Here is a 144,179-nt window from a genome sequence, read left to right on the forward strand (position 1 = left end):
AGACAAAACAATGTCGTAACTTGTGCTGGGGCAGCATTGATCAATATATGACGAGCACAAATGCACAAGTATGCAATCTGTAATATCCATATTTTGATGATAGTAAACACCAAGGAGCCAATTAAATCTCTGCTTGAACTCGGTATCTGTTTATAAACATCAAGCCTATTTCCCAAAGGATCAACGTTAGTCATCCCAACTAAACATTATGCACTATAATGAGGCAATACGTATCCACTCTATGCATTCATTAAAACTCTGTGAAAGTCCCCTGTTAATATATGTTTAATTTGTGATGGGATGTGCTACTTTGACACCACAGGCAAGATTGGGACAATGGGTCATTTAATGGGACATTTAAATGGATAGTTCACCCAAAAATGTTAATTCTCTCATCATTTACTCACCCTCATGCAATCCCAGATGTGTGACTTACGTTTTTCTCCTGAACACAAACAAAGATTTTTTAAATAATTTCTCAGCTGTTTGTCTATACAATGCAAGTGAATGGTGGTTCTGAAGCTCCCAAAAGCACATAAAGGCAGCATAAAAGTAATCCATAAGATTACAGTGGTTTTATCCATGTCTTTTGAAGCAATCCAATCTTTTTTTTTACTGTGCATCTTGCCATCGCAGTCTCTAGGCACGGTCATGATTTATAGCTCTATTACACTTCCTAGTCAATTATTTTATGCTGATTTTATGTGCTTTTCAGAGCTTCAAAGTTTTTGTCAACATTCACTTGCGTTGTATGGACCTACAGAGCAGAGATATTCTTCTATAAATCTTTGCTTTGGTCTGCAGAAGAAAGAAACTCATACACATTTCATAAGGCATGAGGGTGAGTAAATGATGAGAGAATATTCATTTTTGGATGAACTATCCCTTTAATAAGAACATGGAAACAAAAGGTAAACTGCAAAGATTTACTTAAATACCAAGGAAAAATTTCTGTGATTTCAATGATTTTAATGTACCAAGAGTTTTAGTCAAATTACACTACCAGTGTGAAGTTTGGACACAAATACTCGTTCTTTATTAAAAATATTTTCCACATTTTAGAATATGGAATGATGGGAATTATGCAGTGAACAAAAAATGTTCTACAAAATAAAAATGAGCTTCTTCAAAGAATAGATAACAGCTCTACACATTCTGGGCATTATCTCAACCAACTTCATGAAGTATCCACCTGGGATGGAGTTCCCATGTATCCTTCCACTTGCTGACTGTTTTGAAATATTATAATATTTATTATAATTTAAACGTTAGCTTAGTAAATAAATTCATTCCAAATTATATTTGTGCAGCCATTTAAGCATAAGCTTTTAGTTCAAAGGGTTTTTAAGATCATGAGAAACAAACTTTTGACTGGCAGCATACATTTAGGCCTTCAACACCAACCTTTGGACATTTATTTCCATAAATTCTCAATTTGTCTTTGATGGATGCATTTCTAAAAATGGCAGAAAATGCAACGACAGACACAGGCAGGAGAGTAAGGGTTATTGAGGACATTCCCACTCTCTTTAACAGCCTTGCAACATCCACATGCTACAAAACAATAATCATTCACATTCCAGCTCCTGCTTTTTTCATTATGCTAATAGAGCCATTCAACAGAAACACACCATTAAGCACCTTCCCTTCAACCTCCTGCATGATTCCACAGATGAATGAAATTATATTTGAAGAGAGCAAGGAAAAATATAGAAGTTACCATTGGATAAAAGCAATGTATTCGATCCTTGAAAGGTTTATATTTTCAGACAAAACCTGACTGTTTTTTCTGTCACCATAGCCTAAAATATTTAGTTCTCTCTAATTCAAACTAACTTCAAATTGCAGATGAAAAGGGTCTTCCTGTTGGAACTTTGAACTAAGAATTGTCAGTTGTTACACCTGAAAGGGATCTTGAGAAACTGATTGTTTAGGCTCTATAGGCTTTACTTTTTTATGGTAGATACTACAAAGTCCTCTCTCGAGATCTGGCCTGCGAGAAAAACTGGAGGGATGGAAGAACACTGGACAAAGAGAGCAAAATGTCAGCCACTGCCTCCTGATGAGCCCCAATTTCACTGAGGGAGAGAGAAAGAGAGAACAAGGGAGAGACAGGATTTAAAAAATCAAACAGAAGCTAACTAGCCAGTAGGGACTGTAGTTAACAGATGCTATGTACACAAACAGGGTCCAAAACTAACAATCATCAAGTGCCAATTAGAGTACAAATTGACTTTGTTTTCTCCAGAACTCCATGTGGCAACTGATATGTAGCATATTACGCACTTTAAGGCACCAAAAAGAAACTTTTCAAATGAAAACCACATTTTTGTGTACAAAGAAGAATGGCTCGTCATGTATATGAAGAAAAAAAAAACAGCAAAATAATTCCTTTGTGAAAAAGAGTGAAAAATACATATATTTAAAAACAGTAAAAAAATAAAAATAAAATGCTAAACTGTTTTATGGCCGATAAATATTTTTGACTAAAACATTTTCTCCATTCACCCACCATATAAATCTCCACTTTCACATTCTGTAAGTGAAAATGGAGATTTATAGTAAAAAAAAAAGGATTTAAATATTGATCCGTTTCTCACGCAAAACCGATTGGATCGCTTCGGAAGACATAGAAAACAACTGGAGTCATATGGACTGCTTATGTACTGCCTTTATGGAGCTTCAAAGTTCTAGCCACCATTCACTTGCATTTAAAGGATACAGAGGTAAATAATTTTTTTTAAAATCTCAGTTTGTTTTCTGCAGAAGAAAGAAAGTCATTTTTATCTGGGATGGATTGATGGTGAGTAAATTATGAGAGAATTAAATTTTTTGGGTGAACAAATCCTTATAATGGCGTGATATTCTTTGCCTCTATTCAAAAATGCTTCCCAACATGTCTGTTTAGAGGTTTGGCAGGAAAATATGTGGATTTAAGATGAAATTATAATTATATGGAACCAAACAACTTTATTCTTTATAAACATAATCGGATATGTTCAAGCGTGCATTACGTCAGCGGTATAGTTGAAAAATCGTCAAGATTTAAAGGCATTTAAAAATGGCATCACATGGATTGTTTCTTGGAAATTAAATTCTTATAAAAAAAAAATGTGGACAGTTAAAAAAAGAAGAAGAAGAAATTGTAAGTAAATTCATGTTCAAATACTGCAGTGTTTTCTCATAATCTGTACAGGGATTGCTCAATGAAATTATAATCCCATCAATCTAAGAGGGGTGCAAAGTTCCTCCATTTGCAACAAATGACAGCATTTGGATTAACCCATACCCAGAGTTATCTCATGATGATATGTGTGGTTATGTGGAGATTGTGGCATTCTGCAAAGTAAATCGCAGTATCCCACTCTCTGTTTGAAGAACCATTTCTCTTTCAAGTCATTTTACATTTATCAACAGTATTGATGACAGTGACTAGCAAAGGATGTCCCTTTGTACTTGAATAATGTCTGATGTGACACAATTCAGGGGCTGGCACTCCCACTTTCTTAACAGTCTGAGTGAGGTCCAGAACGCAGAGCAGACTGCCCTTCACTGAACCTGTGGTCTGACAGCAAAAAGAAGTCTTCACAAAATCAGAACATACTAGATAATGGACAAATCACTTGGTAAAAGTCATTTATCCATTGACACAATACACACTGTATATGACAATTGTCATCTCATAGTTAACAAACATTTGTATGCATGTTTTTCCCTTTTGTTCCTCACTTAATGTAGGACAAAATCCATGGAATTTAGGATCAGATCTTATTGTACATGTTTTATATATGAGACCCCAGTCTGACCACTTGTGGATGATTACTCGAGACAGTTGTTAAAACCACGTGTAAAAATGTTGCCGTAAATTATTCCAAAATTCATGTTTTCCTCAGTTTGAATAAATGACTCGCCTGGTTACACAAGATCTCCAGGTTCTTCGTGGTAGTAGCATTAAGCACCATATGTTCTGCATCACACAGCAGTCTTCTGAATAAGCTGCAAACATCACATCATATCCAAAGTGTACTATCCAAAAAATTATTTAATTACATCTGTACACAATTTATAACCTGCAATACAAACAAGACAAACTACAATACAAAGTCATGACAAATTATTAGGCATTGAGGCTCTGTTTCCACCCAAGACACTGTTAATTATGGCTCTTTTAAGAAGTCTGTGTGGTCAAGGCCTGTTATTTTTCTTTAAAGAATTTGCCTAATATGCCCATAATAGCTGGACATTTCAGAACACGCACACATCAGGGGTGACACTTAGTGTAACCATCACGATTCACATTCAACTCTGCTTCACTACTTGGATTAATGAGTGCTCTTCTTAATACCTACGTGTATGTGCCTGAGAAAGGTAGGTGTGAGATGTGTCTACTTTAGGTGTGGAGTATGTCAGAGCACTAATAGGTTCACACTATGCCACTGCATTCTTGAAAGTGTTTGAAGCAAAACCAATGAGCAAGGAAAATGTAGCTACAGCATATTAGAAACCAGGCACTGACTCATCCAGAGTAGAAATACAGAGTGAACACATTATGGTTAACACACTGTGTGAGCTTGTTATAATATTTTCTAAATATTCATTTTGTTATCCTTAAGATTGTTTTACACATACTGCATCTGTTGACACAAAGAGCCTATTTTTGTTGCACGTCAAGCACTGAACTCAGCAGAAAACACATTGAAAATGCACTGCAAACCTATTTATCAACGTAATCTTCTGCAACAGGGTTTTATGGGGCAACATAAAAGTAATGGAGTGAACTACCCACCTATTGTTGGAAAAAAGAAGTCTGTAGTAGGACTTGATGCAAGATACACTTGCAGTGACAGGCACACAGACAGTGTTTTATATTCAGTAAATCTGACTAGGTCATAATTTTCTCACCGTTATGTCGACACAAACAAGGGATGCACCGATAGTAAACATTTTTGTCGATTCTGACTTCTGATTTTAACAAAAAAACTATTGGCCTATACCGATACCAGTATTTTTCCACTTACCTTATTTTGTCATCAGGTCAATGTTTTGAACATACATTCTGTTTTCAAAATGTACAAAAGCTTTTTATTGTTCTAAAAATAAATAATTTTTGAAAATGGATTGGATCAGTAAAACACATGACAGGCCAAACTTTTAAAGACTGACACAATGAAAGACAGAGTATAAAAATGAAATAAAGATATTGAAAAATTGCTAAATATCAAAGCATGATGATTGATGTGAAAAAAGATCTTGCAATTCAAAACAATACAACTCACATTTGACAATTTATTTTCTGTATATAACAGAACATCACAAATATGTATTATGCATATGTTGGGCAATTCCACGGAAATGTGAACCATATAATAAAAAAATAAAAAATTACCAACTGAACAAAAACCCCCTTTTAGGTTTTATTGTGATATATTGGATTATGCCATAAAACCATTAGAGGGTGCCGCTTGTATACACAATGCTGACTGAATCGCTAAATGTAGTCTATTTTTAAGCTTTCAAGGTTCAGTAATCGCGCAAACCATATTGCGATTTCAATCTTCACTCAATCGTGAAGCCTTTATGGATACCATACCAATGCTATGAAGTCAAATTTTGTTGGTTTCAAAGCGTTTTGGATGGTTTTGCCTCATCACGTATAGGTAAGTGTAACTTTCCCAACTGTCAAGTCTGTAACAAAATGTTATAATTAAATATACACCAATCAGCCACAACATTAAACCCACCTGCCTTATATTGTGTAGGTCCCCCTCTTGCTGCCAAAACAGTGGCAACCCACATCTCACAATAGCATTCTGAGATTCTATTCTTCTCATCTACCCTTGGTTTGAGCAATAGCAATGGTGTTGCCTGCCTTAGCAAGCACCATTAATAGCATACATAGACAGATGCGATTAGACAGATCACAGAGGTTCCTGTAGTTTAACTGGTAGAGCATGGCCTAGCAACGCCAAGATCATAGTTTCGATTCCCAGGGAACACAATAACTGATCAAATGTATTTCATGAATGCATTGTAAGTTGCTTTGGATAAAAGCGTATGCAAAATGTGTAAATGTACAGGCCAGTAACAGACATTTGGAGTCTCATCTCACATAGAATCCCTCTATGGATGCATTGAAAAAGAATCGTCATTGGCTAGTACACTTTTATTTTTACATCTAACATTTAAGAGGTATGTAAAAAAAAAAAAAAGGAGCAGGGATTTGCACAACATTTGACCAAACCACTGCATAGATCCTGCAAAAAAATATTTGTTAAAAGTCTTCAATATTTACAGTGTTTGTTGAAGTAAAAAAATAAAAGCATTTGTCCCTTTAAATATTTACATATTTACACATGTATTACATATTATTTATTCGTAAGGTCTCTTTCCTACCTCACACATGGAGCATTGCAGTGTTTGATATTTCCAAGAGTGCTGGTACTGACACCTTTTACTAGCCTCTTTCAACCTTCTGTCATTTGTGATTTAAGCTGATCTGTGGTTAAATATCTGCAACAGACCTCTGTGTGAGGAGAAACGGTGAAATGCACTTGAAGTGTTTACCAGCCGCTGCTTTCTTAGATCGCCTTGGGCTAAATTAAAGCTCTGAAAACTGTTCTTCCACTGAATTTTGAAGATGCTGTACACAGTAATATTCAGAATTTTTCTTCTCCTTTCTCTGCAAATGTCAGTTATTTAAAATTTTCTTCTGAACACTCTTTTTAAATGGAGTTTCAGGAACTAGGCAACTATCAGAAACTATTGAGCCACTTTAATTCAAACCGGAAGTACGTCATCAGTTGAATCAATGACTCACTTTTAGCAGGTAAAATACGCTCATTTGTCTCCACCTATTAGTGTAAAGATGTAATCGGCAGAAATTTTCACTGAACAAATCGGTGAACTTAATCTAAATCTATCCACTACCTGTAAAGCCACATACACAGACAAGCTGAGTAACACAAATAGTAAAGCATCCCAGTGCTGTTTTACTAAATATCAGCACTCTTAGAATGACGCTTGGCCAATCAGATTCAAGAACCAGTACTGTTTATGACTTTAGTGTGCTAAAATCGCTTATTAATCTTTCCTGTGTAAAGTTATATCCAATCTTACAACTTTGTTGCCATAACGACGTAATGCCATTAACCCTAAAACGACTTTGTATCAGGGAGGAGGGTGGGGCCGGGTCGTGATTCTACATACACAGTCCCTTATCAGGCTAATCAAGCCTCCGAGAGGGATAAAGGCCGACTGCGGAGGATTGTGCGGGAGAGAGAGAACGTTTACGGACATGTCCGTCATGTGTGTGTTGTTGTCTTATGTTTAAGTTAACCATTAAAATATTATTTATATTGTCAAGCCGGTTCTCACCTCCTCCTTTCCATTGAACGTTACAGACTGTAAAAATTACAATTTAAACAACTTTACAGCTCAAAAGTACTTACATGGATTGTTCTGGTCAAAGTGGTGTATTATTTATTAAATTCAGCATTTAAATGCCCCAAAATGTGCACCATTTACTTCCGTTGCAAGTGTCTCACTGTCTCCTTGTTTTTTGCTTCTCTTTAAAGAAAAGGAAGAGTCAAAATTATTTTGTGGTAATTGACTTAAATGCAACAAATGCCGTCGATTGAGCTTAACGTGATTTGAACCTGGCCAAGCTGACACAGCTATCAATAATAAAAAAAATTAAATAAAAAAAAAAGGCCAAATACTGAACAATTAATTGCCCGGCCAATATTTTCACTCTATCACTACTTGCTTGTCAATCCGTTCTAATAAAAGTGACAGCAAGCAAAGATAAACCAAGCATGCAGCATGAGAGAAATCATGGGCGAAGGAGAGGGAGACTGTTATGTGGATCCTAAACAACACAGAGAGGTGATTGAGAGTGAAAGCCAGCACCCCTCATCCAACACGTGTCCATCCTAAAGGACAGCAGACATTGATTGGTCACCCTTCCGTCAACAAGGAAAGATTTTTCAATTACACACACACTGACCTTACATCCATTTGGGCAAATAAATCTATCCAAAAGATCAGCCGACAATTTGTGAGGACTGGAGGGCAGACATCAAACAGACAGCTGGCATACATAAACAGACAGTGTGATATAGACAGGAGATGAAGATAAAATGATTTATTTTCTTGATTTATTTTCATGGTTTCCCAGAACTGATTGAGAAGTGTCTTTGTAGAAGTCTTTGATAATTCTCATTGCAGTAGGTATTCAAAAACAACACTTTCACGATTCTCATTGTGAATTCGGTCATCTGTTTGGACACTAAGAGAAGAGAAAGAGAAAGTATACATGGGACTGAAGGAAATAGTAAAAATTAAGTTAGAGGTGCCGTAAGTAATTTTTTGAAAACCCTGAATAAAATTAAATCACACCTGTCTCTGTGACAAGCCCTAAGCTCTGTAAACAGAAAAAAGGTCCGGGGGCTGGCCCACACATTTTTAGTGAATCAGAAAACTAGCCAATCAGAGATGCTCTCTGCCAGTGAATCGGGATTGGAGACTTTGGGTTTGACATTTGTCTTTGGAAGGCAAAATGGTGAAATTTAGCAGTTATTTTACAGCAGTTTAAAAAGGTAATCTGGGTGAGCTAATATATTTAAGGCAACACTCCAAAAAATATTCCTGCATTTGCTGTAGGATTAGTGCACCAAATAAAAATAAAAAAAATCCCTGTAAAGACAACACTGTAAAGAGATGCTATGGACACTAAAATGCCATGGCAAAGTGACACACAAGAAGAAAAAGAAGTTTAAAAAGTGAAAATACTATTCTTGTTAATGACTATCCCAGGTTTAATACAAGTTTAGCTCAATCAACAGTATTTGTGGCATAATACTGATCACCACAAAAAATAGTACTGAATAAAGTACCTGAATAAAGTACAAAAATCAAAGTTACAGTGAAGCATTTACAATGGAAGTGAATGCGGCAAATTTTGGAGGTTTAAAAGGCAGAAATGTGAAGCTTATAATTTGATAAAAGCACTTACATGAATTCTTCTGTTAAAACTTGTGTATTATTTCAGCTGTAAAGTTGTACAGACATTTTAGGGTTTGTTGACATATCATGGCAACGAAATTGTAAAATTTACTATAACTTTACACATAAAATGTTAGTAAGTGATTTTATCACACTAAAATCACGTTAACACCCTGAATATTCCTTAAATTACTATTCCTTTACAAATGGTGTGTGGTCCAAAATCATCTAACTTTTAACTTAATTTCACTGCAAAATAAAAAAGAAATAAGAAATTATTGTGAGAATTATGACAATATTATCATGACAATTAGAAACAATTAAGCATATGCACATACCTGGACATGATTTACCTACAATCTCTATTAAATACATTTCTCAAGATTCTTGTTACTACATAAGATAAATAATTCTTTGAAACTGTGAATTCTATTGTTTTTGTGTGCGTGTCATCCTGAAACCTTCAAAATCACTTGTGTTTTTTCAGTGGGTTTATGCTGCTTATAAGTCTCACATACACACATATTCTCTGTGCTTCACCATCATTCCATTCACTTTTACCTCCCCACCATTTTGCACCGCAGAGATCTCAAGGACGCAGGTTTGCTTTGTATCTCCATGCTGTTGCTGGGGCAACAAATGAACATATATGGCCTGTGCAAGCACACAACCAGCTTCATTTTTCCCAACAGTGCAATAAAATATATAAATAATACTAATTCATTAAAATCTGTTTTGTGCCTGTGGGAGCCTGCTTCTACAAACCACAACCATGCAAACACATTCTCTAAAAGACAGGCACAAAGAAACTCTTTACGGGGAGCATAAGAGAGGAAAATACACTCACACAGATATACAACCTTTCAATATGAAGCAACATTTTTATAATCAGAACCTAAAATCTGCCATTCCTATTTCCATGCCTCAATAAGACTTTCAGTTTCATGTAATGTCATACATGACACGATATGGGTAACTGCAATGCAAAAATAACTGTTACTAATTATTTGTCTTATTTTCTGATAAATCTAAACATCCTTAAAAAAAGAAAAAAACTACTTGAGAAGCAGAATGACGTAATATATTAAGTATTGTTTTCAAAGAAATCTAACAAAATATAGTGGGGTTATATGCACACAAAAAAAAACAAGAACTTAGAAAATAAAATTTTTTTCCCTTTTAATTGTATTTATTATTAAGACAATTTAAGGCAAATAGCTTTATATATAGAAGTAAAAAAACAAACAAAATATTTATAAAAAAACAAATATCTTATATCACTCTGCTTCACAAGTTAATGTATCTTGTTTTAAGAATGTTGAGATATTTTACTAGAAAACAACATTTTTGAAGTGTGACAATGTGTCCACTTATTTTCTATAAACATAAGATTTAATTTCTGTTTATGTATGAGAAAGTATCATAGGTAGTGTAACTGGTCACCATTTCTTTTACATTTTTAACCATTTGTTATATACATTTTTGACTAAATTACAACATTTCCATGTAGTCTTTCAATTAATATGAGGTCATAAAAACTGCCTGCATATCAAATCTAAAATAATGATCAAAATGCCTCTTTAAAATAGATTTAGATGAAGTACAGCATGTTACACCACAGGAAGGCAGCACTCCAAAATTATCTAATGCAAAACTACAGTACATAATGTTTTATAAGCCCACTGGTAAGCTTTAAATAATTTTTAACAAATATTATACCACAGATGCTGTCAACAGAGCTTGACAACTGAATCCAAAACATTCCTTTAACTCATTTATGGACACTTCTGACTCTCACTAGAGTAGCCTCATTGATTTAATATCACAGACAAATAATGTCAAGGAGGAGGATTTCATTGAAGAAGCAAATAATAGGCAAACATACTGTGAAATGTGACTGTGTTACATTTAAAAAGAAATTGAAGAGTTGTATGATATTTGATAGGTACTGCAGAGAATCAGAATCCATTTCAAGTAACTAACACACAATGGGATATACTGTTGGCAGTGGCATCTTCAACACAGCACCTGCAATCCCCCTGAGGGTTTTCATAAACCCATAGCACTGCAACTACTCGGCAGCGGTTGCTATGGTCCCACCCGTGCTACAGCATAACACCCTTGAGAACTGAATAGTACAACACATGGTCAACCGTTGAACTCGGTATACCAGTCATACTGCAGTCTGTACTGCCATTTATAATATCCAATGCAACATTGAAATAATATTTGGAGGAAATAACTATGAAATGAGATTAATGATGATGATGTTCCTTCTATGTTTATAGTAATACTGAAATGGGAACATTACGAGATTACTCTCGCTCATGTTGTACTCATGATGACAGAATTTTCATTTTTTGTTGAATTATCCCTGGCTGCAGATTTGGACACTACCTAAACTAATCAATTGCAGTAGAGTGCACAGTGCCCACCCACCTTTTCAGCCATCTGAAGTATGTTTTCCCATTCATTTTTTTCATAGACTTTTTCTAAAATCCTTCAGAAAAATCGGACAAAAAGATAAATGTAAAAGACTGTGTACTTATTGTCTGAAACTATTAACTTCATTTTGTTGATTATATGTAGAAACAATGTACTTTTAAGTTTGCTGCAAACTATCCTGATACATATAAATGTAGTTTGAGGATATAGGGAGACTGACTTGATTGTGTCATTAACAGTCATGGAAGTGGGCAGTCTCTGCTGGACTTCGTGGGCTTTGTTAGACATGGTTCTCTGACTGGTGGATCATGGGTAATGTAGATGCTCACCAGGAATTCTGTTTAAAAAGGCATACAGTGGCAAGAAAAAGTATGTTAACCCTTTGGAATTAGCTGATTTTCTGCATTAATTGGTCATAAAATGTGATCTCATCTATGAAATATCTGGTCAATCCTCCTCTGGCACCAATAACCTCAAACAAGCGTTTCCAGTAGCTGCGTATTAAACCTGCACAATGTTCAGAATTAATTTTTGACCATTATTCCTTACAGAAGCTCAGACATATTCTTATGATGTCTGGTGTGAGCGGATCTCTTGAGGTCATTCCACAGCATCTCTATTGGGTTAAGGTCTGGAATTTGACAGCGCCACTCACAAAAGGTGGATTTTATTTTTGGATTTTCTTTTTCCCCTCGATGATGGCAAACATTCCAGGCCCCAAAGCAGCAAAGCATCCCCAAATCATGTTTTCATGTTGGTATGCGGTGCCCTTTTTACGCCACGTAGTGCTGCGATCTTCCCAAAAAATTAACTTTTAGTTTCATCAGTCCACAAAACATTTTCCCAGTAGCATTGTGGAGTGTAAAGGTGGTCTTTGGCAAACTTAAGGCACGCAGCAATGTTTTTGTTAGAAGGCAGCGGCTTCCTTTGTGGTGTCCTGCCACAGATACCATGCCTGTTTAATGTTTTTAGTATAGTAGACTCATAAACATAGGTGTTAACCAGTTCCAATGATTCCTTCAAGTCTTAAGCGGTCATTCTAGGGGTGTTTTTTCCCCTCACTGACCAATCTGCAGTGTGCCCTTTGAGTCATATTGGCTGGACGGCCACGTCTAGGGAGAGTAGCCACAGTAATAAATCATACCCATTTATAGACCACTTGTCTAACTATGGACAAATTAATATCTAAGCTATTCGATCTAACTTTGTAAACCTTTCCAGCTTTATTTAAAGCAACAATTCTTGATCATAGTTCTTTTGAGAACCCTTTCTTGAGAGGTATGGTCCATGTCAGCAGATGCGTCTTGTCAATATCAAACTCAAAATGTTTAAGTGCTTTTTATAAGCTCTAACCCACACCTCCAATCTCTAATGGGATGGCAGGTTTGCTAACTCCTGACTCTAATTAGCTTTTGTTGTCGTCATTAGTTTTGGAGTTTACATACTTTTTACAACCTACACTGTGAATGTTTGAATGATGTTTTCAGTATGTACAAGAACAACACGTTCTTTTCTGTGTTTTTAGTTAAAACAGATTGTGTTTTTTTTTATTAATGTAACTTAGTTTAAAATCAAACCAGATTTTAAGACAAATTTATACAAAAATGCAGGGAATCCCAAAGAGTTCACATACATTTTCTTGCCACTGGATATCACTGAGGAACAACCTCAAAGTTCACAGTAGGTAGGTCTTTAAAACTTTATAAGCTATTGTTCAAAATCTGTTTTCTGTGGAAGAATTTAATGGAATTTTACTTCCGGAACCAGACTGTTCCGCTCTATTAAAAACAAAAATACATTTGATAGAATGGAGCATTATCAACATCATTTATTGCAAACCTGCATAGTTCAGACACTTTAACAAGTCTTGAGTGTAAGCCGTTTAACAAGAGTGCCCTTTACAGCTTGTAAGGAGACGTAAATGCCTACAAAGTGATTTGACAGTTGTTCAGGTGAATAGGTTAGGAACTTTAGCCTGTGAACGCTTTGACATATAATTCTGCTGTAGAATTATATGTCAGCCACAGGGCAATGGAGGAGAAGGACACTTAGGGACAATGAAGCCTGACATGTCTGCTTATAAAACACTGGGTGGCAAAATCAGACAAACTGATGTGGCCAGAGACAAGAGCATCATACTCATAAACAAGGAAAGGGAGAGCTGAAACAGATACAACAATAAAGGGCATTTAAAGCAAGACAGCAGATAAAAGCAAAAACAGAAAGACAAATGTAAAAAGGTAGAGGAACAGCAGTGTTTCCCCTATATGCGTTCAGGAGCGGCGCTGCACCGCTGCTGAATTATGAGTGCCGCTATGATCTATTGCCATTTTACATGGTTCATTAATATCATGACGCAACGTAACACTTGCCAGCACCAGTCAGCTGCACGCTTATACTGCGTGCTGTTATATGGAACACCTGTATAAAGCGAAAGGGACCCCACCATATACACGCACATATTCACAGTGACGTCATCGTATAGCAGCCCATCAAAGGCTGTTCGCGAGTGCGTACACATACACAACAGAGAAGCAGGAGGCCAACATGATACCTCTTCTAGCAGAAAGTCTTTTACTCTGATAACTTCTTTGGCAAAGGTAGTAGAAATATAGGGCTCTAGACTGCGACTAAATGGTTATATCTTGCCATAACATTTCCTACCAGTGAGACTTGTGGCTTTTTTGAGGTCACACCGGTGCGACTACATAGTTTGCCAACTCTCGATTATTATGCACGACGCATTTGTTTGCTTTGTATGAGAAAAAATGGAACGTACCAGCACTAGCCACTACCCGTATCAATTATCAGCCAGCTCAATGAACAGAGCAGTGGGAGCACAGAGCAGTCTCACCCATACAAGTCATTATCAGCGCTGTGAGAAATGTGGCACGAGACGCTAAACTCATTCGAATTTGGCTGTGGAAAAACCCTATGACAACCCTTAGTGTCTCTTCCCATGGCGATTAAACAAGTTTAAAACCATGTGTTACGGCACATCATTCTACACAACACTGACCAGAACATAAATTAGAAGTACAATCCACACATCACCACACTAACAAAATTGTACCTTGGATTTACTATAGTAACACAACTGGCTTTGGTGTCTTCAGAAATTCAAAGAGATGACTGTACTTATTCGGTAGGACTGCACGCGGAATATTTTAATTTAGCCCTATATAAATTAGGAAGGCCTATATATTAATAGACTTTGTTACTGTTGTATAAAGGCAAAACCAATGCTATACTGTCTAATGTGCATTTCAGCGCAAAATAATATAAAAATATATAATGTCACTATTTATATTAGTTTCTATCATTAGTTAATCTTAAATTTTTTTAATTAAGGACAAAAAAATAATAATTTCCACTGTTACTACCAAATCAGGTGCTGTACTGATCTGTTTCCACTGTTACTACCATCTGTAGAACTTGGTCAGCCATACACTGATCAGCCACAACATTACACCTATCGTGCTGCCTAAAAAGCACTAACCACTTTATTGTGATATTCTTCTCACCACAATTGTAAGAGTGGTTATCTGAGTTACCAAAAATTGGTACCTGTCATTTCGAACCAGTCTGGCCATTCTCTGTTGACCTCTCTCATCAACAAGACATTTTTATCCACAGAACTGCTACTCACTGGAGGTTTTTTGGTTTTGGCACCAATCAGAGTAAATTCTAGACACTTATGCATAAAAAACCCAGGAGATCAGCAGTTAAAGAAATACTCAAACCAGCCCATCTGGCACCAATAAACATGCCACGGTCCAAATCACTGAGATAAAACATTTTCCACAATCTGATGGTTGATGTGAACATTAACTGAAGCTCCTGGCCTGTATCTGCATGATTTTTATTCACCGCAGCCACATGCTTGACTGATTAGATAATCGCATGGATGAAAATCCTAGTGGAGACACGTGACAGATATAAAGAGGAAGCATGAGAGAAAGTGAATCTGCTCAGAATAAATTTATGTTTTGAGCATTCTTTTACCTTTGTCTTTTTGTCAGATTTTCAAATACATATTGCTTCAAATGAAAGATTGAAATGTTGTGATTCACCTTGGAGCCGCTTGGTATGGTTCATGGCTTAAAACTCTTTTATGAAGGAGTTTATGAAAAGCCTATGGAAGAAATGAATGGGAAAAATAGCTCTTCCTAAATCAACAAAATTTGTGTTTTCAGGTAAGATTTTTCATTGTTCTTTATCAACAGTACTCAAAATCCATAAGAAGTCAATCGTACATCAACATTCACTTACAACCTATTATGATAAATATCAATTTGCTTCCACAAAGATTATTAAATTGACACACCCCAAACTCTGAGAGATATCTACTTTGTGGTGCATTCATCTCTTAAATACGAGCATTCTGACATGACCTGAACCGGTATAAGACCGGGATGGGGTGATGTCATTTCTGTTTGGAATATCTGCCCTTTACTAATTTAATCTAATCCCTTCCTCATCACTCATGCTCTTCTGAGATGATAATAAGCAGACCTTCTCCGTACCAAATGTCGGACAGCACTGGGACACGTCTAATTAGGTTCCTGCAGACAGCTTCCGTTTGCAAGCATAGAGTGTGCCATTTAAACAGGGAAAGATCCCCTGGAAAGCAAGAAACTGATGATTATGGGCAGTTTATTACTACAGAGTTCTAGTTCTACGTGCACGAAGCTATAATTAAGTCTATCATAAAGGGTCCAAGCTGAGCCTGTGATCCGAAGACACCACTTTAAATACAGGGGCAACTGAATTTCCCTGAAGATGAGGCTTGGAGATTGTAAAGCCACTATTAAATGGCCTGAGCAATCTAGTCTAACCGTTCAAAGTTTCCCCACATCACCTTGGAAAATGAGCAACCTTCTGGGAATTCAAAAGACAGTTCCTGCAAGTGATATCATTTTTATTTTCTCAAATTTTACATGCATGGCTAAACACGCTCAAGATGTCCTCAATAGAGCACAACAGTCCACGGCAAGCTTTTCAGCCGCCAGAAGTAATTTTCCCATTCATTTTATAATTTTTTTTTTTTTTAATTATCATTAAAAGACATGACTCAAACCAGCCAGCTCTGTGGTGAAACACAAAATTACAAACTTTAATTTGAAGCAAAAAAAAATTTGAAAATTGGGCAAAAAGACACAGGTACAAGACTGTGTATTTAACATCTTCCATGAGGAAATGAACTACAAGCATTGCAAATGAAATAATTGAATTAAAAACGATTAGAAAATAAAAATAAATTATTGATTTCAAGTTGCTGATTATAAGTACAGTAAATATATATTGTTTCTGTACATGTATTGCAAAATATTCAGATATATCCAAATATTTAAGTAGTTTGAGAGTTTAGGAAGAACAACTCAATGTTTGAGACCTCTTTGAACCTGTAGCAGTCACCTTTGGAAGTGACTGCAATGGACAATGCCTTTTAAGGGACACAACAAGAGATGTGTTCTTGTTAACTGAGCACCTGGACTCCCTGGATGTACAGAACAGAGACTGTCCGTTGTTACCAAAGATACTGAGGCAACCATTTATCCGTGAACCTAATAACATTCACTTGTCCTTCCACAATGAGGACATGTAAGGTGAAAGGTGAAAGCTGTGGTTGGGCTGCCAAATTTGGTGTCTGTGGAGACGGAATACAGTTCAGTGCTATACGCACTGCTTTTCCAATTTCTCAAACACCCTTTCCACATGAGACACTCCATGCCAGCAGATTGGCAGCCATTTGTTCCCAGGTGCCGGTGTTGACTTGTATACTGAAGATGTTAATTGTTTGAGGATCTCTGTGTGGCTGAGTCACATAGATTTCTCTGGAGACACCTGATGTTAAAAGTGCTCAAACTCTTTATGTACCTGTGATGAGGAGGAGGGCGTGGCCAGGCCGTGATGGAGCACGGCCTGTGCTGAATCAGCTGATCAGTGGGAGAGCGAGATAAAGGGCAGCTGGAGACGACGGTTCAGGAGAGAGAGAGACGCACATGGCCACGTTGTGTGTGTGTGTGTGTCTGTCTGTGTTTGTTTATGTTTAAGTTGAGTTCTGCAATAAAACTATACATTGACTGTTTAGCCAGTTCCTGCCTCCTCCTTGCCACACCTTATAATGTTACAGTGGTGCCGAAGCCCGGGAGGGAGGAGGGATGTGCTGTCACAGAGTCCTCACCATCTACCAGGGGAGCAGCCACGGCCATCTGCTTAGGAAAGGATTTAAACATTTCTGTACTTCAAGGTACTGTGGAAAATCAAACTAACTTAACACCTTATTTCTATAGGGTTAGTCATAATATTCATGAGTAAACCACTTTGATTTGGGAATGTTGGTTTCCTACTCCATAACATGTATTGTTTTCCTTTTACCAGACTTTAAATGATTAAGGAATCATTTTGATTCTAGGAATATTTGAAGCCAAACCAGTTTTTTTCCTCATCTCAAACATCATTAGAACAGGAAATCTATTAAAATGTTACACATGACTTTGTTCATAAGTTATAAAGGTCCAGAGTTTTATTCTATATTGTGCTTGACCTTGTTTTTACCATAGATAAGGCCAAGGATGGGTCATAAGTTATTTTGTTATAAAAAATATAATAGCCTTAACACATTTAAACATGTAAGTTTCTTTAATACAACTGAAACAGTTGTAATGACAAATTATGTTACAGTTTACTATGATAAATGTTAGTAAGGGTGTTTATGAGTAGATGTGAAAAGTCTTGTAATTGATGTTGGTGCAGGTCAGGTGTTTTCCCTTTCCCTCTTCAGTGCTGTTTAAAATGTCAGAGTTGTCCAGCCATTTTAAATGGTTAAATTACTCCATAGCACTTTAAAATAGTAAATTCCTATGTAAAATTCAAATGTGTCACATAAGTTCTAAGTTTTGCATAAATATGGTTGTAAATGTGAGTGATTTCCTATCATTGTAGAGGGTTGCTGCATAGAGTAAAAGATCGATCTTGGGATTTAAGAATCGATATCGAGATCGTTCAAATGAACATTTAGTGGAAATGATGTTCAGTTGTTTCGAATGCACACACAGATCAGGTCTGCTCAGGTTTTTCTTCATTACGCCTACATGCAAAATTCATAAGTAAAGGGTATTGAGTAATGGGAGGAGAAAACACTCTCCTAGATACTATACCATCTGAAATAATTGTTTCCCCTCAGCCATCCCCAAGCGTTTTTCCACCACGAGACCACAAAAAGCATGACCCTATATCAGTGAAAAGCTGTGCCCAGCACACTAATGCAGACACTTTAACTGAGTGATGAAGCACCAGCGCCAGCTCAGCCCTAATGAATACCATCCATTCTACTTTGCTTTGTTTAGCAACCTTTTTTCCATATGGCCACAGGCTTTGAAACAAAGTCAGACTGGGTCTTTAAAGGAAGATTGCGTCAAACTAAAAGGGAAATGTTTCCAGCCTTTCAGCACACTCACTCAGAATTCTTCTCACTTTAAAGAATCCTACTGTGAATAAAGAGAACAATTCAAGTGCAATTCAAGTGCAATTATTATGTAGGGTAGAATATGCACAGAACCTACATTCACTGGTGTAAAAATGTACAGTCTATGAAGATGGAACCGTGGCCTAGCTGTGGTGCTCATGTGGGAAATGGGAGTTTGAATTTGGCTCACATCATTTCCTAATCCCACCCCTCCCTCCACCACATAGTGTTCTGTCCTCTCTCTTCAGACTACTGTATATTAAATAGCAAATAAATAAATAATACATGATTAAACATATGCTTCAAAACATAACTACACTGTATTATTTCTTGTTATCCCATGTAACAGATACGGCTGCATCTCAAATCACTCCGCATTTTCTTTCTCATATCAATATTACATGTCCTGTACATCATCCCTTCCACACACTCCTATGTATAACAAAATCAATAGATTTAGATTTTCCTATATTCATATCATGTCAAAAGCAAAGATGTGAATATGAATTCAATAGTATTGTAGATAACTTTCCATGTAAACAAATGCTATCGAATCTCCCCACTGATACTGAACTATGATGTCAGTCATAAAGTGATAATTATTTACTGACATCTGGTGGCGACAGTCAGAACTTGTCAGCCCATGCTACATGTTTCTCAAAGTTGCACTTGATGCTCCAAGCATTACATTATTTTGTCCACATCTAAACTAATGTATTTTTAGTTGAAATCGCATTGATTTTGCTAAAGTTTACAACCTTCATCAACACTGGAGCTGCAATTTCCTCCACCAAAAAAACACTCTATTTCCACATACTTTGTAAAACATTGATGCAAGGAAACTGAAATTGGATACAAAAAATAAGACTCATCCCTCCTTTTCTTAAAAAAAAAAAGCAAGGCACTTACAATGGAAGTGAATGGAGCCAATTTTTAGAGAGTTTAAAGGCCGAAATGTGAAGCTTATAATTTTATAAAAGCACTTAAATGAATTCCCTTAAAACTCATGTGTTATTTGAGGTGTAAAGTTGAGTAAATTGTAATTTTAGGGTTTGTTGACATTACACTGTCATGGCAACAAAGTTGTAAAATTGGCACTAACTTTACACAGAAAATGTTTGTAAGTGATTTTATCACACTAAAATCATATTAACACACATATTGGTGATGTCTTGTGGCAGTATTTGAATATTTACAGATTTGCCCCATTCACTGCCATTTTAAGTGCCTCACTGTAACCCAGATTTTTCCTTTTTTTAGCGTAAAGTAGGAGCAAGTCAAAATAAATTTAGTGGTAATCAATATTATGCCACAAATGATGTCGATTGGTTTTAACTAGTATTGAACCCGAAATATTCTTTAAATGTACGACCTTAAAATGATATGACTAATATTTTCTATCATCAACCTTAAATAAATTTGACTAATTAAAGTTGCAATCTATATCATGTGCAATACACCATCAAACAAATATTTGACCATATTATAATCTTCAGATGACATAACTACTCTCCACTCACAGACACTTTACCTGGACAGAGCGATATTGCGTAATAACCTTGCAGATGCTCAGAGAGGTCTGAAAGCTCCAGGATCTCTACAGGTTGGATTCTCAGCACCCTTGACTCAGCTCTGAATGGGACACATTATCTGTGAAACAGTCCACCATCACATCTCATATGATTGGCTGGACCACCTGAAATCAAAAGAGAAAACAGAGTTTACATTCCTTTATAATGTAATAATATATTTTTTAAACATGCATGCACGTACTCAGAAAACTTCTGATACTATGAGGGCTAACATTGTGATAATTCATATCTAACAAATTAGCTAATTTGGCTTTATTACACTACCATTTAAAAGTTTGCAATCACTCAAACATTTTTGTTCTTGAAAGACATTGATTCTGTTTACCAAGGTAGCATTTTATTGATCAAATAAACTGCCAAAAGCTTATTAATGTTGCAAACTATTATTACTGATTGAAATAACTAAACTTCTATTTCCACTCTATGACTGTAAAGCCCTATTTACAACAGCCATTACACAAGGATTCATTATTTTTGTAATGCTATAACTTTGATCGCTTTGTCGTATCAACACAAAATTTTACTCAGTTACAGATCACATCACTGGGAACAAAATACATTTATTGGAGCTACCTTATTTACACCATGAGGTAATGTCAAATCAGGCATTTTTCATGTTTATAAGGCTGAGAGTCTTATAATTTATCATTTTCTATATCATTAAAAATAAGAAAAGTGTTCTTTAAAATTATATCAAACAATTGATTTTAATGTTTTTATTTTGGGTATGCCACAGAAACACAAAATCTTTAAAAATACCTTCAGAGCTTAAAGGGTCAATATATATATATATATATATATATTGTCTGCATGCATGTTTCAATTATTTAAATTATTATAATAATAATAATATTATTATTATTAATGGCTTCTTCTGTACTGAAGACTTTCACTGGAACTACTGTTATTTTTATTGCTGCATCAGCCAGTAGACTAGTTAACTGAAAATTATTTTATTAATAGACTACACACATCTGTTGTCATTTTTATTAGTTTTCATGCAAAAACGATTCTCTATTTTATAATAAAATATTGTGTAGTTAGCGGTTGTTTCTTTATATATAAAAGAGTAACCTCCAACCAGTTCCACACAGTGAGGTACAGCTAGTCTAAATGTATTAAGAACAAAAACAACAACACTGGAATCAGATCGGGATCGGTATTTGCCGAGATATTTCTGAGATCGTGAGAGGAACAAATGTTTTCCGTGCATCCCTGATTTTCTGTGACTGTCGCTTTGCGAGAATCAGTGAGAAGCAATGCACGAGAAGCGGAAATCATTTGAATTCTTTGCTGAATTCTACATCAACGCTCTTGAATTTACTACAGTAACACTAACTGTACTAACTACCGGCACTAACTAACTGTAACAGATTGATAATAAATATTATCATATCACTACTTCAGCTATATAAAATTTGTCACAGGCTATATTAGAATATTATATTTATAATTAGATAAATATTTATATTTATTGTTTTTACATGTGTTTAGAATAGGTCTACTGTTTATAATGACATAAATGCCATAGTTTGTTTTTAAAGAAATGTATCAAAAAAAGGTTGTGAACAACTGCATTACATTAACAAGGTAATGTATCATCCATTGTATCATCATTAATGCTGAAGTGTGTAATTTTTCCCATATTAAAATGCCTGCTTATTCCTGCATAATCTGTAGAGACAACAATAAGCCATATGTACTGTAGGTCGATTTACCTGAAAAACTTAAACCTTGTGGCTCTGGGACACTATAAAACATTGCTCTGTTTGTTTTATGCATCATGACCAGCTCAACACAGCAACATTGGCTCAACCAATGGCAGGAGGTTTGGGAAGGACCAATGGTACATAAGGTAAATATTTAAGGAAACCAAATATTTTTTTCTACTAGTGGCACAGAAATGACACATTTTAAGATGCAGAATACAATTTCAGAGGACAACTAAAATATACAATGAACTTTTTAAATAATCATACCCGTTTAATCTGAAAAAGGTTTTCTTTGACCTCCTTTGCCGACTCAGACAGGGTGTTCTTTGTGATTACATTGTGATGTTGTATGGCAGAACTGTCTGCTTTTCCAAAGCCTGATGGATCCACCTCCATCTTTACACCCCCATCTGAAACGCTGCTCTCCGACCCCGCTGGGAAGCTGAAATCTTTATGCCTCAATAGGGTGGCATGGCTGACACTGGTAGATACCATCTTATCAACTGTTAACATAAGAGAGATACAAAAATAGTTAAAATTGCCACAAATACTGAACGACATTGACATTTGAATGCGTTCAAAATTATATATATATATATTTTTGTATAGAGATTGCTTTCACACAGAGCAATTTTAAAGCTGTGCATAACAACAAAAATATATATATAAATTATAGAATTATCCATGCCTTTTTGAGATTTTATAATATTTTCGGGCCTGGAACACAATTTTAAAACAAACCCCTTGTATTATCAGGTTGTTTATGACTGTGAGAAGCATTAAATTTGCACTGCATTTACTCACACCAGTTGAAAACAATTAAGACTCGAATAAACTATCTTGAGCTATGCTTTATTCCTTACAGTTGTTGTAAATCAATGTGGATTCCCCAATTTTCTCCTCCACATCGTGTGACAGTTTGGGTCGTTTTTCAGAGGACACTCCATCATATAACCTATTCTGAAATGCAAAAGGCACAACTGTGGAAAAACCTTGAAACAGCAAAAGCTGCATGCATGTGACATGTCTGTTTTTGGGAACACATGACTGGAAAATTAATGCAGAACGTACTAAGTGCAATGCACATTCTTACAGAAAAATGCATTTGTATCTGTCCTGCAAATAAAGCTCTTACTGTCTTACTGCAAATAAGCCCTCGTGACGTTGGTCATGGCAGTCAATTCTGGGTTGATCAGTTGGTTGAGATTTATCGCGTACACTTAAGAACCTGCAAATGGTTGTCTGACTGCTGGACTTCTTTGGAGGATTTGGATGCGGATAAATATCTGACATTTGTGTGTATTTTTGCACTATTTTTTTTTTGCATTTTGATACTGACGCATAACATTCAACATGTATAGTTGTGACGTATCCGTTTCTGCTGCGCGTCTTGCAGAGGCTGAAAGCTGCGTAATATTTGCGCAGTACCACGCCGAAAATAAAGTCGGTGTTGTGATGAAATCTGACTCCCAACAAGATTCTTACTTCCAGCTATCTATCCCTAAAGCCTACCCCTAACCATAACCACCCAGACGTTGCTTACAATCCTCAAAAAGTATTGGCAGTGACATAATTTGGTGTTTTTTTGCAAAGTTTTCTGCTTCAGTATTTGAAGATTATTATTTCAAATGTTTCTATGGTATACTGGAAAACAATGATAAGCATTTCATGAGTTTTAAAGGCTTTTATTGGCAAAATCATTCAATATATGCAGAGAGTCAATATTTTCAGTGTTGACTCTTGTTCTTCATGACCTCTGCAATTCACTCTGGCATGCTGGATAACAGCTTCTGGGCCAAATCCTGACTGATGGTGATCCATTCTTGCTTTATTTGTGCTCAGAGTTGATCACAATTTGTGGGCTTCTGCTTCTCCACTCGCCTTTTGAGGATTGACCACAGGTTCTCAATGGGATTAAGATCCGGGGAGTTGCCTGGCCACGGATCCAAAAATTCAATGTAATAATCTCCGAGCCACTTTATCACTCTTGCCTTGTGACATGGTGCTCCATCATGCTGGAAAATGCACGGATCATCACTAAGCTGCTCCTGGATCATTGGGCGAAGTTGCTCTTGCAGGATGTTTTGATACCGTTCTTTATTCATGGCAGTGTTTTTTGGCAGAATTGTGAGAGAGCCCACTCCCTTGAATGAAAAGCAACCCTACACATGGATGGTCTCAGGATGTTTCACTGTTGGCACGACACAGGACTCATGGTAGCGTTCACCTTTTCTTCTCCGGACTATCGAATTCCAGATGTCACAAACAGTCGGAAGGGGGCTTCAGAGAAAATAACTTTGCACCAGTCTTCTGCGGTCCAATCCTTTTACTTCCTGCAGAATTTCAGTCTGTCCTTGATGTTTTTCTTGGAGAGAAGTGGCTTCTTTGCTGCCCTTCTTGACACCAGGCCATTGTCCAAAAGTCTTCACCTCACTGTGTGTGCAGATGCACTCACACCAACCTGCTGCCAACATTGAGCAAGATTTGCACTGGTGGTGACACGATTCCATAGCTGACTCCTCAGGCGGAGATGGTCCTGGCACTTGCTGGACACTCTGGGATGTCCTGAAGCCTTCTTCACTGCAGTTGAACCTCTCTCCTTGAAGTTCTTGATGATCCGGTAAATGGTTCTTTCAGGTGCAATATTCATTGCAGCAATTTCCTGGCATGTGAGGCCATTTTGATGCAAAGTGCTGATGGCTGCATGTCTTTCTATAGAGGTAACCATTGCTAACAAGAACACAATGATTGGAAACATTTCTTCCCCCCTTTTATAGCAATCAGTCTGCTCTTATAATCCAATCAGAATGATAGAGATTCACCTGACTAGTTCTCGTTCACACTTTCCCAGGTGCTGCTGATATTATTAGTGAAATTATGTTAGCTGGTCATTTTGTGCCAGGGCCAAAAAACAGTGAAATTTGTGTTTTTGTGATAAAGTTTTTTGTCCAATGAATCATTTTGCAATTATTTTAAATGCATCTGATCACTCTGCACAATAATCTAGAAACAATTTGAATCAACAACCACAACAACTGAAGCAGAAAACTTTGCGAAACACAAAACTTATGTCACTGCAAATACTTTTGGCCATGGCTGTGTACATACACTCACCTAAAGGATTATTAGGAACACCATACTAATACTGTGTTTGACCCCCTTTCGCCTTCAGAACTGCCTTAATTCTATGTGGCATTGATTCAACAAGGTGCTGAAAGCATTCTTTAGAAATGTTGGCCCATATTGATAGGATAGCATCTTGCAGTTGATGGAGATTTGTGGGATGCACATCCAGGGCACGAAGCTCCCGTTCCACCACATCCCAAAGATGCTCTATTGGGTTGAGATCTGGTGACTGTGGGGGCCATTTTAGTACATTGAACTCATTGTCATGTTCAAGAAACCAATTTGAAATGATTCGAGCTTTGTGACATGGTGCATTATCCTGCTGGAAGTAGCCATCAGAGGATGGGTACATGGTGGCCATAAAGGGATGGACATGGTCAGAAACAATGCTCAGGTAGGCCGTGACATTTAAACGATGCCCAATTGGCACTAAGGGGCCTAAAGTGTGCCAAGAAAACATCCCCCACACCATTACACCACCACCACCAGCCTGCACAGTGGTAACAAGGCATGATGGATCCATGTTCTCATTCTGTTTACGCCAAATTCTGACTCTACCATCTGAATGTCTCAACAGAAATCGAGACTCATCAGACCAGGCAACATTTTTCCAGTCTTCAACTGTCCAATTTTATGAGCTCTTGCAAATTGTAGCCTCTTTTTCCTATTTGTAGTGGAGATGAGTGGTACCCGGTGGGGTCTTCTGCTGTTGTAGCCCATCCGCCTCAAGGTTGTGCGTGTTGTGGCTTCACAAATGCTTTGCTGCATACCTCGGTTGTAACGAGTGGTTATTTCAGGCAAAGTTGCTCTTCTATCAGCTTGAATCAGTCAGCCCATTCTCCTCTGACCTCTAGCATCAACAAGGCATTTTCAGCCCACAGGACTGCCGCATACTGGATGTTTTCCCTTTTCACACCATTCTTTGTAAACCCTAGAAATGGTTGTGCGTGAAAATCCCAGTAACTGAGCAGATTGTGAAATACTCAGACCGGCCCGTCTGGCACCAACAACCATGCCACGCTCAAAATTGCTTAAATCACCTTTCTTTCCCATTCTGACATTCAGTTTGGAGTTCAGGAGATTGTCTTGACCAGGACCACCCCCTAAATTCATTGAAGCAACTGCCATGTGATTGGTTGATTAGATAATTGCATTAATGAGAAATTGAACAGGTGTTCCTAATAATCCTTTAGGTGAGTGAGTGTGTATATATATATATATATATATATATATATATATATATATATATATATATTGTTCACAAATTAAATGCATTCATCGAGTCTTGAGTGGGACCTTATTCCACTCCTGTACCTGTGTATAGTACCCTGTACAGTTTACACTAACTCCCAAATATAAGGTCATTAGAGACCCTATAAGAGTGTTGTTTTTTCCCTCTTTCATAAATAGGTTTATGATTATTTCATATCTATATAAGTTTACTATCACAGAATATCTATTTATTTTTTTATTACAAGAGAAATGAGAAATATATTCATACATATAAATACTATATCATTTTGATTTTCTGTGCAATAATGTTGAATTATCTGTATCCCATATTTGTGTACACATGCATATTATACATGCTATCTGTTACTCAAGGTGATGCTGTTGTTTCAGTGATTGACTTGATTTACTTTTGACATTGATATTTGATAATAAAAAAACAACAACAACATGGAAGTAAACCATAACAAGCGCAACACATGAACAGTAGGATATGACTATTGTCATTTAGGTGTTCTGCTGAAATTATGTAAGTCGTGCATCTGTTTAGACTCAGTAAGTGCCTGAGAAAATACTTGTGTATCTTATGTGTTTAGCTCAGTATGTGTTTGACAGACAGTTGTGTCTCATGAAGTTTCAGTGTGAAAGTAATGAATCCTGTTATAGATTTGTTGCATTTTCTCTTTAATATATGAAATATATGAAGAAGAAAAAAAAAACATATTTTATTCTATTATTTTCTAATTGTCTTGAAAATGTTTTGAATGGTGAAATTCAATGGGTTCATTAAATATCACCAAAGTATGTTATAATGGTCACTGTTGTTTGATTTTAATTACTGGATACAGTGAAAAAGATCAAGACAACATTGAGAATAATAATAAATATAAACAGGGTGAGGAAAAAGTCACACAGCTACAATTCATTTAAAAACATTTTTTTTATTATTATTTTCAATGAAACCAGGCTTTTCAACATTGGATTGAGAAAAGTTACATTTCAACTCTTGAGAGCGTGTGTGTTGGGGGGGTATGAAATTGCATTTACACTTAGCTAAAAGTTAAAATGATAACATAACACCACCAGTCTTTCAAGATATTTTTTTTTAATGAGAGAAAAAAAATAAAAATATCTGAAACTTAGCAAACGATTATTTCAAGATCTTTCAGTAACTGGCATTAACACAATGAAAGAATAGGTTCCAAAAACAGATCATGTTCAATCAAGAAAATGAATGAACATCAATCTTAAAAACAAAATTTTTAAATACTGTAATCCTTAAGCTCTGTCTAGTCTTCTGAGCTTTCCCTTAATGCAACCCAAATTTGATTCAAATACAAGAAAGGATACAGTCTGAATGTGTACATCAAATACTACATATTCAATTAATTGTGATACTGAAACCTGTGATTTTTCTTTTGAAGCAACAGGGAAAAAAATTTGCATTGCATAGAAGCTTGTATTGACTAGTCCTCCAAAACAATATAAACTACATATCTTAACCTAAAATTAAGATTAAAAATGTTATATATTTAACTTGGTCTGATTTCAAATGCTCAGTGTGTTACACATCATCCTTTAAATACATTAAAAGTCATTCAGACAGTGAAGTGAAAATAGTCCATTAATTCAGTGGATGAGGTCTTCTAAGAACTGTATATAATGATGGACAATAATGACAATCTTTCTTATAACGGTTTCATGATTGATTATATTTGGCCTCAAAATAAATAGCATACAAGGATAGTATGTTTTCGTTTAAAGAGTATTCCAGATATATTCATAGTGTTATCAGATAATGCAATCACTAAACTAATATTATTTTTATTGATAAAGAAGGCATTACTATAGCAGATATTTGCCAGGTATGGCTAAGAAACCCCTGAGCACACACTTCAAACCAACACGATTCAAATAATGAATGGAAACACTCCAAGCTCGGCCAAACAAAGAAAAGAAAAAAAAGCACAGTTCATATAATTCACACAATTGTCTATTATTCTAAACATGGTGTTTGGTATGACAGCATTTCCGTAATATATTTATCAGAGATGTTAATCAAAATGTACAAAAACATTTTTTAATTAATATCAGAAACATTAAAATAATGTTTTTAATCTAGAGTCTGACTGAATTGTTAAATTACTTATTTCTTCTTTCAAAATCCAAGCACAAATATATCAAAGAGAGCACAAATTAAAGATTTCCACCCACAGCAAATTATGCCTCTGCATTTCACTACAGACAAGGAATTTCAATATAAACATCTGCTTCAACTTAAAATAATGGAGTACTGGAGTGAAGCTTTACATAACAATGTTGTGTACTTTGATTGCAGTCTGAATTTCCAATGCAAAGACTAGTGAGTGACGTGACATTTAGAGCATACTGTATATCATTCATATTGTAATAAAACACAACCGACTTGAACAGACTGCAAAAATGCAAAGGGACTGATTAAGTAATACCAATTTATGAAAGATATTTCTTTTTATTTTCACAAAATAAAAAAAAGATCCATCCACCCTCCTGTAATCATGTAAAGTAAGATTCACATTAAACATGTGCAGATCATGATAGTGAATATAAAGGTAACACTTCACTTGAAAATCCCTGATGCAGGAGTTACAAAGAGCAAACTAAGGTAACTGTCCAGTACTCATACCATAAGCATACCATCTTTGTACTCTCTGTACAGCTCCTAAAGACTAAACTGATAGAATTGAAACAGACGCAAGTCCATTTTGACAGATTCAACCTGAATCGTCCGTATAAAAGATCAAAAGAATAAAGAAGGTAAGAGAAACAAAGGGATCAGGTTAAATTTCAATATCTATTACATGTCCACAAATTGGTTTTGCATCATCCACCACAACGTCACAGAAAGGTTTGTAGTGTTAATGAAACCACAAATCTCTGATGGTCTTCAAATGATGAGTTGCCAAAATTTGCTGGTGGTTCCCTTTTCCCCCAAAAGTACATTCATGCTTTTTGGAGGGAACTAATAATCTTTTATCTCTGAACCAATAATAAAACAGAACTGACATGATTTATCTCCCTACAGAAAAGTTAAAGGGATAGTTTACCAAATAATGAAAATTCTCTCATCATTTACTCACTCTCATGCCATTCCAGATGTGTATGATTTTCTTTCTTCTGCTGAACATAATTAATATTTTTAGAAGAATATCTCAGCTCTGTAGGTCAATACAAAGTGAACGGTGGCTAGAACTTTTAAGGTCCTATAAAGCATAGGCATATAAAGGCAGCATAAAGTAATCCATAAGACTCCAGTGGTTAAATACATAACTTCATAAGCGATATGATAGGTGTGGGTTGGAAACAGATCAATATTTAATTGATTAATATTTACATTATTAATATAAATTCTCCTCCCTGCCCAGTAGGTGGCTATATGCATGAAGAATACAAATAACTAAAAACAAAAGCAGTGGAAGATTTAAAAAACGACTTAAATATTGATCTGATTCTCACCCACATCTATCATATAACTTCTGAATATGTATGAAAATGTTGATATAGATTAAATCACTGGAGTCGTTTGGATTACATTTATGCTGCCTTTATGTGCTTTTTTAAGCTTCAAAGTTCTGGCCACCATTCACTTGCATTGTAAAGACCAACAGAGCAGAGACTTTCTTCTTAAAATCTTTATTTGTGTTCAGTTGAAGAAAAAGTAAAATACACCTGGGATGGCATGAGGGTAAATGTATGAGAGAATTTTCATTTTTGGGTGAATTATTCCTTTAAACTATGACAAAAGGTACCATTTAAATGTGTTAAATAAATTGGTTGTAACTTGATCTTTCAGCACAAGTATCATACAAAAGTGTATGATTGAAATTCTCTTTTCTCCTTTTAGATGGCCAATTAGTGAATTATTATAAAATAAACTATGTGCTAAATATAATTAAAAACAGATATTATTAAAACATGAACTAAATCATGAAGTTAGCAATTTATCCTTAAGTTACTGCTTACATATATTTTTTTACAAGTGTTGTGTAGAGTTAAAATAGATATTTTCCTTTGTATAATATGATGTGAAAATGTCATCAATGTTTTTTGTTTTTTTTTACATTCATCTTCTGTGAAGTTTCCACTTAAAACAATAGTCATGCCACACACACACACACACACACACACACACACACACACACACACACACACACACACACACACACACACACACACACACACACACACACACACACACATTGTGTTTCCATGTTTTATGGGGACTTTCCATAGACATAATGGTTTTTATACTGTACAAACTTTATATTCTATCCCCTAAACCTAACCCTACCCCTAAACCTAACCCTCACAGAAAACATTCTGCATTTTTACATTTTCAAAAAACATAATTTAATATGATTTATAAGCTGTTTTCCTCATGGGGACCGACAAAATGTCCCCACAAGGTCAAAACTTTCGGGTTTTACTATCCTTATGGGGACATTTGGTCCCCACAAAGTGATAAATACACGCTCACACACACACACACACACACACACACACACACACACACACACACACACACACACACACACACACACACACAAGCACACACAAGCACACACAAGCACACACAAGCACAAACACTTCTCTTACAAATGATTATCTTTTTCCCCTAGTTCGGACCGCTCCAGTTATTAGGTGTGCTTTACGTGCGGTTGAGTGTCTGGAAGATCCGGGATATCTGGAGCATGACAGGACCCGTCTCAGGGTCATTCATCCACTGCGTGCTGTTCAGCGGGTTTTCCAGCATGTCTTCAAACGCTGCAAAGCCAAGGAAACACATCTCAGCTGCATCAAACCAACAACTGACAAAGATTGAACAGCACCGAAATTGAAAATACAGTTTAAAGTGCACTAGGTATCTTATGTTTTGCTGACTGATACAAAAGTGGTCGTAGACTTTATACTGACAACTATCAGCGTGGATGCAGCATCATGCAAAAGCAAAATGGTGTTTGGTTACTGATGCCATTGTAGAATAACCCTATTCACAGGCACATTAGACAGTTTAGTGAGATAAAACAAGTAGTATTAAGCTGGTAATGTTATCTTAACATCACATCCAGCAGGAGGGGGACTACCCTTAGAGAATGTAGGCCTTTTTTAGGCCACTCATATGACATGGAATCTCGTGTGATTTTACATCATTTTGAACATATTTGTCTCCACTGATTGTTTTTCATTCTGCTTTTCCACTTCTGTAAATGTAAACATCTTCATCTACACACTCACCGAGCACTTTATTAGGAACACCTTTACATCTACTTATGTAATTATCTAATCAGCCAATCAAGTGGCAGCAGTGTAATGCATAAAATCATTCAAATACGGGTCAGGATCTTCAGTTAATTTTCACATCAGAACAGTCTCTAGAGTTTACTCAGAATGTGACAGAAACACCTTGTTGATGAGAGGTCAACGGAGAATGGTCAGACTGGTTCGAGCTGACAGAAACTGGAATCTCGAGAAGCTACAGTAACTCGGATAACCCCTCTGTACAAATGAAGTGAGCAGAATATCATCTCAGAATGCACAACATGTCGAACCTTGAGGCGGATAGACTACAACAGCAGAAGACCATGTTGGGTTCCACTACTGACAGCCAAGAGCAGAAAGCAGATTTTTGTACCATTTGTGTACCTCAGCAGAAATCCAGTTTTATCATACCAGCTGATGTTTTTCCAGTCTGTGTCCAGTTTTGGTGAGCCTGTGCCCACCACAGCCTCAGCTTTCTGTTTTTGTGCGAGTGTGGTGAATTCTAGTTCTAGGGTGAAAGTTCTACCTGTCAATCAACCGCTGCACTAAAACTTTTCAAATAAGGAAACCGATAATTAATAAATAAAAAAAAAAGTGCTTTTAATATATTCCGTTTGGTTCTTTTTAAGAGGACTTAAGCGTGAACGCTTCTTGAACAATATTTCTATTAGCAGTAAAGCATTTTTTCCCATGACTTAAAATTGGTCAAAAAGAGTCACTTGCTATTTTTTTTAAACATTAATCATATCAATGTTTCAAATCGCATTTACAATATTTTTCAAAATAATCAAAAAAAATGTTTTGTCCAATTCAGCCCTAGTATCAATGTTATGCAATCTGTGATAGCACTAGAAAATGCAGTTCACAAACACTTTGGCATTGTTAGTGCAAGCATGGAAGAAACTTTGTAAAAGAAAAATCTGAAAGGAACAAGAAGATTTAAATATTTAGTAAAGCCTATACCACTCATGTTTTGAGTCTGCGACGAGAGGTCTCTGATCTCATGACGAATGGTCTTATAAGTGAGCACACTCTTGCGACTTACCGAGACTAGTCCCAGAAGTTACAGTGTGTGCACAATCTCGAGGAGTAAAAGATCGAAAATGAGCCACAGCCAATTAAATATAGAGAGAGCACAAGAGGGGGGGCAAGGTATTAGGTAGCAGAAGAAAATAAATGATTAGAAAATAAAATAAAACACCCACATCTCCCTAACCACTGTCTTTATTATTTTTCAACAGTTTTTCTTAAATGTTTCCTTATGCAAATAGCAAAATGGGCACGTGAGTGGGGAGTGGTGGTGGTGTAGTGGTCTAAAGCACATAACTGGTAATCTGGTAATCAGGAGGTTGTAGGTTCGATCCCCACAGCCACCACCATTGTGTCCTTGAGCAAGGCACTTAACTCCAGGTTGCTCCGGGGGGTAGTAATAAGGGCTCTGTAAGTGGCTTTGGATAAAAGCGTCTGCCAAATGCATAAATGTAAAGTAATGTATTGGTAGCAGGAGAAAAGACAACCTCACCCACTTTTTCATTTTGCAAAAGGTGCCAATAATCGCAAAAATGGGAGAGTTGTTCTTTCATGTTTGTTGTCATGTTATCAAGAAAAAAAGTGTGTGAGTTTGTGAATTAATTTCGTTAACTTAATTTTAAGATGCATTTTGGGCGATAAGTTTGACACGGGATGAAGTTAAAGGCATCTGCAATGGGCAGTTTTTTGCCAGTAATGAGTGGATTTTAAGGGAAATAGCCATACAATCTGAACATTTAAAAAAGCTAATCCATTAATGAGCACAGTAACATAACGAAATCCAGAAGCATGCATATTAGAAGCTCAGGTTACAGATACTGCACTAAAATAACTCTGCTCTAAATGTCATATTTGCGAATAATTAAGAGAAATTGTGCACCGTTTTCTTTCCGCTTTATCATCTTTGACTTTTTTGCACTTTATTATGATTTAGTAATACACAGATGTAATAACTGATGTATGTCCTCGTGAAATCAGAGGCTCTCCACACAAAATTCGAACATAAGTGTTCAAAAGAGACAACCAGGTGTAACAGTGATGTGTCTCGATTGAAAATTTGTGATCAGACCACCCAAAACGCATCTTGAGTGTATACAGGGTGTCAGTCAGGGACAAATGGTCGTGTAGTTGATACACTACAGTCCTGAAGTGTTCACACCAGCATGACAAAAAACAAGACTGAGTTGCAGGGTGCCGTCGTTTAGTGTACTTCTCACCTAAGAGAGTCTTGGGATTTGTGAGACCAAGCTGTACCACAGGGTTTTCCAGAATGGCCTGAAACAGGGGACTGTTGGTATCAATGCCTTTGTCCAGATCCTCAGGGGTGGGCTTTCTGTCACCTAGCAGCCATTCACACTGAATGGGAACAGGGGTTTAATAAAAAAATAAGAAAAGTACTCAAACAAGGATATGAAAAATGGAGTATCCCCCATATGTAGCATTGCCATAAAAAACCTAGGATTCAAAATCTAATTTAAACCTGAAATCAATCAAAGATTTAGGCTTTTGAAAATGTTTAAGTATAAGAAAACTTATGACATAAAATACATTTAAAATATGTATTATATTAAATAAATATAGTTTACTAATCAAATAAGCAAATTTGTGACATTAACAATGCTAACTTATTTGTAAAGGAGTCCTTGCTTCCATTAAAGTGCACAAGATGGTTTTTGGAACATTCTCAAATCATGCTGGGATAACATGGATCATCAGGTTTTTCACAAACCGACTATGCCAGCTTGAATGCATGCTGTCATTAAAGTGAAAGGGGAAACAAAAAATCCTATGAAATTCTGTTAATTGTGAAATTCAACTTTCACTAAGATTGTTATGCTAACAATATAAATTTGTAATGAAAACTGTATTAAAATAAATAAAAAATATAATTATTTTCACTAGTGGTCTCATACTTTTGTGTCCCACTGTATTTCATGGAAGTAGGTGATTTTAATCTGATTAGCTGGTAAAATATAACAGTCTATACATGATCGTTTACATACAGCAGCATCCTGTTGATTATTATTGACACGGAGTGCATCAATAACCTCCTTCTCGTCAAAACCCATCTCCATCAGCGCAATAACTGCCTGCACACAAACAAAAATACAAGACAATGCTCATGCATACAGTTGAAGTCAGAAGTTACCGTGCACCTTAGCCAAATTCATTTCAACTCAAGTTTTTCACAATTCCTGAGATTTAATCTTAGAAAACTTTCCCTGTCTTTGGTCAGTTAGGATCACTATTTTAAGAATGTGAAATGTCAGAATAATAATAGTAGAGTTATTTCATCACATTCCCAGTGGGTCAGTAGTTTGCATACACTTTGTTAGTAGTTGGTAGCATTGCCTTTAAATTGCTGGAATTTTGGTCCATTCCTCCAGACAGAACTGGTGTAACTGAGTCAAGTTTGTAGGCCTCCTTGTTCGCACATGCTTTTTCAGTTCTGCCCACACATTTTCGAATTGAGGTCAGGGCTTTGTGATGGCCACTCCAATACCTTGAATTTGTTGTCCTTAAGCCATTTGGTCACAACTTTGGAGGTATACATGGGGTAATTTTCAATTTGGACCCATTTGTGACCGAGCTTTAACTTCCTGGCTGATGTCTTGAGATGTTGCTTCAATATATCTGCATAAATTTCCTTCCTCGTGATGACATCTATTTTGTGAAGTGCACCGGTCCCTCCTGCAGCAACACACCCCCAAAACATGATGCTGCCACCCCCATGCTTGGGATGGTGTTCTTCAGCTTGCAAGCCTCACACCTTTTTCCTCCAAACATAACAATGGTTATCAATTTTTGTTTCATCAGACCAGAGGACATTTCTCTAAAAATTAAGATATTTGTCCTCATGTGCACTTGCAAACTTTAGTCTGGCTTTTTTATGGTGGTTTTGGAGCAGTGCCTTCTTCCTTGCTGAGCAGCCTTTTCAGGTTATGTCGATATAGGACACGTTTTACTGTGGATATAGATACTTGTCTACCTGTTATCTTAACAAGGTCCTTTGCTGTTGTTTTGGGATTGATTTGCACTTTTCGCACCAAACTACGTTCATCTCTAAGAAACAGAATGCATTTCCTTCCTGAGCGGTATGATGGCTGTGTGGTCACATGGTGTTTATACTTGTGTACTTTTGTTTGTACAGATGAACGTGTTACCTTCAGGCATTTGGAAATTGCTCCCAAGGATGAACCAGATTTGTGGAGGTCCATAACTATTTTCTGAGGTCTTGGGTGATTTCTTTTGATTTTCCCATGATGTCAAGCAAAGAGGCACTGAGTTTGCAAGTAGGCCTTAATATACATCCACAGGAACACCTCCAATTGACTCCAATTAGCCTATCAGAAGCCAATTGTCTAAAAGCTTGACGTAATTTTCTGTAGGTTTCAAAGCTGCTTAAAGGCACAGTTAACTTAGTGTATGTAAACTTCTGACCCACTGGAATTGTGATATAGTTAATTAAAATGAAACCATCTGTCTGTAAATAATTGTTGGAAAAATGACTTGTGTCATTCACAAAGTAGATGTCCTAAACGACTTGCGAAAACTATAGTTTGCTAATTTTAAATCTGTGGAGTGGTTAAAAAATTTGTTTTAATGACTTCAACCTAAGTGTATATAAACTTCTGGCTTCAACTGTATGGACGGACGTAGGTCCACAATACGTACGTACGAATTGTGGACCTACATACGTACAAGAATTGTGGTACATAAGCATGTACAAATTGTGGACCTACGTACGTACGAATTGTGGACCTACGTACGTAGGACAAAGAACAAAAATATCCTTAATAAGAATTTAACACTTTGTAAAGAAAATGTGAGTGGTGCTTGCCCATGTAGAATTCACCACAAAGATGTTATGACTAGTGGCCAGAGCTTTACAATTTGGTTTCAGAATGTTGCAAGGTTCTTATTGGTGGTTTCTAGAGTGTTACTAGGTGGTTGTTTACTGGGCCAAGTCAAAAAGAGTTATTCTGTTACTAAATATAGCCTAGGTAAGTCTGGGATTTTTTGCACATTTTATTATGCGCCAGTCGAAAATCTTAAGTCTGATAACTTAAAGAAGTAACAGCACACCTCTCCTCAACAAGCTGTACAATTTGAGATAGCACAAATAGTGTGGGACGAGTTACACACCGAATATTATATATTAATAGTTATAGTTAGGGGTTTTGAAAAATCCATACTTCCAAATATGAGCAATAGTAATAGAGATGCTTGTCTTTGCACCACTAGTATTAATTTTGTTTATTGCTCTAAAAAAACAGATTTTGTATCTGACACTTTAGTCTCTATCCTCTTGGCAATCAGTTGTTAACACTGACTGTGTGTCAAAGGAAACTATTCACAATACTTGGTTTTAAGCCCACATGACACTAACCCGTGAGTCTGGCCTGAACTCTCTTTTCCTTCTGATCCTTTTGAAGATTTCTATCAGCTCATCCTGTTTGGCCTCCTCTGTGCTGGACTGGGTGATGAGACGGCCTTGGACACCTGAAGCTGTGGTGGAGGGACCTAGGGCTGGGACTGGGACTGCAGCAGCGGCGGCTGCGGCTGCCGCCCCTGGGGTGTCCTGTCCAGGTAGAGGTGTGTCAACCATGGGATCATCTACATGCTCAATCAGCCATTCCATAGCCTGGGTCACAGACATGCTGCAGAGAGAGTGATTAGTTATTAGTGACACTGATTTTATCCAGTAATAGTTGGAATTTATTGATGATTTTTTACATGCAGCACCACCAAAATCCAAAACATCTAACCTAAAGCCCTGTTCACATTGCTTTAAATCAGCGACCTGCTTTACTTAAAGGTGAAGTATGTAACTTTTTTTTGTCAAAATACATTCTACTATCCCAGTTTATTGTTCATTGACAAATATAAGTAAGGCATTCATGAGTTAATAACATAAGATGTGATACAAAGGCTTCAATTAGGTCATGTAAAAGGAATTCCCCAAAGTGTTCAGTAATGTCTCGTGAACTGAATCGATAAGGAAAGTTCCTTCACTAATACACCGATAATAGGAGGTGTTTCATATAGACATTCACTTTTGATTATCAAAGCAAATAATAATATGAAAGATAAAATCTGTCAAGCAAGTTCCGATTTGTACTTACAGCATAACAAATCAAGAAGTAAGCAAATTGGCTAACTTTGACTAATTCAGGATTAGACTATTCAACAATTGTGACTACTCACTGATTTAAGCGCAGAGCCTTCACTGCACGACTCTCAGGGAAACCCATCTCAGTCAGCTGTTGCAGGGCTGTTTCATCCACCCGGTCCTCCTCATCCTCATCCAGCATGGCTGACATAGAGGAGACAGAAAATTCACTCACCATCATTTGCCAAAAAGAGCAAATTTACATCTTAAAGGGTCTGTGTAGTTATGAGACCTAAGAACAACCCCTTACCATGGTACGGTATTGACATCAAACAGTAATTAAATAGTACTCAGATGTATACAAATTTTTACCACTTTGATATATACTGAATTTTTTAATACATTTTCATACACTAAGGCAGAGGTCTTCAACTCTGTTCCTGGGGACCCACAACACTGCACATTTTGTTAGTCTCCCTTATCTGACAAACCCAGTTTAGGTCATGGAGCCTTTACTAATGAGTTGATGATTTCAATCAGGTGTGTTAAATAAGGTGACCTCTAAAATATGCAGTGCTGTGGGTCCCCAGGAACAGAGTTGAAGATCTCTGCACTTAGACGTATGTCTCAAAAAAAATAAAAATACATAGTATTAGCATAGCACTTTTTTGGTAATATTTTGCCAGCCTTCAATTTGTTTAATCCATTAAGGTGTCTTTCCATCCATCATTCATCCATTGCCTACCATTGGCCTTTTTGAAGAGTTCAACAGCATCTGGATTCAAAGCCAGCAGTTTCTGAGCCACCTCAATAAGTGAGACCAGAATCTTCCTCAGTTCTGTCTGAAACTGATAAACAACAAATCGAACAAATTAAAACAATGTATTCTGAGGCTAAATAAGCCATTTGAAATTTAGAAGAGAAACACTTGAAATGAACAGAATGCAAGTACCCACATCTCTAATGTTGTGCTGAGTTACTGTACGGTCAGTGTTGCGAGTGGACAGATTTGCTGTGGCTTTGAGGATGGCGTCCTTATCCGGAGCTTTGTTCTCTTGCTTCTTCTGTCAGCAAGCACAAACAATTTAGCAGAATCAAACAGCTTAGATGTATAATGCATTGGAAAACACACTGAGCAACTTTTAAAGAGGCGCTATATTTGTCATGTACCTTCTCTTCTGCAGATACGTCAGCCATTTTTGGTGGAGCCGGTGGTGGCCTTTTCTTAATCAATAACAAGCAATCTAGAAGACAAAAAAATAAACCAGGTTGTGTGATTGTCAAAATCTGGTTTTAAATACAACATTGTGCAAAACACAATGGTACACTCTTGAAACACCACAGCTTCAATACCTTTATCTTTAAGATTTTCCTCTGCAACTGTTTTGGATTCGGTGAGAATTCTCTCAGTGGCAGAATGGATGAGTTTGTGATGTGTAAGTGTTTTCGGATCTTCTAAACTTCCACGGACACACTGTAAGTGAAGAGAAACAAAGCACTGGGCATTTCTACACATTTCCAAAGAATACAAATGGCTGTTTGAATCTGAGGCAAATTGGGAGCACATTAGCGCAAAGGCTTATTAGTGTAAAGGTTATTTAGGTTTCATGAACATAAATATATTTGATACCGTTATTTCTTAAATGGTTTGATTCTCATGAATCCCTCTAGAAAATGTCTAGGAAACAAATAAGAAATTATATTTTCCAGTTAGAAAATGAAGCATATTTTTAGACACACAACACCATTCTCATTTAATATAATTGATAGGGTACTTGTATATAATTGATAAGGAAAATGTGCTTTCTTTTCCAGTTACAAAGTGTATCAAGATTGATTTTTTTTCTTCTTTTTATTGAATATTGATGGAGCAACATAAATTCTGTGAAAATAAATAATAACAGAAGGTTGTTTTGACTGAAAATCTATATATATATATATATATATATATATATATATATATATATATATATATATAATGTTGAGGGAGCCATTTACCCCAATTTGGGATAATAGGCTGTCAGGGGGGTTATAGCCATATCATGTAAATACAGGGACAATAGTTAAAGGTAAAATTTGTCAACTTAAGCAAATACATTTGAGAGACCAAGATGCTTTGAGTGACAAATTCAGATAATAATTATTCAAAATATCCACTTCAGCAAAAAGGTTAACAATATTTTTGTTAATTTCAATCACATTTGGCATTACATTAAATATAAAATATTCTATAAACAAATGAATCTCCATTGTGATTGGATCAGTCAATGTGAGCCCACTTTGAACACTCTTCCCCTGCAACAGGGGGGCGTTTTACCCCAAATACTATCCTTTCACTTATTGGACAATTATTTAAATAAAAAAAACAATAATTTTGTTTTAATGACCTTAAACAAAACTGAAAGTTACAATTAAGAATTTTGTCTAAAAATACATTTGATAATTTCAGGGATTCACATAATACAGGATACACAAAATTGCAACATTTAAAAAAAATGATAACATTTTAGATCAAATGACCTCACAATCGAACTTTAGATCTCATGTATCATGAATATTTTACAGTGTAAAGTGGCAAACAGGTTGCAAGGAAAGTACTGTGGTAATATTTGCTTTACAAAGTGCCTTTTGACCCAGGGGGACGTTTAGCACCGTTGTACCCTATAATTCTCAAAATATAATTTAACAAATGTTTTGTATTGATTTGGGATTAAATATGACCAGGACAGTGTCTTGACATGTTTTGTGAAAATCACCCTTAAACCCTGTGGTGCCACCAGCTAAAGTGATTATGAACACGTCTATCCAGCACTTTCAGGTCATAAAATTGAGAGTATCAAATCCTCAGTACTCAACATCTGAATGCCTCAACTTGTTTTGGCGAGCACACGTGTGTAAAGATATACAGTGAGAATGTCAACAAGTCCTTGTCAGTTACCAGCAGGTCAAGCAGTATAGACAGTGCTAGTACAGAACAGCAACAGCGCCCGAGGTGACGGGACAGTTTGCTAAATTATAAATAGCACTTGTCTGCTAGTAACTAAAAATACTTGGCAATGACTCCGACAATCCAGCCGGGCCTGTCCTACCCGAATCGGCTAACAGTGCCAGCTAACCGATGACAGCATACAAAAGTGGCAGATTTCTCTGATACCTACATGCTTCAGGCATTTCTCCTTGAGTTTCTCTATAGTGGTGTCTTCCGTGACTTCCTCCAGCCACTCTGCGCCTTCCATGGTGCAGACGTGGACCTTCAGGACTTTGCCTGCGAAGATCTTCTCCTCTTGAACGAACATTTTAGCAGCAGAACAGCAGCGCTCCCCGCTGAAGACGCTCCGCAAGTCCGGACAACCGCGGCTAGCTGCCCCGCTCTTCCCCGCGTAAAGCTGCCCTGGCAACAGAGACGAGCTCAAGGTCTCATTCGATCATTTTTAGGCCGTCCGATCTGTACTGCTGCCCGCTCTGATGGACTGGTATATTCAATGGGATAGGTAGGTTCCCCTCTCGCAGCTGCGGCAGGATCACTGACTCTGTTGACACCTGCGATGCGAGAGCGACAGCAGCAGTCTACTGCGCAGGCGTGAGCTTGTTTAATATGATTGGTGGATATACGCATAAACGAAGACGCGACTTTCTGCAGGCTCACAAATCAGCCTAACATGTGAGCACACGAGACCTTACACTGGAGGGCAGCCACGTTGAAGAGAGCAGTGTTTTCATCTTCAAGGCAAGGCAGATGTATTTATATATCACATTTCATACACAATGGCGCTTTACATAAAAATGAGTACAAAAAATACAAGATGCATACAAAATAATTTCAAAAGCTATTAAGATCAAGAAATAAGAAAAAAGTAATAAAATAAATAATAATAATTAAAAATATATTTTTAAAATGAATAAAAAAGGAAAGGATTACAGAAATAAAATTATTGAGAGCAGTGCAATCAGTAAATCCAAGTACTCAGTCTATAAACACATCGTTAACCAGATATGTTTTCAGTCTGGACTTGAATGTCCCTACTGTTGAAGCACATCTGACCTCTTCTGGAAGATGTTCCAACTGTGGGTGGCATAGCAGCTAAACACTGTCTCACCTTGTTTTGAGTGAATGCTTGTTATTTCTAACTGTCTTGATCCTAATAATCTGAGCTCTGTTAGGTTTATATTTACCATCCATATCTAAAATGTATTTTGATTCTAGGCCATTGAGTGATTTAAAACAAGTAATAGTACTTTAAAATCAATTCTAAATGTAACTGGATGCCAGTTTAAAGACCTGAGGACTGGAGTAATATGCTCTGATTTTTTGGTTCAGGTCAGAATCCTGGCAACAGCATTCAGTATGAGCTGCAGGTGTCTAATGGTCTTTTTGGGATGGTCTGTGAGGAGACCTTTGCAGTAATCCACCCTACTGGAGATGAATGCATGAACATGTTTCTCTGAGTCTTGACTGGATACAAAACATCTAATTTTCACTGTTTTTGAGATGATAGTAGGCTGATTTAGTTATTGCTTTGATGTGACTATAGAAACTAAGGACTGATTCAAATGACAGCAAGATTTCTGACTTAATTTTGTTTTCTTTTGACCCTTTGAGTCAAGGTATGTGTTCACCTTGGGCATTTCACTTTTGTTGCCAAACACAATGACCTCTTCTCTTGTCGTTGTTTAATTGTAGGACGTTTTGGCACATCAAACTAATGCAAAGGCACAGAAAGTCTAGGGGGGGAGGTGTCGTCATTTGGTTATAGAGCTAGGTAGATCTGGGTGTCGTCTGCATAGCTATAGTATGCACATTTTTTATTTCACAATTTTCATATTCATAATGTGGCCTAATGGGAGCATATACCTGTGCAAACAGCTTCTTCCCCCCAGCCATCAGACTCCTCAATACTCAGGGACTGGACTGACACACACACACATGCACACCTGTACACCATCCAACTTTTGCACATAGAGTTGCACTTTAATTCATTGTCACTTTATACCTGGCTGCTACCTCAATAACTGCTATGTCCATAGAACACTATTGCATAGTATGTTATGTTTACATTTAGCATTTTAGAAAGTGTCATCTTTTTGCACTACTCTATTACATGTGTACTGGTCGGCTCTGCACTGTCTCTCACTGTGCCTATATTGTCCTGTTCCTTTTAGTAATTTATTGTACTGTCCCGTACTTTTTGCACACGTTTGCACGTGCACTTTATGTAGAAATGTTATTTAGTCTGTGTAGTCTCATGTGGTTCTGGGTTTGTCCTATGTTGATTTATGTAGCACCATGGTCCTGGAGGAACGTTGTCTCGTTTCGCTGTGTACTTTACTAACTGTATATGGTTGAACGACAATAAAATCGACTTGACTTGTCTACAGGTTGAACTGGAGCATGCAAGAATTGACTCTTGTGGGACTCCACACGTCATGGATGTCCACTCAGATTCATAGTTGCCTGTGTTCACATAGTATCCCCTCCCTTCTAGATATACATTTTTTATTTTTTGTGATTTTTCTCCCCAATTTGGAATGCCCATTTCCCAATGCGATCTAGGTCCTCGTGGTGGCATAGTGACTCACCTCAATCTGGGTGGTGGAGGATGAATCTCAGTTGCCTCCACATCTGAGACTGTCAATCCGCACATCTTCTCATGTGTCTTGTTGAGTATGTTATCGTGGAGACATAACGTGTGTGGAGGACCATGCTATTTGCCGTGGCATCCACACACAACTCCCCACATGCCCCACTGAGAGCGAACCACATTATAGCGACCACGAGGAGTTTACTCCATGTGACTCTACCCTCCCTAGCAACCGGGCCAATTTGGTTGCTTAGGAGACCTGGTTGGAGTCACTCAGCACACCCTGGATTCGAACTTGCGACTCCAGGGGTGGTAGTCAGCATCTTTAGTCGCCGAGTTACCCAGGCCCCCTAGATATGACTTTAACCAGCTGAGGACCGTCCCAAAGAGCCTTACCCAGTATTATAATGAACATTACTCCACTCCACAAAATGCATTTATTTTTCTGTTTGATATACAGCAATTAACATTTTTCCTAACTAAATTCTAGCTTGTAAATTTCAAATCTCAGAGGCTTTTAACTGTGTGTGAATTGTGTCTTCCACATCAATAGGCGGCGATCTTGTACATCTTCCATGTAGAAGAAAACTGTTCTCTGTCTGACTGAAGAAGTGGAGAATGAGAATTTGCAGGATATTGTACTGTTTCTAAGCAAATACAGTAAAGTATTTAGAGTTTTTGGACAGAAAAATCAACACTGACTAGAGTTAAACGAAACAGTTTATTAGGAATACATTTTGTTTTGTGCAGTACTCGATAGTTTTGCCGTCTTTCAAGCCGTGTGATGTTGAGCTCAGGTATTTAGAAGTTACAGCTTTCAGAATAGGCTGTAAGTTAACATGGCCAAACACAAAACGAAAAAGCTCATTATTGAAGAAGGTAAGTGTCAGAATTCTGGTCATTCTCTCATCTGTCTTGTGTATATAGATGTTTAGAAACTGGTGTAACATACTCAAAATATTATTATTAATATCATTAATGTATTTTGTTAACATGTACATGTACTTCTAGATGAGCCAAAGCAAGATGTAGATGCGATGAATCCTTTTTCTTTCAAGGAGTTCATCAGAAACAAGAACCAGCAGTCCTGCACTACAGATGAGGATGAGGTTAGCAAAAACATGACAAGAGTTCCTGTTGAATCTGTTTATGAGAATAATGCACATTACACATACCTAAAGTATGGAAATAACATTCTTGGGTAGTTGACAAATAACGTAGAGATGAACTAGGTTAAAGGGGTCATGAAATGCTATTTATAATTTTATGATATTCCTTGAGGTCCAATGATAATGTTATAATTTTTTATTTTTTGGGGGTTTTTTTTGCACCAAAATAGTCACAATTTAGTAATATATGATAATTTTCCAACCTGTTTTTGGCTCTCTTTCTGAAACACTCGGTTTTGGACCAAGTTTCTCCTTAACTTCAACGTTAACACCCACTGTTATGATTGGCTAACATCATGCAGCCCCTTAAATTCAGCATACTCAGTCAGTAGAAAATGAACAAGCCCCTCAAAATTATAAAAACAATTGCAGGGTTTACACATATTGCACATCCAACACATTGCATCCGAATATATTAAACTGTTCATCTCAAGCGCAACCGTTAATACTCAGCACCATAACCTCAATCAAACAGTCATGACATTTGAAATATTCATGAATGAATCAATATACTTACGTTTTTGATAGAGTCCAAGTGTTTTTAACTGCCCCATCCTTCAATAACAGTTCCTTTGCAAAGCTTGAATTGCATTGTCGATGCTGTCATGAGTCGGGGAAAAAAATGAACACATAGTCCAAATAAAATGCAAAATAGTCCAGATGTGTCCCCTTTGGTGTTATGTTAGGAATAGTTAGCCACGCAAATCCTGCTCTCTTGACTTGAATTGCACGCCAGTGGGCGGGGCCAAAGGTGCGTATGTTTTGGGATGTGTAAATACAAATGATCAATGTTTCGTGACGTCACGAACAGACTGATTTCAAAACAAGAAGTTTCAGCAGGGTGGCAACTATTAACTTTCTTTTTAGACTGAGGAGAAAGATTTGAGTTGTGAAATGTAAGTCTAAATATCAAGGAAAATTTGATTCTCCATTTCATGACCCCTTTAAAATGGTTATAAACTTGCACTGCTTGACATGTCATGCCAACAAATTTCGTTGCAGTTAAATTGTCTTTTTTTTAGATAATGTTTCTCCTCTGATTTTCTGAAGGTATATGGTGGCACATACCAAGTTGAGAAGGACTATAACTCCTCTATAGGCTTTGTTCCCATGGGGCAATTCTTCACAGACCCCTCTGTCCTCTCACAGCCTTCTGAGAGCGAACCTGAGGAGGGATGGACTGGGACTGAAGAGGCTCAAGACTTTGAACCATGTGGGACTTTAGACAGCAGTGCATACTCCGAGCAATCATCTCTGTGCAGTGAGGAGAGGGAAGGGAATATAACCGAATGGGAAGTGGCCAAGTTTGACTTCCTGCCAAAGAACCATTTGGTCAGAAGCAGCACTGGAAGCTATGAGGGTGATGAAGAGACTTCAGTGATTGATATTTCCTTCCACCCTAAGAGAAGCAATGGTGAAAATGGGACAAGGAATCCCCATCAGGTATTTAGTGTGCGACGTGCGTGATATGAATTTTTGCACATACATGAGGCAATTGTGTGTGAAAATTTCAAAATGCTTTGAAAGTTTATTAAAGAAATAGCCTGCCCAAAAAAATAAAATTCTGCCATTAATTGCTAAGCGTCATGTTGTTCCTAACCCATATGCTGGTTTCTTTTTTAAAAAAAAACATTATTGAACACAAAAAGAGCAGTTCTGAAGAATCTTCATGCAACTCATTTTCATACAATGGCTTTTATAGCTGCAAGATCCAAAAAAAGGACAAAAAGCTCCATAAACGTAACATGAATGTAGTTCATACAACTTGTGTGCTGTATTCCAAGTTTTCTGAAGACATGTGATAGCTTTGGAACAGACCTAAATTAATTGAAAATAAGTTGTGCACATTTGTTATTTTTATGGTGCTTTATTGATCTTTTTGGAGCTCAACAGTCCCTCTTCATTGTATGCTTTTATTGCATAGAGAAGAGCAGTTTGAAAACATCATTAGTGTTTGATTGAAGAAGAAAAAGTCACAGAATTAGAACAACATGAGGGTAAGCAAATAATGATTATTTTTTATTTATTTATTTTTTTTACTTACTCCAAGGCATGTTATACATTTTTAATGTGTTTTAGCTAAAAGAAGAGAATTCTCTACTTAGAAAGCAAGTCAAAGAACTCCTTAGAAGATCAGAAACTGACTCCGAAAGGTAAGCCATTTATACAGAATGTGATGTTTGCACATTACTGAATGTGAGTTCATTAGAGCTAATGGACTGAAGGAAACAACTCTGGTATTTGAAAACGCATCTGTTTCTTAAGATTAATACTCAGAATTCAATATATATTCAATAAATATTTGATCTGCTAATTATTTTCTAGATGTGATTTCTAATGATTGTGTTTCATGGTTGTAATAGGATCAAACATCTCACAGAGGAGCTGCACAACAAGAAGTTGCAGGATGAGAGCGATGCTAAGGCTCTGGAGACAATGGTGCAGTCAGTAGAACAAAATCTTCAGTTAATGACGGTAATAAGCTTTGTGATAGAACTCATATGACAGAGTAACTTTATTGAATTAAGTAAAAGTAATGTTTCTTTTTTTAACCTCTTTATAATGTAAATCTTTAAAAATACATTTTAAAGGATTGTTCAGGAAATTCAAATTCACCCTCTTTTTCCAAAACAGAAGCGAGCAGTCAAGGCTGAAAACAGTGTTTCAAAATTGAAACAAGAGATACAACAACTCCAGGTTTGACTTCTTTCTATGCCCGCAAGTACACTGAATGACTTGTATATGTGTGGTTATACAATTTGATACATTTAAACACTAGTTTATTTACTGTTATTCAATTATATTTACTACTTGTTATTCAAATTAAATCTCATCCACCATTAAAGCCTCAATTATTCCAAGATATTAAAGGGTTAGTTCACCCAGAAATGAAAATTCTCATTTACTCACCCTTATGCCATCCCAAATGTTTATGACTTTTTCTTCTGCAGAACATAAATTAAGATTTTTAGAATATATCAGCTCTGTAGGTCCTCACACTGCAAGTGAATGGTGGCCAGAACTTTGAAGCTTCAAAAAGCACATAAAGGCAGCATATAATAATAATCCATATGACTTCAGTGGTTAAATACATGTCTACAGAAGTTATATGATAGGTGTGGGTGAGAAACGGATCAATATTTATATAATTTTTACTATAAATTTCCACTTTCTTTTGTTTTTGTCAATTTACACTCTGTGCATATTGCCACCTACTGGGCAGGGAGGAGAATGTATAGTACAAAAGGACTTAATGTTGTTCTTGAATATTGAAAGTCAGTCATACACATCTGGGATGGCATGATGGTCACCATTTTTGGGTGAACTATCCCTTCTAATGTCATTATTTCATTCTTGGGGTTATTTTTTATATTTATAACTGGTTGTATTTTTTTCAGAGCCAGCTTGAAGGATATAAAAGTGAAAATGAGAGGCTTAGATGTGGACAAACCACTGCCTTAACCACGATGCGACACAATGCGCAAGTGGCCTCTGAATACCTTAACAAAGCGGCTCAAGATGCAGAAACCTCTATCAAGTATGTTTAACAGTTATTGATAAATTATAGCATGCTCTTCTGCTGTCACTATCAGAGATTCAATTCCTTCAACAATCATCAGGCATGTAAATTAATCCAACTGATATAAAGTATCATTGTACTGGATGTGTTTTAATTACTCATTTTCTGTTTACAGGCAGCTGCTGACAGGGAGAGATACACTGTGTCTTGTATCCCAGTTATTGACATCAATTGACAAGATCACAGAGATTCATAACTAAGATTTTTAATTGCTTCCTTTTGCATCCAAACACCTTGTCCAATACACTATAAAGTCACTGTAATCAGACGTTAGTACTTTGTATTTCGTATTATTTATCCCATTCATTAGTTTCATGGTTTTATTGAAACTCAAAATTAGGTGAGCTAGGCACTTTTATAGTCAATGAACCATGTGTCTACCTGTCATGCTGGACCACTCAGATTGATTGAAATGTGCATGTCTTTTTAATATAGCAAACAAATTAAGCTTTAACAGGAGCATTTATTAGGGATATTACCAATGAAATCTAAGATCTGTTGTGCAATGTATGTGAGTATTCTTTACCAAGACTGTGCACTTTTATTTAAATAATGACTCCTAAATAATGAAGTCCTATCTTAAAATACTATTATATGACAGATTATCAATTTCTTAATTTTACTTTACACACGCTTTAGTTATTTGTGTTTAAAAAAAAATACTTTACTAATCAGAGTTGAATAAAGTGCCTTATTTTCATATAATGCTCTTTTACTAATAAATAAATATTCTATATATATATACACTTTGCTGTGCTTTTTTTTTTTTTTTAATATTTGATTGTTTAGGATAGATGTCTTCAAGGGATCGTTCACCCAAAAATGAAAATTCTCTCATCATTAATCACCCTCATGCCATCCCAGATGTGTATGACTTCCTTTCTTATGCAGAACACAAAGATTTTTAGAAGAATATCTCAACTCTGTTGGTCCATGCAATGCAGGTGAATGGTGGACTGAATTTTGAAGCTCCAAAAAGCACATAAAAGCAATCCATACGACTTAAGTGATTTAATCCATGTCTCCTGAAGTAATGTGATAGGTGTGCATGAGAAACATCAATATTTACGCCCATTTTTTTCAAAATGTGAAACTGGAGAGTTATAGTAAAATATTACTTAAATATTGATCTGTTTCATTGCTTCAGGGGACATGGATTAAACCCCTGGAATCATATGGATTACTTTTATGCTGCCTTTGTGATATTTGGAGTTTCAAAGTTTTGGCAAACATTCACTTGCATTTTATGGACTTGTTTCATGGTTGTGCAGGACAACGCAGAGACTCTCAGCATGTGGAGGCTCATGATATTCTCTGCGATCAACCCACAATTTAACCATGCGCCCCATTGAGAGCAGAACCACTAATCGCGACCACAAGGAGGTTACCCCATGTGACTCTACCATCCCTATCAACTGGGCCAATTTGATTGCTATGCCGAGTTTACGCTACACTATTTTAAGCCCAATTTTCACTTGCAGACAGTTTTGTGGAGATCGCCAACAAAAGCCTGAAATCGTGGGCAAATCGGAGCTCGCTGCCTTGAGCGAAGATCGGAATATATGAACTATCAAAGACGCGATTTGAGAGAATCACCGATGTCAGCGAGATATCTAGAATGTGAAATATCTGGACCGGTCTATGACTCCAAATTCCACAATGGAAATACAAATTTTCCAAGTTTTGACTGAATACAACTGCAGTGTTGACCTACAGCCAATGAGAGAGCAATAAATGGGGCACGGTAAGTTTCAGTTAGAGGAGTTCAGATGTACCTGCAACAGAACATCAACTAGCATGGCTGCGGTATCAAGAAAGTCTCATTGGACCGAAGAAAAATTGGAGGAACATTGGCGGGATGTTGATGTTTGCTCTGAACTGTACCACAACTGGGTGGAGAAAGAGAAGACTTGGAGAGAAACTGCAAATTCTCAGGTAAGCATATAGGTTGATTTTCAGTAGGAGCTACTTTTTCATATTGTAACAATAAAATATATGACGCCTTTATGAGATTAAAAACATACACATCATATTCTGAAATGCATAACATGATCATGCATTTGTTTTCGTATAACTTCTCTTGTGTACTCTGGGAGAGTTATAGGGGATTCCTCAATAGTGAAATGTCTTGTAATGTGTATTTTGAAAACGCTACGACTTCAGTGACAAGACAGACAGTTTTGTAATATGAACGGTACCACAATACGACGTCTTTGAAAGTTGTGTAATGTGTAGGAGCCATTAGGATTTCTGGCTGGAGTCACTCAGCACGTCCTGAATTTGAACTCGCGACTGCAGGTAGTCGACGTCAATACTCGCTGAGCTACCCAGACCTCCTTACTAATTGGGACTTTTATTTTGAAGAGTCCTTGTACATGACGTACTGACTACGCGCTCTTCATAGTTGTTGTGTGTTGTTTTTTTTAATTATTTTTATTATTAAACTACATCATGTACAAACAACATGGCAACAATCATGTATATTTGCAATATAACACTGAAATCAGGTGCAAAAGTGCATTGCAGAAAAGCTAGGGTTTGTTTTTTTAAATAATATTCTTCTATTATTTCAAAAAGATTTTATGCATTTTTACTTTTCATAATTTGAAGGGCCTTTGTGTAAGAAAGAAACGCATTGTGAAATAAGGGTTGTGTTGTTTTACTTGCATGACTATCTATGATCGTACAGAAGTTTGATCAAAGACAGAATTATTCTTAACAGATTAAATAGCCACATTAAAATCGCAGTGATAATCAGCCATTAAATACACATCTTGTAAAACGATTTACAAAGACCTAAACTGCCCTGTGGGTAACATGCTAAAAATTATGTCAATGCAATAAAGTTGAAATAAGTGTGATTATGCTGGCAAAATGTAAGATGTTAGTATCCTTTAAAAATGTGTGTTTTCAGGTTCTGCTTTATTTAACATGGCATTGAATGACTTGCTTGTTGAGAGGGAAATAATCCAGAGGCATATTTTGGCTATTGAGGATTTTCTGGGAGCAGACAGTAGCATCATAGGACTACTGTCATCTGACAGCAACAGTGGTGAGAGAATAGATGCCACAGTGTGGCTGTATTTTAAAACCTAGTGAGCTGCCTGCCTTGACACTTTGGGCATCATGTGTGTTCCAAACATGCCTAAAATGCTGTTCAGGCAGGCAGCTCACTAGGTTTTGAGACAGCCTTTGAGTGTAGGACTTGACATTTTTTTTTATTCAGTGAATTACAGAAAAGACGTTTAACGTTCATTTATGTTTCTCACAGCAGATGATGCTTCTGACGACAGTGGACCTACAGTTGAGGTCGAGGTAAGAATCTAGCCCTCTGAATACTCTTTTCACCCTATAAAAATGAAACAAATTGTTTTTCTTAATTATTTAATTGATTTGTAAGCAGAGTGGTGACTTGGAATCAAAACGCCAGCGGATTCAGAGAGAGATTGATGAATTAGAGAATACACTGGGCGCTAATCCTGCAATGGTAATTTTGACAGGTAAACAATATTATTGTTAACTTTGTATGTTCAAAACAAATTTTTAGTTTAAAGGATACTTGAGTCATTCCGGTTTGAGAATAGCATTCATATAATGCAGTTTTTGTACTTGGAGACAGAAATGCATCATGCTTGAGGATCACCAGGGGTTTTTATACTTTTTTTTTTTTTTTCATATTTAAGGACCCCTAAAATATAAAGGCAGATATAAAGTATTTTAATGTATAAAAGTAATGTATACTTTTTACCCCTAACTACATGCAGGTTTATTTTTATTCCTACTTAAAATCTATGGCTCTCAATAGAATAAAATAATCACAATGTCACAATTGATCATGAAAGACCAGTCTTTACAAAGCAGAATTTAACATTAATGTGATACAAAGATTAATTAATATTGATCTGACCATTCATTAGCATGGTTTGCTAATTATTTTATGGAGTGGACACAGTGTGTTTGATCTAGTGCTGTCAGTTGATTCATTTTTATATGGTTGCATAATCAGTGCAAAGAGTCTTAAACTCTCATCCACCACAATATGAATCATCCAGTAGACAGTCACATTTCTGTCACAAGTCCCATCTGCGCTTGTTTTGTACAACAAATGACATTAATGGGTTCTTTCCCCATCATTTGATCACTGTGATAAAATTATGGGGAAATTGTGTGTGTTTGTGGTGAGTGTAATGACTCTGGGCAGACACATCACAAAGGTTTTCTCTTCAAAACATTTTTTTTCTCTTTAAAAAAATATTTTTCTCTCTCTTCAAAAAATTTATTTTTTTTCCTGAGCCTGTGTCTTAAATGTTTTTTTTTCTCTTCAAAAAAAGCAATGCGGTACCAACCTTGGCCACCAGGTGCCACTATCAGTAAACATGTAATCTTATGCTTTTAATGCTTTCTCTGTTGCTGTATGTCATGTGCAGAATTTCATGGTGAAATTTAATTATAATAATATATTTTAATATAACAAGTTGTCTATGCTTTTGAAACACACTCTCTTCTGCAGATGTGAAGAGTTCCAGATGATGACTGTCAAATAAATATAAAAAATATTGTTGGTCTGTCTAAACATGAGCTAGACAGTTATGTTGATGTAAAATGCTCATCCCATATGCTGACATTTCATTTACTTAAAGGAATATTCCGGGTTCAATACAAGTTAAGCTCAATCAACAGAATTTTTGGCATAATGTGTATTACCACAAAAATACATTTTGACTTGTCCCACCTTTTCTTAAAAAAATGCTCAGTGAGTTACAGTGAGGCACTTGCAATGTTTTATAAGTGAAATGGGGCCAGTCTGTAAAACACTATGTTAAAATACATACTGTTTCAAAATTATATCCACAAGACATAAACAATATGTGTGTTAACATGATTTTAGTGTGATAAAATAACTAACCTTTTCTGTGTAAAGTTATAGTCGATTTTACAACTTAGTTGCCATGACGACGTATCACTGTAAACCCTAAAACAATCACAAAAATTACAATTTAAACTACTTTACAGCTCAAATAATACACACATTTTAACAGAAGAATGAATGTAAGTGCTTTACTAATTATAAGCTTCACATTTTTGCCTTTAAACCCTCCAAATATTGGCCACATTCACTTCCATTTTAAGTGCCTCACTGTAATCCTGATTTTTGCTTCTTTTTGTTTTGCAAAAATTTTTTTTTTTTTGTGGTAATCAACATTATGCCACAAATGCTGTTGATTGAACTTAACTTGTATTGATCCCGGAATATTCCTATAAATTGTATTTTGAAAGCAACTATGCATCATATTGTGGCTATATACTGTATTTGTATTATTTTGAGCTCTATAGTGTCATATTTTATGGTGGGCCAGGATGCATCACAGCTAGCCTACCACTGGATGTCTGTTCTCGATCCCTCTATAAAGAAAGGCCCTTGGTCCAAAGAAGAGGATGAGGTATGAGAACATTATTTTGGATAAATCTACTTTCATTTAAAACTGCTAAAATAAATGAGAGGAAATGAGTGCATAGCTTTTGCTCCAGATAACCCATTTCCATCATGGAAGACAGACGTTTCTGTTTTAAAGTCTGTCAGAATCATACAACCATGTTTTCAAGTTTTTCCACAAAATTTTGCTCTCGTCTCAGTTGTTGCGTTAGGCTGTTGCAAAATATGGCCTCAAAGAATGGTGAAAAATCAAAATGGAGGTGCCAGGCAGGACAGATGGCGCATGTTGTGACCGGTATGACCCATTTCAGACTAAATTCATTCATTTAACGAAATCGAAAATGAACATTTGTGATGTCATTTCGAACAAAATCTGGCCAAAAAGGTGTTTCAGTGGTTTGTAACAGCTAACTGGGCAATCATTTAGGAAAGCTTCTTTCCGGCTGCTAAACACCTTCTTACTGCAATTGGTCCACGTAATCAGTAGGTGTGACCTAGAGTTCCACTTTTCTTGAGGCCGACAACTAATTCTGTTTACATTATTTAGTCAGTTAAGGGCCTACTTTTACTTGGCCACTTCATGGGTTTTTATTGATCCGATTGGAAAAAGCTCATTTCATTTAAACTTGGACACATCAATGTGTCTCTGCCAAATGGATATAAATCCGATCTTCAATTCCAGCGCTATAGGCATTCCGGGCAGTGAATTGAAAAGATGTGCTTTATTATTTGATTCCAAGTGTGTGTCTGTGTATGGGTGGACTGACTATGTTTTTCCCCTCAGGGCTTCTCTTAGATAAGACATGTCATGGGCGTTAGCAGCGCTCATTGTGTTTAGTGTTTATAAGTGTTTAGTTTCATCAGTGATCTGCATCAAATAAATGAGGAAAAAAGGTCTGCCTCTCCTACTACATTCATCTCTTTCTTTGTTTTTATTTACTGCAACGTAAGCCCAATGCAAATATTCGGTAACAGCTGTTATGTTTCGCATTCTTCCCATGCTGATGTAGCACTGTTTGGGCGGGGTAAATTTTACACATGTGACTGCAACAGCCAGATGCATTTAGACTTAACCAGTTACATCTGGAATGCATCTCAAACCACGTCCCAAAGTGGTCTGAGCGATCGGATTGCAATCCGTCTCAAATGCATTTCGGAGGGCATTTACATCTAGTCTTTTCATGATCGGATAGCTATCTGATCAGTGAAAATGCATGAAGTGTAAACCGGTCCTAAGATAAGTCAACATGAACACACCGCCCTGCATTTATTAGTGCGCTTGAGCAAATTAGGGCTGAAACGTTTAGTTGATGTTATTGGCAATGTCAACAATAAAAAATTGTTCGACAAATGACTATACGACAATGAAAATGTTTGATCTCATTTAATATACCATGAGATCACATTAAACTCCAATGATGATGGGGGCCTGGGAAGCTCCACGAGTATTGATGCTCTAATGATGAAATGAAAATCTCTAATGTTTACGTGCGAGAGCATCACTGCAGTTCACTTCTGACTGAGGAAAGGAAGAATTACTGTACTCACAGTCCAGATGCAAACCTTCCAAACAGCTTCAGGTGATGTAGATCACAAAGTATGAGGGAATTATAATGCAAAAATACTAAATAACTAAATACAGATGCATTCTCATTGTGGAATAAGCGGAGCTGGATCTGCCGTGTCGCTGATGCAAAACTTGCATGTCGAGCTCTTAAAAGGAAACATCCCGGAGTTACATCTTTAATGCAGTTATATTTCATGTGTTATAGCTTTAATAAAGTTTAAATAATACAGAAGCAGATCATGTAAATAACTACAAACTCCGAAACTGGCATTTGCCTGTGCGGTCAGCACCTCTTTTATGAGTAGCACGAATGTCCCGATCTAAGGGGGAGAGATTGAAACTTCATCTGGCTGGTACAGATTCTGTCACGGGGATGCTCGACCCTCAAGCACGCGCTTGCTGCAGCTAGATTATAACATGATGGCTTGCGACTTATTGAATCATAATATATATGTCACTGTGCATTTCTTATCAAGAAAATTGGCAATATGCAGCTTTATTAATAAGAGGGAGTTTGTTTTTTTGTGAGTTAAAGATGGATTGAAGCGAACAGAAAGGTGAGAGCGGGTAGTCTTCGCCCCATTATACACTGCAACAAAACACGTTTATGATTTGTTTTTGTTTTGGCTTGTTTTCCCAAAATAAATATTGAAAACTCCTTAAAAACAATGTACATTTACTTCAGCAACTATACTGCAGAAGAAAAAAATTGTTATCTGAGAATGTTGAATATAATATAAAAAATCCTTTAAAAAAGAAGCATTCACCTGAGAAGCGGCATATAAGATATTTAGACTTGCTTTTAGAGAATAGATCTTGAATATAAGTATATTTTGTCTTTACTGCACTCGCAGTAAAATACATTTATTTACAAAATACACTTGTATTTAAGATACATTCTCTTAAAGCAAGTCTAAATATAATATATGTTGCTTCTTATCTAAATGTCTATATTTTTTTAAGGATTTTTAGACAACATTAAACATAGAATTATAGATTTGCCTCATTGCACCGATATATGAAAGTTATTTTATACTATGCATATATTTAGTTAAGAATATTCCAAAATATGTTCTGGTAATTTTCTGAAAATATTAATAAGCTTAGAAATTTTACACTTGACTGTTGTTAAATTATTCTTAAATTATTGTGTATATGACCATTTTGTTGCTGTTATTTTTGTTTTGTTGAATAAAAATTCCTTGTATTTGTATGACATTTAGTAATGTTTTAATGTTACACGCACTGATCACTTTATTATGGTCCTAATAAAATGCCTGATATGGTCTTCCACTGTTGTAGCCCATCCGCCTCAAGGTTTTAACATGTTGTACAGAGTGGTTATCTGTGTTACTGTAGCCTTTGTCAGCTCTAGTCTGACCATTCTCCGTTGACCTCTCTCATCAACAAAGAGTTTCCGTCTGCAGAACTGCCACTAAGTGGATGTTTTTTGTTTTTGGCACCATGCATGAAAATCCCAAGAGATCAGGAGTTACAGAAATACACAAACCAGCCTGTGTGTCACCAACAATCATGATCATCATCATTCTGATGGTTGATATGAACATTAATTGAAGCTCCTGACCTGTATATGATTTTATCCATTGCACTGCTGCCACATGATTGGCTGATTAGATAATCGCATGAATAAGTAGGTGTACCTAAGTGCTCCGTGTGTGTAGTTTATAATTTTAATTCTACAAGAGAATCAAAGTCCTTATAATTACAATAACATTTTAAAATCTTTTTCATATTACAGTAATTATTTTGGTACAGTGGATACCAAAATGCTGGATATTATTTGTAATTTGCCAGGTATTTAGTTATAGGTCTGCGTAAGGCTCCATGAATTGTCTTAAACATGTAAAGTGGTAAAACGGAAAGAAACATTGGGTTTTTAGTATGCTTTCTTTGAACGGAGTATCAATTGTTGGTCCATGAAATTAGTAATTGGTCATTTGTGATGATTCGAGGTATTCAAATACACAGTGCTCTTAATATGTGACACATGAGTGTCTCTGTTGGTTTTGTTATCGATGTAGGCTAAAGATAAAAGGACATTTAACCCTTAGTTTCACCAAACACACTTGTATATTGGGGTCTTTAGAGACTCCGGCATTTACTGTATATCTATTACAAATGGATCTACAAAAATGCCCAGATTTTCCAAATATTTTGAAGACAAAGGTTCAGGTTTGGTATAGAGGAAGTGGGAACCAGTTTAGATGTTTCATTTTTAATGTATCAAAGAGAAAATGCAACAAATCTAGAACAGGATTCATTACTTTCACTCTGAAATTTAATGAGACGCAACTGGCTGTCAAACACACATTGTTAAGTTACACATTAGTATATGCTCAGGCACTTATTGTGTCCAAATAGATGCTTAACTTCAGTAGTAATTTCAATAGGTATACCCAAATCATACTGTTCATGTGTTGTACTTGCTATAGTTTATTTCCACATTGTTTCTTTATCAAATAGGAAATATAAATCACTGAAACGACAGTGCCACCTTGAGCAAGAACTAGCATGTATAATATGTATGTGAAATGATGATAATCCACCATTGTTGCACAGAAAATAAAGATATAATACTAATTTATCTTGTAATAAACAAAGAAATAGATATCATGTGATAGATATTGATATGGAATAATCATAGAAATATGATTTATGGAAGTGCAAAAGAAAAACCAACACTCTTATATGCCTAGTGTCTGACCCTAATGACACTTTTGGTACTTAAGCCATTATTTAAAAAACAAAAATGTGTTGCACTATTTATAAGAGAAAGATTGAGGAATACTAAATAGGTTTGGGCACAGCTCCATAAAATGGATGAAGTGCAGGGGTGAAATGGTGTCCCAGGTCACTGAATATTCGAGGTATGCGTTTAAGAGTTAAAATAATGTATTCATAAAGTCATAAAGACCAAATACTGTATCCAGTTGGCTGGATCTTCAGTTTCAATTTGATGTATTCATTCACGCAAGCAAACACACACACAGAGTATTGCATTGCACTGTACAATTTATTATGTAATAGAGGGAAATTGTAAGAACTGATAACTGGAAAAGGGAACTTGTGCCACAGTGCTGGATGAACTTCATTTCCTGAAGCTGTTTATCTGAGTTAGACGTGTAGTGTAGTTTAGCCTTACAAGGAGCTTTCAAACAACACATTTCAAGCCAAGAGACAGTTCTAGTCATGTCTGATGGCCCAGGCGGTTTTGAGATGGAGGATGATGATGAGTGCTGGGCACAGCTGGAGGATTACAGAATGCTTCTCATCAAGACCATTGAGCCCTCCAGGATAACGCCTTATCTGAGACAGTGTAAGGTGCTGAGCAGTGAAGATGAGGAACAGATCTACAACGACCCCAGTCTGGTTATCAGACGGCGAAAAGTTGGTAAGAGTAGACAGACAACCTATTCAATTCAACTGTCAGGATTTCAAACGACGAGCTGAAGTAGCCTATAATCTGAAGTGTTATGTTTAGTAAAGCGACATTATTTTAACTGCATAGACTACTTGAGGAATGTCTAAATGTATTCGCTCTTAGGTGTGCTGCTGGACATTTTACAAAGAACTGGACTGAAAGGATACGAGGCATTTCTAGAAAGTCTTGAGCTTGATTATCCAGACGTGTACCGCAAAATCACCGGCAAAGAACCTGCTCGGGTCTTCTCCATACTTATTGGTGAGTAGGCTATTAATGGGAGGCGGTGTATGACCCCCTAATGGTTTTATGAAAAACATGTTGAAGTAGCTCTGTGTCTGTCCCCTCAGACACAGCCGGGGAATGCGGACTCACTCAGTTCCTCATGAGCGAGGTGTCTCGCCTACAGAAGCTCGCACAGGACGAGCGGAGGGCGAGGCGCGAGATGTCTGCGCAGGCGGCGGAGCAGCTGAACACCATCCGCCAGCTGCAGCTGTGCGAGACTGAGCTGCACAAGCAGCAGGAGCGCGTGCAGCGTATGCGAGAGGAGCGCGCGCATGTTTGCGAGGAGGCGCGTAAACTGAGAGACGAGAATTACCGACTGATGCACGATCTGACCCGACTGAGCGAAGAGAAGAACTGTGCGCTCATGAGCAACCGAGACCTCCAGCTGGAGGTGATATATGTATATATCAGCACATGTTTTCATTACATTTACATAATGGGTCTCCTACAGTCATAACTGCATGGAATACTTGTAACCAGTTACATCTGGAATGCGTCTCAAACCACGTCCTAAAGTGGTCTGAGCGATCGGATTGCAATCCGTCTCAAATGCATTTCGGAGGGCATTTAATATTCACGTGTTGGGGATAAAATTATCTGTAATCTAATTACTTAGTACAAAAAAAGGTAGAACAATAGCTACATTACATTTGAAATTCTTGTAATCAGATTACAGGTACTGACCTTTATTTTAGTCAATTAATTTTATGTAGCCTTATTACTTGGGTGACACGTTTTTCTAAAATGTTATTATTTATGTAGATTACATTAAACCATTAATGATTATACTGTGTAGGACAAACTCTGTGTTTCTGTGACAAGTCATTTTAAGTGAGAAACTTCTGGTCATTCGTGTGAATGTGTGCAACAATGAAGAAATATAGGCTAGACATTATTTGAATTCATTGAGCGTAAAAACAAACTTAAGTTAAGAGTTTTAAAAAAGTAAATGTAATTAGCAATCTATTTTTTTTTATATAGAAGTAGGCTAATTACAATTTTAGATAAGTAATTAGTAATTTGTAGTTGATTGCTGTTTTGAGTAACTCTCATAAGTCTGTCACACTGCAGGCAGGACACTTGAAATGAACTGAAATAAAATAATGATACAAATAATTATTGTATCATTATTACATTGAAAATGTAAAGTAATTGGTGACCAGATAAGTTATAAAGGAATAATTTACAGAAAATGTTATATATTTTTTTTTATATGGGGCCTTCAGTTCCTGCAAAAGGGGGGCTTTTTACACCAAACACTATTCTTTCACTTACTGGACAGTTTATAAAGTGCAGTTAAATACGCCACTGTTACTGAGACGTATTTACTGACAAACAGATGACATTGTAATTGATTTATTACAAATTTGTCAGTTGAGCAAGGATCGAACTTGTGACTTCTCGCACTTAAAGTACAAAATATTCCACCAAATCCAGGTAACGGGCTAAGACTAAAATTGTATAATCACCCCTATGGGATTAACTATGGTGTTGATATCTGTGAGTGCCATTGTATGTCAGGTATTGGGAAGAGCATGTTAACTGGGAAAGGGCAAAGTCTAAGAGAAAGTGTTAAATAAGTAAACCTAATTCTTCAAAATTAATGTAATTTTATTGTGTCTTTTTTCTTTCTCACTGCCTTTTCTTTCCTTTTCATTAGATTGAGAGACTAAAGCACAGCTTAATGAATGCAGAGAGTGACTCAAAGATTCAACGTAAAAAGACAATAACCTTGAAAAATGCAATGGAGCAGAGGCCGAGTCAAGAGATGATTTGGCAGATGCAGAGGGAAAATGATCTCCTCACTGCCCGTATACAAGAGCTTGAAAGTGCTTCCAAGGTAAATACGTTTTAGTAGTTCACTGTTGCCATGGCTGTCATAGATCAGTGGTTTTCATCCAGGGGGTCAGAGTCTCAGCAAACCTCCAATGGGGCCATGAAATCAATCAAAACCATGTAAAATAAGTTAAATTAAAGGAATAGTTCACCCCAAAAGTAATAATTTACTCAACCACATGCCATCCTAGATGTACACTCACCTAAAGGATTATTAGGAACACCATACTAATACTGTGTTTGACCCCCTTTTAATTCTACGTGGCATTGATTCAACAAGGTGCTGAAAGCATTCTTTAGAAATGTTGGCCCATATTGATAGGATAGCATCTTGCAGTTGATGGAGATTTGTGGGATGCACATCCAGGGCACGAAGCTCCCGTTCCACCACATCCCAAAGATGCTCTATTGGGTTGAGATCTGGTGACTGTGGGGGCCATTTTAGTACAGTGAACGCATTGTCATGTTCAAGAAAACAATTTGAAATGATTCGAGCTTTGTGACATGGTGCATTATCCTGCTGGAAGTAGCCATCAGAGAATGGGTACATGGGGGCCATAAAGGGATGGACATGGTCAGAAACAATGCTTAGGTAGGCCGTGGCATTTAAACGATGCCCAATTGGCACTAAGGGGCCTAAAGTGTGACAAGAAAACATCCCCCACACAATTACACCACCACCACCAGCCTGCACAGTGGTAACAAGGCATGATGGATCCATGTTCTCATTCTGTTTACGCCAAATTCTGACTCTACCATCTGAATGTCTCAACAGAAATCGAGACTCATCAGACCAGGCAACATTTTTCCAGTCTTCAACTGTCCAATTTTGATGAGCTCTTGCAAATTGTAGCCTCTTTTTCCTATTTGTAGTGGAGATGAGTGGTACCCGATGGGGTCTTCTGCTGTTGTAGCCCATCCGCCTCAAGGTTGTGCGTGTTGTGGCTTCACAAATGCTTTGCTGCATACCTCGGTTGTAATGAGTGGTTATTTCAGTCAAAGTTGCTCTTCTATCAGCTTGAATCAGTCGGCCCATTCTCCTCTGACCTCTAGCATCAACAAGGCATTTTCGCCCACAGGACTGCCGCATACTGGATGTTTTTCCCTTTTCACACCATTCTTTGTAAACCCTAGAAATGGTTGTGCGTGAAAATCCCAGTAACTGAGCAGATTGTGAAATACTCATACCGGCCCGTCTGGCACCAACAAACATGCCACGCTCAAAATTGCTTAAATCACCTTTCTTTCCCATTCTGAAATTCAGTTTGGAGTTCAGGAGATTGTCTTGACCAGGACCACCCCCCTAAATGCATTGAAGCAACTGCCATGTGATTGGTTGATTAGATAATTGCATTAATGAGAAATTGAACAGGTGTTCCTAATAATCCTTTAGGTGAGTGTATATGATCATTATTTCAAGCTTGATTACAATTCCTAATGCCATCTAACGCTCTGCGGATGCATCAAGCACTAGGAAATGTACTTGATCTTGAAATAATGATCATGACAGAGACTGCAATGGCAAGACGCACAGTGACAAATTAGTTACATTTTGGTCTTTTTCACCCAAAACTGATTGGATGGCTTCTGAAGACATTGATTAAACTACTGGAGTCTTATGGATTACTTTTATGTTGTGTTTATGTGCTTTTTGGAACTTTAAAGTTTTGGTCACCATTCAGTTGCATTATATTGACCTACAGAGCTGAAATATCTTCTAAAAATCTTTGTTGTGTTCTGCAGAAGAAATAAAGTCACACTTAATTTTTTTGTCGAACCGTCTCTTTAAAAATAATATATCTAAATGTAAATGTAAAAAACACACACACACACAAAAAGATGACTGACCATATCTGAAACATCTGGAATCATGAAATGAATCATGATTATTTATTTTAATCTAGTGACACTTTTGAGAAGGGAGGGGATCGAATATTGTATTGGACAATAGGTGACCTTGGAATCAATAAAGTTAAGAACCACTGTCTTAGACATTCAGGATAGCTGAATATAATATCAATTAAACACAATAATGTTTTTCCCTAAAGGAGCATGAAAATCTTGATCCACAGTCCTTAGAGGATTTTAAGCAACAGAGTCAGGCTCAATACCAAGAGCTGGTGAATGACGTCTACAATATTCGCAGAGATCTCCATGATGTAGAGAAGCTACGTGATAAGGTAGCCTCTCTTTTTATAAATGCAGACTGTTAAATAGTTTTTTAGATAAGACCTGGGTTCACAGTAAATTTCATTTTAATTATTAATATGAAATAGTATGAAATTGTTTTCAGATAGTCAGTATCTATATTTTTTATATTTTGTGTCATTGTGTTTTTTGTATTTTAGTATCGAGAGGAGAAAGATGAGTTGGAACTGAAGTGCACAATGTTAAAGAAGGACTCCACAATGTATCGTGACCGAATGGAAGACATCCTGAAGCAGCTGGAAGAGGTCATCAAAGAAAGAGACATGGTAATGTTATTGTGTGGGGGGACCACCTTAAACATTGTCTTGGGCCCTCTGATGAAGTGGAGGGCCCACTAAGTTCTTCTATGATTTTGTGGCACAGTAGCCCCCCCCCCCCCCACAATTATTTGACACATCCCTTTTGATAGGCTATTTCTACGAGAGAGGATTACCATTTGGAGAACTCAAAAAACCTTCAAGACAAGGACCAGTATCGCAAACAGATCCGGGAGATGGGAGAGCGCTATGATGAACTTCAAGTCAAGTTGTTCCGAACTCAAGGCGAAGTTCTTGCTCTTCAAGCAAAACTCCGTAAACAGAAAACCCCAATTCAAGTGGTACGCATGCTTAAAAACCACGCATTTGCTACACAGAGTGAGCGTTCTATGTATTAATGGCACAAATGAAACATTAGTTTGCCTGATGAGTTAGGCTTCCTGTTTGTCGGTCTGACATAGGAATATTATTTATAGGCAGAAAATGTACAGCCATTGAGTAATGGTTTATACAATGATTTGTATGGTGTTAATTACTTTTTATCCCTCAGAACTCAGAAGACAGTTCCTTGCTGAGTTCGTTTGAGGTAATTTTATTATGTAAATTCAAACAAAACACCATTCAGAATTCACTGCAATATTATGTATTATTTTTATTCATTAAACTTTTTGCTTACATTTTATTCACAGCTGAAAAGTCAGACTAGTGAGGAGGAGTGCAGAGAGAGGTGTGAAAAGGGTAATTCTGTCTATTTTTCCTCCCATATCATGCTAAAATTAATTGGTTGATCTAAATGTGACATACGTGTAGTCGCATGAGCAATGTCAACAATGTTTTCTTTTTTGAACATTGTTCCTTTAATCCTCACACAGACATGAGTGAAGAGTCACAGAGCCAAACATCTGGGGAGTACAATGTAGGCATCTTTTTCCCATTTGAAAAAATAAAAGGGCTTAAATGGATAGTTCGCCTAAAAATGAAAATTCTCTCATCATTTACTCACCATCATGCCATCCCAGATGTGTATGACTTTCTTCTGCAGGACACAAACAAAGCTTTGTTGGTTAATGCAATGCAAGGCCTTTAAATCTCCAAAAAGCACATAAAGTCATCATAAAAGTAATCCATACAACTCCAGTGTTATAATTCATGTCTTCAGAAGCGATCCAGTTGGTTTTGGGTGAGAACAGACCGTAATATATATCTCCTCATTCACTATACAGCCTGACAGCAGTCTCCTTAATGATCATGATTTCAAGCTCTATTACACTTCCTATAGCACCATCTAGCACTAAGAATTGTAATCAGGATCTTGCCTAGAGACTGCAATGGCAAGAAATACTGTGAAAAATGTGTTACATTTTGGTCTGTTCTCATCCAAAACCAACTGAATACCTTCAGAAGCTTCAACGTTTTGGTCACCAGCCTTGTAAGGAACTACAGAGCTGAGATATTCTAAAAACCTTTGTTTGTGTTCAGCAGAAGAAAGAAAGTCATACATATCTGGTATGGCATGAGGGTGAGTAAATGAAGAGAGAATTACATTTTTGGGGCGAACTATCCCTTTAATAATATCCCCATTCTTGTTGTTTTGATCTGATATGTCAATAGAAAAGAAGATGTTTATACATCAATGATAGTGGCATGTGTTTTTCATTCCTGCAGTCTTGTTTGTTTCCGGAAATTTTTCCTGAGGAAGACATATTAACTAACAGCAAAATTAGAGGACGATGCAACTTCTATTACAGGAGGTTGGTCTTTTATTCTTTTATAATCGCTTTTAATCTAACCATCATGTCATAGCCCAATGAGTTGTAATAATCACTTTTGTGAACAATATGTTTCTGTATAGAACTTATCTCTTGGTTCTAAAGAAATGCTCCTAATGTGGTATTATGACAGGAAACGTGCACTAAGAACCAAAAGGTTCACAGTTAAAGAGAATGTGCAGTCCAACCTGGACAACACTACTGGGAGTGATACAGATGGGATGTGACACACTGCTTTGGACAAGAAATGTGGCCTGTTCTGAAGACATCACATATTTGACTATCATAGTTTTCTTACTCTAAAAGTATTTTCAGTCAGTAACTGATATTGTTGATGAGTCTAATCTGACAAAGTTTCTCTTATTTATTTGTACTGTACAGTATGTAGTATATGAATCATTATCTGTTCGTACAATGTACATGATACAACATAGTGCATTTGTTTTCTATATTGTTTCATGAAATTTCTTTGAACTTTAAAATGACATCCAAAATTCATGTCCAAATATTTGTTGCTTTTTTTAATTAATTTATGCATTTTACAGCAGTCCTCAAATGATAATAAACATATGATATGATTAGTTTTATGATATTGTATCATATGACTTTTTAACAGTTGTTGTTATACCTGTTTTTGTGTTGTTAATGAAAGCTGTTTCACCTGAACATAAGAAAGATTAAACAGGAAATATGGCTCATGTTTGACGACTTAAAGGAATAGTTCACCCAAAAAGGAAAATTCTCCCATAATTTACTCATCATCATGCCATCCCATACACTAATGCAATTTTTAGAAGAATATCTCAGCTCTGTAGGTGCATACAATACAAGTGAATGGTGACCAAAATGTTTACACTCCAAAAAGCACAGAAATGCTGCATAAAAGTAACTCAAATGGTCTTCTGATGTGACCCAATGGGTTTTGGGTGAGAACAAACCAAAATAAAACTCCTTTACTATAAATCTTGACGTCTGTTCTCACCCAAAACTAATTGGATCACTTCAGAAGACAATCACTGCATACAAATATCCATACTTCCCTTCTATGTAGTATGCCAAAAACAATATGCCAATGGAGTAGTATCTCCGAATCCACAGTATTCATGAAGCATTAAGCGAGAAATACCAAGATGACCTACTATTTCCGTCAAGATTTTGAAGTGCGGATTGACTGGACACTTAGCGATCCCATAATCCCTCGGGAGCTGAGGCAATGTCATGATCCAAAAACTGGGCTTAAAGGAACAGAATTTAATCGCAAGGCGCCTCTTCTCAGTTGTAAATGCTATATATACCAAGATAATAATTCCTTGTGCTTAAATCATGGCCGTAGAATATGCAGGGTATGCATAGGACATGTTCCCCTCACTTTCAATAAAACCAATGTTTGTCCCCCACACTTTTTCACAGGGCAAATGTGTAAATGCAAAAGTTAAAATTCACTGGTCAGTCATGTAATTATTTCAATAAAATTATTTAATCGATTGGGAGCCTTAAAAATTTATATTTATGCTCGTCTTGCGCTAATCGTTCTGCCCCCCTCAATTTTGAAATGATTGCAACACCCCTGGCTTAAAAAGTGCTTGTTGAACAAAACCATTGTAGATAGTTTTCGCGGTTGTTGTTCTTACGTTATATATACGGGTCAGGAGATTATGCCCTCATCCCTGGATGAAGTATGTCTGAAATCTATTCATACTACTCGCATGCATAACTAAAAGAACGATCTGTTTTGCCGGCCGACAAGTGCGTCTTTCATCAAACACACTACATACTATGACATTATGACAGTACGCGGTTTCTGACGCAGCTATGAATTAAAGCACCGGAGTCGTATGGATTACTTTAATGCTGCCTTTATGTGCTTTTTGGACCTTCAAAGTGTTGGACCCCATTCACCAGAAGAAAGAAAGTCATACACATCTGGGATGCATGAGTGTGAGTAAAAGATGAGAGAATTTACATTTTTTTAGAAAATGAAACTAATGTTCTATTCCTTTCATTTGAAACGTAACTAAAGTAAATTACATGTATGTGATGAAAACACCTTGTCAAACGGACCGAGTAACTCTTGTGATCACCTCTCATTGGACCTTTTTAGCCTGCTTGCGTCGCTTACGTGGTTGTCATAGCAACGAGACGCTTTCACGCGGCACTGAGAAGACATCAGCTTAATGCAGAGATAGATCTGTTTGTTGGAAGCTGTTATTATGGAAGAACTGATTTTCCCGTAGTATTAAATACATTTTTATGTCGATATAGGTTATTATTATAAAGCTACAATGGCTGGGACGCGTGTGGTTCCCAGTGGAAAAGTTTACCGGCAAATGTTTGACGCCCAGGTAATAGGCTAACGTTAACTTTTATCATGTTGTCATCCGAATGACGAATATCTTTTGCACATTTATGAAATCAGTAAGTTTTACTTGTAATGTTACGCATGATCGTCAGGGTTCAAAGACGATTACTGTATTTCTCAGTGTGGCGAGTCCGCTTGTTGATTCGTGCAGTATTTTTGTGATCAGGTTCAGTTGTCTCTGGCTCTTTATGACTCTCGGCGGAAGCGTGTGTCAGATGAGAGTGTGTGCTTGCTCCGTGGAGAAGCTGCTGACTCTGGATCACAGCAGCTGAACGGAGCCATCAACATCTCCACACGGTACAAAAGGGAATTACTATAGAAATATATTTTACTGTTTTACCTTCAATAAAAGTGACTCTGTTTGATAGGAACCAGCTATTTTCGAACACTAGACGTCCAAAGAGAAATGAGGACCAGGATGATTGTGAGGAGATTTGGGGTCTACCAGACAGTGTTGGTGAGCCATCATCTCAGGGATGCATGCCAAGCCTTTTCTTTTCCTTCCTCTTCTTTTCTTTTCTTTCATATAAATTATAAATGATACAATTATTTTTTTTATATTTCATAAAAATAAATGTTTGTTTCATCAATTAACATATTTTAGAATTTTATAAAGCTCTACACTCATGCAAGACTAAAAAAGAACACACACACCAAACATTCGTTCAAAGATAAACCAGGAATTGTCATAAGATGCCTGGCCAAAAAAAAAAAAAAAAGACTTAAGGGTCTATGATTTGATTATTATCGTAGTGATTAATATGTTTTAGCTGGCAACAATTCTTTGAACCCTGAAATCACTGGAATTGTGTTAAGAGTTGTCCAACACATTATTTAAACGTGGAAGGATAGTGGTGACACGTCAGCTTTGCAGAAGAAATGTGGTCGGGAAAAAATCTTGAATGATTGTGATCGGAGACCACTAAAACGCTTTGTGAAACCACATTGTAAAAAATTGACTGTAGAACTCATGGCTATGTTTAATAGTGAAAGTAATAGAATTTCCACTTGCACATTGCAATGAGAACTTGCACAATTGGGACTAAACAGCTGTGTGGCCACAAGAAAGCCACTTGTTCGTGACTTTAATCGGGGGGAAAAAACGATTTTAATTTGCTAGGGAGCATAAAGATTGGTCTGTGGAGCAGTGGAAAAAGGTCATGTGGTCTGATGCGTCCCGATTTACCCTATACCAAAGCGATGGGCATGTCAGGGTAAGAAGGGAAGCTCATGAAGCGATGCACCCGTCAAACATAGTGCCCACTGTACAAGCCTCTGGAGGCAGTGTTATGATCTGGGGTTGCTTCAGTTGGTCAGGTCAAGGCTCAGCAGCATTATGCAGCAATACAATGAAGTCAGCTGACTACCTGAATGTACTGAATGACCAGGTTATCCCATTAATGGATTTTTTATTCCCTTACGGCACGGGCATATTCCAGGATGACAATACCAAGATTCATCAGGCTCAGATTGTGAGTTGTTCAGAGAGCATGAGGAATCATTTTCACGCATGAATTGGCCACCACAGAGTCTGATCTTAACCCCATTGAAAGACTTTGGATATGCTGGAGAAGACTTTTCAGAGTGGTTCCACTCTCCCGTCATCAATACAAGATATCTGCCAAAAATTTATCCAACTCTGGATGGAAATAAATGTTATGACATTACATACTGTAAGGTTGTCGAAACAATGCCATGACAAATGCACTTCGTAATCAAAGCTAAAGGCGTTCTAACAAAATATTATTGTATGCAACTTTTGTTTTTGGCCAGGCAGTGTATTTACCAAGACAAACAACTTTTCTGATAGAAAACATGAGTAACAGTCTAAGGATGGGCAAGGAGGAGGCGGGAACAGGCTGAACAATAAACATAAACTTTAATGATATAAATTAACTTAAAACAACATAGAAATATAAGGACACAGACACACATGCACATGTCTCTCTCTCTCTTGAACTGGCGTCTCCAGCTACCCCTTATCTCGCTCTCCCGCTGATCAGCTGATTCAAGGTACTCCATCTTGGCCCGGCCATGCCCGCCTCCTCGTCACACTCCTCCCCGCCTAATTCAGGTGCCACCGGTCTGACTAATCCACACCCCCCCCCCCTACAGGAGCGAGAACCAAACATTATAACGACCACGAGGAGGTTACCCCATGTGACTCTTCCCTCCTTAGCAACTGGGCCAATTTGGTTGCTTAGGAGACCTGGCTGGATTCACTCAGCATGCCCTGGATTCGAACTCACAAATTCAGGGGTGGTAGTCAGCATCAATACTCGCTGAGCTACAAAGCCCCCCTTGATTAAAATTTTGACCAACCGATTTGGACATTTCAGTCTTTCCCCATTCAAGTAGCTAGAAGCTGCACTTTCAGGACTGAAAATGGCCTACCGGGACCATTCAAAAGATGTCTATCGGTGGACTGACATGCTAGAAAGACTTTGGTTTGATGGACATAATAGCTTTATTAAATTTTTAAAACACAATAAAATATTTAAAGTTAATGTTATAAATTAAAGGGAAGCCATGTCTAAAAACAAGACTGCATTGTAATGTATTCCCAAAAGTTAACCTATTGTGATTTATGATGACAGTAAGTGCCATGTTGTGTCCATAGTTCCAGAGAAAAACAACTCTGACATCATTAATCGCCTTATGGAGAAAAGGGGAAGGGATCACAATGAAGCTGTTTCTCTGTTGCAAAGAGACCTCTCCAGCCTCAGTGTGGTAAACACACATGCCAGATACTACATGAAGTGCCTACAATATGCATATAAATATTTATGTAAAGCCCAATCCAATCATATGTACAAATCAGTTTGTTATCACTATTATACTGATAAGCTCTCTCAAAGGTGTCTGATATTGTCTTTTACACTTGTTTTCTGCATTAGGGTTTTGAACCGTTGTTTAGACAGACAGGAGAGGATGTCCTGCTCAGATTGTCAGAGAATGATGACAGTATTGATAGACTTATGCAGAGAATTGAAAATGTCTCAGATTTGACCACACACAGTTATCAGGTGAGGACCAGTTAATCATTTAAATTGCTCAGAAATTTAAGCATACACTGTTGCAAGTAAACAAGCTTAAGATCACTGAGGTGTGATTTACATGTTTATATCCCTTAATAGGACATGCATGAGATCTGGGATCAAGTCTACCATGAATCCGCCTTGAAGAGAATATGGATAAAAGAGCTAGATGAGATATATACTAAATATGAATCTGAGAGAAAAGCGATGGTATGTGGTCAGTGTCATGATTATGTAAAGCACATGCTCCCACAGTCAATATATTAGTGTGATGTGTATTTGTTCCACTCTTTCTAGATTTCAGCATTACTGAAAAAGTACACCACAAAACTAGAGAAAATCAGTTATTTGATGCCATGTGATGTCCACAGACTGATTGATAATGAAGCCATGGTAGTATATTTATTTTAGAATATAGACACTGAATTTAGCTGAACAAATTAATCAAAAGCTCACATTCTCCACAGATGATAAACCAAGCTCTGTTGGCAAATCGGCGTGCTTTGGCTAAACTGTGTTTGAATTTGATGGAGAAAAATTTGCAGACGGAGGTTTCCCAAAGGTTGAGATGGGAGGATAAGCTTCAGGACTGGAAAAGAATAAAACGTCTTGATGCAGTCAACCGTTTTGAGTATGTCTGATTTTAAAAAGTGAAAAATATCATGCTAAAAATAAGTAAAAAATGGGAAATTGATTACACGTTTATTCTACCTGCAGAGACTTTATGAACAGTCCATGTATCCAAAACCCTAAAAATGTTCAAGATACTCTGAACACACTGAAATCAGACCAGAAAACACTTAGTGAGCAACGCATCCAACTACTAGGGACTCTTAGGTGAGAAACCATACACCAGTTATTCTAGTCTTGAACTCTTTTCTCAGTGAATGTTAGTTCTTAATACTCTTTTTACTCACATTTGCTCCCCCATATCAAGTGACTTGACACCTCCAAGAATCTCAAAGTCATCTGTTGCAGAGTGGTATTCATCTCTTTCAGTCATCAATGAGCAAATAGGTGAGCAAATGCTGTGAAAAGCTGATGCTCTTCTCATTCAAACACAGTAGCATTCATTTCAGTAATACAATACAATTATGCATGCTCCGTTATTGCATTTTTATGAATTCCTTGCTGTATTCCTTTTCTTTAGATAGTATTTATGTCAACACAATGCCAATACTGCACAAAAACTATGAAGATAACTGGCAGGACTGTTTGGCAGAGGTTGAGCACTTCAAGGTGAAATATATATTGTGCTTTATCATGTCAGACTCTGGATTAACAAATCACAACAGAAATACTAGAATAATCTCCATTCTCTTACACACAGACAGAGGTTTCCACATACGGATTCACTTCAGACGAGATAAAGAATATTGTCAACATGGAGATATTACCTCTCATTGGCCAGTGCCAGTTACGTACAGAGGACTATTTGGCAAAAGTTGATGTAAGTTTTGTTTCAGTTATGTTTTTTTCAGTTAAAATATCTGGAATTAGATGAAAATGTATCTCTACATCTTCTTTCAAGGAAAATAACCCAGTAACTTCAAAATGTAGGATGTACTGCATCTTCAGATGATTTTTATCGATTTATGTCGAACTCTTTTGTCATATTGTGTATTTGACCTTTTTACAGAAAGCTTTTGAGAGTTTGGCCAAAACTGCAACTCATGAGAGCAAATGCTTATTCAAGTTTTTACATGGGGCTGCTCAAGTATGGGAGATCCACTGTGCAGGTCTACTGAACCGAGAACAGCAGCTACATCATTTACTAGAGGCCATTAGCGAAGTCCACGACCAAGAGAACCAGGCAAGATTGTCTTAAAGGGATAGTTCATCCAAAAAAGAAAATTCTCTCATCATTTACTCATCCTCATGCAATCCCAGATGTGTAGGACTTTCTTCTGCAGTAAACAAATTAAGATTTTTTTTAGAAGAATATTTCAGCTCTGTAGGTCCTTTTAATGCAATTGAATGGTGGCCAGAAATTTTAAGTTCCAAAAATGACATAAAGGCAGCATTAAAGTAATCCATATTACTCCAGTGGTTTAATATACATCTTTCACTTTCAGAATGTAAAATATTTTTAAAGTGAAAGTGGTGATTTATAGCAATAAAGGTCTTAAATATCCATTTCTCACCAACACCTATTATATTTTTTCTGAAGACATGGATTTAACCACTGGAGTCATATGTTTACTTTTATGCTGCCTTTGTGATTTTTGGAAATTTAAAGGTCTGGTCACCATTCATTTGCATTTTATGGACCTACAGAACTGAGATATTCTACTAAAAATCTTCGTTCTGCTGAAGAAAGAAATGTATACACATCTGAGATGGTATGAGGGTGAGTAAATGATGAGAGAATTTTTGGGTGAATTATCCCTTTAACGGTTTTATGCAGTACTTAAAAAGTTTCAAAAACATTCCAGATGTGTTCATGTTATAGCCGTAGTCTCAATCATATTATTTGTAGAACTTGTGTTTTTTACTATTTCAATCCTCAAAATGTTTGTTGAGTATGAATATGAGCCTTCTCTTTCTCACATGGCAGAGCAAAGAGGCAGAGCTGGATATGATGATGGACAAACTCAGACAGGAAAGCTCAGAGGAAGCTCTGAAAGCCTCTTTAGAGAAGATACTAACCTATTTGGAAGAGTTTAAGAATGGGTAACAACACACATTATTTTTTATATTTCTTTACATTTTATAACTCTTTAGTGGATCATGTTGTCCATTTCTCCACACAATAATGAAATAAATATTAGTAATGTTTTGCATAAATGCTTTTGCTGCATTATGCCCTGTTTGTGATCTTTAAGGTATTTGAACATCTATAAGGAGGAAGTTGAAACAGTGGAGAATTACCCCTTTACACTCCTGCAGGAATTACAAGCTTACAGCCTTTCTGTTAGCCAATTTTTTAATGTCAAAGAGGTTTATGGACAGGTACTGTACATATTCAACATCTCAATTTGTGGGAGAATACTCAGTCAGTATAAGACAAGCACTGTTAAAGTTACTCTCTAATCTTTTGCCACAGGACTTTGGGGAATTTTGCACTCTTTATCCTTCCCTCAAACTTGGTAAGATCAGAGCTAATCTTTTTCCACTATTTTTATTGTTCTGTTGCCTTATTGCTTAGAGGGATAGTTCACCCAAAAATGAAAATTCTCTCATCATTTGCTCACCCTCATGCCATCATAGATGTGTATGACTTTCTTTCCTCTACTAAGCAAAGATTTTTAGAAAAATATTTCAGCTCTAAAGGTCTATACAATATAAGTGAAAGGGTGACCAGACATTTGACACTCCAAAAAGCACATAAAAGCAGCTTTGGCCATTTCTGGTCATTTTGGCGCACAAGGCGAGATTGCTCATTAGAACCCTGGAGAGCAATCTCATCCTGTTGGTCCATGGTCTGGTCTGGTCTGCGACCGCATAATTCACCAATGCCTAGAAATGGCCTTGAAGGCAGCATAAAAGTAATCCATAAGACACCTGAGGTTTAATATGCAACCCTTTTGTGTGAGAAACAGATCAATATTTAAATATGTCTTTATAAATCTCCACTTTCAAAGTCTGAAAGTGAAGGTAAAAGTGGAGATTTATAGTAAAAAAGGACTTATATATTGATCTATGTCTCTCCCACACCTATCATATTACTTCTGAAGACATAGATTTAGCCACTGGAGTCATATGGATTACATTTATGCTGCCTTAATGTGGACCTGAACTGGAATTGGACCTTCAAAGTTCTAGCCACCATTCACTTGCATTGTATGGACCTACAGAGCTGAAATATTCATCTAAAAATTTGTTACGTTTATTTGTGTTCTGCAGAAGAAAGTCAAACACATCTTGGATGGCATGAAAGTGAGTAAAATATGGGAGAATTTTCATTTTTGTGTGAACTTTCCCTCTAACTAATTCTATTTATTTTGGCATTCACTCAGGTCAAAACATGACAGTCATTAAGAACGAAAGATTGAGCAAAGAAATTGAGATGAATAGAGCTGTTCAAATTGCACATTTCAACAATCTAGAAAGCTCAGCATTCACCTCATCCTGTACAATGGTAATGAAGACACATACTTGCCCTCTGGTTGATTTGGTGTCTGTCTAAATACTATCATTTCCTTTTTTTCTAGGATGACCAAGATTGGAAACCTCATGCGTTTTCAGACTGTCAAACCAAAGAGACTCTCACTACTGCAAAAGGAAATGTGTACAACTGCAATGGCTTTCATACTACATGTGATGAGTATCAGGAGACGAGTCTTGTGGAAATGGAACTGGTTTTGTACCCAAAGGCTCTCGTTGTTGAATTGCTAAAGGAGTAAGTGAATACAGAAATACTAGAAACAGTATGAGTAAATTCATATATCAGAATCAGACAACATTAAGATACAGCCTATTTAAAGATTACGGAAGCTCTGCATCATGTTTTGCATTTTAGCAATGATGTCTTGTGTTTGTAAATGGATGGCTAGGCCTGATAAATATATGAGGTTTACATGTATTCTCAAATGTTAACATTCTAAGATGATGATAAACTCGAGTCATGAAAATTAAAATTAAAAATTCCATGTTCTGTAACTTCTGCAAGTTTTCCTTACTTTGTTGTTTAATTTAATATAGTTGAATCTGCAATGTTTTGTTCCTATTTAAAAAATAAATAAAAATGTATATATTTATATATATTTTCTGTATACACCGATGAGCCAAAAAATTATGACCACCTGCCTAATATGCTGTTGGTCCTCAGTGTGCCACCAAAACATGGACTTTACAAAACCCTTGAAGGTGTCATGTGGTATCTGGCACCAAGACATTAGCAGCAGATCCTATTAGTTGCAAGGTGGAGTCGCTGTGGATCGGATTTGTTGGTCCAGCACATCCCACAGATGCTCAATCGGATTGAGATCTGGGGAATTTGAAGGGCAACATCTTGAACTCTTCATCATATTCCTCAAACCCCTCCTGAACAATATGTGCAGTGTGGAAGGGCGCATTATCATTGCTGAAAGACACCACTCCCATCAGGGAATACCACTGCCATGAAGGGGTGTACCTTGTCTGCAAGGATGTTTAGGTAGGTGGCAAGTGTCAAATTGACATCCACATGAATGGCCAGACCCCTGGATTTCCAGCAGAACATTGCCCAGACATCACACTCCCTCCACCGGTTCATCCAGTTAGCGGCAGTTCTGTGGACAGAAATGCCTTATTGATGAGAGATGTGAACGGAGAATGGCCAGACTGATTCTAACTGTCATAGTCTATGGTAACTCAGATAACCACTTTGTACAATTGTGGAGAGAAGCATATCATCTCAGAATACTATTCTGAGATGTGGGTTGGTGCTGTTTTGGCAGCATGAGGGGGACCTACACAATAGTAGGCAGGTGGTTTTAATGTTGTGGCTAATCGGTGTGTGTGTGTGTGTGTGTATATATATATATATATATATATATACAGTATACTGTATATACAATATATATAAATTTGCCATGTTGGTTTGCCCCATCACAGTGTGAGACAAAGGTTTTTCAACCATCTGGAAGAGAGATTTCATGTTATTCTAACCAACACTATGACAGTTATGGAGGCAGAGAAGGAAAGACTAAAAGCTGAGCTGGATCTTCGTATCCAGCTTCACCAGTCTCGTGCCAAAAGAATTGAAATGGACGTTCACAATGTCAGAGCAGGTTTGTCTCCTCGTTACATCCTTATTCATTTATGAATTTACATGTCGAAGAGTAAAATCTAAGGCAGTTTGTTTCAATCTGACACTGAGGAACTCTCTTCATTACTTGGGCAGCTGAACTGGAGCTTCATCGCGATCGTGTGGAACTACACTGCAAGGGTATACAGGATGTCCTGGGAGATTGCCGGACAGACTTACAAGAGTTACAGATCCAACAAAATAAGCTGATTGAAGACTTTCAAAAGCAAATCTACAGTACAGAGGATACTTTAACCCTTGCCACAAAATCTGAAACGTAAATGTTTTTTTAGTTCCAAAATGATAGACTGTGTAATGTGTGTACATGGGTGAATGAAATTGTGTTTCTCAACAGATCTTGGTGCTAACTTTTTATGCTAACTTAACTTTTCTTGCATGCAAAACTATATAATTTTACAAGACTATACAAATATGTGTAGTGATAGTGTTTCTCTATGTTGATGCTCTATAAAGAATCTACCTATTCTGGCCATTTGTATTCACAGGATAGGTAAACTATGTGCCTCACTGAAAGCCAACCTGGATAAGAACACCAATGTCATCCAGGCATTACAGAGAGACTTCAGACAAAATATGGAGTTCAAAATGGAGAGCCTGAGGAAAGCAAATTCTAAGACAATGAGATCTTTCAAGTAAGTTTTGGTTATTCTCTGTGTAAGTCATGATCCATGGTTACTTTGATTAAAAAATCCAAGAGAACATTCTCATTCACACTTACTCTCTGCTCCACAAGATTGTTTTCTGAGGGGGGGAATTTTACACCCCAAGAAATTGAGGTCTTTCAGTCACATCTGGAAAAAATTGACAAGCGCATTGATTCTGCTGAGGGGGCCTTAATACAGGACATGGAAGGAAGAGAATCAAAGTGTCTGGAGCAGGTTTAGATTTTCAGCATCTGAGTGATTCACTATGATCATGCATTAAAAATAAAATCTTGTTTTGACAGGAAGTTGTCACAGTAATAATGATTACTAATCATGCTGAACTGATGGGGGTTTCATTTTTCATCAGGCTAAGGATACACTCAGGAAGTTTGAGGAAAAATTTCATTTTCTCACCTCTGACCTGAAATTTCTTGAAAAAATGCAACAAATCTTTACCAACACACGAATTCAGATCAAAGCAGAGGTATTATCAATGATTCATTTACTCCTATTTCATTTTCTTCGCTCTTTACTCATTCATACTCTGTTGCATCTATGTTTATATCTGCATTTGTATCTCTGTTTACAGGCTTTGAAGAGTAACATGCAGAAAAAGAAGCTTGATAGCATGTTGAGTAATTTAGAGGAAGTGATTGCTGAGTATTGCAAACCCAGTTCTCACAAGAAGGTAAATGCCTTAATATATTATTTGATTTACATACATTGGCATCAAAAGTATTTGGACACTTGAACCTTTTAGGCCACACTTAAAGATATAGTTGACCCAAATATTTTAATTTTCTCATAATGTACTCACTTTCATGCCTTTCCAAAATATCTCAGCTCTGTTGGTCCATACAATGCAAGTGAATGGTAAGCAGACATTTGAAGCTCCACAAATGACATAAAGGCAGCATAAAAGTAATCAATACAGCTCAGTTCAATCAATAGAACTAAAAAAAACAGTTCAATATTTTAAGAATTTTAAAGAAATTATAAATATCCACTCTTCTGAATATTTTTGACTTAAGTTGTGCAGTATATAATTTCAAACCTAACAAACTTCTTCTGTTTTGCTTGAAATAAATGCTATATATTATTTTATCTAATGTAATAGCATTTTATACATTAAGTGTGCCTAAATGTGTCCAAATACATTTTGGGGCTTTTGTATGTAGAATCTGTGCATATCATTATAACTGTTGTGTTCTGCATTCTGCTATTTGTATTGTAGATTGTAACCATAGATGAGATTACCAGTTTAACAACTTCTCTGATGGAGGAACAAAAGAAGAGGTGTCAGTATCTTGACTGCTTTCTGGTAAACCTTTCCACATTATAATACTACAGGAATATTTCAATTAAATTGGTATAAGCTGAGATATCATTGCGATGATAATGATAACGGTGTTCTTATTTATAAAAAATTTCTAGGACACATCTATGGCTCACCACTCGCCACAGGTTCCACTTCAGGGGGCTTTTGCGGTTGCAGCTCGCCCCAGGTCCCGTAAACAGCATAAAACAGGCAGTCCAGATAGAGAAGGCCTGCTCCAGCCTAGCCGCATTGGGGTGTCCTTCCTGGATGATGTGGCTGTAGGGGTTATCAAAGGTTTACTCAAGTTAGTGTCCCTATACTGTATTTAACATTTTCACTGAGCAAAAAATAAAGGGCAACACAGAACATCTCTAGAAACATTCTTTTCCTTTCTGCTGATGAGAAAGAAAATACAAAAAGCAGATAATTAACCAATATTCAAACACACAGGTTTCTTACCTCCAAATAAGTGTCCCCATAAGTGTCTATGACCATGTTGATCTATTGTTTGTGGCCAGTGTCAAGGGTTTATTCAGTAATAAAATACTATTTGTTGCTCAAGTGGCAAGCACACGTACTACTACATTCTAGTTATTAAAAATATTAATATTATTCTCTTATAATTTACTCACCTTCATGTCCTCCCAGATGTGTATGACTTTCTTTCTTATGCAGAACACAAACAAAGATTCTTAGAAGAATATTTCAGCTCTGTTGGTCCACGCAATGCAAGTGAATGGTGACCAGTACTATGAAGGTTGAAAAGTAATCCATATGACTCCAGTGGTTAAATCCATCTATTTTGAAGTGATATGATACTTTTAATATTTTAAATCTCCACTATAACTTTCACATTCACATTCTTCTCCTTTTGTTTTTGGTGATTCGCATTCTTTGTGCAGATCGCTACCTACTGGCAGGGAGGAGAATATATAGTAAAGACTTGAATACTGATCTATATCTCATCAACACCTATCATATCACTTGCATTATATGGACCTACAGAGCTGAGATATTCTTCTTAAAATGTTTGTAGAAGAAAGTAAGTCATCCAAATTTTGTTCCAAACCCATTTGACTTTCTTTCTCACGCACTCATGAATGCGCAGTGGATGCCAAGATTTTCACTGAAAAAGGACATACACTTCTGAAGGCATACGATTGGTTATTGTAACAAATAACCAGAAGACCTGCAATATGATGCAGTAGCCACACGGACTACTTTTATGATATGTTTAAATCCTTTTTTAAAGTGAGGTACTATCCACTGACATTGTATATACCAGAAAATTCATTTAAACATCTCCCTTTGTATTCCACATATAAAAAGAAAAACATATGGGTTTGGAAAAACATGATGGTGAGTAAATAATGACAAAATTGTCATTTCTGGATGAACTATGCTGGTTGGGGGGTGGATATTTTGTGGTGAATGGTGTTGTTGTTTGTTGTGGATGGGTACTGGGTGGGTGGATTATTTTGTGATGTTATTAGTACTAATTATGTGTTTTTAAGGGCCCTATTTATAAGCCAGGACTTGGCTTCTGGGAGGTCCTTTTCTTTTACAGAATGGTTCTTTAAATCTGTAAACATGAATTTGTTGTGTTCTGTGAATGAATGAATGAAATGAATAAATATATGAATAAACTAACCCTTTAAAAATATTGCAATATAATAAAATTATAATATTTTGGGGAAGCATATAATCTCATTGAAAAAGTTCCTCACATTCATCCATATCATTAGTTCTTCTTTTGTAGGCAGCTCATAGTGGCAATGCCCACTTACAGGAACATAGGACTTCTTTTTTTTTTTTTAAATTCTTTTTTTATTTTGATTTTACAGGTCCATACAATAAAGTCAATGATATTACATGTCAAATTTTTCCTTAAGTCATCTGTAAATGTACATTAATAACTCAGAAACAAAGAAAAGTATTACAGACTCGGAAACCATTACTATAGTAATCAGGGACCCATTAGGCCTTCATTCTACATTACATACACATAACCATTTTTAGACATAGTAAAATCAAAATGAGAACTAAACAAACATGTTGGGGTAAATCTCAATGACTCATAAAGCTCTCTACCGAGGGAAAGTAGAAAAAATAAATAAATAAATAAATAAAACCAAAATCCACTTTAAACAAATGATGGGCGTAATGGAGTAATATACGTTATCCATCTTTCCCATCTTTTCAAAAAAGTTTCCTGTTGCAATCTCAAAGCAAAGGTAATCCTTTCCATCTTGAAAATATCATAGATAATGTCAATCCATTCCTCTACGATAGGTCTTCCAGGTTTTAACCACCTTCTAGTAATTGCTTTTCTACTAGCAGCACTTAGGATCTGAAATAAGTATTTGACATGAGTAGAAACATTTTCTGTTGCTAAGGCCCCTAAATATAAAGACTCAAATTTAAATTGAATATCCGTCTGAAAAATGCTTTGCAAAACTTTATATATCTCCCTCCAAAATGGGATCAGCACTGTACAGGACCAGAAAATGTGAAAATGATTTGCTTCAAGGCACCCACAATGTCGCCAACACGCCGAAGAATTGGTGTAGTGCTTCTTTTGAGTTGGAGTAATGAAAAACCTCACAAGGTTTTTCCAGCAAAACTCTCGCCATAGAGATGAACTGGAAGTTTTCCACTGTATCTTCTCACTGTAAGTTCTCCCAATCTTCTTCCTTTAGAACAAAGTTTCCTTCCCGTTCCCATTTTTGTTTTACATACAGTGAACTACCTTTTGTTCGTTGTAGCCCCTTGTATATTCTTGAGATGAGCTTCCGGTTAGAGCCAGCAAAATAGGCCTCCATAAACACTTTTAACAAAATGTTATCCCAGCCTACTATTCTACACCTCTTCTGCATTTGGTCCATATGATGCCGGACCTGAAGGAATCTGTAAAAATCATCCTTATCTAAGCCAAATTGCCTCTTCAGATTTTGAAAGCTATTTATAGTGCCCTTATACAAAAATGTACAGTATGCTGTCAAACCTTGCAAGGTCCATCTCTTAAATCTTGCGTCCCATCTATTAGGCAAAAAATTTGTATCGAATGCACACCATTTCAGCACCTTTACCCCATCCTTCAGGTTATTATGAGTTATTACCTTGCTCCATATCTTAAGTGACAAACAAGGAACATAGGACTTCTGTAAAATAAACTGCAGAAATTAGGAAATAATCTACTGTACTTCTCATGGCAAACACAATTTCTGATTCCTCTGGACAGGACAGGCAAACCTCAAGACATCGGGGAGATACACTCTGACTTAAGAGAGAGACATTCTGCAGCAACAGGTTGGGTTGTTTACAATATACCCATAATGACACTGAGATTTGCACTATAATTGTCTACCTTTTGTGCCTTCAGCAAAGTTAAACTCTCCTGCTGGATCAGCTCAGAGGTCAGGAAAGAGCCCCAGTCATTCTGGAATGGAAATTCTGCGCAGAAAGTCAGTGGAGTCCATAAGGTTTGACATTTAAAATATTACAGCAAACGAGAAGGAAATGTTTGCATTTAGGACTGTTAGAGAAGTGGTTTTGTCTTTCATTTGGTGGTGTGATTATAATATTATCAATATGCTGAACTGAATAGTGCACATTCTCTTTTTATGAATGCATAAAATATAAGCTGTTAATAAATATAATTATTTGCATATTTTTCAGTAGGAAACATTCAGTGATCATGAGGAATGGATATTTATGACATGAAATGGTCTAGTTTAGGAAATATAAAATTTTGTGAGATTTCTTGTACATGATTGATACGTCAACAGTGTAAGGAGGTTAACCAAACCAAACCGTTTTGATAAGAGGTTCCAGACTTTTGGCTCGAAACCCGAAGAGCAGCATGACAAGTAAGTGCAAACATCCACACTGGCTATTATTTTTCTGCAATATTTTACTGGCATGCTAATTCCATTCTATTTGAACACATTCTTCAGTGTTCCCTTCAAAGCCTCAATCACCAGTATTCTGTGGAAAGCCAATGATATTCTCCTCTTTGTGGCTGAGGTACTATGAAAAAATATTTACACAATCAGCCTTGTTCTCAAATGAGTTGATTCTAGATTGCGTAACTGATCTACATTACCACCAGGAGTTCTATAAGAGGAAAGAGCGCCGCCCTATCACTCGTCCTCAGCAACTGCAGGAAACATTTGAACAGTGTGCAGAGGAGATCAACAAAAGGCTTCTCATCTACCAAAGCCAGTCACATGATTACCACAACAACTGCCTGCAAGGTTGACAGTTAAAATATTATAAATTACACAAGAATGTTTATAATAAAGGTGAAGTGTGTAATTTCTGCATCACTAAACGAAACGGCAAAGTTAATGACTGTTTTCAAACAGGTTCCCCAAACACTCTTCCCATTGCTCATTGGTTATACGAACGGACAATCCAGCTCCAAACTCATGCCATTGGTTGAGTCAAAGTTGCTATGTTAGGCTATTTCGGGATGCTCAAATAAACAGAGCACTGTTTTGATGACACTACAGATTTACAGTGTTTACACCCTTTGAAAGAATGAGCCTACAAATGGCTAACTTATAGTTGTCTCTGCATATTAAGCTGGAATGGGATAAAGTATTATAACAATTGAAAAATTACACACGTCACCTTCAGTTATGTTTCAGAATGAGTTGAGAGCTCTTGATTTTATATCAGACATTAATAACAATGAGCACGTTTACATGCACTTTCTTACACTGATGATGCTTAATAAGCCGACAACGTGCGTAGTCATGTAAACATATTAAATGGATTTCCTTTATCTCTGTAAGGTCATAAATGGCTTAAGAATAACCTGATCGATATGGGTAGATTTTTGCTCATTACCCAACTTTTGAGTTGCATAAACACAGTTCTTACCGGCTTATCCAATGTACGAACATGTTGTACGCATGCCTCTTCATGGTGTTACATCAAAAGCAGAGAATAATGCAATTTTTTCAAATGTCATGTAACATAGATTTCTTGCTTTGTCAGATTTTTTAAATAAGCTGATTTTTGGGAGTTATCAGTGTATTGGTGTACATGTAAACAGGCTCAATAACAGAGGTCAGATTATAAAACCTGTGTTGCTTCAACATAACATGGTTTTAGGCAACATAAGATACTATATCATGACACTGTCCTCTCTGCTTAGAATTCCAGCTGCAATTGAAGGCCATTGAGGAGTTTCTATCCACCATTGGGGAGATACTTCTCTCTAAACTAAGGGATCAATATCTCAAGGACCTGACGCAAAACAAGATGCAAATTCAACACCGGTTTGAACTAGTTCAACAACAGTGTGAACAACAGAGGGTATGAGAACAAATGCAGAACAATGGTTATAGCAAAGGAAATGATCCTATCATCACCCAGCTAACTTCCTCCCATGTACGCAGACTGGGGGAAACCCCCATTTAACTGGAACGATGCAATATTGCTTCAACCTCAAAAAATGAATGCTTAATATTGCACTCATACAGTGGTCCTCAAAAGTATTTGGACAATTCAACCACACATAAAAATGGATGAGTGTCATTGCATTATATCTAAATCTTAAACTAAGTGGCATTTCTTTAAGAAATACAGCACAAACACTTTTTAAGCAAAACATTTCACAAAAAGAAATTGGTTAGATTGTAGAGTGTATGCTATGGCACATGTGATTTTGAGGCAGGGTTATTATAATTAACGAAAACTAAAACTAATAATACTACTAATAATAGATATGAATATTACATAAACTGAAAACTAAATGAAAAATTTTGCCTTGACAACTAACTAAAATAAAATCAAAAACACGCAAAAACTATATTTAGTTTTCGTTTCATTTTTCCGTGCAAAATTGTGTGAATGTCAAGGTGCAATATGAACTCATCTGCAGTTTTGAACCATCAGATCTAACACCACAATAATAGGTGGAGGTGTTCGGTGCCATGCCTACTCTGTGTCTTCAAAAAGTGCAAGCTGTGTTTAACCGGGTACACGGTTGTGAGAAAGCAAACGAGTGCTGTGTGTGAGTACTTTGAATACAACGCAGTGACTCCAAAAGCAAATGCACGTGTCACACAATACTATCTGTGGCACTGAAATAAATGTAAATAATAATAAAAAAAACACATTCTCAAAAGTACAAGCAGAGATTGAGGACCATCATTGGTTATTTTTTGTTTTGTTTTTCTGCCTGTTTTTTTTTAATTGCCATGTTATTTTATGTTATTTTTGTTCCTTATTAGGCAGTAATTGGATATACATTTATCTCAGTAGCAAGTGAGCATTTCGCACTGCTTCTGTATACTAGATAGATAATATTATGGTTAAACCTGTATATTTGCATAATTATTACATAATTATCACTGTTAAAGAAATAAACTATTTTAGTAAGCTTAACATAGCAACCTGAAGTGTGCCATAAATTAAGTTTTATTCAATTTGTACTGTCAACTGAAGTACTTCATACATTAGCCAATCCCTAAAACTAAAATGAATAAAACTGAAATAAATGAATACATAAATAATAATGATAATCATAATAACTAAATAGAAATATTTTTATGTAATAAAACAAATAAGAACTACAACAACAACAACAACAACAACAAAAAAAAAACCAAATAAACAATAAAATACTAAAACTGTAATTATCAAACAAATATTTTAAATAATATAAAAATACAAAATAAATAAATACAAAAATACTATAATAACACTGTTTTATACATCCACTAAAAATGACATTGGGACCAGTTAGATAAAAGTAAGGGAAAAAATGTCTAAGAATAGGGAGGTTAATTTTAGCAAATGTCACATGGATTGATATTTTGTGTCTAATACAATGCCATTTTTATTTATTTTAAGTATCCAGTCCTAGCAATTTCATAAATAATATTCTACTGATGTTTGCTGTTTCCTGCCTTGTTTTCAAAGAAAGAGCACAATAATCAGTTGAAAGTGCGTCTGAGCCACCCAGCCTGTGAGAGAGAACTTAAGCAGCTGATTGTGGCTGAGGAAGAGAGACAGAAAAAGCAAAGACAATCTATCCACAATACCAGACAGGAAGTTCAGGTATCTGCTTCTCTAATTTGGTTGTTTTTGCTGTAAAAGAAACACAGGGAATTACACTTGATCCTCTTGTTTTGGACAGGTCTCTGTCCACAAAAACGCAGAAGAATTTGTCACTGCTCTTGCCAGGTTGGCTGAGGCCTTGCTCTTCCAGTTAGACAACCTTATCACTATCCATGATGTTCAAGCGGGCCGTAAGTAGAACTAGTGGTGTGGAGAAGATGGCAAAGTATAAGTTTGAAATGAAAATGTACTTGAATGTCTTTTGGAAAAGCAGAAGCTGAACAAAAGAGGGAGAATATTACTACGCTCGTCCGCCAGAAACAAGCAGACTTTTTGCAGGAAGAAGAGAAGAGCAATACTCTAATACAGAGAAATAGCAGGTGTGGAAAATACTGTATATACAGTGGCAAGAAAAAGTATGTGAACCCTTTGGAATTAGCTGGTTTTCGGTGTTAATTGGACTAAAATGTGATCTCATCTTCATCAAAGTCACAAGTATAGACAAAAACAATGGTGCTTAAGCAACACACAACCAATTATAGTCTTTCAAGTCTTTATGGAACACAGCCCATGGATAAAGTAACCCTTGGATTTAAAACGGGTCGATCCTCCTTAGGCAGCAATAATCTCATTCAAGCATTTTCAATAGCTGCGGATTAAACCTGCACAACGTTCAAAAGGAATTTTTGACCATTCTTCCTTCAGAGCTGCTTCAGCTCAGACATATTCTTATGATGTCTGGTGTGAATGGATCCATTCTGCAGCATCTCTATTGGGTTAAGGTCGGGGTTCTGTCTGGGCCACTCCAAAAGGCACCATTTCTTTTTTGAAGCCATTCTGTAGTGAATTTACTTCAGTGTTTAGGGTCATTGTCCTGCTGCATCACCTAACTTTGACTGAGCTTCAGCTGGTGCACAGCTACTCTGACATTATCATGTAGGATATCTTGATAAACTTGTGAATACATTTTTCCCTCGATGATGGCAAGCAGTCCATGCCCTAAAGCATTCCCAAATCATGATGCTCCCTCCACCGTCGGGATGATGTTTTCATGTTGGTATGCGGTGCCCTTTTTACACCATATGTAGTGCTGCATGTTCTTCCCAAACAAGTCAATCTTAGTTTAATCAGTCCACAAAACATTTACCCAGTAGCATTGTGGAGTGTCAAGGTGATCTTTGGCAAACTTCAGGCGTGCTGCATTGTTCTTGTTTGAAAGCAGTGGCTTCCTACATGGTGTCCTGCCATTTACACATCTGTTCAATGTTTTCTGTATAGTAGACTCATAAACATAGATGTTAACCGGTTCAAATGATTCCTTCAAGTCTTAAGCGGTCACTCTAGGGGTGTTTTTTCCCCTCACTGAGCATTCTGCAGTGTGCCTTTTGGGTCATCTTGGTTGGACGGCCACTTCTAGGGACAGTAGCCACAGTAATAAATCATACCCATTTATAGACCATTTGTCTAACTATGGACAGATGAATATCTAAGCTATTCGAGATAACTTTGTAACCCTTTCCAGCTTCATGCAAAGCAACCATTCTTGATTGTAGGTTGTCTGAGATCTCTTTTTTGCGAGGCATGTTCAACGTCAGCAGATGCTTTTTGTGAATAGCAAACTCAAAATGTTTGAGTGCTTTTATTTCAAAGCAAAAAATCAAACCAGATTTTAAGATAAATATATACATAATGCAGGTAATTCCAAAGGGTTCACATACTCAGGAATATATTAAATCTTTCAAGCACCACTGAATCATTTACTAACCCTCATTTTGTTCCAAACCTGCATGACTTTCTTTGTTCCACTAAACACATTAAAGTTAGGCAAAATGCTAGCCTGAAGTCACCATTTACTTTCAATACAATGACAGCAAAGGTGACTGAGGCAGTCACATAATTTTTTATCTTTGGGTGAACTATCCCTTAAATAGTGGAAAATGATTGTGAATGTTGAATGATGTAGTGTTGATATTTGTATATGTTAAATGCTGAACTGCAATGTTTTTTTTGTAGAACATGGTCAGGCATTTGTTACTTTGGATCCACTGATGAATGGTCTTTTGATAAACAATCACGAGAAACGGCCATCATCACAACTGCTAAAACCACACTAGGACATATTAGGACAATTGAGGTGCGAGATGCAGTGCATGAGGTGAGATACTTCTTTTAAAATGAGTTAATGTACTTCTAAACAATTTGTTCCAGAGTAAATTGGTTTAGACTGATCAGCGCAACAGTATAAAAATACAACCACCATAAATATAAGACTTATTTACTAGTGTTACCAACAATAGCTTAAACAAGAAGCTTTTTAGGGCTACAAAAAGCATAAATTAGTTTGCAGTTAGAGTTAGAGCATAGAACTGTGTTTATGTGTCCCCAGCACTATCGCCAGAGGGTCAAGGAGGAGCTGGAGAGAGCAGACAGAGAATATAAAGCTCAGGAGAAACAACTGCGGCAGTGGCACGATCACTGGCAGAACCAGCTGAAAACTCTCGCTTCACTCAGCTCTGAGTGACACTTACAAACAGTGACATTCTGGACAGCAACTTGAGGCATCAAACATCCTTAAGGGAAAAGTAACACTATGAGGTGTTAATGGACCATACGTGAACAGTTGAATCACTGAACATGGTTCTCTCCACTCAACTGGACTGTTTCCTTGTGGTCATTGCAGTCAAATAGACCAATTGGAACAATTACATACTTAACTTGATTAACAGAGTATTCTATACTCTTCAGGTTTCTTTGATTAGTGTTGTGCATGGATTAATAAAAAAATTACAATTGCAAAGTCATTCAACATATGTTATTAGTGTAACAAGTCCCTAAAACAATAATACAATAAACCTGTCATAGAAACAGCATAACATGTAAACATAAGAGCATGATAAATTGAGCACTAAAATAGTGACTAACAGTCCATTTGGGTTTACAAGTCTTAATCAGCAAGAGTTCTCATTGTAGAGAATTTAAAAAATTGTATCACATGTTTGGGCACAAGACACTAGGAATTTTGCTTCACAGTTCTCTGGAACTCCCCACCACCGAAGGCAGTGACTTTAGCATTAATTTCATCATACAAGGATGGAAGGTCCCATTCTTCCAGAAACCATAGGGATATTTTGGTGTCTGCGTCTTCATAGGAGAATATCCCAGCTGTCTCTTCAGCACAGTGCAGCTAGCTCGTCTGATGTTAATGCTGGCTGACCATAAGTGAGAGGATTCAAGTTACGGTAGGACACATATATTGAACAAAAAGACTGCGAAAATAACACCACCAAAGGCTTTCCGTTGAGCAGGGTATCTGAGAAACAACATCATATAAAGACATGAGCCAGGAGAGATTTTTATTCTGCTGACAAAAACTGTTTGATGTTTTGAATCCATATATTTTATGAAGTGGAAGATATTTCAAAAGATACATTTAGATTATTTAAGATATGAGAATTTATTCAATTACTTCAATGATATAGTTACAAACTGATGGACAGAATATATCATGTTTCTCTTACCTTAATACATGGGTGGACAGGTGAGCTACAATAGGTATCTGCAAGATCTTGAAGGTGAGTGCTGAAAGATAGTGGTACAGAAACTCTAATCCATTAGGAAGAATGGCAGGCAATTAACTGCCCAGCCTCCAAAGCAAACTACGCCAGCCAGAATCAGCTTTTCCCAAGTGTCAAAATAAGAGAAGACAAAGTTAATTAGTGGTGCTTTCTAAGGTAAGCATCACTATTAATACTGCTCAGACAAATTTCTTAGTATTAAAGGGGCCATCACATGCCTTTTCTTAATGTTTTAATATGTCCCTTGAGGTTCACTTGTAAATTTTAGTACTTTTTTGCACATAAAAACAGTCATATATTTGAAAAACATGACCATTTTTCACCCTCATTCTGACCCTCTGTCAGAAATGCTCGGTTTCGGTGATGCTTCTTTAAGACTTGACAGTATGCCCACTTTTATGATTGGCTCTCTGTTCTTGACTGACCTGGCTGGAAGTGATAAGGTAAAGTATGCTTGATGTGTGTTTGTGGAGAACGAGTTGTTTTGGCAGCTTAGATTCAACAAATACTCTTTTTGCAGTGAGGAGAAAGTTTTGAGTAGTGAAATTGACAGTATGTTTTTTATATTACAATGACCTCTTCTATGTCAAAAGATCAAAGAAAATGTGATTTCTCATGACATGACCCCTTTAAACTTTGTCACGTATGGTAACTGACACGAATGATACCTTGAATTGTGCAGCTTATTAAGGAGAGTGTTTTTAAGATTTTCTAAGATACGTATTACTTTCGTCTGGCCGACAATAAAACAGGTTAAAAAATCCAGACATACATTGGAGGAGGGACCCGCACCATACAGGTGAAACTCGAAAAATTAGAATATCGTGCAAAAGTTCATTAATTTCAGTAATTCAACTTAAAAGGTGAAACTAATATATTATATAGACTCATTACAAGCAAAGTAAGATATTTCAAGCCTTTATTTGATATAATTTTGATGATTATGGCTTACAGCTTATGAAAACCCCAAATTCAGAATCTCAGAAAATTAGAATATTGTGAAAAGGTTCAGTATTGTAGGCTCAAAGTGTCACACTCTAATCAGCTAAACACCTGCAAAGGGTTCCTGAGCCTTTAAATGGTCTCTCAGTCTGGTTCAGTTGAATTCACAATCATGGGGAAGACTGCTGACCTGACAGTTGTGCAGAAAACCATCATTGACACCCTCCACAAGGAGGGAAAGCCTCAAAAGGTAATTGCAAAAGAAGTTGGATGTTCTCAAAGTGCTGTATCAAAGCACATTAATAGAAAGTTAAGTGGAAGGGAAAAGTGTGGAAGAAAAAGGTGCACAAGCAGCAGGGATGACCGTAGCCTGGAGAGGATTGTCAGGAAAAGGCCATTCAAATGTGTGGGGGAGCTTCACAAGGAGTGGACTGAGGCTGGAGTTACTGCATCAAGAGCCACCACACACAGATGGGTCCTGGACATGTGCTTCAAATGTCAAACGTCTTACCTGGGCTAAAGAAAAAAAGAACTGGTATGTTGCTCAGTGGTCCAAAGTCCTCTTTTCTGATGAGAGCAAATTTTGCATCTCATTTGGAAACCAAGGTCCCAGAGTCTGGAGGAAGAATGGAGAGGCACACAATCCAAGATGCTTGAAGTCCAGTGTGAAGTTTCCACAGTCTGTGTTGGTTTGGGGAGCCATGTCATTGGCTGGTGTTGGTCCACTTTATTAAGTCCAGAGTCAACGCAGCCGTCTACCGGGACATTTTAGAGCACTTCATGCTTCCTTCAGCAGACAAGCTTTATGGAGATGCTGACTTCATTTTCCAGCAGGACTTGGCACCTGCCCACACTGCCAAAAGTACCAAAACCTGGTTCAATGACCATGGTATTACTGTGCTTGATTGGCCAGCAAACTCGCCTGACCTGAACCCCATAGAGAATCTATGGGGCATTGCCAAGAGAAAGATGAGAGACATGAGACCAAACAATGCAGAAGAGCTGAAGGCCGCTATTGAAGCATCTTGGTCTTCCATAACACCTCAGCAGTGCCACAGGATGATAGCATCCATGCCACGCCGCATTGAGGCAGTAATTAATGCAAAAGGGGCCCAAACCAAGTACTGAGTACATATGCATGATTATACTTTTCAGAGGGCCGACATTTCTGTATTTAAAATCCTTTTTTTATTGATTTCATGTAATATTCTAATTTTCTGAGATTCTGAATTTGGGGTTTTCATAAGCTGTAAGCCATAATCATCAAAATTATATCAAATAAAGGCTTGAAATATCTTACTTTGCTTGTAATGAGTCTATATAATATATTAGTTTCACCTTTTAAGTTGAATTACTGAAATTAATGAACTTTTGCACGATATTCTAATTTTTCGAGTTTCACCTGTACATAGGAATCATAATTTCATAGAGAACACCACTCACATTTTACACTCACAGAAAATGCATACATATAGTTTAATTTGCTGTTCAATTTTCCAACAGTTTTCTGAATTTCTTTATAAACTGAAAATTAAAACTTTCATAAGATCAACATTTGTGTTGTTCCAAGCACTTACCCTGTGCCTAATGTCCTAAATTTTCCTTCTTCGTCTTAGTAGGTAGGTTAAAAAAAGTAGACAGTATACAACCAGTGCAAGGTTTGAGCTGGTAAGTTACAATATTCCCTAACAATTGAATTTGTGCCTGTATTAAAGTAAAAATGGTAGATTACTCTTACACTCTTTTTGCATCAATCATGAAGCCAGTATGCAAAGTTGGTGTCCATGGTGAGCCATTCAAGAGGTGATGAACTATATTTGTGCTCAGACTCCTCGTTCTTTACTGTCAGCATCCTCCACGTTTACTCAAACACATCATTGTATACATGTATTCATTGTCATGGGGCTCTGAACAGCTTTTCAAGCATTAGTGATCAACATGAGAGACCGTGTAATATATAATATTCACCTGCAGCTTGAGAAATTTGGCCATGAAAGTGAGGTTTCTAGTGATGTCACTATCAGTAGGTGACTTCAACTCCCTTTCCCTCTGTTCCTGACCTGCGGATATGTTCAGTTTAATAAAAAAGCAGACATCAGCAATATTGAAACTATATAGAAGTATTCATACTTCTGCCATAGCTGTGCTCCTCCACAATCCATATGCCGCTCTGCTGGTAGACTTTATACATCTTATCTCCAACCACCTCCAGCTGTCTGAAATCCCACTCTGGCAGAGAAGCTCCACTGAGCTGTAAAACATTACAGAGCAGTAAATAAAACAATAAAACTTCTGATTTACTGATATAGACATATCCCTGTAACACATTGTAATTATGTACAAACCTTGAGAACAGCAGATGTGTTGACATGGACTAGTTGCACTTCTTATAAAATCGTCTTCCAGATTTCTCAATCAGACTCCCTGTTCAATATGTCCTGCAGTGCAATGAACAGAATGTACTCTATAGGCAGCTTTAGTCATGTACAAATATTAACATATTATATAGAGCTGTGGGTCTGAAGTCTTACTACTCTCCAAAGATTCTGTGCTGGCATAGACAGGTTAAAGTCAATGTAACCAGACACTTCCTGCAAGTGAGGACTCATTGGGGCTGCAACATCATGCCTTGAAAACAAAGCACAGTCAAGTTATTGCTTATACTGCTTTAAAGGAATATTCTGTGTTCTATACAAGTAAAAATAAATCAACAGTTTTTGATAATCACAAAAACAAATTTCGACTCATCACATTTTTTTTTTTAAGTGAGGCATTTACAATGGAAGTGAATTTTATAATTTTAACACACATATTGTTTATATCTTGTGGCTAAACTTGTTAAACAGTGAGTATTTTAACGTTTACTGATTGGCTCCCATTGTATGTGCCTCACTAGAATCCAGAATTGTTACTTTATTTTTAAGAACAGGAGGGCAAGTCAATTTGTTTTATAATTTTTTTGGTAATCAATATTATGCCACAAGTGCTGTCGATTGAGCTTAATTTGTAATGATCCCAGAATATTCCTTTCATTAGTCTGAGCAGCTAACGAATATAAATCTCTTAGCAATATAATTTGCCAAAACTTGTAATAAATTAAATAAATAAGTAAATAAATTGGAATTGTACAAAGCAAGCAGGATTACAGTAACTGTAGTGCAATATATTTATATGTAATAGAAGAAATAGATGTACCTCTAGGCTTGCTTGAAAAGCACTGCTCACTATTTGGTCATGTGGTCTGCTGTGGTACAGCAGGGTAAGATTTACATGGAAAGATCCAAGCTACAGAATAACAGGTATCACCACAAACACTAGGAAGTGAACCAAATCTTGAACTACTACTTTGCCCTTCACACAGAGACAAAGTAAACATTTACAGTCATACCAAACCCTGAAAGTGTCATACAATACTTTGGAACTACTGTATTACTTTCAGTGCTTACTGTTCAATCTCCAATAAGTTGCCAGGTGTGTACAGCTGCCATGCCCAGCAGTGAACAGTATGTAATCATACCCATGTACATTACTCTGAAAAATAAGACAAATAAAATAAACCATGAGGAGTAACTGAGCCTCAAAAAAAAAAAATTGTATTAGTGTTACATTCTCCCGTCTAGGGTAGAGGGGAAAAAGTTTAAAATTAAGAATACTAAATGATTTAATAAGGTTAATGTTACTTAGCTAGCATTGCCGAGCCCCTGTTTCACCATCCCAGCACTATTGGACACACAATTTATTAGATCAATAAAACAGATTTATTTTAGGAACAGAAACTTAGGAATCATACAAGGAAGCAATAAATTAACTTCAGGAGGGGGCAATGCCAAAATAACAAACAAAGCAATTCTACTTGTGTTACTCAACTAAATTATCTAAATACAAAACAAAGATGCAAATAAAAGACAATACTAAACCTAAGTCCCTCTCCAACCATAAACAGGAGAAAAATATATACAAAATAATTGGCGCCCACCTCCCTACTGTTACCTAAAATAACTAATTAAATAAAGAATCACTAGATTTTACAACACGCCCTGCTCTCAGGGGTAACAGTGAATGTCCATCTGCAATCACTGCAACATGACTCACTTACAACAGCTTCACACAAAACTACAATACCCCACACGGAATATAACACAGGGAGAAACTATACAGCCATCTGGGACAAGAGGAAAGGGACTCAGCAAGAGAGATGGTAGTAAATGTCTTTCTCGTATCTCCAAACTGGTTAGCCTTTATTACAGAGCACAAGGCCACAGGTGCCAATCTGAAGACTCAAGCAGGTTGATTTGCAACAGTGCATCCTAGAGGAGCAGAACACAACACAGACAGACAAACATATATGCACCCAACATATCACAAAACAAGTAACGTTCTGGAACGTAACATTAGTCATTGAATATACTGCACAACTTGGATTTAATTGGTAAAGCAGTTAAAAGTGCTCTCATAAAGGAATAGTTTACCCCAAAATTATAATGCTCTCTCATTATTTACTCCCAGATGTGTGTGACTTTCTTTCTTCTGATGAACACAAACAAGATTTTTTAGAAGAATATGTCAGCTCTGTAGGTCCATACAATGCAAGTGAATGGTAACCAACATTTTTAAACACCAAAAATCACATCAAGGCAGCATAAAAGTAATCCATATGACTCCAGTGGTTACATTTATATATTCAGATTCTATATGATAAGTGAGAAACAGATCAATATTTAAGCCATTTTTCATTATACATTTTTCTCCCTGCCTAGTAGGTGGCGATATGCACAAAGAATGTGAGTCACCAAAAACAAAAGAAAAAAGTGGAGATTTATAGTACAAAATCTGTTTCTCACCCACACCTATCATATCACTTCTGAAGACATGGATTAAACCAGTGGAGTCACATGGAGTACTTTCATGCTGCCTTTATGTGCTTTTGGAATTTAACAATTTTGGTCACCATTCACTTGCATTGTATAGACCTACATAGTTGAAATATTATTTTAAAAATCTTAATTTGTGTTCCGCAGAAGAAAGAAAGTCACACACATCTGGGATGGCATGAGGGTGAGTAAATGATGAGATCATTTTCATTTTTGGGTGACTAAAAATTATTTTTGGTTTATGTTGCGATAGCATAACATCACTTTTGATGTATTGGGACAAAAATAATGTTTAAAAAAATAACCTTTTTTTTTTTACTGTACATACCCAATTCCAAAAGCACAACTGACCCCAGAGATCACGAGCCAAAACCATCTAAATGATGAACTAGAAGAATAAAAAGTACACTTGTGACCATAAAATAGTGGTAAAGATCAGCATTATAGTCACAGGAGCATGACAATACAAACCAGATCAGAGAATCACAAAGCATATAACGTATAACTCTCACTTGGTTGGTTTGTGGAACTGCATGTAGGAAAGCACAGCTATAGCAGCAAGAAAAAGATTCATAAAGACTCCAGCAGCATGAAGCGTGATTGCACAATCAAGGAATTTTCTGTAAAAACAAAATGAAAGCATTCAACAAGAACATCCCAATTCATACACTTTCACATATTGTGTAATTCAGAGGCAGGAAAAACAGTTTTCAGAGAATGAAATGGTAAAATATATAAATATGAGGAGGAGCACGGATGCCCCTAACGCTGAGAAGTGTGAATATCCGAGTTTACCACCAGAAGATAACAAAGTGGCAAACAAAAGGCTCCAAAAGGAACATTACTGGTGTATTGTACAATGGACGAAAAAATGTGTAGGATAAAAGCAATTAATAAAGGATATTATAACTTGTAATAATAACTTTGTTTAAACTGATCAGCTCCAATTCTATTGCAAACAAAGTTGTCATCGAATCCTCCTAAATAGGCTACACAGATACAAAATAAGCACTAGTAAATGTAGTTTATGCGGCTTGCTTTGAAAATATATATATTTATTTATCCATTTTCTCACCTCCTAAAGCTAGAATCGCGTGGCCAAATGGTGGACCATTCTCATCAATGAAAACACTTGTTTCATGTATAGAGATAGAAACTGCCCATAATAGTTCTTATCGAACCTGTCATACAAAGCATGATGTGAATATATATTTTTTTATTCACCAATTATTATTATTAATTGTTATTATTCTATTAGCTAAATAAACACTTACACAATAGCTTTAGGAAACTGAATGCCATTCAGTCTGGTCACAAGTGCAATAGCTGTCACAGCCACATACCTCTAATACATTTAATTTTTACGAATTATTTGGATACAATTATATTATAAATTATTATTGAATTTTTGTATTATTGTTATTATGAATATTATTTTTATTATGGTTTTCAAACATCAAAAACAGACAATAACAGACAAAGAGACCCTTCATATAACAGAAATCTGTACAATATGTAAAATGAAACACAAAAATAAGAAAGGGGGGATGACGATATACAAGGCCAACCTCTCCTACAAAGTGTAATCACAATAGTTACGGAAAGTGATTGTTACAAATCTTAAATAAATAAATAATAAACGAAGAAGTGAGTCTAGTTAGCCAGTCAGACCTTGGAAAAAAACTGGAATATTTCTAACCAAAAACTCTGAATTTGTGCGCAGAACCAAAAAAGGTGTGCCAGGGTACCCTTGGCAGCTTTACACTTATCACATACAGGAGAGACAGAAGGATATAATTTATTGTAGTGCAGTCTATGAAACACCTTGTACTGAATAAGTTGGTGTCTTGAATTTATGTCTAAGCAGAAAATTATTAGGCTGCTTTGTTTACCTTTTAAAAATTAGCAAGTATGAGCAACATATAAAACCTCAAAATTAACCATAGGTATTATTATATGTTTACTATTACTAAAACCTAGTTACAATATGGACACTACAGTAGGCTAATGCTGTAGTAAAACCATGCTTAATTGTTTCAAATCCTTGGTTACTGCCAAAAAAAAAAAAAAAAGAAAAACATGGTTACTACAGTCGTGGTCACGTTTAATAAAATATCAATACATTAAATGCATGGATTTCATAAGGGTGTTATTTATTAACGACGATTAAAGATCATTATCAATGTTTTAACACCTCTGCATTTAAACAAGCCTGTAAAAAGGTCACACAAGCCCATTATAATACATGTTATGAGTAGGGTTGTCATTATTTGGTGTGAATAACCCCAGATGCGGTTTTTCTGTCATTGCTTCAGGGAAACACAGCACCCTCTTTGAACGAGCACTATGAATAAAGGAGTGAGTGCTGTCTGTGACTGATAGTGTATTTTATACTTCTGCGCGTCACGATGAGCGGAAGGAAATAGTTCCGGTGCTATGCAATTCGCTCATATATATTTTTTTCCACTTCGAAGCTTATGAGATGGATTAATATTCATATTATTTAAATAATAAGATCACTAGTTAAAAAAAACTTCAGAATCGATAATTTTACGTGAGGATCGATATTGTTGATACCACATCAGTATCGGAAGTATCGATACTTTTGTATTAATCCGCCCATCCATGACTTGAAGGGAATTTACTTTATTTAATTGTATTTGTGGCATGATGTTGATTATCATAAAAAATACATTTAAACTCGTCTCTCTTTGTATGCATGCATGTATGCATATATATATATATATATGTATATATATATATATATATATATATATATATATATATATATATATATATATATATATATATATATATATATAGCCTATAAAGGGTTACAGTGAGGTGCTTACAATGGAAGTGAATGTGGCCAATCCGTTGTACATAACACATCTAATACCAGGTGGAAAAGGGGTCTGTAACCCAGATTTGTAACTTTATTTAAATAAAAAAAATATTTTTTTTGTGGGAATCAACATTATGCCAAATTTTTGCCACATATGTGTATGAAGGTTTGTGTATGTACATATATGTATAATAATTGTTTTGTTATTATCTATGTCTTGCTGCTGTTTTTGTATTGTTGTGCACTGGAAGCTCCTGTCACCAAGACATTCCTTGTATGTGTGAGCATACTTGGCAATAAAGCTCCTTCTGATTCTGAAATGCTGTGTGTGAAGACACAATTCACACAAATGAGTTCAGATGACTTCAGGTTTATTTAAACATTTAAGAAATACAATGGCCCAATCACAGTTCAGAAAAATATTTTCACAACAAAGAAATCACAGTGGTTAAAAAAAAAAAAAAAATTCTTTCTGCATTTAATATGAATATAAGTGGAACATGAAGCTACATTACCTTCACCGCTAAGAATGGAGTGTAAAAATAAACAAACTTCACCAAACTCACAACAACCCCCCAAATAATAATCAAAAGAAGCAAGTACAAGTATAATCAATGGAAACATGTAAATGTTCAAGCCAAATCTACACCCCTTTCTACATGTGAATTCATTTACTTGAATTTGCTATATAAAACATTTAATATTCCAATAAATCCTCATTTTGACAAACAAGTATTGTTTTATAAAAATCTGAAATACTTCAGAAAAATATTATTTGTGTTATTTTGCATATAAAAATGGAATAATATAAAACTACACATATGATTTGAATTTCTGAATTTTGGTCCCTTAAGCAATGCATAGGACAGTGGTTACAACAGGGGTGTAAAGTAATGAATTACAAATACTCACATTACTGTAATTAACTACTTTTGCACAAGAATTGTTACATTTTTTGATACTTTTACTTGAGTTCATTTTAAGTGCTGTAAATGTACTTTTAATGCGCTATTTTCCCCCTGTCTGTGTTTGCTACTTCCCTGTCCTGATTTTATTTTTATCCATCAACATGATTTGCTAGGGAGAGTCTTGTGACTTACATCAAATCAAATCACACATAAAAAACTTGAATGGCAGCTGCAGATCTGGTGCCATTTGTTCAAGCACAGTTTACATCTGAACAGCTCGGCCACACCTGAAAGGGATTTTTGCTGTGAAAAAGGCCAATTGCTTGATTGTGTCATGTGAGTTTAACTTGCTTAAGCCAGATATCAGCATTAATCCTGCCTTGAAGAAACATAGAGGTAAATTTCATATTTCTATCACTGAGATTATATGGTTGCTGTGAGAGATTAAGGTAATGTTATCAATAGGGCTGGGCAATATAATGATCTTGATGTTTATCTGAAAAAAAAAGAGAGATGTCCGCGATATCGATGATGAACTTTAATGTAATTTTCTATACTTAGCCTATGATCTACATCTAGAACAGGGGTGTTCATTACATCGACTGCAATAGCAAGACAACCACTGGTTGGTTGATCTAGATAAAATATAAAAGATTGATTTTTTATATCCTGACGTCTGTAGCTGCATACTGTTTGATTGACAGGCGCTAATGTTTGAGTGCTATTACAGGTTCAGCCCTAAATGATCAAATACACTTTATAATTCCGTGAGACATTAATGTAAACACAGTCGGTTTGGTCTGATAAAAATCGTATTTGCATCAAAATGTTGGATCTGAAGTGTACATGTAACCAAATTGAGCACTGTCTAGTAGGCTATGTCATATAAAGGCTAATAATTACACATCAATAACAAGGAAATGAGAAAACCACTCACTACTTTTGGCTGAATAACTTGAGTAGCTTTAAAAGTATTCATGTAATAGAATAAATGTAATAATATTGTTAGATTTTTTAATAACACCGACCCCTGATGTAGAGAGTGTACAATACAAGTGAATGGTTGCCAACATTGTGACGCTCCACAAAGCACATACATGTAGCATAAACATAATTCATATGACTCCAGTGGTTAAATCCATGACTTCTGAAGTGATATGATAGGTGTGGGTGAGAAAAAGATCAATATTAAGTCTCCCTGCCCAGTAGATGGCGATATGCATGAAGAAAGCAAATCACCAAAAACAAAAGAAGAAAGTTAAAGTGGAGATTGACTGAACAGGGAGGACAATTTATTTGATCCGTTTCTCACCACATCAATCATATTTCTTCTGAAAACATTTAACCTCTGGAGTCACATGGATTAGACTACTTGTATGCTGACTTGTGATTTTTGTAGCTTCAGAATTTTGGCACCCATTCTCTTGCATTGTATGGACCAAAAGAGCTGAAATATTCTTCTAAAAAATCTTAATTTGCTTTCTGCTGAAGAAAAAGTCATACACATCCGAGATGGCATTAGGGTGTGTAAATGATGAGATCATTTTAATTTTTGTGTGAATTATTCCTTTGAAGCCTGATGTGGCCCCTGTACCAAACAACTGCTCTACCCCCTCTATTGTACGGGACATAACGCACCAAGTGACCTTCTTTTTTGTGGGTTTTCATAAAAAAAATAGCATTCCTTGCATTGTTTGAACATGTTTTATGCACAACAATAACGCTCTGTCGGCATTAAGGGAAATTTAGACCCTACACATAAACTGATTTTAAACTGATGAATTGTTTCATACATTATGATATTTGAAAATGTTTCATCTTTGTTTCTGTAATCATGTCACCCTTTTATTTCTTTCCCATCAGATTAATGTAGTGTTTACAGTATCATAGATAAGTGATGTATTTTAAAAGTTGTCAGTCACAAACACCTGTAAAATAACTATATTTTTTATTGTTTCTGGTAAACAGCCATGAAAGGGAATGTAAATTACAGTATGTGTGCAACATTTTTAAATTGCAGCATAGAGTTTTTATTATAAAGGGGCATAGCTCCGCAACTCAGTACTCGATACCCACTACTCATGAGTACTTGTAAATTAGCTACTCTTTTACCCTTACTTGAGTAGTTTTTAGGACAGGTACTTTTACTCATACAATTTTTTCTTAAGATATTGCAGTACTTTTACTTGAGTATTATTTTTCAGTACTCTTTCCACCCCTGGTTACCAACCCTGTTCCTGGAGGCCCCCCAACACTGCACATTTTCAACCAATTCAGGTCTTAGAGTCTCCACTAACAAGCTGATGAGTTGAATCAGGTGTGTTTGATTAGGGAGATATTCAAAATGTGTAGTGTTGGGGGATCTCCAGGAACAGGATTGGGAATCACTGGCATAGGAGGTTGTGTACTAAAAAAGATTGAATAATGCACTAAGCAATATTTCCCCTTTCATGGCGTTTTGATCTGCGAGCAGGTGTTGCATCAGCTATGGCTTTTCTTTTTCTCTGAGGTGTCTGTTCAATTGCTTGTTGTACTTCTCTCTTTGACTCCTCAGAATCTGATTCATCTTCCTTATTATGCTTTTTATTTTCATGGTTTTGAAGTCTCATTGATCTTCGTGTGGTTAAAGCTGTGGCCGATGAGGTTCTCTGAGGAACATGCGTTTCCATGACAATTTCATTCTCATCGTCATCGGAGATATGTTCTTCACTTTTCTCAGATGTGGATATTTCTTTTGGAACCTCAATGACAACTTGGCTCTGTTTATCTGCTATGTTTCCTTCTTGATCAGGTTTTTCCTCTTCCTCAAACTCTAAAGTAAAGCCCGCATTTAAATTAGACTCATGATCTTGCTCTTTCTCCTCATGTTCTTCCTTCTCATTTGTTTTATCTGTCACCTCTACTTTCTTGTTATTTTGCTCCTTGACCTCAGTTTCACATTTCTGACCCTCCACAGATTCTCCTACATCTGTTTCTTTGGAACCATCTTCTTGTTTATTATGGTATCCATCTGATTTTCTCCCATCTTTCGGCATTTGTTGTGGTGTTTCTTCACTCAAATTACTCTCCTCCACTTTTTCCTCAAAAACCATTGCAGTTTGTACATCTGACTTCAACTCAACATCGTTTTTAACAATCCCTTCTGAGTCTGCGCATTCAGTCGGTCTATTAAGTGGCTCCTCTACATGCTCACTACCTTCATCTTGCTCTTGTATGCGAAGATGTTTAGATTTCCTTTGAGCAGTTGCTTCAACTGTTCTTCTTTTTCTCAGGACTCTCTTTTCCACCACAGTTTCCTCCAATTCAGAAGAACTTCCTTGCATGCCTTCTGTGACTGATGAAGACTCTTGGAAATAAATTTTTTCCTCTTGAACACTGGACACCTCCTGTTCCTTGGGCTTCTGCAAATCATCTCTGTCAAGACATTCCTCTTGAGCGTGGTTCAGTTCTGTGTCCTTCTGTGCATTCCCTAATTCTTCTTCATCAGGCTCTCCTTGTGCCTCCTCCTGAATGACACGGTTCATGCTCTCAACCAGGATTTCATTACCTTCCTCCTCAACGTTATCATTCAATGGCTCATTCTCCTTCTCTGTATTAACATTTAAATTGTTGGCTGCTTCCTCCATTGCAGAGTTTTTTTCATTTCCACATCTGTCACTTGTTGCTTCTTTCTCGGGCTCCACCTCTTGTCTGTGTTGCTGTTTAGATTTTCTTCTTGGTGTCGACTCGACTGTTACCGTTCTACATCTGAGATTTTTTCTTGTAATGAGAGGTGCTTTTTCATCTGAGCTTTCTAAAGCAGCTTTCTCCAGGGCAGCTGGTGTTTCATTCTGATTGGTTTCCTCTAGGTTTTCCTCCTGTGACACAGCTTTTTGGTTAGTGGAATCCTCTTCCATTGAGCTTGTTCTTATTTGGTTTTCTTCTTTATCCTGAATATTATCCTTTTGTTCTGTGTTAAGGTTTGTGTTTTCCTGCACTTTGTCTTTATCTTGAACTCCTTCCTCTACAACCAATTCCACTAGATTTTCATTTTCAATTATATTAGTTTTTGTCTCATAAGTTTTAGAAGGTTTGTTTTCCTGTTGCTCTAAATTAGCTTCTTCTCTGCTCATTTCAGGAGCTGCATCCTCCTCATCGGTTTCTTTTGTTTCAGTTAAATGGATTTTCTTGTTGTCCATCTTGTCCACTTCTTGATCCATTTCTTTAACTCTCTTTTCCGGTATTGGGACTGTATCAGTTTTACCCATGCTCCCCACTGTGTGGCTTTCCTGTGTTTCAACATCTTCCTTAGACTCCTGTTTTTGTATACGTTTAGATCTTCTAGGTGGAGATTTAACTCTTACTGTCTCTTCATCCTCATTCTGAATGTTTTCATTTTTAGTGCTTTCCACCGCAATGTTCTCAGCTGGCATTATGGCCTTTTTGTCTTCTATCATCTCTCCTGCCATGCTACTGTCGTTTTGTTTTTCTTTCAAAACAGTATCTTGATAGTTGGCTATCTCCTGAATTATATTTGGTCTGTCTTCTATTGCATCTGGATCCTCATCTAAGACTGCTTTATATTCATCTACAATCTCCTTTACATCATTTTGACCTTCTTCGAAATTTTCAGTCTTCTTTGTTTCAAGGACAACTTCCTCTGGCGTCTTTTCAGTGTCTTGTTCTTTTTCTAAAACTTCTTGTTGTTTGTCCACTTCTGATTCCACGTTGCTCTGCTCATGTTCACTATTGGCTGAATTATCCAGTTCTTCTTCTCTCTGAGAAAGCACTAGTTCCTCTGCAGTCTTACTATTCCCCTCTGTTTTTTGGAAATGTTTGTTCACATCCATAAGCTTTACTGTGATATTTTGCATTTTGCTTACTGGAGTGGTGTCATCCTCGTTCTCTACATTCTTATCAGGTGCAGTTTCTACAAGTGGGATCTCCTTCTCAGTAACCTCTACAAGTTGTGGTACTTTATCTTCATCATCAATTTTCACACCTTTCAGCAGTACAGAAACCTCAGGATCAAAAGCTGTTGTTTCCTCAACATTTGTGTTTACAATTTCATCAAGAATTTTAACATTTGGCTCCATTGTAATAATGGGCATACTGATATTCACAGACTCTTCTGTTGTTGCTGAGATTTTATCATGTTCTTTTCCACTCATGTTTACTTCTACTGGCTCCAATTTTTGTGTGTGGAGACATTGAGATGTTGATCTTGGTGAAGATATAACTGGTTTTGCACTGAGCCTAAGGCTTCTCCTTGTGAACCTTTCCATTCCAACCATTGTAGCTTCATCCATCTCAGTGGGTCTTTCTGTCTCTGAAGTTTCATTGTCAACAAATGGCTCATTTTCCTGTTGCACTAAATTGGCTTCTACCCATCCTATTTTAGGGGCCTCCTCCTTCTCCTCAACTGTTCTCATTGTTTCAGTTAAATATGCTTCCTGGTTTTCCATCAATTGATCAATTTCTTCATCTCCTTTTTCTGTTTCAATTTCATCTTTGCTCCTCACTGTGAGGCTTTCCTGAATTTCAACATCTGACTCAGAATCCTTTTTTTGTAAACGTTTAGATTTCCTTCTCGGTGGAGATTGAACTCTTACAGTTCTTCGTCTGAGAATTCTCTCTGTGTAGACTGGTGCCTCCTCTTCCTCAATTTCCTGGACAGCTTTCCCCGGAGCAAGACTGGTCATCTCTTCATCTTCATTCAGAATGTTTTCATTTTTAGCGCTTTCCTCTGCTGACATTGTGTCTGGCTGCTCTCCAGATGTTATGGCTTCCTCCACAACCTCATCTATGACTGCTTTATATTCATCTATAATCTCTGTCTCCTTTATATCATTTTGACCATCATCCAAATCTTCAGTCATCTTTTTTTCAAGGACCCCTTCTTCCACTGGCTTTTGATCTTTAAATATCATGTCTTGTTTATCTGGTTCATTCTGCTCATTAACTGTGTTTTGTTCCTCCATTTTCTCTTCCTCTGGCATCTTTTCAGTTGCTTCCTCTGTGTCTACGTCTTTTAGTTGTTTGTCCTGTTCTGATTCCATGCTGAACTGCTCAGGTTCAACATTAGCAGACTTATCCACTGTCAGTTCCACTGCCAATGCAGTCTCGCTATTTACTTTTAATTTCTGTGAAAGTTTGTTTACATCCACAAGCATTACTGTGGCATTCTGCAGTATTATTACAGGGGAGCTGTCCTCTTCTTTCTCTACATCCTCAGCAGGTTCTGTTTCTAAAAGTTGTTCCTCCTCAGTAGACTCTACAATTGGTTGTTCTTTATCTATATCATCAATTTTAGCACCTTTCATAATTTCAGAACTCGCAGGATCAACAGCAGTTGTTTCCTCAACATTAGTGTTTGTCTTTTCAGGCTCCTCTGGACCTGCATCCTCTGCATCACTCACAGTGTTTTCATAATTCTGGAGTTCTGCCTCTTCCCTATTTTCTACTTGTGACATAAATGTTTCTACTTGCTGAATCACTGATTTGCTTTGTGTAGATCTCCTAAGAGGGCTGATCACTGCAGCTTTTTTTGTACTCCTAAAACGTCTGACTGTCACCCCAGGGTCGATAGTTTGATCTCCAAGTCTTTTGGATCTCCTTGGGGTGTTAGCTGGTCTTCTTTTTTGAGCTTCTTTACATTTCAGAAACAACTTGTCTGCCTCATCTGAATCCTTTCCTGAGTCCTGCTCATCCTCTTGTTCAGTGTCTGTTTTCTGTTCTTGTTTCTCAGCTTGGCTTGGATAAAAGAGCTCTGTAGTTTCTGGTTCTGGCCCACCCCCTTGCTCTTTGTCTGCAGTTGATTGTCCTGGAATTCTGTTGGCATCATGTACCAACTCATATCCTTCTTTTATAGAAGTACTGGCTGTTTCTTCCATGGGTTTCTCCAAAGTACCTTCTTGTTCCTCCATTCTCACAATTTCCTCAGCTGCTTGTTCCTCAGATGTTTTAAGCTGAGACACTGTCTGCTTCTTTCCATCTTCTTCAATAATACCCAACACTTTGTCTGATTCTTTTTTCTCCTGAATATGTAATGTCTCCTTTATAGTATGACTCTCACCTGCCTCTTTAGGAGACAGTATATTCATATCTAAAAGCACAACTTTGGTTTTACGCAATGTCGACATCATGGTGCCATTCCCCTCTTTCTCCAAATCCTCTTCAGGTACCATGTTTTCTTCCTGTATCTCAGCAGGATCTACAGTTGACTGTTGTGGTGCTTCCCTTTGACTCTCTATTTCTGCCCCTTTCACTACTTCAGACACCTCAGGTTCAGCAGCTGCGGTTTCCTTAAAATCTGTGACTTCGGCTTCTACTGTAGATACTTTAAGTTTGTCATTTTCTTTGCATTCCTCAACCTCAACTTGAGGTTCTTGTGTCTCTTCTTTAACCTCAGAATCATTATCCACAAGTTCATCAATTGTTTCTATGGTATTCTCTTCTTGCATCATTGCTTTGCTGTATTGTGTAGTCTTAAAATACTTCACCGTCCTTTTGAGCTCTCTTTCTGTGTCAGCAGGCTGATGTCTAAGTCTTTTGGATCTCCTTGAAGGAGTTATCACTGAAATTGTCTTCTGAGCTGATTTTATATTGGAGAAGGCCTGTTCTGTATCACTGTGTTCTGGTTTGTCACATGGGATTTCTTTAGTAAAAGGGGTCTTTTTCACAGATTCTTTTTCTGCCACCAGTTCTTTCTGGTGTTTGTCTTCCAAAGACTTTTGAAGAACTTTGTCTACATCCTTTGCTTCACATGCCTCTGAACCCATATTGTCATCTTGGTTTTCTTCTGTTTCCTCACTGAGGTCCTTAGCACTTTCTTCCAAAACCTCATCCAGTTCTGTTTTTTCTATCTCCTCCCTATTTTCCACATCCCAGTGAGCTTGTTCTTTTTCTGTTGGTTTAGCAGTCTCTGTCTGCTCAAGAACGGTATTTTCTGCTGTTAATGCTTCAGGAATAATGTCTGCTTTATCAATATTTTTATTTTCAGTTTCTTCTGTGTGCATTTCCTCCTCTTCCACAATCTTCTCAATATGTGTAACAATATCCACAATCTCCTGTATATTCTCACTCTCTTTTCCATTTGCATTTTCAGGTTCATCCAACATTTCTTTTATTTCCTCCTCTACCTCACACACAGGTTCATCTTCCTTGCCCTCTTTGGAGTTTTCTAAATTCTCTTTTTGCTCCTCTTCAATTCCTGTACTCATTTTGACAATTTCTACATCCAACACAGACCGAGGATGGTGTTGGTCAAAAGACCCAATAGTGGCTCCTTGTATTTCCAGAGTGTGCTCTTTATTAATCATTTCCTGTACCTCTTCACTGCCTCCTCGACTCTTTATTTCCCCAACTATGGTTAAGTGGGTAACTGGGGTCTCCTCTTTATTTTCAAGACCTTTCTCTGATATACCTTTAACTAAGTCTATTGCAGGCCTTTCAAAAATATCCTCAACTGTCTCCAAAATGACCTCTTTTCCAATTTCCTGTTCCTCTTCTTCTTTTTGTGAATCTCTAAGTTCTGAAGTTTTTGTCACAGCTGCGATTATGGAGACTGTTGTACTCTGCCAAAATAAAGATGTCAATTAATGTGAAAAACTACAAAATAAAACAAATTATGTAACCATACTGTTCTAGCTGTTTGGTTATGAAACAAACATGAACAATGGATGTATTTGTTTGATGCAATGCTTGACTACATACCTTGAGTACAGCTTCTGATTCTTTTACATTAAAAGTGCTGTTATCAGGTTTTTCTTCAGTCACCACCTCAGTCGGGCTATCAACCCCAGCCTCAATGTCTTCCACCCTTTGTGAGACATGTCTACATTAATCAGGAACTGAAATAAAACACTAGGTTATGTTTTGTGGCAAAATCATGTGTTACCTGATTATGTTCTTTGATAGCCTCTCCTCTGAATTTTCTCTGATTCCTCTGCGTTTCAGGTTGCTGCTTCTCCCACGTCTTGTGACAGGTATGTCATCTACCACTGTAATAAGAGAAAAGGACATTGAGATTTAGTTGGAACAACTTTTTTGGAGCAATTTAATGATAAACCAAAACTGCATACCTTTGGTGACTTTTGTGATGGTGTCCTCCTATAATTTGGAAGTTAAATTAAGAGGTTACTTAATAAGCAAACAAACAAACAATAATTACTAAAAAAGGTAACAGAGTTAAATATTCACACACCACAATCTCCATTGTGTATTCAATGGTTTCTTGAATCTTTGTAACCTCTATTTCCACAGGAGCACTGATGTTATCTTCCTCAAAATTCAATTTACTCACAACATCGTCCATCTCTGTTAATAAAATACGACTGAAATTAAATAAAATAGACATGGCAATCCGTTAAAGCTAATGCCTATATTTTCCTTACCTTTTAGCTTCAACTTCTGTAGGTTGCTGTCTATTAAAGTTCTCTGGAAAGGGCCTCCAATGCCGTCTACTTCCCAAAGAAGCTCCTTGTCTCCTGGATACATACTGAAGTACTTTGCACACACTGTATATAAAATTTAAAAAAAAAAATTAAAAAAAAAGGGGCGGGGGGTGAGTTTAAGCTACAAAACATGTGAAAAGTGAGGAAACATTTCTACACAAAATGTAGGTCTGTTGCTTTACCTTTATACATAGCCTTTGAAAGAGGGAATTTTAACCCCAGGTTCTCCTTTCTGAAACTACCAACAAAGTCTTCCAGGATTTGTAAGCCATGACCATTGCCACGGTGACACTTCCTGACAAATATTGTGTCCATGATAGGAAGCTGATAGCACTGTGTCAAGAAGTTACTGCACAAGCTCCCTGTTCGATAGATAATGAAGTAATAATATTTTATATTTTAAGAATGTTAAAACCAACAAATCTGGAATTGTTTATGATTTTTTTAAATAAATTTTCATTACCTTTAGGTTTGACTGAGTAAAAACCGATGGCCTCACCATCCTTCCATAGTATTTTTGCAGTTTCATGCTCACAATGACAGAGAAAGGGAACATCTTCAATGCTTTTCTCCTTGGCTCTGTACACAAATCTGTTGAGAACATACAGGACTACCCTCTCCCCAAGGGTGCTGACCTAGGATATACATGATACTAGTATTGTTGCATCGTTAAACAATTATACAACCGATAATCACAAAAGAAGCATCGTGCACACAAATGAGATGAGTCAAAAGAAAGCAAAAACGTACCTTGATCAGACCTGTTCTTGAGAGGTCAGCTGTTTTAAGGATATCTTCAACTGTCCACCACCTACCCACCAAATAAAGCCCTTCAACTGCAACAACAACAAAGTTTTATTGTAAAAGAAAATCTTCGTCTTGAAATGAATAAACATTAATCAATTTACTAATACTAAAACAAAATGATTAAATGGTTCAGGTTTTCATACAGTATATTGGGACCAAGTTACCTATAAAATTGTTATCTGGTGAGAACAAACCAAGGACCTTTTCTTTAGAATCTGCTCCATAGAGAGGAACAAAACTTACATTGCAGAGTCCAATCTGTATCTGTCACCAAAAGAAAAATAAAATACATAAATAAAATAATATCAAAATATTGTTGAAAAATAATATTCCTTTGAATAACAGATAAAAGAAAAGATGCATGTTTCTGCATTGTTCAAAGCAACATTTACAAAAATATCTTAATTCTGAAACTTCATTTGCCATTTAAAGAGGTCAGACATTAAAGAAACCATTTTTTTTTCTTACTTGTTTGGAATCAGGTAGGCTGAGGTACTCAGTCTCATCAGTGTTTCTGTAGAGGAGCTGAGACATGTAGTCCTTTGCTGCCATTTCTAAGGACTCATGGTCCACAGTTGTCAGCATATCTACAGGGAATGCCATCCTATAGAAGATGTGATAATCAATGTCAGACAAATGTCAGAATTGAAAATAATTGTGCATGTTGACTCACAATATAACTAATAAATTGTCTTAATTTTTTGCACCTAAGGAGATGGGCCCCATTTCTAAAGAGTGTGTTTTGGGGCCAACATTAGCATGACTTTCCATCCACATATTTTTATGCACATTTTGGGATATCGCATAAAAACTGCTGGATGGAAATACCAAGATGCGAATCACCTCCAAAATGTGCATAAAAAGCTTATACGCTAGCATTAGGTGGATAGATTTTTTTTATTCAATAAGAAGAAATGGAGCTGGGATAGGCTCCAGCCCCCCGCGACCCTGTACACAGGATAAGCGGTTGACGATGGATGGATGGAAGAAGAAATGGGCATAAACTATAATGGAAACACATTTACTGGATAAACTACTATTTAATTTATTAGGAATACAAGATGCGCATAAAAACAATAAGTCACAAATAAGTCGAAGAGACGGTTTATTGACATTTTTGAAAAAAGATATAAAAGATCTGCATGGCAAAAACATAAGGAGGGAGAAACACACACACATTTTGACAATTTTGTTCGTTTGAACACAAGGGATGGAAATGCACCTTTATTCGCTCATTGTTTTTACGATATTAAGGTTTTTCACATAAATTAAATTCACAACTTGGATGGAAACATAGCTATTATCATGCAGGTGCAGCATATAGAAAAGAGATAAAGATATAGCTGCAACATATGGAACACAGGTGCTCTGCTTAATCTATAGCAAAAACGGCCAACATTTCATACACATTCAGGTTGTTTCTCACAAAGCGAGACAAGGGAACACAAAACGCAGTATGGTAGTGGTAGATATAGCCTAGTTTTACCATTCTTGAAAAGCAATGTTCACTAAACATCCCTTCCTTCTCAACCCTGAAAAGAAAGCAGAATATCACAGATTATCTGGATTTACTTTGAAGTCAAAACCAGATTCTTGTCAAAGCTGTTCAGAAAGCAGTTCGATCTGTTAACACAAATTAAATGGCACAATCGCCTCTAGCATAACTTCATCAGTAGAAAAGGCAGGTTCCTCAGCACTTCAGACCATTTATTTTAACCTCCTTGACTGTGGCTTTTTAGGAATGTGGTAAATGCTGTTTAAGATAAAAGGCAGAAAATGGCCCTTGACTGAAGAAACTGGCAACTGCTGTTGACAATGAAGACAAGTGCAACGGAGATGGAAAAACACATCATATATAGCTTTGAGAGGTATTTTGGTGTGGTGCACCTCCAATTAAACAACCTCATGGATATTTGCAGTTCTCGTGCAATTCGAGACAAGTAGCTCAGCTGAAATGTGAAGAAAGTACTTTCTCATGCTTTGAATAATCATTTTATAATAACTGACTTGATCTGATCTTATGCATTCACACTAATAAAAACACTTTCATATTAAGTACCCTCACTGGTTTATGGTCATTCCGTCTCGCACACAGATGAAATGACCAAGGTAAGGGCCTATGATTTCTGTGATGCAGAAAACAAGGAATCCAGTGGAAGCCAGTCTGCACGTGCTGCACATGAAATGTGAATGTATAAAGCCGGCCTAAAGTGCTCATGCACTTATAACACCTCGTCATAATCATCACGAGTTCTCTGTGTGTAGATGACAAAAAGCAGCACACGCATTAACCTTGAAGTATGCAGCACATGCTAAATAATAATGCAATCGTTGCAAATAAATTGTTCTGTATCTCATTTAATGTCATTTAATGTATCTTTTAAACAGGGAGTTCAGATTAAAATAAAACAGAAACACAGACTTTGGGAAAAATAAATTGGCATTTCAAAAACAAACTCAGATTTCATAGGGCCCTAGCCGAAGGCCAAAGTATAGCCTACTTTTTGTGCTGCTACTGTATGTCTCGCACACAGTGCATGTGACGTACATTTCATCAATTGCACAATCAGGATGTACTGTACAGTCCGCATGCAGCCCAATATTTCATATCATGCGAAAAAGTCTGCATCTGTGTAAGCACCTGCCATTGATTGTCCTGAAAATAATCACAACAGTCATAGTGCACATACATCGAATGTGTCCGTACGGGGTCGCAGTCAAAACAGAAACGTGAAAAAAACTAAACATACCCTAGCCTTCACTCTTTCAAAGTATGTTTTTTTTTTTATATACCATAAGCCTATACGGACAGGACACATCTAGCATAGCGGCACTTGGACAACCGATTATACCTTAAAGAAGAATCTGGACATGATGTAGGTGTTACTGTTATGATTCCTAGAACACACCACTTAAGACACAAGCACAGAATCAAAACCTTTTCAGAACTTATTCAAATCTGAGCACCAAACGGTTTGTGCTACAGAGAATATATGAGACACAAGAAGGGTTAACACTGGTCTAGCTGAAAAAAAAAAAAAATAGAAAATGGCAGGAGCTATGTATGTAACATCGTACGAAATCGTATAATACGGTCTCCAGCTGTGTTATGGGCCCCATTCTGGTTAGGCCATTTCAATTAATGTTTGAAATTGTCTTATGTGCTCCATGCAGTCAAGCTATATACTACCAATATATTTGTACTATCAGTTTGCATACCTAAAGTTATACAAATATAAATTATGAAGAATAAATGCGTCGTTCAGAAATTCATTGCAATTCTTATGTAGACACAGCCAAGAAGGAAAATGAGCCAATAGGTTATAAATTATGGCTTTATGAGTACAGACTAAATGTCAGTTTGTGCCTGAACCAGTCAACAATAAAAGAGCGTGTTGTTAGTGGGCCACATAACAAAGTGGGTTTGTTCGTATGCCTCTAGAGTGGATATGTTTGGTAGAAAAAAACAGTTAAGGTCTGCATCATGAATTAGTCAGTGGCTCTTCTGTCAGGGGATATTACCAGTGAGGCAGAAAACCCATCTGGGTGTGTATTTGGGATTGCTGAGAACCAGATGAACTGCTCTCCCTTCCTCCAGTACACACCTTCAGGGCAACTGGATATGAACATCAACTCTTTGCAGAGACATGTTCATCATAGACTACCATACACAACTTGACTAGTCTGGTAGTTCAGAGATTTGAAAACATTTACAGTGGAACAACTGCTTTACAATCTGCTGTGCTAGATTTAACTCTAGAACTGCTTACACCAAAAAATATGATTTATGTAACAGAGTGACTATTTGCACTAAATAGCACCTGCAACACAGCACAGCTATTTGCACTCCAATTGTCTGGTGGAAACACAGAAATTGAAGAAAACAACGCCCCTGGGGCCTGGGTAGCTCAGTGAGTATTGCCGCTGATTACAACCCCTGGAGTCGCGAGTTAGAATTCAGGGAGTGCTGAGTGATGCCACTGCAGCGCCGCTAGGTGCGCGGTTTTCTTTTTTATCCAGTTTTTTGGAATGCCGAATTCTCACTACTTAATAGGTCCTCATGGTGGCACGGTTACTCACTTCAATCCGGGTGGCAGAGGACAAGTCTCAGTTGCCACAGTTTCTGAGACAGTTAATCCATGCATCGTATCTTGTAAGCTAAATGTGCATTACACCATGGAGACTCATAGTCCACGATCCATGCACAATATACCACGTGTCCCATTGAGAGCGAGAACCCCTAATCGTGACCACAAGGCGGTTTCCCCATGTGACTCTACCATCCCTAGCAAATGGGCCAATTTGGTTGCTTAGGAGACCTGGCTGGAGGCACTTGGAGTCAGCACACCCTGGATTCAAACTGGTGACACCAGGGGTTGTAGTCAGAGTCAATACTCACTGAGCTACCCAGGCCCCCCATTTGTTTGCAGTTAATGTTCTGGTAAACTTAGTGCATCCGGAAAGTATTCACAGCGCTTCACTTTTTCCACATTTTGTTATGTTACAGCCTTATTCCAAAATGGATTAAATTAATTATTTTCCTCAAAATTCTACAAACAATACCCCATAATGACAACGTGACAAAGTTTTTTTTAAATCTTTGACAGTTTCACAATAAATTTGCATGTGCCTTTTACTGAAGAGTGGCCCTTATCATACAAGTCTGACTGGTGGAGTGCTGCAGAGATGGTTGTTCTTCTGGAAGGTTTTCCTCTCTCCACAGAGAAACGCTGGAGCTCTGTCAGAGTGACCATCGGGTTCTTGGTCACCTCCCTGACTAAGGCCCTTCTCCCCCGATCGCTCAGTGTGGCCGGGCGGCCTTCTCTAGGAAGAGTCCCGGTGGTTCCAAACTTCTTCCATTTACGGATGATGGAGGCCACTGTGCTCATTGGGACCTTCAATGCTGCAGAAATTGTTCTGTACCCTTCCCCAGATCTGTGCCTCGATACAATCCTGTCTCGGAGGTCTACAGACAATTGCTTGGACTTCATGTGCCCTCACATGAACTTTTAACTGTGAGACCTTATATAGACAGGTGTGTGCCTTTCCAAATCATGTCCAATCAACTGAATTTACCACAGGTGGACTCCAGTCAAGTTGTAGAAACATCTCAAGGATGATCAGAGGAAACAGGATGCACCTGAGCTCAATTTTGAGTGTCATGGCAAAGGCTGTGAATACTTACGTACATGTGATTTTTTTTCATTTTTATTTTTAATAAATTTGCAAAGGTTTTTTAATCCATTTTGGAATAAGGCTGTAACATAACAAAATGTGGAAAAAGTGAAGCGCTGTGAATACTTTCCAGATGCACTGTATATGCATTTACAATGCAAGTCTATGGATTACATCGGAATAAACTTTAAATACAAATTGGAAGTCGTCTAGGTTACTATTTTAACCTCCATTCCTTGCCAATGCATTCACTATTGACACATAGACATTTCCAAGTTATGCCACTGTTGTATTTTACACACACACACACACAAACACACTCTGAAATCCATGCCAATACACCCACACAATTTTAGCTGCATCATTTATTCAATTGGCCTGCAGTGCTTTATAATACAGCAAACAGAAAATAGGAAAAAAGTATGTTTTTCCTCCATAAGCTAAACATGAGAAAAATGGCGCCATCTGGTGGAAAGTATTAAACATTTAAATGCTTTAATGGTACTGGGATCAAATATTGCAGTTTCAATGGGACATTCTTGTCCTGAAGGTCCTAAGTGTAACTATTTTGTGAGTTATGTATTATAGGAACTGAGGTTAAAATATCAAATTCCCCCAAAATACACATCTTTGGCAAAATGTATGCCGTTGACATTAACAGCCATAATTATCGAAAAACAAAAATGAAAAAGACAAAAATATCCCCAAAGTCGCACAAGGGTTAAGAATCACAGTTGACTGCTGTAGAAATTTGGCTGTAAATTTACAGGAATTGTTTGCAGTGTAAGAAAGATTAGATTCACGCAAAGCTATACGCTTTATCTAAAATTATGAAGCAAACGGTACATTTTAAGACTCGGGGAAAAAACTTCGAGCCCTTGACTAAGCCTTGAGAGCTTTGGTAACACAATGTACCCAAAGCGCGCTCACAAAAGCAGGAGGGGTGTGTGTCCCGCCACCACGCTGCTGGAGTAATACGGGGATTTAAAGTCCAAAGAACCGAACCAAAAGCAAACATAAGCGAACACTTCTTGCACACCTTTGTGCATCTCAACTACACACATTTTAAAGTGGCGTTGCTTTGTAACGCATTAATAGGAGATTATCTGCACTAAATACTCTGTACATGCTCGTCGACAGACGGTCGAAACGTGCAGCGTGTGAACGAAATGCTTTCGTGTTGTTTTCGTGTGATCTGGGCCTATCAAACGATTAAAAGTTCAATGTGCTAATTTGCTGGACCGATGCAAGAATCGTCATGTCAAACACTGGCAAAACATTCAGTCTCCAAAGCCTCTTTACGTAATCGCATAACACATAGAGCACATTTATTATAAATGTTGAACAGGATGAATTAAAAATCATGTTTGTGCTCTTGCGTGTTCTGCAAGAAGTGTTAATATAGTGTCATATTTTTATGCAAATTATTTTTAAACGCACAAATGCAGTAGGGGTCCAAGCTAGAAATCGGACTGGACAAAAGTGAAATAAAAGATGCATGCAAAAAGGTTTATTTCCAACAAACAGTTAAACCCGATGAACTCAAAACAGGGACGAGAAGCTAAGTAAACAAACACTAATTCAGTGCACTAATGTGATTTGAAGAATACAACTATTGACGGCGCATTCATCACAGAAAGCCAGCAGAAATAAAGACTTACCTGATTTTTTTTTAACTCTTCGATAGTAATGTTATTATTCCCGTAAAGCTCCTTGATGGCACGAGTACGTGGTTGATGTTACATAGATGTCCATGGAAGCGCGAGCTCAAGCCCCCTCCTCCTCATCCTCATTCCCTCCACTCTGATGAGAGCGCACAATCGCGTTATGCAATCGCACTCATAATAGTGACTAAAACCTCCTACATACTGAGTTTGAAAGGATGGTTTCGAAATAAACTGGTCTGAAATGCACTGAAAAAACTGTTAACCTGAAGATGTGCTTCATCATGTGTTAACATCTAAATTAACTTGTTTTATTAAAGTCAAACATTATAATTAGCATCACTGAATCAACCTGAATACATCAAGTAACACCAACAAAACTAACCGGTTTTAACCGGTAGATCAGTTAGAAATAAATCTTAAGTGCTGTAGGCGAATTTGTCGTGGAAAGATATGCGAAAATATGTCCCACTCCCAGACAGATATTACATGGATAGTCACCCAAAAATGAAAAATCTCTAATCATTTATTCACCCTCATGCCATCCCGGATGTGTATGACTTCTCCCTCTTTCTTCTACTGAACGCATACAAATATTTTTTAGAAGAATATTTCAGCTCTGTAGGTCCAGACAATGCAAGTGAATGGAGAACAGAACTTTAAAGCTCCAAAAATCACATAAAGGCAGCATATCTTCAGAAGTAACATGATAGATGTGGGTGAGAAACAGATCAGTATTTAAGTCCTATTTTACAATAAATTCTCCTGCCTGCCCAGTAGGTGGCAATATGTGTGAGGAATGCGAATCGCCAAAAACAAAATAAGTGAAAGTGAAAGTGGAGATTTATGATGAACAAGGACTTACATATTTATCTGTTTCTCACCCACATCTATCATATCGCTTCTGAAGACATGGATTAAACCACTGGAGTCAAATGCATTATTTTTATGCTGAGATTATTTGGAATTAAATTGACCCAAACCCCTGTTTACTGAGATTCAGTGCAGAATCAGTATAGGGAATAAGTACTAAGGCTAATGTTGACGGAACAAGACTACTTAACAAGACAAACCTGGAAACAATCAGGGTGGGATCAATAAAGAAATAAATGATGTGAACAGATGGCAAAATAAAAGGATTAGAAAACGTTCTGAAATACCAGACAGACAAGCCCAAGCCCAAAACACATAACTTAAAACAAATATGTCCATAATTGCTACAAGAACTTTATTATTTCTCAAACAGCAGTGACTTTTAGAGGTTGACCGATTTTTGTAAAAGAGAAGAGGAATTTGCTGATAACTAAGGTGGTGGGGAAAGGCCATTAACCGATTAATCAACAGATCATTTTTAAAATCGATTTATATAAAGTAAAATTATATCTTATCTATGGCCGGCAAAGACAGAGTCCAAAATGAATAAAATACCAGAAGCAGCTTTTTGTTCAACACAAAATTCCAAAAGTAACCAGAAAAAATTATGATTTGGTGCATAACGTGGGACTTTTAAGTATAAACAAGCCCAAAACACACCGGGAACTCTTGTTTTGAAATGACATAATATTGAAAAAACTATCGGCAACGATCAGCATAGATTTAACCGACAGTTCCAAAAAGTAACCATCGGCACAGATTAATCGGCAAAACCAATATATCAGTCTATAGTGACTTTAGATGAAAAGCAAATGGATACTTTTGCTCGTGGAAGACCCTATAAACTAAGCAGCTCTGGAGTTTCAGAAGTAATGTGCTCAGATTTGACAAAACCACAGTCTGCATTACAGACAGAGCTTTTAAAATGAACTCCAACACTTGTCAACCAATATCTCCAAGACCAACTTATCAGAATTTTGCCATCCTTGATCATTTAATTGATTAATACTGTCAATAAAATACTTATTTGTGTCAATTATTTTGACAACTCCATCAGTCTCCTGAGCTATTAAAGGTAAAAAATACCTTAGAGCAATTATTATTGAGCAATATTGTTTTTTTCTCTGAGGAGGCTTGCCACACCCTCTTTTCTCACCAATATGATTGATCACAGAAAATAATATACAAATTCTTCAAGAATCTAGTTTTAAGGCATGCTGTTAATTCCCAGCCTCAATATTTCAACTTGTAGGCTGTCATTTTGAGTTAATATTTTTGATGAATATGAATATAGATAGATTTTTTAAAAACTTTTCGTTTTAAAATATGCCAGAGTGAAAATTGAATGGAGACTCTGCCATAACATACAATAACATACAATGTTTAAGAAAGTTTGTTTTTCCACAATAATCTAAACACGACAACAGTAGTTTTCACATGGTCAACACACTGACAAGAACGCTGCGAGTACAAACCAATGAGATCTGGGTCACTCTCAAAAAATTTTGACTTTCTGTCTTACAAAATACTGACATTTTCAATTCAGTTCAGTGCGGTTTTTGCCCATAAAAGCTGAGGGTTAAATTTGTATAACCTTGACATTATTTTGAATCATCAAGGACAAATTGACTGTCGTTCTTTACTTTATTAGTTAACTTTGTTTTACGAATGTAGCAAACAGTGATGATAACATCAGAGACAATTTTTGTTAAAAGAGGAATATTCTAAGATGTGTCAAAAGCATCACAAAACATACACCACTGATTAGACTAAAATCAATAAATAAACCACTAAATATATATATTTTTTTCAATAAAACTCTTTCACATAAACATTAAACAATGTAACACATTAAACAATGTAACACATAATTTAAATGAACCATGTGAACACATTATAGTTAATATGTAAATTAATAACTTTATTCAACATGGTGGGAAAATCACTATGCACATTTGAACAGCCTCTTATTCCTTTGAACTTTGACTTTGGAAGTTCTTTTCCACAACTTTTAGTGATTTTTCAATTGAAAATAACATGAAATCAACGGATAAACATTCTTTTTTAAATTATCTATTCATTTACTTGTTAGGTCTTGCACTAATGCTTGACCTGAGACAACAAAATGAGTAAAAAATAATCACATAAATGACAGTAAATGTCATAGAAGTGTACCAGATGAAGGTGATGAGGGTTCTGGGTGTTTTTTTTCCAGGCAGTTGACAAATTCAAATATATTTTGTAAAACAATGTGTGAAACAATACAGTCAAACCATTTGATATTATTTAATGAATGGTTACTTTATAGAATGATGCCTTTTAAATTATGGTTCTTGAATATTTGAAATCTTTTTCATGACTGAAAAGTCAAGGGATTTGAGGACCCACTTAATTGTAGTCGTTCCCTTTTATTAACACCTGATGGCGCCAAATATACAATAATACTGTGGCTGTAATATGGTACAGTGGCGGGATCAGGCTACCAGTAGGTTGACATGGTAGGGGAAGTTAAGAACAATGTGCATTTACATTAAAATGAAAAATATAAACTTTGGCTTGTGAATATACAAGTTTAACATGTACATAATGATGATGCATTATCCAATATATAATCAGTCGAATTATCATAGCGCAAAACACATTTTATCTGGGGGCGTCGTCCCCTATTTTCCCCTACATGTTTGTGCATTATTTTATTAAAGGAATATTTCACCCCAAAATGAAAATTCTCTCATCATTTACTCACCATCACGCCATCCCAGATGTGTAAGACTTTCTATCTTCTGCAGAACACAAATTACGATTTTCAGAAGAATATCTCAGCTCTGTTGGTCTATTCATTGCAAGTGAATGGTGAGCAGACCTTTCAAGCTCCAAAAAGCACATAAAGGCTGCATAAAAGTAATCCATATGACCAGGACCGGTTCCAGATTAAATCACTGAGGGTGCTTCTGAAAATAGCGGGGTGCTCTGTATAAAGTGGAGATGTGTCATAATTACACATTTTTAAATATATTAAATCATGTTTAAATGCTACTTAAACAACTTAAAGTTTGCAAGTTTGCTGCTGGAAGAGGTATTAGGGAGGCCAGCAGGGGGTGCTCAACCTGCGGTCTGTGTGGTTCCTAATGCCCCAGGATAGTGATGGAGTAATATACTGTAAAAAGGCAGTGTCATTCAGATGAGATGTTAAACCAAAGTCCTGAATCGTTATTAACAATCCCAGGGCACATCTCTTGTAAAGAGTAGGGGTGTAACCCTGGTGCCCTGGCCAAATTCCCCCCATTGGCTCTCATTAATCATGGACTCCTAATAATCCCTATCCATTAAATGGCTCTATAACTCTACTCTCTCCTCTCCACCAATAGCTGGTGTTTGGTGTTTCTAGTGCACTATGGCTGCTGTTGCATTATCCAGGTGGATGCTGCACACCGGTGATGATTGAGAATAGTTCACTGTGTAAAGCATTTTGAGTGTAGTGTCAGAAATGTTTTATTTAAATGTTTTCATTCAATAAGTTATGAGAAAGTTTTATTTTATACTTTTACATTTAGTGTAAATTGGTGTTTAGACACTGTTACAGGTCTTACAAGTTTTAGGTCTTATTGTAAGCCAATAGCAAAGCTTACAATATAGGGATAGAACATTTCAAATATCAAATTTCATATTTGAGAAACAATCTCTCATTTGAATTTTTTTGCTTCTGCTGTACCATCTACTATCACTAGGTGCAGTTTTAGTTCCAAAATCTTATCACTGTACAGTAACTGCAGTGTTGTGATTTGAAGCTGATCGACACACAAATAACCATACATTCATGCATGTTAATGGATAGAACACTGCTGAACTTGTTAAGGACCTCTCTACCCTTATTGAAAACTGTGAGTGAACATGGAAAAAAAAACTCATGTTTATTTACTTTTGCTGTTTTAGCTCTGTGTCCAGAATTCAGGCCTCATTTAAATGTTTTGCCTTCTATTCAGGGAAACTAAGATTGGGCTTGGGCAATAAAAAAAAATGCATAAAACTGGGAGTGCTAAATGTTTATCTTTTTGAAAATCTATGCTTTCTCTTACACATCTCTTCATTCATACTTTTACAACTCTCATTGATCTGACATCACCTGGGCAGAAGAAGTGTCAGGATACACAAGACTTGATATTAATAACTGGAAGAAATTCTGCCCCCTCATTTTAATTCATTGAATTATTGCTTATGTGACCTTTGTTTTCCTTTCTTTCTACCCGGTTTGTCTCACCCTTCATCAGTACACACACACAGAACGTGGATGATAGCTGAATTTATTTTCCTGCACACAGAGCAGTAAAAGAGAAATATAGTGAGTCACACTGTTGTTTAAGCTCCACCCACAGCAGTTCTCTTTAGCTCTGCTGATCTCAATGTCAATAAGCATTCACATTATATTGTACTTAACAAAACAGTAAACAAATAAAACAAATCTGAAATGTAATCTCTCCAGGAATATTACAGACTTTGTAAACAATTCAATGTCTTTTCCTTATTAAACGGCTTGGTTTGTGATTGTATAAAACTAATTATACAGCTTACATCATACACTTTGTTACTGTTAAATGTATGAAATTAATGGAAATAACATCAGGTACTTTTTTAGTAAAACCATGAATTAAATATTTTATAAAACACAGTTCGTACCTAATATTTCTTAGCACAGAAAATACAACAACATGAACAAGTAAATTCTTAAACACAATATGATTTAAAACATTTACCTGCACACAGAGCAGTAAAAGAGAAATATAGTGAGTCACACTGTTGTTTAAGCTCCACCTATTCAAAATACATTTCACCACGTTAGAAAGCACATGGAAAATGACGCAGATAGAAAGTTAGTAGAGTGCATCCAAACAGACATAAAACGATCAAAATACCCAGAAATATAAACAGAAAACACTCTCCACAAATCAATCAGTGTCTACTGTGAGCAATCCTTTTATAAATTGTCAAACATTTGACATGAAATTATATATTTTTAACTTTTAGTGTGGAGCAACCTTTGAAACGACTCACCCACAGCAGTTCTCTTTAGCTCTGCTGCAGATCGTTCGAACACAGTGGCATATAGCGCCACCTGCGCAGCCAATAAGAAGCGCAATCCCATTATTGCAGGATTTACTTAAAGAACCCTCAACCTATAATATTTATCTCGTTACATACACCCCCCTTAAATCCTGCTTAATGGGGACATACCATAACAGGAAAAACCAACAGCGAAGAAAAAGGAAAATAAAAAAATCTGGGTATAGAACTCCAACTTTATGTTTTCAATCAATAAAGAAGAGAAGAAAATGCACATGGAGTATGATTAGCTGTCAATCAATTGATTCTCCCATAAGGAGTACATAAAGACAAGGAAGGTGCCTACTCCCAATCTTACAGTAGACTAAAGAGATGCCTGTTACACCTCAAATTGTTACTATATACTAACTCCCAATTTGATTTCAAATCTCTGTATCAATATGTTCCTTTTGTGTTCTCTACTATGCATGAAATCAAATGTCACTTTTTATGTGAAAATGCTTTTAACTAAATAAACGAAAGAACTAACTGTAGAGTCTGAACTGTCTATGTATTGTTTGTTCATTTCATAAATCAGTCTTTTAGGAGGCTTAATGACTCTGCCAAGTCTTGTTTGAGTTATTGCAGCATCAACATGTCTTGGCTGTGTGCAAACAACAGGTTCCTTTGCAACCTCATGCATGAACTGTCCCCCTCGAGTCAAATCAGAGTCTTGACCTTCCATTTCGGGTAAATCGACATCACTTGTTACATTTTCATCAATTCTTTCGACATCACTTTGCACTTTGACATCACTTCTTTCATTCAGGTTCCCAGTGTCAACACTCACAGAGTCCAGGATCCCTGACACACAATCTGACAAATCAGGTAAATCTGCATAGTTTGTATGACCATCTTCCTCAACAAGACCATCAGGATTACTTAATATCCAGTTTGCAGTTCTGTCATCATGGTCACCATCTCCTTGAACGATTTCATCATCATGGTCAACTTCATCTCCATGAACAATTTCATCATTCACGTCATCATACCTTTGATCCTGTTCCTGAGGTTCATCAATCGGTAGGAAGTTCACAGGTAACAAAAGGTTTCTATGGACTACCCTCACTTTGTCTGAGTTTATTGACCGAATCCTGTAAACATTGATGTCAGGGTACACAATCATGACTTCATATGGAGATGAATCCCATTTGTCAGCAACTTTTCTTCTACCTCTTTCACCTCTGTTTGCAACCAGCACTCTATCACCAACAACGAGTGGACATCCCTTTACCTTCCTGTTGTAAAGTCTGCCATGTCGTTCCTGTTCTTTCAAAGTGTGCACCTGTGCTACATGTGCTGCTTCACGCAAGTCATTCTTCAACTTGGACACAAAATCCTTTAAATCCACCACATCCTCATTTAGAAGCACATTTTGAAACAGGACGTCAATTGGGAGACGAGGAACTCTGCCAAACATAAGAAAGAATGGCGCAAAACCCGTTGTCTCATGTTCAGTGCAGTTGTAACAGAAGGTAAGTTGCTGTAGCATCTGCGGCCATTTTGATTTTGCTTTAGGAGGCAATGTTCTGATCATGCTTCCAAGAGTCCTATTGAACCTCTCAGCAATGCCATTACCCATGGGGTGGTATGGTGTTGTGTGCGACTTGTCTACACCCGCCATGGTCAATAGTTCCTTGATTAGCTTGCTTTCAAAATTAGCCCCTGGTCAGAATGAATTCTCTTGGGAAATCCATAAACTAGAAAGAAGTCATTCCAGAGCCTTTTCGCAACTTGTTTGGCTGACTGATTCTGGCATGGAAAAGCATGAGCCATTTTTGTAAAATGATCTGTCACAATCAGCACGTCCACAGACTTTCCTTCTCTGAGCTCTGCCGACCAAAAATCGATGCAGACCAGCTCAAGTGGCTCTGATGTTCGGATATTTTCTAACGGAGCACAAGCATTGGGTTCTGAGGTTTTACCAACCACACAGCGACAACAATTCTTCACATAATCATCAATATCTTTTCTCATTCCAATCCAGAAAAATCGTTGTCTCGCTAGTGACAGTGTTCTACTACGTCCTTGATGTCCTGCTGCATCATGGATTCCATGGAGAACTTGTGTTTTTAAAGAAGAAGGTACAACAAACAAGTGCAATTTCTTGTTCAGCTTCGGATCTCTTTTCACCTTGTACAGCACACCATCACAGATGACCAGTTTATCGTGGTGTTTCAACAATCTCCGCACACTTGTGGATTCCTTTGCTTGTTCTTTCTTAGATGGTTTCCGACATCTCTCAATATAGTACCGAATCCGACACAAGGTGTTGTCCTGCTCCTGCTCATTAACGATGTTGCTGTGCTGCAAAGGACTTAACTGTTGCGGTTGTGAGGTAGCTGGTACTATCCCCATTACGTCACCTAAGCCGCCAGTAGAATGTGCTGCCAACACCGCAGAAACTTCTTGGCTCCCGGAAGAACCTGAAGGCAAAAGTCCATCACTGTTTGGGTCAAAAGAACCTTTGTCACCCTTCTGCACCACCTGATGATTACTTGTGCACTTGAAAGCATCTTGGACAGAATTGTCAACAACACCACTGACATCCTTCAAGAGAGACAGGTATGGTTCAGTGATAAGGCGATGTCCTATGCAAGACTGGACAAATGGCTCACGACTCAAAGCATCCGCAACAACATTTTTTGTTCCCGGGACATACTTCAGATCAAAACTGTAAGAAGCAAGTTTTGCCACCCATCTCTGCTCACATGCATCAAGCCGTGGCTTAGTCAGAATATATGCAAGAGGATTATTATCAGTCCATGCCGTAAAGTGCCGTCCTCTCAGCCAATGGCTAAATTTCTCACAGATAGCCCACTTTAAGGCAAAGAACTCTAACCTGTGAGCTGGATAGTTCAATTGTGAGCGAGACAGAGTTCTGCTTGCAAAGGCTACAGGTCTGGCAATCTCTTCACCTGGCAGAACTTGCGACAATACAGCTCCTACTCCATCAAAAGATGCATCTACAGCCAGAATGAAATGTTGGTCAAAGTCTGGGTGAGCCAATGTCACATTTCTTGTTAGTTCTAGTTTTAGAGTGTGCAAAGCTTCTTCACAATCAGTTGTCCAATCAGCTGGGGAAAGTTTGAGGTAACTAATTTTCTTTCTTGGTTTGAGTCCTTTCATGACAGGAGTCTTTTTGACTGAACCTGATGTTAACTTGAATAGAGGCTTAGCTTTTGCTGAACATCCTTCAATAAAATGTTGATAATATAGAACCATACCAAGAAAGGACCTGATCTTTTTCTGACATGGTGTTTTTCCATCGGGTTCCATCAAATCAGAAACTTGAATATTATTAATTGCCTCAACTTTACCAGGATCAGTCTTAATCCCTTCTTCACTTACAATGTGTCCAAGGAATTTCACAGATCGTCTCAAGAAAAAGCATTTCTTTGGAGCCAACTTTAGATTGTGATGTGCCAATCGCAAGAGGACCATTTCAAGACGTTGAAGGGCTACTGACTCAGAAGGAGCAAACACCATCAAATCATCAAGGTAACAGAGAACGCTGCCGAAATTCTCATCTCCAAAAATAGACATCATCATTCTCATGAAAGTGGCTGGGCTATTAGAGAGACCCTGAGGAAGCCTATTATACTCATGGAGACCAAATGGGGAAGAGAATGCAGTGTACTTTTTGTGTTCTTCCTCTAAGGGAACATTATAATACCCTGAGGTAAGATCCATGGTTGAGAAGAACGTGTTGCCACCCAAAGCAGCCAACACATTGGACTGATGTGGTAGTGGGTAGGCATCTCTGACAGTCCTCGCATTTAACCATCTGAAGTCAGTGCAAATCCTGAGATCACCATTCTTCTTCCAAACTAGTACGAGAGGGGACGCATAGTCACTATGTGACTTGCGGATGATTCCTTTTTCCTCCATCTCATTTAATGCTGTCCTAAGTTTGGCATACTGGCTCGGTGGTATGCGCCGGTATGGAAAACGGAAGGGTCTGTCATCAGTGAGGTTAATCCGATGGACAACACCTTTGGCCTCTCCACAGTCCATTTTGTCTCTTGAGAAAACTGACTCATACTTCTCAATAAGGTGCAACATCTTGTCTTTCCAGTGTGCTGATACTTCACATGACTCCAAATCAAGTTCACCAAGGTTCAATTCACTCAAGACACGCTTCATCTCTTCACTGGATCTAAGTGGTAAGGGTTCCTCAGTACACTGTAGATTTGACTGAATCTGTTTTGGTAGCTGCAAATCTTGCACAGCAATACAAGGTGACACGTCAGCTATTTTTTCATTTCTCTTCAACACAACTCTGTGATTAGTGGGGTTGATGACTTTCAGAGGGATAGAACCATCTCCCCATAGTGGTGTTATGACCCTCCCGACCAATATTTGCCTTGGTCTTGATCTGGACTCGGTTGGTTCCACAATAACAGTGCTGCCAACTGACAAGACAGAAGACTGAGGTAGCTTACCCCAAACTAGATGTTCAGTTTGTGGCTCTAACGTCACACTCCTTTGTAACTTTACGGTACCGATTCTCTCAGGTATGGATTCACCTCTCCACCTTTCAGCGTTTGAGAAAAGGGATAGAAACATACAACACTCGTCAATCTCATTATTACTTGACTTAGACATGAGCCTCCAGTAACCGTTAGTTTCTCTCAATTGCATCAGGAGTCTCTTTATGACGTTTGTACCCAAAATCATCTCTTCAGTCTGCCCAGGAACAACTAAAACAGGAATTGTCATGAAGCAGCCATACACTGTAGCTTTAAGCTCATACACTGCAGTAGGGGAAACATGATGGCCACCACAACCAACAATGACAATATCTTGTGCTGACTGACTTGTCATGTCTGGGTTACTTTTCAGCAACCTTTCTTCAGCAGACTCACTAAGAGTACATGCCATTGATCCACTATCAATTAAAGCTTTAAGAATGAGATCAGTCTCAACTGAAACGGATGTGTAAAACAAGCTATCAGCTTGTGGAACTCTCTGAACACCCTGAAAGATGACTGTTTTGTCCGAAGTTACATCACTGAACATTTCACTTAAAGACTCGTAATCAATCAAATCATCAAAACTGGATATGGGAGCTTCATTCTCAAGATCTACGTGATCCTCCCTCACACCCAGATCATTTAGTTTGACTGCTGGTTGCCTGAGGGAACATTCTTCCTTTCCTTTGGACACCGGTTTCTGGGATGGTCAGGCGAAAAACACTGGAAACAAAGCCTCTTGGCTTTACAGTGAGTAAAAGCAGAATGTGAGATGTCCTTACACACCAAGCATGGTGCCTCATTCAAGCCTGGAATTCTAGACATGCTGCTTATCTTCCTGTACTCCTTGCTTGCCTGAGCATTACCACTATTAGTCTTCAGAACTCTTTCTAGCATATCAATCACCTTTTCCAAAGCCAAATTTTCTGACTGTTTTGACTGGAGTGAATCCTGTTCAGCTTTCACTGGGCATGGGCCAGGACTTACACGCATCTCATTCATAGAAATTTTCACATTCATTTGGCTTATTTCCTTGTCCCGTGGCTCTGAGACTTTTCTCTGAATGATACTCGTTCAGGATCTCTTGCACTTCATAAGCCGTCCATTTGTCAATGGTTTTTGAACGAAATGACAGCGCTAGATCTGAATTTGGACAATTTCTAATAAACATACATGTGACTTCAATCAGTTGATTGTCTAGCACCTTACCCTGCTGTTTTAGACACTCAGCTGTGATGTCAGCAGTACGGTTCAGGCGCAACCAGTAATCAAAGGGATCCTCCTGAGGTTCTGGAAGAGTAGTGTAGAAATCTTGCAATGGGATAGGAGAATACTGTTGGCAACTGAAATGCTTACGTAATATGGTGTAAATTGCATCAGGATCTGTTCTGATATTCAAACCGCTAGACAGCATGCCCACTTTAACAACATCTTTGGCTTTGCCTCTCAGGTGGATTAAAATTTCTTCACCCTGCTCTTCAGTAGGCAGAAATCCCTTTCTTATGAAGTTTTTCATGAGCTCCACCCACTCATCGAGTGTAACGGTGTCTGATGCGTCGCCTCTGAAAATTGGAGGATCTTTAACTTCTCGCTGACGCACTACTTGAATCTGTGATGCACTTGACGTAGAGCTCTGCTCAGGCATGTATCTACTATTGTGGCTATCTTGAGTATGCTTAGATGTAACTTTTGTCTGACTGTGCAAATTCAAATGTTCAACTCCTACTTGCTGCACTATGATACCCATCTGACTCATCATGTCACTGGTAAGAACTGGAGTTGATGTGCTAATTGGCTGTGTAGTTTCAGAACTGCTACAATTTACACAATTAGGGTTCTCATTAATATCTGGATTAGCTTTAGCTTCTAAACCTGTTCTAATGCTAATGTCTGGGAAGGGAATTGGTGTTGCTAATAGACCTCTCCCTCGACCAACACTAACTGGAGTGCCCATATACCGAGATCCAGTTAACCTTGCGTGCTCCATAATCAGGTAATAAGAGCATAAAAGTTAGAAAAGAAAAAAAAATTGCAAAATATATTCCATAAATGCAGTGATACCTGAATTCAGTAATAAAATCAAACCACTTCAGTGTGTCTATTCAATAGTCTCTTTCCAGGTTTTTTTTATTTATTTTTTTTTTTTATTATTCCTGGAATAACTTCAAAAGTTTAGCTGAATGTCCTGTTTAATGAAGAATGAAGACAGGCCTGCCGGTCCGATGTTTAGATGATCTTCGACCACCTTGACTGAAGTCCTGAGTCACGGCACCAATGTGACCTTTGTTTTCCTTTCTTTCTACCCGGTTTGTCTCACCCTTCATCAGTACACACACACAGAACGTGGATGATAGCTGAATTTATGTTCCTGCACACAGAGCAGTAAAAGAGAAATATAGTGAGTCACACTGTTGTTTAAGCTCCACCCACAGCAGTTCTCTTTAGCTCTGCTGATCTCAATGTCAATAAGCATTCACATTATATTGTACTTAACAAAACAGTAAACAAATAAAACAAATCTGAAATGTAATCTCTCCAGGAATATTACAGACTTTGTAAACAATTCAATGTCTTTTCCTTATTAAACGGCTTGGTTTGTGATTGTATAAAACTAATTATACAGCTTACATCATACACTTTGTTACTGTTAAATGTATGAAATTAATGGAAATAACATCAGGTACTTTTTAGTAAAACCATGAATTAAATATTTTATAAAACACAGTTCGTACCTAATATTTCTTAGCACAGAAAATACAACAACATGAACAAGTAAATTCTTAAACACAATATGATTTAAAACATTTACCTGCACACAGAGCAGTAAAAGAGAAATATAGTGAGTCACACTGTTGTTTAAGCTCCACCTATTCAAAATACATTTCACCACGTTAGAAAGCACATGGAAAATGACGCAGATAGAAAGTTAGTAGAGTGCATCCAAACAGACATAAAACGATCAAAATACCCAGAAATATAAACAGAAAACACTCTCCACAAATCAATCAGTGTCTACTGTGAGCAATCCTTTTATAAATTGTCAAACATTTGACATGAAATTATATATTTTTAACTTTTAGTGTGGAGCAACCTTTGAAACGACTCACCCACAGCAGTTCTCTTTAGCTCTGCTGCAGATCGTTCGAACACAGTGGCATATAGCGCCACCTGCGCAGCCAATAAGAAGCGCAATCCCATTATTGCAGGATTTACTTAAAGAACCCTCAACCTATAATATTTATCTCGTTACACTTAGTTACTTCACCACCTGCATGCCCACTATATAGAACACAGAGGAAGCTATTACAAGAGCGCAGAAAATTATCTGCTGCATCAGCTTTGTGTCTATGACAGAGAATTTAGTGTTGGGTTACACTATTGTCTTGTTGATTATGATAGGGCACTTTGTTTTGAAGCTTACTGGCATTGCTCAACCTTTACAAGCTGTCATGCTGCAATGATTTGCTCAAAATTACAGGCCATAAGCTGGAAATCGAGTGAGATCACAGGATTCCGGCGTGGAGATCCGCAGAGGGGGGAAGCCGCAATCAGTTCTGGACAAATTTCGGAGATCATCCGATAAAGAGCTTGTGTTATGCGAGGCGAGGGTTAAAGGAAGGCTTTCTTGGAAGAACCACAACATTTTCTTGTTCCCAGACTTTGCAAATTTGACAAGAGAGAAACGTGATTGATTCAAGGAATCAATCACGCAAGGTCACTTTTCCACTGACGTTCCCGACCAAAGTGAGAATAGATACTGGCTGCATTCCTTGTGTCCTTCATAAAGTCAATGGAATGAGTAAGTCATTGTATGCTCTCGATGCAGCCAAGTGGACCTGAGTTTGTGGATGAATCTGCACGTTCTTTGTGCTTATGCCTCCTATTGGGTGGACTTTGTTTTGTGAAACATTTCTTGCAAATATTCGAGCGATTAAGGCATTTGTTGCTCTCAGGTAACAGCCGAGTGGTCCTGACTCACTGAACATTCACTCGACTGTCCGAGGAAACTGGGTGCCTTTTTTGTTTCTTTTTGTGTTGCTCCGCCTAGTGGCTGGAGTTTGTTTTGTGGAATAACACTCTTTCGGGAAAGATTGTGGATGAATCTGCATATTCTTTGTGCTTATGCATCCTATTGGACGGAGTCCAATGTTTTGTGGAATATTTCTTGTAAATCATTAGAGTGATTAGGTTAAGAAAGTTGTCGTCGGGGATCTCGTAGACTGGAGGGATGGACACCAGTTGACGCTGTTTTGTGCAGCGTTAATGTGCATGTTTTTCTTATTTCAGTTTTTATTAAAAAAGATTTGTGTTTGTGGTTTGATTGTTGCTTCAATGTTGGAATGTGGTCAGTCAATTTCCTCTCTTTGCTGTTTAACATACAATACTTTGGATACAAATTAAGAATACAAAGAATAGGACAGCCGGGTACTGGATTCATCCGAGAAATTAATTTTATAACGTCATTCCAGAAGTTAGGACAATCCCACAGACAGTGAAATAAGGTGCCCTTTTTGACATTGCATTTAACACAGCTGTCAGGAATATTTGGGTTCCTCTTATTCAGTCTATCTGGAGTAACATAAGTTCTCATAATCCAATTATATTAAATCAGTTAGAGATGGGTATTTATTGTTTGGAGTTGAGCTCTCGAGCACACCTCTCTCCATTCCTCCACTGAGATATCTTTTTGCAAGTCATTTATCCATTGAGTTTTCCTATGCTCAGTAGAGTCTTTATGATTTTCCACCAGTATGTTATAGAGTAAGGATATCTGACGCTGTGTTAAGCAGTGAAAAAAGCCTATATGATGTGCAATTGGTAGGGGACTTATTGGGTTTCAAAATAAGTGTTATCAGAGCACTCCTCAGGGAATCTGGGAGACGACCCTGTTTAAAGGCCTCCTCATACATAGCTAAAAGAGGTTGAATTCATTTATCTTTAAAGATCTTATAGATATCAACCGGAAGGCCGTCTGGGCCTGCGGCTTTACCGCCCCTCATATTGGTAATGGCGTCAGCAATTTCTGAGGCATCTAGTTCCCTATCCATATGTCCTTTAAAATTGACTGGTATGGAAGGAATACAAAGACTGTCCAGGAATTCAGATGTATATAATATTTTATATTAGATGGAAAATCATTAATTTCCTGAGGGTCTGTTGATATTGCTCCACTCTGAGTTTGAATTACAGTAATTGCCCTGTCTGCAACCAATTTCTTTATTCACCAGGCCAACAATCTCCCCGGTTTTTCCCCTTGATCATAATTGTTTGAGCCGGATTAAACTATTTTCTGTTTTCAATGTGGACAATTCCTCATATTGGGCTTTTAGTAATGTTAATTCTTGTTTAGTTTTTGTCGAGCCATTTAAAAAGGCCTCTCTTTCCAATTGTCTAATTTTGTGGTCAAGCTCATTCATTTTCAACTTGAGTTTGTTTGTATTTGAACTGGTATAAGATATGATCATGCCTCTGATGTATGCCTTAAAGGCCTCCCATCTGACAATAGCAGAGGTCTCATCTGTATTTGTATTAAAGAACATCTCAATTTTTGCCTCTAAAAATTGCAGGAAATTCTAATCGGAAAGCCATCTGGGATGAAATCTCCATCTAGGAGTGCCTTTAATTACCCCCTGGGCTCTATATACAAGTGAAGTAGGCGAGTGGTCTGACAGTAGTATGCTGTTATAGTTACAATCTATCACAGAGGGGAACATAGAGCTGGAAATCAGGAAATAATCTATACGTGAGTATGACTTAAATCGGGAAGAATAACAGGAGAATTCTAGTTTATCTAGTTTCTAGTTTAATCTCCTCCAAGGGTCACACAAGTTTAGATCATTCACATATTGTAACAGCTTCTTCCTACTTTGTATATGAGAGGAGTCCACCCCTGATGACCTGTCCAATTTAGGATCTAAAGTGCAATTGAAATCACCTGCTATAAGAACCTTCCCTGGGAGAGAAGCAATTAATAAAAATACATTTTCAAAGAATTTGGGATTGTCGTCGTTCGGGGCATATACATTAATCATGTTTATCTTTTCATTTATCAATGTACCCTGGACAATCAGGTATCTACCCCTATGTCACGAATTACATTGTCCACTTTAAAGGGTACCGATTTATGAATCAGGATCATCACCCCTCGGGTGTGTGATAAGTAGGAGGCTGAAATGACTTGCCCTGGCCATCTCCTTTTTATCTTAATCACTTCATCTGGCTGTAAATGGGTTTCTTGGAGATATACAACTAACGATTTGATTTGTTTAATCCTATTGAGTACTTGCTTCATTTTAGCCAACTTCACCAAACCTCTAACATTCAAGGATGTAAACTTCAAATTTACATTAGACATATACAATAAAGTCAAGTATGAATATTTTCAACCAGGCCATATATGTAATAGGAAGGAGTGATGTAAACTGTAATCTCATTCTTAAAACAGTTGGATTGTATGTCGTTCTCCCACGCTCCAAAATAAAATGTGCGTTTATAACCCCTGAATGAATCCCCGCACTGTCTCCCCAAACGAGACTGAGTACCTTCTCTGGTAACATTAAGAGTGGGCTAGACACCTCACTGATCCTCGAACAATGAAGAGCAGTTATGAGTTGACGAATCACACAATAAACACACCTGCAGGATCAGCAAACACGCAAGGTTTTCCTTTGTGGAACAGCCTGAGTTTAGCGGGGTAAATGATGACATAGTCTATCTTCAGGTCACGCAGGCGTTGCTTCACATTATTGAAGCGTTTTCGTTTCTTGTGCAGCTCGGTGGAGATGTCTTGGAAAATCATGACATGGTGGGCTTCATATATGATCTTGCTCTTCTTTCTAGCCACCTGCATGACTCGGATCTTGTCACGGAAGTTTAAAAACTTCATTATAATGACCTGTGGAGAAGAGGATTGTGGCGCACTTGGTAGTCTGTGAGCTGTTTCAATTACAGCGGGGCAGGGAAGGTCTCAGGTCCCAGGACGTCTGGTAGCCACTTTTCAAGAAAAGTAGCTGCATCGCCCTTTTCAACTTTCTCCTTGAGATTCACCAGTCTGATATTTGAATGACGGTTCCTGTTTTCCAGATCATCTACTTTAGAGGTGAGCTCAGACACCTGCTTCTCCAGTATCGCGATTCTGGTTTTCTCACTAGCAATATCATCTTCAATGTCACCAATACGGTCCTCTGCTTGTTCCAGTCTACCTGAAAAATCTTTAAAGTCCAACTTGATCTCATTAATTGCATTCAAATCTCATTTTTCAGGCCTGCAATTGCCTCTAAGATCCCTGCTGCTCCAGAAGTTTGCACATCGGTGGTTAGCATGCTAGCATCTTTCTCAGTTTCTTCGAGTCGGTCAGTTTTCTGAGCCTTTTTCTGGTGGCCCGAAGTAGTTTTAGACTGTTTGGTCGACATGTCTTAGATTACAGATACACTTACCTTTAGTTTGGTAAAGGAGTGCATTCGCTTTTAACTCAGGATAATTAAATTCAGCCGATTCCTACGGAGAGATCAAAAATGTGACCGCTCAGCTCCGCGCCATTGCCCCCCTCCAATTTAGTTAATTTTGACACTTTAATAAATGTTTTTTGAGTGATGTGGTCAGGTGGGCTTCAATACATTTATCGATGATTGGGAAGGTTAATGTTATTAAATTAAATTGTTGCAATTGTAGCAGATAAAATCTGCTACAGTCTCTCCCTATAGATACCCCCTCTCTTATTTCAAGCAATTTGATAGCATAGCGAAGTCCTTCATTTGGAATGGGAAACGGATTACATTTCAGCAAGATGCATAGGTCAATTGACAAAGGTGGGCTAGGCCTTCCAAAAATAAATTTTTATGTGTTCGGTCTCAGACATTTGGCTCATTGGTGACCTGAGAGAGCCCCTCCCTGGTTTTGTATTGAACAGGAAGTTCTTGCCCCTATTTCGCCATTACAAAGCCTTTCTATCAAACTAACTGGAGAAATTAAATTACACCCCGTTATCTCGCATTTACACTCATTATGGACAAAATGTTTATGGACAAACAGAGTGTTTAATTCTGACATTTATGGGTTAGGGGTTTAAGATCCAGGAGTTTTGGTTGAAACTGAGATGGGGAGGGTAGCAACCTTTGAAGAATGGTCATTTAGAAGACTAGGTAAATTGAATTTGTTTGTGGAGAAATGGGGCGGATATCTGATGTTGCTGGATGTGTGATTATTATTTTTATTTTATTTAGTAATTTTTTTGTGTGTGTCTATAATCATGTACGACCAATGGGATATTGTTGGGGGCCAGGGTGGGGTTGGGGATTGGGAGGGGGAGGGGTGATAGTGATAGTTAATTGATGATTTTGTGTACATATGTTTTATTTTTCTGTGTTCAATATGTGAATCCATAAAAAACTGTTAATCAGAAAATTATGGTGAAGAGCCGTGAAATGATTTGTGATATGTATTATGTAAATCAATTTGAATGTTACCGTGAGGAGATAAATGTGTTTTTGGGTGGTTCTGTTGAGTCACATGTCAATGAGCCAGTGTTTTTTTATATTCAGTTAACTGTCAGTCTAATCTTTTAAACAAAAAATGTTTAGAGTTATTTCTGAGGTACAACCCCATGAGATGACAGATAAGATTCTCTCATGCAAACCGGTTCTGCAAAGTTGTGAGCTGGCCTGATGATGGAATGATGGCAAGACAATTTTGATAGATAGAATTTTAGAATGCTACAGATAATACAGTGTCAAAAACAAAACCAGTCAATCAACATCTATATGAACTGGTTTTTATTCAAGTACAAATTATGATTTAACATCACTGAATCAACCTGAATATGTTAGATTACACCAACAAAATTAATTAAAAAGGTGAGTGTAACAGGGTTTAAAATGGTCAAGGAGGAGGCATCCGCATCCGTATCAGCTCCTTCCCTCTCCTCGGCTGATTAGCCCGATTGGGGTCCGAGCGCCCGACCCCACCCTCCTTCTCGTCACACTCCTCCCTCCTTTGCCTCTGGCCAGGGAACCCCCGGCATGACGTACACCCCCCCATCCTTTCCGAGGGCCCTTCCGGCCGCGCCTTTTGGCTGGCTCTCCACACCTTTCGAGACCTGGGAGGGAGACAATGGGAGGGAAAAGGGGAGAGGGAAAGAGTGAGGCGGAGCAACAGTGAGAGAGTGAGAGTAGAGAGAGTGAAAAAAAAAATTGCCTTGTCCTCGACCACTCTTCTACCCTCTGGCAGACGACAGCCGCTCCTCCCTGGGCGGACCAGAGCGAATCCTCCTTCCCCTGCTGGATGGAACGCCCCTCTGCAGTCGGCTGCGGCTGCTACTTTGGCTGGACGGCAGTGACGAGGACTCCAGGACAGCCCATCCCTCCTCCCTCCCGGGTTTCGGCACCAATATAACATGCTTAAAATGGGCAAGGAGGAGGCGGGAACCGGCTGAACAGTCAAAATAATGTTTTATAAAAACTTAAAAAGACATAAACAAACACACACGGAAGCTGCGTGTGGCTCTCTGTCTCTCTCGAACTGCCGCATCCGGCTTGGCTTCATCCCTCTCCTCGGCTGATTAGCCTGCTTGGGGACCGGCCGTGTGCACTCATGGTCTGGCTCCGCCCTCCTCCTCATCACAGTGAGTTCAGGAAGAAAGAGCACTGTGGCAGGGAGGAGTGCGGGGCCGGGTCGTGCGGGGCCAAGCCCGCAAGTGGAATAAAGGTGACCAGAGGTGGCAGTTCGAGAGAGAGATATTTGTGTCTTTTTGTTTAATTAAATATGATTTTGATGCTTCATCCAGTTCTCACCTCTTCCTTCCCCTTTTACCTTGTTACACACTCCTTAAATAAATATTCCGGGTTAATACAAGTGAAGCTCTTTGGGCATAATATTGATTCCCACAAAAATAATTTTAACTGGCTAGTCCTTTTCATAACAATTGCCAAAATCTGGGTTACAGTGAGACACTTACAATGGAAGTGAATGGGCCTCACTGTAACTTCATTTGTATAAAAACAAAATTAAGAAAAAGAGGGATGAGTCAAAATATTTTTTTGTGATAAACATCATTACAGTATGCCAAAAATTCTGTCAATTGAGCTTAACTTGTATTGAACCCGGAATATTCCTTTAAGGTGACAATTGCAGGTTACGGCTTTTACAGTGTTGAATTACTTTTCCCTGCTGTATTTATTTTTACTATTTCACTTAAATGTGTGATTCACAAAGGGTAAAACATATGTCTGCTCTACTTTTCAAAACATTTCTATCAATGACAGGTAGTTATTATGTAGGATCCACATTCCAAACAAGATTAAAAAGCAAAAGACCTTTTCTAACAATACTGGTAATACCGGTACTTGAATTTCCAGAGTCACTAGTGCAGCACTCCCAGGTTTCAGCCCTCTTCAAAAATGTCATGGTCTTACACTGGGCACACATTACATGTCTATTAATACATATCAGTAAATATAATCTACTGTGTATACATCGTTATTCACTGTGGATTACTTTACAACCAAGAGAATATTCACAGGCCCACTCCCTTTCTCAAATTGATACCAAGTCCTTAAGATCAAAATAGATCTAAAATCTATCAAATTAATGAAATCTATAAAACCTATAGCATTCCCACTGGCTATAGTGCATGTATGTTGGCTGAATTCTTGAAAAGTCAACATTGCAACAGCAGACACAGAATAACCTGTTATATTTATCTTCTCAACTCGTACAGCTTTCTTAGGCTTATTAGTGGAAACAACATAGAAATCCTTTTCATTTCCCTTACAAATGTAACTTTAAACTGAACCTCCACATCCCACACTCCTTGATATCACTAAATGTGATCTGCCAGTCTAATTAGATTATACTTTATAGGAGAAGCTAAGTCTAACTGCTAGCATGTTGTTTGTTTTGAATGTAATTAAATTATCTAAGTTCAGTCAGGAAACTCTACAGGGCGCAAGCTTATAAGCTTGTGCATGTAATTCTTTTCAGCCAACCAAATTGATCAGCCTATTACGTCAAATGCTTACATAAAGTCACACCTTGTCTCAGCATCAAGCACGTCTCCCTGCAGTGCGCAATGAGATTTACTATATCTCCCACCCCCTCCCTAGCTCCACCTGTCTAGATCTGCTCACAAGTTTTAATGTTCTATCAGGAAGACTTGCAGACTTGAGTAAAATTTACAATTACATTTATTTGATGATTATAAAAAACAGAAATGTAATATCTCTTTGGAGTAAGCCCCATCTGGTGGTCCAAAGAAGCTGTACTCGGAACTGTCATATCCTGCCGGAGATAGGAGGCTGGGGGTGAGGCTGATGCATGATTGGCTAGGAGTGACCTAGCTAATGGTGTGATGATGTACAGCTGTGAGTCTTCCCGCTAGAACTATGCTGCACTTACATTACTTTTCTTGCAGTAACAGCAGCGGCACGGAGGATCCCAGATCTTATACCTACGTATGTTTTTTGCAGTGGCAAGTCTCATACTTGCTCAGCAGCAACAGCAGCAGCAGCAGCTTAAGCAGATCTAGCCCACCAAGACCAAATGCATGTACATTCATTGCCATCAATAAACATTGTTAAATCTTTCCGAAAGTTATCATGACTGAAATGTTAAAAAAGGAAAGCAACATGTACTAATTCACTGTATAGAACTGAAAAAGAATAGATTTATTCAGATTATTAATTTTAGAATCGACACAACTTTATGACATCAAACATACACAGTAGATGGCAAGACACTATGGTAAGACTGACTTGGACATCAATGAAGAGGGAACCCTGCAGTCACACTCTCTTAAACTGTGCACCATGCTTTCTCTATGTTCAGAACTGACGTCTAGCTTTAGTGACCTCTTACTAATGTCCTGGCAGACAAGCTTAGCCTGGAGGCTTGGCGAGTGCTGTGAACGAGGGAAGAGAATAAAAAGGCCCTTTGTTGCAGTTGGGTCGGTGCGCCTGGCTGGCTCTGGGCATGATGATGAGTGACAAGGCTTGTCTCACTGCTCTTGTAGTCACTATGGCTCTGCTTCTCTATCATGGACCCTGGGACCTCCATCACCGTGCACACAATGGGCGTGATTACAGCCATGATTATGGAAATGATGACATTGGTTTTAAGCCAGACTTCACTCAAACTCTGAGTCCATTGAAATAGTGTGGGTTTACAGCGCTCCCAGGGTAGAGCATTGACTCTATTGTACCGAAGATTTTTTGTGTGTGTGTGTTAATAAGTGGGAAAAATATCAGTAGTTTTATTGGTATTTGTGGCAGGGCGGAGGGTGGTGCCGGGTCGTGATCCTACACACCCGGTCCCAAATTAGGCTAATCAAGCCTCCGAGATGGATAAAGGTCGACTACAGAGGATCGTGCGGGAGAGAGAGATCGTTTACGAACATGTCCGTCATATGTGTGTGTTTGTGTTTTAAGTTGTTAATTAAAATATTATATACATTGTCAAGCCGGTTCTCGCCTCCTCCTTTCCCTTGAACTACATTACAGTATTATTAGTGACTCAACAGTGAATTCACAGGATGTTTGTAAGCACTTTAAAGATAAGATAAATACTTTAAAAGGAATAGTTGACCCCGATAGAGATTGATTTTAAACCTTAAAAAAGCAGCCAAAAGTTGCCATGGCCATGTAATGTGAACAAACCCTAAAACCTAAAATGAATGTAAAAACGACATATTAGACATACAAATTAAACACCAAAAATAAATGTAAAAACTACAGATTAAACACTCAGCTCAAATAATAAATGAGTATTAACAGAAGAATTAATGTAAATGCTTTTATAAAATTATAAGCTTCACATTTCTTCCATCACTTCCATTGTAAGTGCCTTACTGTATTACAGTTTTTTGCTTTTTCTTTAAAGAAAAGGAGGAATGAGCCAAATAATTTTTTGTGGTAATCAGTATTATGCTGCAAATGCTGTAGGTAGACATTAAATTGTATTGAACCCAGAATATTCCTTAATGCAGACTGTTTCGTGGAACTTAGATGTAAAAATCCCCCATTAGGACGCTGTCATCTCTTTCCTATAAGCCGAGACTGTACAGTAGTCAGTGTAAATTAGATTTCACACAAGTTTCCTTTTGGCAGAGGGGACACCTACACAAGGTTGTGCTAATAATGTCACATCCTTAAATAGCACTAGCATGAATAACACAGAGGTGTGTGGTCTCAGAGAAGGCCTGCATATCAGTAAAGTGGATGATCTAATTTTTGGACCACTTTCAGGACCTCAGTCCTTAAAAATCTGTAAGCATAAGTCATAAATTAAACAGATAAACCATAGTATAATCTATAGTGCCAGTCTTTTTCAGTTTCTTACACATGACTTCGTGGCGACGCAAACACTTTGAGAAGGGAAATATTCTGGGAGCTAAACAGCCATTTCATGAAAAAGGAAATCTGGGAGAGGCTTTGTGAACCAGACCCTTTTTGTTGAGTGTTTAGAAACTTCCCTGTAATTTTCATAAATCCCATGTATTTGAATACATTTAAACACATGATTAAAAATGCAAAAATTCTATTCAGACTGTAAAGATGTTCTGGTCATTCCATATCAGTCTGGTGAGGTTCACACTAAAAAAACATACTGGTTTATACAGATGAACAAATTCCAAAATGTATAAACATTTAAGCGGTAACTACCTAATTTGGTTAGGCTTTTTGATTTAGAAAAGTGAGGCAGCAGCATAACACATAGGAGAAAAAAAACAACCCCTTGCAGTTCTATCATTTGCAGTTGGGACATTTGCAGTAAAAAACTGCACTGCCTACAAACCACCTTGTTTTTGTAAAGAAACAAGAAGTTGGTTGTCCAATTGCAAGGTGATTCTCCTATAAATAAGTTCATACAGGGCGGGGTAATTTCAGAATGACTTACACAATGAAACCACACTACCCCCTTAACACAATTTCATTTCCTGTGTTATGATGCTGTTGTCAGTTCACTTGGCTTTTAGTTAAAACATGGTCTCACATTTCAGTGTGCAAAACATAACATGTGCAATGTTACAAAGGGTTATTTTTGCATGTGTTCAAAGCAGATTGACTTTTTCATGTTGAACCAAATGTGTCCAGGGCATCATTTACAACCTTCTACAATTTTCATGAGACATCCCTGAGGACGAGGCTGTTATGAACCAGTTCAGTTCCAGTTGGCTGCTGTTCAGGCAGGCCTTTTTCGGTCTTTAATCAACTGCTGCTGCTCATGGATGAGTGAACTTTATTGCTTCACTGCATCCTTTTATCTGTTGGGGCAGACTTCCTCTTATGTATCTTTCAACAATAAAAATTGATCAGTGTGATCCTTACTAACCCCTGCTTCAGTTTCCTTTGTGACTTTTTGACAAATACATATATAGTATGTGTCATTTTTCAGTTCTCTGCTACTTGCGCATGCAAGTTAGTTGGGTAGTTGACAAATACAGTAAATGTCTAAAATATTTTAGATGCTGTAATTGGTAACTATTTGGTAACATTTTACAAAAAGGTTTTATTTGTTAACATTATTTGTGTAACTTCATTCCAATAAATACCACCTAGCTATGTAACAACATTACAACCTAGATTAATACATTTTTATTGTTCACTTTTAGTTCATGTTACATAATGTATCTACTAATGTTAACAAATAGCGCCTTATTATCCACCCTTTTCCTGACTTCTCCATGGTCGGCGTCATTGCAGCGAGAGACTTCCTCTCGGATACTCCACAATTCGACTTAAAGTAGTTGTTGTTATCAGCTAGACTAACATTACAGTGATGGCAAGCAACTAAGGGTCTGGATAATTATGCAGTGTTATTGGGTGTATGTGGCAGCGGGGGCGTGGTCAAGCGCCCGTCCGGGAGAGGAAAGCGGTAAGGGCGCTTACACCTGAGCTAAATTATGCCTAACACCTGTCTCTAATTCCAGTGAGCACGAGGAGAGCGGCATAAAAGCAGACACCGAGCCTCCAGTCGGGAGGAGATGACAAGCCAACTCAGTGCGCTTGATCACTATTGTGTAGTGTAAAAAGAGAATTAAAAGCTTACCTGTTGCTGAACACCTGTTCCCTGTCCTCCTTCTTGTGGGAAGCGTTACAGTGTTATAACAACTACAGGTGGCTTAAAAACTACTGGAAAATGAATGTCACAACAATAAGCCCCTCAAAAGCTGCCAATGCTGAAACATTTTGAGTGTAACCATATGTAATATCAGATGTTGCATTAACTAACCTAATTCTCTGTTACTTTCCTTTTTTTTAAACCATTGACAGATATTTCCAAATACTGTCTGTCAGTTTGGAAGATAACAAAGATGAAAAGATATACATGCACCGCAGCAGTCAAAGATGTCCGTATAGAACGTTTACATAGGAAAACAATTGAAAAACAGCGTGGATGGACGCAAAAATGCGTTCACGCCGAATGCGTTATTCACATGACAGCACATGAGTACATGTCTAGTACAGAGTGCTATTCCTAATTTCCTAAATAACAACACTTTTCTTAAAATTAAACATACGTGTACACTTGCGGTCAAAAGTTAGGAATAATTTATAGATTTTGCTCTTATGGAAAGAACTTGGTACTTTTATTCACCAAAGTGCCATTCAACTGTTCACAATGTATAGTCAGGACATTAATAAAGTGAAAAATGACTATTACCATTTGAAAACAATTTCAGAACTTCTTAAACTACTAGCAATGACAGCTTTGCAGATCAGTGGCATTTTAGCTGTCAGTTTGTCCAAATAATCAGGTGAAAGTTCACCCCACGCTTCCTGTAGCACTTGTCATAGATGTGTCTTGTCGGGCACTTCTCACGTGTGACGCTCTTGTTCTACCCTCTCCGTACGGGACTCGAACCTAGGTCTCCGGCGTGGGAGGCGGGTGCTCTAACAAGGAGGCTAAAGGCTACAGCCTCTAGCGTCAGTCGCTAGTGCACCTCTTGAGGTCAGGAGAGTGAGGTTTACACATTGCACAGCTATCTACCAGCTGGCTCCCTTTACACACGCACCTTACACTCTAGCTGATCCCACAAAAGCTCAATGGGGTTAAGATTCATGACACTATTTTCCTATTATCTGTTGTCCAATGTCTGTTTCTTTGCCCACTCTAACCTTTTCTTTTTGTTTTTCTGTTTCAGTAGTGGCTTTTTCTTTGCAATTCTTCCCACTATGCCTGCACCCCTGAGTCTTCTCTTTACTGTTGTACATGAAACTGGTGTTGAGAAGGTAGAATTCAATGAATCTGTCAGCTGAGGACATGTGAGGCCTCTATTTCTGAAACTAGAGACTCTGATGCACTTATCCTCTTGTTTAGTTGTACATCTGGTCTTCCATATCTCTTTCTGTCCTTGTTAGAGCCAGTTGTCCTTTGTCTTTGAAGACTGTAGTGTACATCTTTGTATGAAATCTTAATTTATTTGCCAATTTCAAGCATTGCGTAGCCTTCATTCTTCAAAACAATGATTAACTGACGAGTTTCTTGAGAAAGCCGTTTCTTTTTTACCATTTTTGACCTAATATAAACTTGCCAGTCTACTGCATACTGTGGCAACTCAAAAACAATATTAAGCTTCATTTAATTAACCAAATAGCTTTCAACTGTGTTTTATATAATGGCAAGTGATTTTCTAGTACTAAATTAGCGATTTAACATGATTACTCAAGTATAAGGTGTTGGAGTGATGGCTGCTGGAAATGGGGTGTCTAGATTTGATCAAAAATTACTTTTTTCAAATAGTGATGGTGCTGGGTTTTTTTTACCTCAGTAATGTCCTGACTATACTTTGTGATCAGTTGAATGACACTTTGGTGAATTAAAGTACCAATTTCCTTCCGAAACAGCAAAATCTTTACATTATTCTAGACCTTTGGCAGCCAGTATATGTTATAAATGTATTCCTTCTTGGGTGATATAGAGTTATTTGTTATGACCCTTCAAGCACTTTGTTTTACTCAGCAATTGACAAATAGCAAGCTTCTGTTTAATGTCACGTTTACTAATGTTTAATGAAAGAAGTGTTAATTGGTACTTACAACATTTAAAATTAATGGATATATTTTTTAATTAAATCATGCACAGGTAATTCAAAAGTAATCACATTAGGTTTTCTAAAAGGGTAATCTTAAAGATTACTTTACTGATTACAGTTTGAGTCATACCATTTGTGATCAGTACCTAATTACATATCAGACGTTATCTACACAGCACACATATCCAGTACATATGAGGTCACAAAGCTTATTCCCATAAAGAGAATTTGTTTTAGTTTTTTTGGAATTTTCTCCCCCTATTCTCCCCAATTTGGAATGCCCAATTCCCAATGCGCACTAAATCCTCATGGTGGCGTATTGACTCGCCTCAATTTGGGTTGCGGAGGACGAATCTGCACCAACTGTTGATCTCCTGTGCACCTTCATTATAGGGCATAAGAGCAACTTAACAAAACTTACTAAGCATGTCTGAAGAGTTTGCAGTCGAAGAATTTATGCATTTCTATGCTCATACTTTTTTCTTTTTTTTTTAAACGGAGTACTCTGAAATCAAACAGAAACATAGAGCCACAGTCACACCGTGTCCTTACCAGATGGTAAACAACATGCAATATAAGATATCTTTCTTATGTTAATCAGATTTTTTATCCTACCAGGTTTGACGAGCAACGGTACATTCTATCGAACGCTTGTTTTCTATTTTCAGCATCGTGCGGCTATCTCCATACACTGTGAAATGGCAACAGTCAAAAAACTTTCTCATAACAGTATATTTAAGCCAGCATCTCATGAGCCAGCTAAAAAAGACTTTTTGGCTGAGAATATTACCCTTACCAATTTGTTTTTGCGGAGGTATCACTCTCTTCAAGTCTGTCACAAATACTCACCAGTTCAGATTGAAGAAGAGGTGACAGACATTCCGGCTGCCTCCATCTGTCTGTTTGGTTGAGGACTCAAAACAATTCTTTGACTACAAACTTGTAGACGTTTAGTAAGTTAGTAAGTAGTTTAGAAAGTTCTGTTCTTTGGTTTGTGTAGCTGTGTTGTATTTTCTGTTGTTAATATTGCTGGTGGTCCTGTTGAAGTGAAACAAAATTAGTTTTCGCTTGAATGGCCCACCTCGCGAGTAGCAATGTAACTACTGTTACTCTTATGCAAAGAGCTCTAATGCTCTTGTGCAGACTCATGAACGTGT

The 144,179-nt window shown here is 37.3% G+C and overlaps 5 protein-coding genes and 2 pseudogenes across 6 annotated transcripts; 3 read left to right on the top strand and 4 right to left on the bottom strand.

Annotated features, from left to right (window-relative positions):
- LOC127624353 (DNA mismatch repair protein Msh3-like) overlaps window positions 1-3,962 on the bottom strand; it is a 79,938-nt pseudogene extending 75,976 nt beyond the window's left edge.
- Window positions 3,963-27,610: 23,648 nt separating this feature from the next.
- Window positions 27,611-41,621, bottom strand: LOC127630838 (ubiquitin-associated domain-containing protein 1). 2 transcript variants are annotated; one of them, XM_052108663.1, is made up of 10 exons: window positions 41,178-41,621; window positions 39,373-39,493; window positions 39,190-39,263; window positions 38,976-39,080; window positions 38,765-38,867; window positions 38,115-38,223; window positions 37,297-37,567; window positions 34,910-34,996; window positions 34,124-34,262; window positions 27,611-31,382 (listed from the first exon to the last, which is right to left on the bottom strand). In XM_052108663.1, the coding sequence occupies exons 1-10, from the start codon at window positions 41,313-41,315 to the stop codon at window positions 31,267-31,269; spliced, it is 1,263 nt and encodes a 420-aa protein (XP_051964623.1). In that variant the 5' UTR covers window positions 41,316-41,621; the 3' UTR covers window positions 27,611-31,266. The 2 variants fall into 2 exon arrangements, with proteins under 2 accessions (XP_051964623.1, XP_051964614.1); XM_052108654.1 differs by having other exon boundaries at window positions 38,976-39,083; window positions 41,178-41,614.
- Window positions 41,622-44,194: 2,573 nt separating this feature from the next.
- On the top strand, window positions 44,195-49,031 carry LOC127630820 (endosome-associated-trafficking regulator 1-like). Its single transcript, XM_052108630.1, has 8 exons — window positions 44,195-44,477; window positions 44,610-44,707; window positions 45,818-46,210; window positions 46,847-46,920; window positions 47,131-47,242; window positions 47,402-47,464; window positions 48,166-48,305; window positions 48,463-49,031. Exons 1-8 carry the CDS (start codon window positions 44,438-44,440, stop codon window positions 48,545-48,547), a joined length of 1,005 nt encoding a protein of 334 aa, XP_051964590.1. The 5' UTR covers window positions 44,195-44,437; the 3' UTR covers window positions 48,548-49,031.
- A 9,447-nt stretch (window positions 49,032-58,478) lies between these two features.
- On the top strand, window positions 58,479-65,693 carry card9 (caspase recruitment domain family, member 9). Its single transcript, XM_052109458.1, has 12 exons — window positions 58,479-58,760; window positions 58,914-59,051; window positions 59,141-59,466; window positions 60,736-60,915; window positions 62,960-63,091; window positions 63,260-63,385; window positions 63,529-63,717; window positions 63,927-63,962; window positions 64,066-64,114; window positions 64,249-64,292; window positions 65,042-65,127; window positions 65,279-65,693. The coding sequence occupies exons 1-12, from the start codon at window positions 58,559-58,561 to the stop codon at window positions 65,370-65,372; spliced, it is 1,602 nt and encodes a 533-aa protein (XP_051965418.1). The 5' UTR covers window positions 58,479-58,558; the 3' UTR covers window positions 65,373-65,693.
- A 1,710-nt stretch (window positions 65,694-67,403) lies between these two features.
- ccdc180 (coiled-coil domain containing 180) lies at window positions 67,404-88,631 on the top strand. The gene is made up of 37 exons (XM_052099171.1): window positions 67,404-67,487; window positions 67,671-67,801; window positions 67,873-67,961; window positions 70,125-70,234; window positions 70,402-70,530; window positions 70,642-70,752; window positions 70,840-70,935; window positions 71,010-71,173; window positions 71,260-71,379; window positions 71,480-71,563; window positions 71,697-71,781; window positions 71,873-71,992; window positions 72,182-72,355; window positions 73,100-73,215; window positions 73,368-73,494; window positions 73,589-73,631; window positions 74,502-74,623; window positions 74,697-74,884; window positions 76,081-76,256; window positions 76,370-76,550; window positions 76,780-76,926; window positions 77,028-77,172; window positions 77,306-77,422; window positions 77,528-77,626; window positions 78,173-78,259; window positions 78,373-78,560; window positions 81,498-81,565; window positions 81,639-81,738; window positions 82,045-82,125; window positions 82,213-82,282; window positions 82,368-82,512; window positions 83,421-83,581; window positions 85,193-85,330; window positions 85,410-85,521; window positions 85,605-85,710; window positions 87,344-87,485; window positions 87,717-88,631. Exons 1-37 carry the CDS (start codon window positions 67,428-67,430, stop codon window positions 87,849-87,851), a joined length of 4,467 nt encoding a protein of 1,488 aa, XP_051955131.1. The 5' UTR covers window positions 67,404-67,427; the 3' UTR covers window positions 87,852-88,631.
- LOC127624380 (protein O-mannosyl-transferase 1-like) lies at window positions 88,411-100,554 on the bottom strand (annotated as a pseudogene).
- LOC127624387 (titin homolog) lies at window positions 97,926-115,686 on the bottom strand. The gene is made up of 12 exons (XM_052099197.1): window positions 115,549-115,686; window positions 109,181-109,316; window positions 108,877-108,976; window positions 108,656-108,741; window positions 108,369-108,540; window positions 108,088-108,267; window positions 107,846-107,968; window positions 107,656-107,768; window positions 107,534-107,561; window positions 107,350-107,452; window positions 107,166-107,271; window positions 97,926-107,026 (listed from the first exon to the last, which is right to left on the bottom strand). Exons 2-12 carry the CDS (start codon window positions 109,313-109,315, stop codon window positions 100,901-100,903), a joined length of 7,272 nt encoding a protein of 2,423 aa, XP_051955157.1. The 5' UTR covers window position 109,316; window positions 115,549-115,686; the 3' UTR covers window positions 97,926-100,900.
- Between the last annotated feature and the right edge of the window lie 28,493 nt (window positions 115,687-144,179).

Source organism: Xyrauchen texanus, chromosome 3 (assembly GCF_025860055.1).
Source record: "Xyrauchen texanus isolate HMW12.3.18 chromosome 3, RBS_HiC_50CHRs, whole genome shotgun sequence".
Classification (NCBI taxonomy): domain Eukaryota; kingdom Metazoa; phylum Chordata; class Actinopteri; order Cypriniformes; family Catostomidae; genus Xyrauchen; species Xyrauchen texanus.

Coding starts and splice junctions, on each gene's coding strand:
- ccdc180 (XM_052099171.1), top strand. CDS start 67,428: ATGGCTGGGACGCGTGTGGTTCCCAGTGGAAAAGTTTACCGGCAAATG. Junction 78,561..81,497: donor GTTATCAAAGGTTTACTCAA/GTTAGTGTCCCT, acceptor TCCTCTGGACAG/GACAGGCAAACCTCAAGACA. Junction 81,566..81,638: donor GAGACATTCTGCAGCAACAG/GTTGGGTTGTTT, acceptor TTGTGCCTTCAG/CAAAGTTAAACTCTCCTGCT.
- card9 (XM_052109458.1), top strand. CDS start 58,559: ATGTCTGATGGCCCAGGCGGTTTTGAGATGGAGGATGATGATGAGTGC. Junction 63,718..63,926: donor AGAAAACCCCAATTCAAGTG/GTACGCATGCTT, acceptor TTTATCCCTCAG/AACTCAGAAGACAGTTCCTT. Junction 63,963..64,065: donor CCTTGCTGAGTTCGTTTGAG/GTAATTTTATTA, acceptor TTTTATTCACAG/CTGAAAAGTCAGACTAGTGA.
- LOC127624387 (XM_052099197.1), bottom strand. CDS start 109,315: ATGGCATTCCCTGTAGATATGCTGACAACTGTGGACCATGAGTCCTTA. Junction 108,541..108,655: donor CAAGAACAGGTCTGATCAAG/GTACGTTTTTGC, acceptor TGTATATCCTAG/GTCAGCACCCTTGGGGAGAG. Junction 108,268..108,368: donor TTACTCAGTCAAACCTAAAG/GTAATGAAAATT, acceptor TCTATCGAACAG/GGAGCTTGTGCAGTAACTTC.
- LOC127630838 (XM_052108654.1), bottom strand. CDS start 41,315: ATGTTCGTTCAAGAGGAGAAGATCTTCGCAGGCAAAGTCCTGAAGGTC. Junction 39,084..39,189: donor ACGTATCTGCAGAAGAGAAG/GTACATGACAAA, acceptor GCTTGCTGACAG/AAGAAGCAAGAGAACAAAGC. Junction 38,224..38,764: donor ACTCTTCAAAAAGGCCAATG/GTAGGCAATGGA, acceptor CCTCTATGTCAG/CCATGCTGGATGAGGATGAG.
- LOC127630820 (XM_052108630.1), top strand. CDS start 44,438: ATGGCCAAACACAAAACGAAAAAGCTCATTATTGAAGAAG. Junction 47,243..47,401: donor AAAATCTTCAGTTAATGACG/GTAATAAGCTTT, acceptor TTTCCAAAACAG/AAGCGAGCAGTCAAGGCTGA. Junction 47,465..48,165: donor AAGAGATACAACAACTCCAG/GTTTGACTTCTT, acceptor TATTTTTTTCAG/AGCCAGCTTGAAGGATATAA.